The sequence below is a fragment of the Neoarius graeffei genome, chromosome 15, assembly GCF_027579695.1.
Source record: "Neoarius graeffei isolate fNeoGra1 chromosome 15, fNeoGra1.pri, whole genome shotgun sequence".
Lineage (NCBI taxonomy): Eukaryota > Metazoa > Chordata > Actinopteri > Siluriformes > Ariidae > Neoarius > Neoarius graeffei.
Window position 1 is genome coordinate 2,095,177 of NC_083583.1, and position 144,179 is coordinate 2,239,355.

The following is a 144,179-nucleotide window of genomic DNA, read 5'->3' on the forward strand; positions in this document are numbered from 1 at the left end:
GATCACAAAGGCAATCTTGCGGCGATCCGTAGTGTAGGTGGTAGGCTGAAGCTCAAAGGTGAGTTGACACTGGGTAAGGAACTCTCGGCACTCACTGTGCTTGCCGTCATACCTCTGTGGTGCAGGAAGGCTGGGTTCGCGAGGTGAAGAAGGCAGCATTGCAGGAGGCACTGGAGCAGGAGTGGGAGCTGGATCAGGAGCAGGAACTGGATCAGGAGCAGGAGATGCAGGCAGAGATGTCAGCTGTGCCAGGGTTTTCCCAATTTGCTGAAGCAGTTCCTCATGGCGAGCAAGGGCCTCACGTTGGCTGGTGAGCGTACGTCCATGAGCGTCCATGGTCGCTCCGAAGCGTGTCAAAGCTGCCATAATTCCCTGAAGGTTGGCCGGGTAGAAAGTTGAAGCAGCCTCTGCTGAGTCGGTCATGACGGAGTCTTTCTGTTAGGGTTTTGCTGGGATTCGAACCTGGTTCGTTGGTGTGATAATCCAGCAAACCCCCACTAGGCCACCAGGGGGATGACTCAAATGCAGAGGCGTGAGGCGGAAGTAGAAAAAGAATCAAAAGGTTTATTTAAACTATATACACTATATACAGGGCAAAACAAAAGACAAAGAAAAACCAAAGAGTATAATCCAAAAGAAAAGCAAAGTGCAAAAATACAAAAGCTAAGAAGATCAAAAAACACAGTACAAAGGAAACTGGAGATAAACATAACAGCACAAAGACTCCGTGACAAGAGGACTGAACTCAGGGGTATAAATAGACAAACTAATTAAGGACACAGGTGAAGATAATTAGGCAATTAACACAAACACAAAACACAGGAACAGTGGCGGCCTCTAGAGGCCAAAATAAACACGACATGAAAAGGAAATAACAGCGGCCTCTAGAGGCCAAAACAGTCCTAGTCCTAACATTTTGCTTATGATTGATTCAAGGTTTTACTCACACACATACATATTGATGGAATTAAGATGTGATTTGCTGACTTAGCACAAAATATCAACACATTCACACACGCACACACAACACACACACACAAACACATCCTACACACACACACACACACACACACATTCATGCACACACACACATACATGCGCACCCACACACACACACACACCCCTCTCACACACACACACACACACACACCCCTCTCACACACACACACACACACACATCTGCGCACACACACATATTCGACAGACACAAGACACAACACAGCCTTTAGAAAGATAAACAGCTTTTTGGGATGTTATAAAAGGTTGTTTGGAATATTTCATCTTTGGTGAAAAAGCTGTGAATAAACGGCCAATCTCTGGTTTTCTGGTCTGTTTTTTTCGCCCCAGAATTCTGCAGGTGGCACAAGGGCATTGGTCTCGAGAAGCCGTTCCAGCTGGGGGAACCTTTACAGCCACATCACGTCTGTTAGGGTTTTGCTGGGATTCAAACCTGGTTCGCTGGTGTGATAATCCAGCAAACCCCCACTAGGCCACTAGGGGGATGACTCAAGTGCAGAGGCGTGAGGCGGAAGTAGAAAAGTATCAAAAAGTTTATTTACAATATTTACAGTCCAAAAAGTATAATCCAAAATGCTCAGAAGATAAAGGGAAAAATAAAAAATCCAAAAGTTCAAAGTCCATACAAAAGCCAAAAAAGAAAAAGAAAAGGCAAAAATACCAACGCTCAGAAGATCCAAAAAACAGTAAATACTAAGTCCAAAAAGTCAAAAAGAAAAACAAAGTGCAAAACCACAAAGACAAAGAACACTGAACAGAGGTAACTGGAGCTAAACATAACAGCACAAAGACTCCGTGACAAGAGGACTGAACTCAGGGGTATAAATACACAAACTAATTAAGGACAGGGCGGGGCAGGAAACAGGCAATAAGACAAAAACAAAACACAGAACACAGTGGTGACCTCTAGAGGCCAAAACAAACATGACCAGAAAGGGAAATAACAGCAGACTCTAGAGGTCAAAACAGTCCCAGTCCTAACAGGACCCCCCCCCCAGGAGCGTCTCCTGACGTTCCCAGGACGATCAGGATGGGCCGAATGGAAGTCCCGACAAAGTTCTTTGTCTAGTATGTCCCGAGCTGGGACCCAGCAGCGCTCCTCAGGGCCATAGCCCTCCCAGTCCACAAGATATTGGAGGCCCCCGTGAACCCGGCGGGAGTCCAGCAGGTGGCGCACGGTGAACACATTCTGACCCTGGAAGATGTGGGGGGGCGGGGGGTTCCTAGGGGCAGGGGCATACATGGACGTCAGTACGGGCCGCAACAGGGAAACATGGAATGTGGGGTTGATCCTTAGCGTACATGGTAACTGGAGCCGGTAGGAGACAGGGTTAACTCTGCGTACAACCTTGAAAGGGCCAATGTAGCGAGGAGCAAGCTTGCGGTTCTCCACCCGCAGCGGAAGGTCCTTGGTGGACAGCCAAACCTGCTGCCCAGGGCGGAAAGTGTGGGCAGGTCTCCTATGGCGGTTGGCCTGAGTCTGGTTGGTACTGGAGGTCTGGATGAGTGTCCTCCTGACCTTGCTCCAGGTCTTGCGACACCATCTCACGTAATGGTTGACTGAGGGCAGACACAGACAGTGGGACTTCAAGAGTCGGGACATTGATGCTTTGGGCGAAGTGGATATCCATAAAGTTTCCAGCCGCCCCTGAGTCTAACAAGGCTTGACAAGAGTGGACGGACTCACCCCAGAAGATGGAGACCGGGATGTAGATTCCTTGGCCAGGGAGTCCGGGAGAGAGGGTAGGCCCCGTCACAACCCTCCCTCGGCTGGATGGGGCGATCCTTTTCCTGAGAGTTCGAGACATGATGCTCGGAAGTGACCAGGCTTGCCACAGTAGATGCAGCACTTGTCCCTCCTTCTGCACTCCCTCTCAGATGCTCCCTCTTCATCTTTGGTGAAAAAGCTGTGAATAAACAGCCAATCTCTGGTTTTCTGGTCTGTTTTTTTCACAGTGTTTTTTCACCCCAGAATTCTGCAGGTGGCACGAAGGCATTGGTCTCGAGAAGCCGTTCTAGCTGGGGGAACCTTTACAGCCACATCATGTCTGTTAGGGTTTTGCTGGGATTCGAACCTGGTTCACTGGTGTGATAATCCAGCAAACCCCCACTAGGCCACCAGGGGGGTGACTCAAGTGCAGAGGCGTGAGGCGGAAGTAGAAAAGTATCAAAAAGTTTATTTACAATATTTACAGTCCAAAAAGTATAATCCAAAACACTCAGAAGATAAAGGGAAAAATAAAAAAATCCAAAAGTTCAAAGTCCATACAAAAGCCAAAAAAAAAAAAAAAAAAGAAAAGGCAAAAATACCAATGCTCAGAAGATCCAAAAAACAGTAAATACTAAGTCCAAAAAGTCAAAAAGAAAAACAAAGTGCAAAACCACAAAGACAAAGGCAAGGAACACGGAACAAAGGTAACTGGAGCTAAATATAACAGCACAAAGACTCTGTGACAAGAGGACTGAACTCAGGGGTATAAATACACAAAGTAATTAAGGACAGGGCAGGGCAGGAAACAGGCAATAAGACAAAAACAAAACACAGAACACAGTGGTGACCTCTAGAGGCCAAAACAAACATGACCAGAAAGGGAAATAACAGCGGCCTCTAGAGGCCAAAACAGTCCCAGTCCTAACAACATCAAAAACTCCCAAGATTTTGCTACTAAAATTGCAGACCTCAAACTAGACTCAGATGAAACCATGGTTTCCTACGACGTCATTTCTCTTTTCACCTGCATTCCCACCACAGAAGCAGTTGAATCTGTTAGAAAACGACTCCTTCGAGACAGCACCTTACTGGATAGAATGAACCTCACCACGGACCAGATTTGCACCCTGCTTGACCTCTGCCTGACTACCACTTATTTCCAGTTTAATGAAAGTTTCTACAGACAGAAGCATGGCTGCGCCATGGGCTCACCGGTTTCCCCTATTGTGGCCAATCTTTACATGGAGGAAGTGGAACATAAAGCTTTGACCACTTTTTCAGAAGTTGCTCCCAGCCACTGGTTCAGATATGTGGATGACACCTGGGTTAAAATCAAAACCCATGAGGTGGAAGCCTTCTCTAAGCACATCAATGCAGTGGATATTAACATCAACTTCACTTGGGAGGATGTCAATGGGAATAATCTAGCCTTCTTGGATTGTGATGTACTCATTAGACAAGACAGAAGCCTGAGCATCGAGGTCTACCAGAAACCCCCACACACAGACCAGTACCTACTCTTTGACTCTCACCACCCACTTGAACACAAATTGGGGGTCATTAGGACCTTGCAACACAGGACTCAGAATATCCCTACAACGATAGAGGGAAAAGAGAAGGAGCAGAATCACATCAAGAAAGCACTTCAGAACTGCGGGTATCCCAACTGGTCTTTCCTCAAGAGCAGAAAAAGGAACAGAACGGACAAGGAGGATAACAGGAACAAATGCAAGAACATTGTCATTCCCTACATTTCTGGTCTATCTGAGAAACTCAGGAGGATCTTCTACAAACACAACATTCCGGTACATTTCAGACCCAGTAACACCCTGAAGCAGAAACTGGTCCACCCTAAGGACAGAATACCCAGACACAAACAGGACAGCGTAGTGTACGCAATTCAGTGCAGTGAGGAATGCACGGACTCGTATATTGGGGAACTAAACAACCGCTTCACAGGCGCATGGCTCAACACAGGAGAGCCAGTTCCTCAGGCCAGGACTCTGCTGTCTACCTTCATCTTAACTACAAAGGACACTCATTTCAGGATTGCAATGTACGCATTTTAGCCAGAGAGGATCATTGGCTTGAGCGAGAAGTTAAAGAAGCCATTTTTGTCAACCTGGAACAGCCATCACTGAACAGAGGTGGGGGTCTAAGGCCCTGTCCACACGGCAATGGATTCAGGTGAATCCGATACAATTGTTTATCGTTTCGGCCTGGCGTCCACACGGCACCGCCGTTTTGGGTGCCCCAAAACAAAATCTTTTGAGAACAGGTTCCAGAGTGGAAAGATCTGGCAACGTTGCCATTGCGAAGTCGTCTGGATGAGTAGAACGGATTTGTTTACGATGACGTCACAACCACATGACTGTGAGTGCTTCACACCGGGTAGAAGTGTAACGAACTTGATGCGAGTTGTCAACAAATCCTATAACTTGGTTCATGAAACGCGCTTACAAAATATTTTCACTGTGAATATTTATTGTGTAATGGTGCAAAGTGAGAGAGAGAGAGAGAATAGCCCTTAGGGCAGAGTCAATCCCGCCAGCAAAAATAGGGAAAAAAAAGGAGCGATCTCACCTCTTCAGATGTTGGTTTAAGTCCTACAATACATTCCTCAAAAAGGGCGTAGAAGAACAAATTAATCCATCAACGTGTAGCATTCAATTTATTCCGGACCATTAAAGACGCCGCCTTCCGCGTAGAATCATACGTCATCCTCGCCGCCATATTGGATGGGTCAAAGCGGAGAATAAAGATGCCTCATTCATGTGCTGCGTTTAACTGTACCAACAGGTTTACCGTCCAAACGAGATCACATGGGATTACCTTTCACAGGTGAGACTGGAAAAATACTTTTCATTGTATTTGGTCATTATAATGTAATTTTACGAACAGATTTTTCTGACTTTGTGGCTAATATGAAGTCTCGCGCATAATAGTTTATGCGCATGCGTCCTTACTTCTTCTATTGTTCTGGTGTCTCCGAAGGGACCGTCTTACAGCGCCCCTAGAGGTGTGGCATGTGTATTGCATCGTTTTCAGCAAGCATTGCGTTGCCATATGGACCTGATATTTTACTGATCGTTGCCCATTTGGACGCGATATTTTTTTAAATAACATCTCATTGCCGTTGTCGTGTGGATGTAGCCTAAGACATCATTTATCAGCCACCTACAATGCAGTCCTTGGCACACTTCCCAGACAACTGAATGCACACCAAAACCCAGCTGTTTTCAGTGACTCACAGGAGGACAGAGAGAATCAGCATTCCATTGATCACCCTAACGGGCAATCCATTGATCATCCTAACGACTCTCGAGGCCGTTCACAACCAGCCCCCAGTGACCCACACCAACAGGATGACTCAGGTGGGGTTTACATTAGACCGTATCAGCGGATCATCAGATTAACGTTTTTAAAACGATTGGTGTGCACACAGCAACGCCGATACACAATTTGCGTGCACACCACAACGCCAATACATGGATACACTCGGCTCCGCAGGCATCCTGCGCTCCAAATCACTCCACCCTGAACAGCGAGTGCCCTCTGGAGGGTGCGCACTCTGGCCCTGCGCAGCTCACAGAGCGCGCGAGTGAAGTGCACGAGCAGTGATTTGGGACTGAGCCGCTGTGTGTGTGATCTCAGTGCATGTCAGGCATGCGCGTCACTTACCACTTGCAAGTGGAAGGATGGCAAGCCTAAAGACAATCATAACTACACAATGGGCAGTATTTGCAGTATTTTCATACTTTTATACTCTTTAATGAAAGGTGATACAAGGCGGAAGTCCGCGCCGTTTTTCAGCAGTCGCGTCACATGACCAACGCCAGCGAATCAGGAAGGTGGAGGTCACAGTGACGTTGTCCAATGATGACGCCAGCTAGAGCTCAGCACAGCGTATCTGCGTATCCGCGTATTCTCAATGTTTACACAGCACCAGACCAGACACGATCTGGATTGAATACGTGGACCCTGGCGGATTCCCGTTTCCCGGCGTTTCCAGGCGTTTTAATGTAAACAGACAGTGCATCCGCGAAGAAAACGAGACAGATACGGTCTAATGTAAACTTGGCCTCAATGACACCTTAGATGAGCTTTTCATCCATGAGAGGATAAATACCTGATGCTCCCTACCAGTCAGACAGAACTGAAGAAGCCTTTCGGATGAGAGGTGAAACGTCTTCAAGAATCTTCAAGCAAGTCCAGTTGCTCTCTTTTACCACCCACAGTTTACTATGACCTGGATGACAGAATCTTCACAGTCAAGTTTTATTTCCACATCCAAATTATTTCTTATTAATCATAAAAGTTTTGAAATCTCAAATGATTAAAGTATTTAATAGGCTACTGAATAAGTTAAAAAAATAACCTAACTGAATACAAAAATTGAATCAGAGGAGTTTGAGGGAGTTGGCATGGGGTTTTTAATTATTATAAAATACTGTAGTATTACTTTTCAATGTCATTCTGTATTTGATAGATTCCAGCAAGTTAGTTAGTTAGTTTATTTATTTATTTGTAGAGTGGGGCAGAGTGATGTCCTCAGTGGGGTGGGGTTGTGAAGTCATCAGCTGGGCAGGGAGGCAGAGCATCCTTCTCTGTTGGGAGGGAGGGTGAGAATGAGATCCATAATCAGGGCTTGTTGCTCCTTTCCTGACTGCTTTCCAGCATTGCAGTGATGTTGTTGTAATTTCTGGCCAGTTTCTAAGCTGCTGTTGCTGCTGCCTGAGGAAAAGGACCTGCACTGTTTACTCCTGCCTTGGTCCAGTTTGAGCTCCCTGACAGGTGAGTGAGTGTGGCGGTATTGTGTCATGTTGTCTTCTAAGTTAAGTTCCTCGGTACATGAGAGTCCATTTCAGGTGGTACTTTACTCTGACCTCTGACCACATCCTTTCTCCTGTAGGATTCTGTCATTTTGAAAAAGTGAGCAAACATGACGTTAAATTTTAATTCCAGTAAGAGATCATCATGAATAATCTGCAGTTTCTCGCTTTGTTCAATCTGCAATATGTGACCCATGTACTCTGCACTGTATGTCACTGAATTTCAGCTCCTTTTCTCAAACCATTCCTGTTCTTGGGTGACCCAAAAAAAAGTTTACACTTGGTTGATTGCTTGTATAAACACCAATTTAGGTCTCTTTAACTTTGTTCAATGCTCCAGTGATTGCTGTTGAACTCCTAATTCCACTGCTATGCTCTTTTCACTCAACTACATGTGCTTCGTTTGAAAATGAAGAAAACTTCTGCTGTGCCTGAATTACTGTGTGCCGGACTGTCTCCTACCGAGATTGCAACACAGCTGGGAATATCAAGATGTGCAGTGTACAAAATTAAAAACAAGTTAGAATGCACTGGAACAGCCAAAAGAAAGCCTGGATCTGGTCGCCCTCGGTCTGTATGGACAAAACACATGATTAACAAGGTTAAACGATGAATCAAGTCCAATCCTGTCAGGTCCATGAGAAAAATGGCTTCTGAGCTTGATGTCAGTCCTTCCTCAATGCAACGACTTGTCAAGAATGACCTTAACATGAAGTCCAGGGCCAGAGTGAAGGTTCCACTTCTTACTAAAGCTCAAAGAGAAAGTAGGGTGAAACAGTCCAAGGCACTGTTGAACAACATCAAGCATGCTGCGCCAGGTCGTGCTATCTTGTTCTCAGATGAAAAGATCTTCACTGTCGATGCCATATCAAACCGAAGAAACAACCGATGGATTGGAGGTGATCCCACAGATGTACCTGATGCTGTAAAGTATGCTAACACTACAAAGCACCCAGCTTCAGTCATGGTTTTTGGTCTCATCTCCTCGGATGGCAAGAAGATGCCTCCAGTTTTCATTCCCTCAGGTGTCCGCATCAACACTGAGGGATATCTGGACATTCTGCAGAAAAAAAGTCAAGCCATGGATCCAGACCAACTACCCTGATGGGAATTATGTGTTCCAACAAGACGGTGCCCCTGCTCACACTTCCAAGAGGACCCAAGAATGGTTGAATGCCAACCTGGATGCATTCTGGCCCAAGGATATGTGGCCTCCCCAGAGTCCAGATCTTAATCCACTGGATTATAGTATCTAGGCAACTGTGGAGGACAGTGCCTATAAGAACCCCCACCCTTCTGTACCAGCCTTGCAGAGGTCTGTTCTGAGATCTTGGAACCGAATAACAGCATCCTACATCAGGAAGACTTGTCAAGTTTTCCGCAGTCGTCTGGAGGCGGTCATGGCAGTCGGAGGAGGACACATCGAGAAGTAGAATCTATGATGTATGCTGTTTCTAATGATGTATAGATTGTTAATAAAATTTGTATTAGAAGCTGAGATACATGGTGTTGAAGTTTCATTTATGAAAGTGTAAACTTTTTTTGGGTCACCCTGTAGGGTAATTTACAGTACAAGACACTCTATTAGCCTTTAATGACACCTACATGATACCGATCTGCATGATATGGCTGGTTAATATGTCTGAGGACACACCCAACACTAGGGCTGCGTACCAGTACTGTGTACTGGTACTGTACCGTGAAAATCGATTCGGTACAGGTCCAAAATACCGGATCATGAAGTACTGGTACTGTACCGATATAAATTTACACCAAGTATATGCTTATTTTGTGACTGAAGATGTGTAAATCCTACCACAAAGATGAAAATTTAGCACTGGAAAAGACGTAAAATGCCGCGCTGAAACTTGAAATCAGAGCCATCTTTGATTTGAGATCCTCTCGCCACAGTCTCACGAGACATTGCGAGAGCTTGGCTGATCCAGCGTTATGATTGGTCAAAAAGACTCAAAAGCAGGTCAGCCTTTTTTCCTTTGCTGGCATTGGCGGCCTTTGCTGCTTTGTGTAATTTTGGCACGTAAGTTAAAGACAGCGGACTGTGCGGAGTGAATTTGTTTGTCATGCCACTTGGGAAGATCAGTAAGGTCTGGGATCACGTAACAAAGCTTTCAGGGGGCCAGAAGAACACAAGATGCAACCTCTGTAATGCCACCATTCAGTGCAGCGGTGGAATGTCTAACATAGCAAAACATTTATGCCAGCATCACAAGATTGAGACAACTCCACATGAGTCTGGAATGATCATTGCGTCCATGTTCAACATTAAGCGTAAGTTTTTGTTTTGTTAAGCTAAGAATGTAGTAGAATTCTGAGATAAAACATGGGCCAAATTAAAATGTTTTAGTTTTCTTCTCCTAACCTCATGGCCTCATGCGACACCAAACGTGACCAAAGTGACACCTAGGGACAGCGTAACTAATATGCAACAGATCTTTCAGGTGGGGAGTTTTGGCAGCAAGGGAGTTTGCCAGCAGCTTGTCTCCCACTCTGGGGCTATAACTGGCCCCGCTGGGGGGGGGGGGGGGGGGCGCTATTAGCGGGCCATTTGTCATGCTAGATAATTGTACAAGAAGCAGCACGTTTTTTTCCAGACTGAATGGTGTTTAAAAAAAATCTCGGTAACATTACCTGTTTTTGCCAAAAAATGGTGTAATATAATAGATATTCACTGCTGTCCTTTTACACCATAACTACTGTCAACAGAGCGCAGAGTTTACATTCTGGAATAACATGTTTTGTTCCTGTGGCATTTCTATACCAATGGTGTCAGTCACTGTCAGATCATTTATGTTTTCATATGTTAATAGAAGAAATCTGATTCTATGTTTTAATAGTCATTGTTTTTTTTATTTTTTTGTTTCCTTCAGCCGAGGACAATGCTTGCAGTGTGAATCCACCTGAGTCCACCTCAAAATCAAAGCTCGAGGTCCCCCCCTTCCTTCAATGGAGTCTAGTTCAGGAAGCGTTGGTGCTAGTGGTGCTGTTGCCAGTACATCAGGCAGGTCAGCCAGTGCTAGCCCTGTGACAAGGATAACACCTTTTACTTTGGCCAAGCAGGCCAAAATATCTGAAGAAAGGAAACACCAGATCACAATGAGGGCATGTCATTATCCAGTTAAGGCCTTGAGGCCGTATTCAACAGTACAAGACCCATATTTCAAGGCACTAGTACAGGAGCTAAACCCGGCCTACAAACTTCCAAGCTGAGATGATGTTGTGGAAAGGATTATCCCCAGCATGTACGATGTTGCATTGAAGGCCCTAAAGTCAGATCTGAATGATATTGAGTGCGCTGCGCTGACAGGGGATGGGTGGACATCAAGAGCCACAGACCACTTTCTCACCCTCACTGTCCATTACATCAAGGACTGGCAACTGAACGTAAAAGTACTGCAAACCCTAAAAGCAGAAGTAGCACAAACAGGAAAAAACATTGCCGTAGAAATAGAAGATTGCTTGAAGGAGTTCGGCTTGACTGGCAAAGTGGAAGTTATGACTACTGATAATGCCAAGGCTATGGTGAATGCCACGCAAAAGGCCGGGGTCCGTCTGTCAATGGGTTGCTTTGCCCACACCCTTAACTTGGCAACACAGAAGGTGATGGCTGTGCCATCTGTCTCTGCCATGATAGGTATGATTAGGCCATCAATTACATACTTCAGGAGTTCGTACATGGGCAAAATTGTGCTCAAGGAGAAATAAACGGCTCTCAATCTCCCCAACCACAGGTTGCTCTTGGACTGTAAGACTAGGTGGAATAGTACATACATCATGGTGGAGAGATTCCAGACGCTATATCCTGCAATAGTTGCCACTTCCATGGATGAAGGATTGAAAAACAAGGAGGGATTCAAGAAGCTGCAAAAATACAATGACAGTGACAATGTGGGAAAGATCCAGACCTTCCTTCGTGTCATGAAGATTCCCTACCTAATCACAGTGGCCATGTCGGCAGAAAAATGCCCCACCAGTGGTCAAGTTCTCACCATGATGGACAAACTGAGAAAACACCTCAGTCCAGATGAAGAAGCTGATGATGCGTTCGCTTGTGACATCAAAGCTGCCATCCTAAATGACCTGGAAATGCACTACCAGGAGACACAAAGAATGGAGTTTCTGGAAGAAGCCGTTGCCTTGGATCCCAGATTCAAGGGAATGGCAACAGATGAAGTCTGGGAGAGAGTGGTTACTGCCATTGAAGCCAGACAAGAGGTCCACGTCAAAAAGGAGCCCAAGGACGTCACAGCCACGCAGTCAGAGACGGAAACACAGGACAGTCATGAGGACGAGGAAGTCCCTGCGAAGCTGGCAAAGCTATCAGCTATGGAGGAGATCTTCATAGATGAGGATGTAGAGGTTACTCATGTGGAACCACCCTTGCCTATTAGAATCAGGGCACAACAGGAAATACACACCTACAAAAACCTCCCAAAACTCCATTCCACCGATGACATCGTGGCCTTCTGGAAGGAAAGGAGCCTAAGCCTTCCACTGTTGAGTAGTCTGGCCAAGCGGTACCTGGTTGTGCCTGGAACCAGTGTTCCCAGTGAGAGGGTATTCAGCACAGCTGGAGATATAGTTTCCGCTGAAAGAGCCTGCCTGGATCCAGAGAACGTGAACATTCTCCTGTTCCTCAACAAGAACACTTAGACCACTTCGGATAACACTGTCACTGTGTCACAGGCATATGGCCTTCTACTCTGTTTACAACTTTAGATAAGGCATTAGGCCTCATAGTTTTATTTAAAATATCTAGTTTAACTGTTAACACCATCATTAGTCAGGGTTTCTCAGGTACTTTGAAAGTTTGAACTATATGTTGTCTGTACTCTGTAGTCTGTAGTACTCTAGTGTAGTCACTTCTCGCTGTGAGACAACTTATGACTTTTTGTCCCAAGTTAACTAAGTATGAGACTGAGAGGGTGACTGAGAAGTGAGGTAGGAAACCTAGTTATGTTCGGTTTTCTTTGAATAAAGATACTGAGAAGTTGTCAACAGTTTATTAATGCTTCTGTCATTATTGAAGAAGTTCAGAAGAACACATGTTAATTTGTCAAATTGTTCAGGGACAGGTCCGGACCTGTACCTAAACCTCTGTACCGGTACCGGTACCTGTACCTGATGTTACGTTTAGGTACGCAGCCCTACCCAACACGCCCCTCTGATGCTCAGATTCCTTTGGAGGCCAAGTAGCCAGTCATCATTGTTCTTCTATATGCTGGTCCAGTCTGAAACTGAAAAACCTATGACCACATGTTACAGGCAGATTTCTGTCTGAAGTTATTTATAAGGATTTCAGTCAAAAATCTCTCATCTGAATGTAAAGTCTCCCGTTCCTTCCTCAGTGTCCAGTGCATAATCCAGTGCCCATTAAATTGTTTTGTGTTTTTTATTTGTATTTGTGTCTCATACTACAGGAAGCCAGACGGATTTAATAGGAAAAATCATGAGGTGTGAAAGATAAGGATTTCAGTCAAAATTCCAGAATATCCAAAATATCGTCTTCATTTTTATTATACTGTCGCTTTCATTTTTGTACTTTTCACTTTCGCTTTCCTTTTTCCGGTTTTTTTTTCCGGTTTTTTCTCTTTCTTTTTTCGGAAGAACGCCGAGACCGGAAGCTTTCTTTTTCTCTCCTCCTGTGTAAAGTCCACAAGCGGAGGCCATCTGATCTGCTTTAATATCAACAGATCTTCATTTAAGGTACGTGAATCTTTTCATCATGGCACACCTTCAGCCTGTTCAGTGTGCTGAGTGCAGGATGTTTAGTCATTCTTCCTCCGTCACTAGCGATAGCTCTATTAGCTTTACTTGTGATAAGTGCAGATTAGTTAGCTCTCTGACGGAGAAGATTTCAGTGCTAGAAGCGCGTGTCCAGGCTTTAGAGCAGGTTAGTGAGCGTGAGAACAGTGTAGTTTCTGTTAGGGAAAGTCTGGACGCCCTAGGTGGAGTTAGCAATCCCCCAACTCCGGCATTAGAGCCCTTACAGCGGGGCGAATGGGTGACGGCTCGGCGGCATAAGCGTAGAGCCAAAGCTACCGCTGAGGTTCGCCCACGGGAGCACCACTCCTCTCCGCGTCACATGTCGAACAGGTTTGCTCTCCTTAGTGATGCACCCACTGAGAAACCTGAAAGAGCTCTGGTTATAGGGGACTCTATCATACGGCACGTGAAATTAGCTCAGCCTTTAGGGGCACCAGCAGCTTTAGTCAGGTGTATACCGGGAGCCAGGGCGCCGGACATAGCAGGTAATCTTAGGGTCCTAGGCAAGCACAGGTTCTCAAAGATAGTTATCCATGCAGGAGCTAATGATATACGCCTTCGTCAGTCTGAGGTTACTAAGAGTAACTTTGTAGAGGTGTTTAAATTAGCGAAGGCGATGTCCGATGCTGTAGTATGCTCTGGCCCCATCCCAATGCGGCGTGGCGATGTAGCTTACAGCAGGTTATGGTCGCTGAACTGCTGGCTGTCCAGGTGGTGCTCTGAAAACAGTGTGGGCTTTATAGATAATTGGGCTAATTTTGAGGGCACTGCTGGCCTGTTAGGGCGGGACGGTATCCATCCCACTCGGGAAGGTGCTGCTCTCATTTCCTGCAGCATAGGTCAGTCTCAGAACAGGCCTAGTTAATTTCTGACAATCCAGAGCCAAGGCCAGGGAGCAGACGAACAGGCTAAACCGACTGTCTGCTAGCTGCACAGAGTCGTCACTCAGGGCCCACTACATCGAGACTGTGTCTGTTCCCCGAGCTCAACAAAAAGGTAGAAATTTTCAGAGAGTTTGTTCCAGTAACCTAATCAATATAAAATTAGATCAGACTGACTGTACAGCTGCTGCCAGCACCTTTGATCTAAAGGTGGGGCTATTAAATATTAGATCTCTTACATCTAAAGCGCTAATGGTTAATGAACTCATTACTGATCAGGAGTTTAATGTACTGTGTTTAACAGAAACATGGATTAAGCCAAATGAATATATAGCATTAAATGAAGCGAGTCCTCCTGGATACAGTTATATACACCAGCCTCGTCTAACTGGCAGAGGAGGAGGCGTCGCGGTTATTTATAACGATTATCTAGGTGTAACACACAAACCTGGTTATAAATTTAATACATTTGAAGTTCTTCATACTCATATAATGTATGTAGCCTCGAAAAATAAGTCTACCCAGTTAATTCCATTGCTTATTATTTACAGGCCCCCGGGGCCATATTCTGAGTTTCTTTCTGAATTTGCAGATTTTATCTCAGATTTGGTTATTTCCTTAGACAAAGCTTTAGTTGTCGGAGATTTTAATATTCACTTCGATAACCCAGAAGACCCTTTAAAAACAGCGTTTGTGTCCATCTTAGATTCAGTCGGGATTAAGCAGAATGTCATAGGACCGACCCATAATGGTGGTCACACCCTTGATCTAATACTAACATTCAGATTAAACGTAGACAATATAGTCATACTTCCACAGTCTGAAGTTATCTCAGATCATTGTCTCATCTCATTCAAAATATGTCTGAGTAATAATATATGCACCTCACCACGCTACTGTATTAAACGTACATTCGTGTCAACTACTGCACAGAGCTTTATAAATGATCTCCCAGAGTTATCAACTTTGACTGGGTCACTGTCAGCCCCTGTAGAACTCGATCAGGCAACTGAATGCTTAGAGTCAACATTCCGCCATACTTTAGATAATGTAGCTCCTCTAAAAAGGAAAATGGTCAGAGACAAAAAATTAGCACCCTGGTATAATGATGACACTCGCACATTAAAACAGAACACTCGAAAATTGGAACGTAAATGGCGTCAAACAAAATTGGTAGTGTTCAAATTGGCGTGGAAAGAGAGCTTCCTGAGGTATAGAAAAGCTCTTAGTGCTGCGAGATCAACATATCTCTCCTCCCTAATAGAAGATAACAAAAATAATCCTAGATTCCTATTTAATACTGTAGCAAAATTAACCAGGAATAAGTCCACTATCAACACATGCACACCTGCAGTATGTAGTAGCAACGACTTCATGAATTTTTTTAATGACAAAATTGAGAATATCCGACAAAAAATTCAAACTACTAATTTAAGGTTAGACAATGAAAGTGACCTTGTAGTTAACAATATAACTGTATCAGATCATCAGTTAGAATGTTTTACTCCCCTAAAAGAAACTGAATTACTTTCATTAATCTCTACATCAAAAGCCTCAACTTGCGTACTAGATCCCTTACCGACACATCTATTCAAACAGATAATGCCTGGAGTAATTGAACCGCTTCTAAAAATAATAAATTCTTCTCTTATGATTGGCTATGTACCCAAATCCTTTAAACTAGCAGTTATCAAACCCCTGATTAAAAAACCTGACCTTGATCCCTGTCAGCTGTCCAATTATCGGCCAATATCAAACCTCCCCTTTATCTCCAAGATCCTTGAAAAAGCTGTGGCACAGCAGTTATGCTCATATTTACATAGGAATAACATCCATGAAATGTATCAGTCAGGATTTAGACCTCATCATAGCACAGAGACAGCACTGGTTAAAGTAGTAAACGACCTACTGTTGGCGTCTGATCAGGGCTGTGTCTCGCTACTTGTGTTGCTTGACCTTAGTGCAGCATTTGATACCATTGATCATTCCATTCTTCTGGATAGACTAGAAAATGTTGTGGGAGTTAAGGGAATGGCCCTCTCCTGGCTCAGGTCTTATCTAACTGATCGTTATCAGTATGTTGATATAAATGGTGATATTTCTAGACGTACCGAGGTAAAGTTTGGTGTTCCACAAGGTTCTGTCTTGGGTCCACTGCTTTTTTCTCTATATATGTTACCTCTGGGCGATATTATTCGTAAACATTGTATTAGTTTCCACTGTTATGCTGATGACACACAGTTGTATGTCTCTGCAAAACCTGATGAGACACACCAGCTTAATAAAATTGAGGAATGTGTTAAGGACATTAGACACTGGATGCTTATAAATTTCCTTCTGCTTAACTCTGACAAGACTGAAGTACTTGTACTCGGACCACATACAGCTAGAAGTAAGTTTTCTGATTACACAGTAACTCTGGATGGCCTTTCCGTTTCTTCACGTGCAGCAGTAAAAGACCTCGGAGTGATTATTGACCCCAGTCTTTCATTCGAAACTCACATTGATAACATCACCCGGATAGCTTTCTTTCATCTCAGAAATATTGCAAAGATAAGAAATTTAATGTCATTGCATGATGCAGAAAAACTAGTCCATGCTTTCGTTACCTCCAGGTTGGATTATTGTAATGCCTTACTGTCTGGATGTTCCAATAAGTGCATAAACAAGCTCCAGTTAGTTCAAAATGCCGCAGCAAGAGTCCTTACTAGAACTAGAAAATATGACCACATCACGCCTGTCTTATCCACACTGCATTGGCTCCCAATCAAATTTCGTATTGATTATAAAATACTACTATTGACCTTTAAAGCACTAAATGGTCTCGCACCACAGTACCTGAGTGAACTTCTGCTCCTCTATGACCCGCCACGCCTACTTAGATCAAAAGGTGCAGGCTATCTGCTGGTACCTCGTATAGTGAAGGCTACATCAGGGGGCAGAGCCTTTTCTTACAAAGCCCCACTGTTATGGAACAGCCTTCCAAGTAATGTTCGGGAATCAGACACAGTCTCAGCATTTAAGTCTAGGCTGAAAACATATCTGTTTAGTCAAGCCTTTTGTTAATGGTGTTTATGAGGTAAAGGAGTAGGTCTGGAGGGTCCTCAGACATAGAGTGTTTTGGTAAACTGGGATGTATGGATGCTGTCAGTCCCCACTCGCTTGCTCACTCGAGTTTGTTGACGGTGCAGTGGCTGGCTGCTTTATGTCCCGGGGCTCCCTCATGCCTGTGTTACCTTCTGGCTCTCTCCTTTTAGTTATGCTGTCATAGTTAGTTGCCGGAGTCCCTGCTTGTACTCGGTGCAATATGTATACTGTTCCTACTTATTCAGGTGACATTGGGCATACCTAACCACCTGTGTTTTCTTTCTCTCCCCCCCCCCACTCCAAATCTGTCCCTCTGAGTTACATGGAGTCAACAGGAAATCTTTTGGTGGAGACGGTGGGGACCTCGACTGGCTATCGTAGCCTGCAGGGAATCGGCCATCAGACATTCTGTCGCATGTCCCAGACCCGGTGAAATGTAACTGAATTGTCTTGGCCAGGCCTAAGGGTCCCATCTGCATCTCATCATTGCTGAGGAGTGTGCTCCCATCACCCAATCTAGCATCCAGCCAGAGCAGGTCATGATATATTTTTTTACCATATTAACATGCCATTGTGTGTCATGCCTGATGTAAAGACTCTTGTCTCTGCGAGCCTACCACACAGATTTAATACTTGTCATTTTTAGGGCATACCTAACAACATGTTTTCTTTCTCTCTCTCTCTCCCCCCCCCCCCAATCTGTCCCTCTGAGTTACATGTTGATCCTGGGATTGAGATGCTGGCCTCTTCTGCCCCTCGGACCTGCTTGATCCATCCTGGTGCCCTGTGTCTGGTCGGAGTTTTATCGCCCCACTCCTGTGAAGGACGGCCCCATGAGGACAGTTGAGGGTTATACCTGTTAAAACTGTTAATATTATAGTCAGGCTGTCTGTTGTTGCCCAAATGAGGATGGGTTCCCTTTTGAGTCTGGTTCCTCTCGAGGTTTCTTCCTCATGTCATCTGAGGGAGTTTTTCCTTGCCACCGTCGCCACAGGCTTGCTCATTGGGGATAGATTAGGGATAAAATTAGCTCATGTTTTAAGTCGTTCAAATTCTGTAAAGCTGCTTTGCGACAATGTTTATTGTTAAAAGCGCTGTACAAATAAACTTGATTGATTGATTGATTGAAAGAGAATATTTCTCTCTATTAGTCTCCATCTGTTGGTTCTGGGTTCAAACCTCTTGGCCGATGGGGGTCTTTCTGTGTGGAGTTTGCATGTTCTCCCCGTGTCTGCATGGGTTTCCTCTGGGTGCTCCGGTTTCCTCCACAGTTCAAAGACATGCAGATTTGGTAAAATATCCAGCCACTGGAGTTGTACAGCCAGTTGTACTTAGTGCTGGTAACAAGCCCAGATAGACTGGGGAGGGTTGCATTAGGAAGGACATCCGGTGTAAAACCTACACCAGATCAAACATGCAGATCATAATGATCCTCTGTGGTGACCTCTACCAAGTGTTAGGACTAGGACTGTTTTGGCCTCTAGAGGCCGCTGTTATTTCCTTTTCATGTCGTGTTTATTTTGGCCTCTAGAGGCCGCCACTGTTCCTGTGTCTTGTGTTTGTGTTAATTGCCTAATTATCTTCACCTGTGTCCTTAATTAGTTTGTCTATTTATACCCCTGAGTTCAGTCCTCTTGTCACGGAGTCTTTGTGCTGTTATGTTTATCTCCAGTTTCCTTTGTACTATGTTTTTTGATCTTCTTAGCTTTTGAATTTTTGCACTTTGCTTTTCTTTTGGATTATACTCTTTGGTTTTTTTTTTGTCTTTTGTTTTGCCCTGTATATAGTGTATATAGTTTAAATAAACCTTTTGATTCTTTTTCTACTTCCGCCTCACGCCTCTGCATTTGAGTCATCCCCCTGGTGGCCTAGTGGGGGTTTGCTGGATTATCACACCAACGAACCAGGTTCGAATCCCAGCAAAACCCTAACAGAAAGACTCCGTCATGACCGACTCAGCAGAGGCTGCTTCAACTTTCTACCCGGCCAACCTTCAGGGAATTATGGCAGCTTTGACACGCTTCGGAGCGACCATGGACGCTCATGGACGTACGCTCACCAGCCAACGTGAGGCCCTTGCTCGCCACGAGGAACTGCTTCAGCAAATTGGGAAAACCCTGGCACAGCTGACATCTCTGCCTGCATCTCCTGCTCCTGATCCAGTTCCTGCTCCTGATCCAGCTCCCACTCCTGCTCCAGTGCCTCCTGCAATGCTGCCTTCTTCACCTCGCGAACCCAGCCTTCCTGCACCACAGAGGTATGACGGCAAGCACAGTGAGTGCCGAGAGTTCCTTACCCAGTGTCAACTCACCTTTGAGCTTCAGCCTACCACCTACACTACGGATCGCCGCAAGATTGCCTTTGTGATCACCTTATTAGCTGGTAAGGCGCGAGCCTGGGCTACTGCTATCTGGCAAAGACAGGGACCTGAGTGCTTTGATTTCCAGCTGTTTTCTGAAGAGATGCTTCGGGTCTTCGATCAGGCAGACATCAGTACCGACGCAGCCCGAAAGCTCATGTCCATCCGGCAAGGAGGAAGCGTCGCAGATTACGCCATCTCGTTCCGAACACTCGCAGCAGTAAGTGGATGGAACGAGACTGCCCTGGTGTCAGCCTTCCACCATGGTCTGTCTGACCCCATCAAGGACGGTCTGGCCTCTATTGGATGCCCAAGTGACCTCGAAACCCTCATCTCACATGCTATTCGTCTGGACAACAGGATGAGAGAACGCCACCAAGCCTTGAGCCCCCCCAGCCTCCCTACCTCTACCTGGAGACCGTCTACCTCCTTCAGTGACTGTCCAGAACCCATGCAAGTGGGTCGTACTCGCCTCTCCGCATCTGAGAGGGAGCGCAGAAGGAGGGACAAGTGCTGCATCTACTGTGGCAAGCCTGGTCACTTCCGAGCATCATGTCCCGAACTCTTGGGAAAAGGACCGCCCCGTCCAGCCGAGGGAGGGTTGTGACGGGGCCTACCCTCTCTCCCGGACTCCCTGGCCAAGGAATCTACATCCCGGTCTCCATCTCCTGGGGTGAGTCTGTCCACTCTTGTCAAGCTTTGATAGACTCAGGGGCGGCTGGGAACTTTATGGATATTCACTTCGCCCAAAGCATCAATATTCCGACTGCACCTCTTGAAGTCCCACTATCTGTGTCTGCCCTCGATGGCCAAGCGTTAGGTGATGGAAGAGTCACCCAAGTAACTTCTCCAGTTTTCCTCCAGTCTCAAGGTCACAAGGAAGAAATATCCCTGCACCTGATTCCTTCACCTGAGTTCCCAGTTATTCTAGGCCTTCCTTGGCTTACTCGCCACAACCCTCGCATAGACTGGGTAACAAGCCAGGTTGTGGAATGGGGCCCTGCATGCCATGCCTCTTGTCTGCTCTCTAGCTCTCCTGTGTCTCCTGCCGAGCCCCCTGATCTCACCGAGTTATCTCAAGTTCCCACAGAGTACTGGGATCTCAAGGAGGTATTCAGCAAGAGCAGGGCCGCCGTTCTTCCTCCGCACCGGGCCTACGACTGTGCCATCGACTTGCTCCCTGGGACTACCCCTCCTCGTGGCAGACTGTTTTCACTCTCTCAGCCAGAACGCAAGGCCATGGAGGAATACCTCAAAGATGCCCTGGTCTCTGGGTTTATTCGACCCTCCACTTCACCTGCTGGAGCCGGCTTCTTCTTTGTCGGCAAGAAGGATGGGGGGCTCCGACCATGTATTGATTACAGGGGCCTGAATAAGATCACTGTGCGCAACCGATATCCCCTTCCGCTGATGTCCACAGCTTTCGACCTGCTCCAAGGCGCCACCGTCTTCACCAAGTTGGACCTACGGAACGCATACCACCTCATCCGTATCCGACAGGGAGACGAGTGGAAGACTGCCTTTAACACCCCGTCTGGGCACTACGAATACCAGGTGATGCCCTTCGGACTCACCAACGCACCAGCTGTTTTTCAGGCCCTAATCAACGACGTCTTAAGGGACATGATTAACCTATACGTTTTTGTCTACCTCGACGACATCCTTATCTTTTCCAAGACCGTGCAGGAGCACCGCCACCATGTCCGCCAGGTTCTCCAGAGGCTGCTACAGAACAATCTGTTCGCCAAGGCCCAGAAATGCGAATTTCATGTTCCCGAGGTCTCCTTTCTGGGATTTATTGTACGGACAGGCCAACTCCAAATGGACCCTGCCAAGACCCTGGCCGTCCGGGACTGGCCTACTCCCAAGTCCGTTAAGGAGGTTCAGCGGTTCTTAGGATTCGCTAACTTCTACCGCAAGTTCATCAGGAACTTCAGTTCTGTGGCAGCACCCATGTCAGACCTCACCAAAGGGACAGGTGGATCTTATGGCTGGTCTCCTCAGGCAGAAAAGGCGTTCAAAGACCTCAAGGACCGCTTCTGCACGGCACCCATTCTGGTTCTCCCGGACACCTCCCAACCATTCATCGTGGAGGTGGACGCCTCGGACAGTGGTGTCGGCGCGGTGCTCTCTCAACGTTCGGAAGGAAAGCTGCACCCCTGCGCTTACTTCTCCCACCGCCTGAGTCCTGCTGAGTCCCGGTACGATGTGGGGGATCGAGAACTGCTAGCGGTCAAACTGGCCCTTGAGGAGTGGAGGCACTGGCTGGAGGGAGCACAACATCCATTCCTGGTTTGGACTGACCACAAGAACCTGGAGTACCTCCAGCAAGCCAAGAGACTGAACCCTCGACAGGCTAGGTGGGCCCTGTTTTTCAGTCGGTTTGACTTCACCCTCTCATACCGCCCCGGCTCCAAGAACACCAAACCTGACGCACTGTCCAGACTGTTCTCTGCCACTAACAGGGAGAATGAAGTCGGGCCTATTATCCCTGTGTCCCGGATTGTGGCCCCTGTCCGCTGGGGTATTGAGGAGGCTGTCCGACGAGCCCAACGCCAGGACCCCGGTCCTGGGACGGGGCCACCAGGCCTCTTGTACGTCCCACATCAAGCCCGGGCCAAGGTTCTCCAGTGGGGTCACTCTTCCCCTCTCACCGCCCACCCGGGAGCTCGGAGGACCCTGGACTTCCTGAAAAGACGCTTCTGGTGGCCTAACATGGAGAAGGAAGTAAGGTCATTTGTCCTGTCCTGTGAGGTTTGCACCAGAACCAAGAACCCACGACAGCGTCCCCAGGGTCTCCTGCATCCTCTGACCATTCCCCGGCGTCCCTGGTCCCACGTGGCAGTCGACTTTATCACGGGTCTCCCTGAGTCACAAGGTAACACGGTCATTTTGGTCTTAGTGGACAGATTCTCCAAGGCCTGCCGCTTCATACCACTGTGCAAACTCCCCTCTGCTCTTGAAACTGCGAAACTTTTGTTTAATCATGTCTTCCGAGTCTTTGGTCTTCCACAGGACATCGTCTCAGACCGAGGGCCCCAGTTCTCCTCCCGAGTGTGGCACGGGTTCTGCAAGGTCATCGGAGCCACTGCCAGCCTCTCCTCTGGGTTTCACCCACAGTCCAATGGTCAGACGGAGAGGCTCAACCAGGACCTGGAAACCACCCTGCGAGGCCTGGCTATGGATAACCCGACATCGTGGAGCACCTGGCTGCCATGGGCGGAGTACGCCCACAACACCCTGCAGTCATCGGCCACCAAGCTGTCGCCATTCCAGTGCCAATTCGGGTTCCAGCCACCTCTGTTCCCGGACCAGGAGGAGGACGCGGGGGTGCCCTCGGTCAACCAATATGTGAGACGGTGTCGCAAGACCTGGAGCAAGGTCAGGAAGACCCTCATACAGACCTCCAGAACCAACCAGACTCAGGCCAACCGCCATAGAAGACCTGCACACGCTTTCCGCCCTGGGCAGCGTGTTTGGCTGTCCACTAAGGACCTTCCACTGCGGGTGGAGAACCGCAAGCTTGCTCCTCGCTACATTGGCCCCTTCAAGGTGGTGTGCAGGGTGAACCCTGTCTCCTACCGGCTCCAGTTGCCCCGGACTCTGAGGATCAACCCCACTTTCCATGTTTCCCTGTTACGGCCCGTACTGACATCTACGTATGCCCCTGCTCCTAGGAACCCCCCCGCATCTTCCAGGGGCAGACTGTGTTCACTGTGAATCGCCTGCTTGACTCCCGCCGGGTCCGCGGCGGGTTGCAATATCTGGTGGACTGGGAGGGCTATGGTCCTGAGGAGCGCTGCTGGGTTCCTGCTCGGGATGTCCTTGATAAAGAACTATGTCGGGACTTCCATTCGGCCCATCCGGATCGCCCTGGGAACGTCAGGAGACGCTCCTAGAGGGGGGGGTCCTGTTAGGACTAGGACTGTTTTGGCCTCTAGAGGCCGCTGTTATTTCCTTTTCATGTCGTGTTTATTTTGGCCTCTAGAGGCCGCCACTGTTCCTGTGTTTTGAGTTTGTGTTAATTGCCTAATTATCTTCACCTGTGTCCTTAATTAGTTTGTCTATTTATACCCCTGAGTTCAGTCCTCTTGTCACGGAGTCTTTGTGCTGTTATGTTTATCTCCAGTTTCCTTTGTACTGTGTTTTTTGATCTTCTTAGCTTTTGTATTTTTGCACTTTGCTTTTCTTTTGGATTATACGCTTTGGTTTTTCTTTGTCTTTTGTTTTGCCCTGTATATAGTGTATATAGTTTAAATAAACCTTTTGATTCTTTTTCTACTTCCACCTCACGCCTCTGCATTTGAGTCATCCCCCTGGTGGCCTAGTGGGGGTTTGCTGGATTATCACACCAACGAACCAGGTTCGAATCCCAGCAAAACCCTAACACAAAATATACCTTGGATCAATCATAAGCAAAATATTTCATATCAACGGATGTTTTTTAGCAACTCAGCATTTATGCACGTCAAAGCGCGAGATGTTTTTTACGACAATTTTAAACAAAGACACTATGTTTAGTCTAGCAAGTGTCCACTGGATGAAGGTCAAGTTACACAGGAATAGTTTAAAATCACTGTTATAGTACATGTAATAGTCTAAAATAATAAAGGATCTTAAAAAGCTCTAAAATATTAAAATCATAAAGTCTTACCAATCATAAATTACATTCTGCATTCTAAAACTATAAAACTAACTTAAATCACTTAATGCAGCTTTAAATCTAACATTCAATTATTTCAATTTCAAATTCAACACTGAAGAGACTGGTTAAATCTAACAATCCTAAATCACGTGTAGCTATAAAACTAACTTAAATCATGGCTTTAAATACTAACAATATCCCCCCTTCGATACCATTTTATAGTATCAAATAGATTAGATTTTAATTAGATTAGTGTTACACCCTAGCAGGATGACGATAATATACATTGTTTTCCCTATGCGGGGTTTTATGGGTAAAAACATTTATCATTTTATACATTCTATCCATTAGGCATTTAAAAATGCAGGGTCCCAGAAAAATAAACAAAAGAAAAACCACAATTACAGGGATACACATAGAAAGAATAGCAGTCCAGTTAGCGAATTGCCAGAAGATGTTGTGTCGAGGTCCAGCTTGAGTGGGTAACCCTGCTCCGAGCAGCAGTAGAATAGTCACGAAACTCATGATGAGGATTTTCATGGTTGTAGTGAGGATGATTGGTCCCAAATGGGGCGCGAGATCTCTTCCCCTCTTTGTTCACAACGTCTTGCAGGTAATCTGAGGATTCTCAGTCGGCCAGGGCTGCACACAGGTCACGTCAAATCTGTGTAGAGCTCAGAGAGAGAGAGAGAGAACAGAGACTGAATAGGGACACAGAAAAAAATGTTAATAGCAAACTTGTCATTGTAACACAGCTTTGTTATGGAGCCTTCTTCAATCGCGTAGCATGGATCCACTGTGGAAAAAGGTCAGTTAAAACAGCAGTATGAGTAATGGCGACTATTTCTGCAGGCCCACTATATCTAGGTTCTCCCAATTGTCCAAATCATTTAAAAAGTCGCACCAGCACCTTGTCTCCCACTTGGAAGGGGTGTGTGGGTGCTGATGGTGGAGACGATATTGTACTATTGACCTTAGTACAAATTTTATGCAACTTATCGATAAGGGCTGCAGAATACTCATCCATATGTGTTTTCAAATCAGAGGTACCCAGAGCCGGAGTCCCCTTCCTCCAGGGGAGAGGGAAAGGTCTTCCAAAAATAATTTCGTAGGGGGAGAAACCCCCTAGACTAGGTTTTGATGTCATACAAATTTCAGCCAGAGTGGCTGGCAATAAGTCTACCCAATTTTTCGAACCTGTGGCCTGCATGGCCTTAGTTAGTTTGTCTTTCAATGTTCGATTAGTACATTCTACGATACCAGAAGATTGAGGGTGGTACGGAATGTGAAAACGCCAGTTTAGTGAGAGATACTTACAGAGGTTTTGTGTGACTTTTGAGGTGAAAGGGGTACCTTTGTCTGAGTCTATGGTGTCTGGAACCCCATAACAAGGTATTATTTCTTTTGCCAGAATACGAGTAACTACCTTCATGTTCTCTCGAGAACAAGGAAAGGCTTCTACCCATTTAGAGAATTTGTCCACAATCTCATCTCATCTCATCTCATCTCATCTCATTATCTCTAGCCGCTTTATCCTTCTACAGGGTCGCAGGCAAGCTGGAGCCTATCCCAGCTGACTACGGGCGAAAGGCGGGGTTCACCCTGGACAAGTCGCCAGGTCATCACAGGGCTGACACATAGACACAGACAACCATTCACACTCACATTCACACCTACGCTCAATTTAGAGTCACCAGTTAACCTAACCTGCATGTCTTTGGACTGTGGGGGAAACCGGAGCACCCGGAGGAAACCCACGCGGACACGGGGAGAACATGCAAACTCCACACAGAAAGGCCCTCGCCGGCCACGGGGCTCGAACCCAGACCTTCTTGCTGTGAGGCGACAGCGCTAACCACTACACCACCATGCCGCCTTGTCCACAATCACCAGGAGATATTTAAACGGCCCACAGGGAGGCATGTGTGTGAAGTCGATTTGCCATTCTAGGAATGGAGACGTAGATATGGGTAAACACTCGTGTTTCGCAATTGCTTTAGAGGGATTATTTTGTGCACAGATGAGGCATCTCTCGAGAATTGAGTCCGCCAAACTGTTTAAATTGGCTATACAAAAAAGTTTGTTCATGTCCCCCTTCACCCCCCTTCGTGCACGATGTGTCACGCCGTGAAATTCATGCACGAGGAAGGGAAGGCAATGAGATAGAAGACAAAGGCGGCCATCCTGACTGTACCATAGGCCATCAGAGGCAACATAAGCACCCTGTAACTGCCAAAAGGCAGAATCATTTGGAGAGGCTGAAGCCTGTAAAGAAAAAAGATCAAGATCGGGAATCAGTGTACTGGCAAGGCAAGACGTATTACATGGCAAAGGATCTAGGCCAGGAGACATGACACCAGAAGCAGCAGCAAGTTTTGCAGTATGATCAGCAAGAGAATTACCCATGATTTCAGGTGTGTTTCCTGAGGCATACACTTTAGTTTTAATTATGGCGAGTGACCTAGGGAGATGACAAGAATCAATGAGATTTTGTACTAAGGTAGAGTGTGAAATGGGCTTCCCGTCTGCAGCGTGGAAGCCTCGAGACTGCCAAATTTTCCCAAAATCATGGGCCACACCAAAGACGTAACGAGAATCTGTGTAGACTGTGACATCCTTGCCCTGAAACAAAATACAAGCACGCATTAGCGCATACAACTTGGCTGCCTGTGCCGAAGAGAAAGGAAGAGCATAGGCCTCATGCACAATATCAGGCAGTGAACACACAGAATAACCACAGAGGAAAACACCATCTGAGGGTTTAGAACAAGAGCCATCAACAAAGAGTACTTCCCCTGTCCCTAGAGGGCTGGAGGAGAGATCAGACCTGATACTGGTAGTATGCAAGATTTCAGATAGACAGATAGACAGTGTCAAATGTTTTGGATAAAAATGCACAAGGACGCATCCCACCCCCATGATCCTGGGCCAAAACAGCAGAGGCTGTGCCTTGGTGTTCACAGGCATAGAGATGGAAGGGCTTTGAGTAGTCAGGTAAACCCAGCACCGGGGCGGAACAAAGATCGCTTTTGAGGGAGTGATAAGCATCCATCATAGTGTCAGTCCAGGTCAAAGGATGTTGCAGTGGATCGTGATGAGATTGCAGAACAGAGAATCTTGTCATATAAAGAGCAGTCAGGGATCCATTGTCTGCAGTAGTTGATAAGACCCAGAAAAGACATCAGTGCATGTTTAGTTGCAGGGCGTTTTGTGTCTAGGATCACCCGCACCCGATCAGATGACAGCTTACGACAACCTTGTGAAAGTTCAAAACCCAGATACCTAACAGTGTCCATCCAAAACTGGAGCTTGGTTCTGGAAACCTTGAAGCCCTTGTGCACCAGATGTTGGAGCAGGCGTAAGGAGGCGTCTTGGCAGATTTCTGGTGATTCACCAGATACCAGAAGATTATCTGCGTATGTCAGGACCACAGAGCCCTGAGGGAGGGAGAGGTCACAGAGTGCGTTACGAATTACGGCTGAGAAAACAGCAGGAGAATCAATAAAACCTTGCGGTAGGCATGTCCAAGTATACTGCTTCCCCCTGTGCGTGAATGCAAACAAAGGCTGTGTGTTTTCTTCAACAGGAATGCTGAATAAAGCAGAACAGAGATCAATAACAGAAAAACAGCAATGATGAGCAGGAACTTGTGACATTACAGAGGAAACGTCAGGTACAATGGGTGCCACAGGGACAATCAGTTAATTAATCTTACGTAAGTCCTGCGTAAAATGCCAGGTACCATCAGGTTTAGGTACTGGATTGACAGGTGTATTGTACGAGCTGGTACACGGTCTCACCACGCCTTGCTCGAGGAGAGACTGTAGGATGACATCGATTCCTTTGGCTTTGTCTTCAGAGAGAGGATACTGTCTAACATAAACAGGAAGCACGTGTTTAAGCTTAGCTTCATAAGGAACACAATGAACTAGGCCAACCTCGTCCTTGGGGAGATCATTAAAAGGATCTGTAGAAGGATCTGTAGAAGAAATAACAGTGTTTACAGAAGCCATGCAAACAGCAGAGATATTTGGAACAGTCCTATGTGAAGAAAGATAAGATAGGGCGGGAGGCAGAAAGTCAGGAGTGCAAATAATCATTTTTGATCCCTGAAACGAAATGGATAAATGTAACAGACTCATTAGATCCCGCCCCATTAGATTAAAAGGACACTGTGGCATAAACACAAAAGAGTGATGTTTACGAAGTGCTGTGTCAGCGGGACAGGTTACCAATAACGGAGGAGTGCAAGGGGAGGAGGAAGGGACCCCATCAATTCCCACAGAGTGAACAGTTTTGTTAGAAATAGGGCCCTCATAGGATTTTCCCACAGAGGACATCGTAGCACCAGTATCAATCAGAAAAGGAAGCACCTTTCCATCTATAGCTAATTCTACGACAGGCAAATCATTGGCTAGATAAGAGTCGAAAGAACAATGTAGCATCATGGGGTCACAGCTCTGTAGGCAGCTCTAAGTTTGATATAGGCCTGTGGGGCGTTGCTGCGCGAAAGGGTTTGCCGTAGGGGCAGACAGAGCAGCAGGAGGAGGAGGGGGAGGATGAAGAAACGTATCAGATTGATGCTGCTGAAGATTAGAAGGAGGAAGGGGAAGCATATGCTGTGCATTGTCTTCATCCGCCCTTTTCTTTCGACACTCCCGTAGCCAATGTCCTTCTTTGCCACAATAGTAGCACGCTCCAGGGCGTACCCTACTCCAGGGCACCCTGGCTTGCGGGCGGGTGCCCCAATTCCGATTCCTTTGTTGTCTATTCATGTCCTCACGGGGCTGTGAGTAGCCACCAACCACAGAAAGGCAGGCTACCTGCTTACTATCCAGAATACCATCTCCCTCCATAGTTCTGATTTTTTCCCCTAGGGTTCTCACTATCATATTACTACGGTCACTTAAATGATATTTCAGAACCTTCTGTATATCAGGACGACAATTATTCAAAAATGTCAAAATAAAGAGCGGATTGGTTTGCTGCTGATTCAATTACATGTTTCCCAGACAAGTCCACGTCTCGCTAAAATGCGTCAAAACTTTGAAGTGAGTTCAGCCTTCTCCTGTTTACAATTAGTAACCTGTGAAAGATCACGGCTAGCCTGTTGTCGTGAGAGCAGATAATGCATCAATTGGTCCTTTAATTCTCTCATGGCTCTATTGGTATCTTTCCAGTAGAACTTAAGCTCATGTTTTGTGGTGGTTTTGCCGTCTTCTTCTGCCTTAGTTTCAACTACTTCGTAGTCATCATTCTCAGGGTCTAAGCAGGGCACTGCAGCTAATAATGCAGCTTCATCATAACTATCGCTTAGAACGGCATGCAGGATAAAACGGTAATCTGCTCCGACCAGCTGGGAATGTCTACACCAGTGGCGGTTCTAGACCAAAATTACTAGGGGGGCCGAGGTGGGGCCAGTGTTTTTTCAGGGGGGCACATATGGACAAAACATGGCAATATTTAAGCGTTCAAAATGTTTAGTTTAGTTTATTTAAAACCAAAACAAAATACATTGAGCATAAATACAATGAGATAAACATTCTGTCTCAATAGCCTAAACATAAAATAAATTGTGCTCAATAAATCTTAAAACCATGTTTCTCTTTTTTGTAAAATAATGGCCCTTTTCCACTACCCTTTTTCAGCTCACTTCAGCTCGCTTCAGCTCACTTCAGCCTGACACGGCTCGCGTTTCGACTACCAAAAACCAGCACGACTCAGCTCGTTTCAGCCCTGCTTAGCCCCTAAAACTCGCACCGTTTTGGAGTGGGGCTGAAGCGAGCCAAGCCGTGCCGAGTGAGGCTGGGGGCGTGAGCAGACACTCCCCTGTGCACTGATTGGTGAGGAGGAGTGTCCTCACATGCCCACACACGCCCCGCGAGCACGCTGGGATCTGTAAACACCGCAAACCCGGAAGAATAATAATTACGAATTACGAGAATTTCTGAAGCCTTATGCGCCTCGCCTCATCTATACGCTCTTGCCAGTATCTGTTGGCGTTGTCGGTGACAACAAGCCACAGCACCAAGACCAGCAACACTAACGACTCCATGTCCTCCATGTTTATTGTTTACTATTCGGGTCGTGAGACTACCGCTTAAAAGATCACTGAATCAGTGACATACAGAGCATCGTGGACGAGTTCGCGGAGCGCAAGGCTCGTCGTATGCCCTTCGAATAATGCGCGCAGTAGGCTATTGATGTTTTATTATGAGCCATGTACAGTATGTCGCCTAATGTTTTTTTGTTTCTGAGTTACATGTTCGTTTGAAGGACTTAATGTACAAAATAACATAGTTGCACCCCGTAGTGTTGAAATTGGTAAACACAGTGCATTCAGTGAGGTTTGCACCGCCCTCCTTTTATTTCTGACTCTTCCTGTCACCGTTGCAACCTCTGAGCGCTCATTCGTATGCCCTTCAAATAATGTGCGCAGTATAGGCTATTGATGTTTTATTATGAGCCATGTACAGTATCCTAATGTTTTTTGTTTCTGAGTTACATGTTCGTTTGAAGGACTTGATGTACTAAATAACATAGTTGCACCCGGTAGTGTTGAAATTGGTAAACACCGCAGTTGCGGACATTTTGTAGCCTAAAATGATGTTATGATAAGCTTTAATAAAGGGCCCGGTCATTTGCCCCGCCCCCGGCCCGGCTCTGACTTGTTCCGCCACTGTCACTGATGTCACTGTTTGCGCTGCTTAACGACATCACGTGATGTCCACCCACTTTCGCTAACTCCACCCAATGTGTCCACCCACTTCCAGCCAGCACGGTTCAGCGCAGTTGTAGTCGAAATGCAACTCCAACAGCCCCACTCAGCTCGACTCAGCTCGACTCAGCACGGCACGGCTCAGCCGCATTTGTAGTGGAAAAGCGGCATAAGATTTCTATTTTTGCATACAATGAACCTTTTCTTCAGATGTGGCTGCACTGGAGTGTTGTCCAAGCACTTGCTGATATCTGGAGAAAGATGAATACAGTAAATATGAGAGTGCTACTGAGAACAACATTTATTTATCATTATTCATTTATTAATTTATTATTATATCTATTATTTATATTTTATATTTATTAATTATTATTCAGACTTCACACTTTCAGGGTAGGCTATATGAATTGTAGGCCAACACTGCTCACACACATGCATTTGTTCAACATCACAAACCTGATGGTGCTGTACTTGATATGCATGGTGAATCTGGTTGTCCAAATGACTCGTTGGGTTGTCCCTCATTCTGTCCCTCAATCTGATCCTGAATGTCTTCATCCTCACTCTCAGATTGCCTTTCAGATGCCTCACTTTCCACCTCTCCAACCACCACCTCTGGCTCTCTCTCCTCTTTCTTAATCTTCATCTTCCTTACTCTCTCTATGTTGCTTTTTGCTAATAGGGGCAAAAAAGGACATAATGTCCTTCTTGCTCCTTTTCATGATGATAGCCTACAGTAGGTCTATACTAAAAAGTAAACGGAGAGGAATGTAGCCTCTACATATCACAAGGCCATCCGAGTTTTACAAGAAGGTAAACACTGTCAGTTATTTTACCCATTTCCCAAAAATATTAAGTTAGGCTACTTATTGCTGTGCAACACACTTTTAAGAAAGCGCAATAAAACGGATTTATTATTGTAGTGAACAACAACAGTAAAACACGGATATGTGCAAACACTGATGTTACAAAATTGAATAATTTTCCTTACCTTCACCTCTTTGCAATAGCCTAGTTCTTGCAGGGCTGCAGCTGTTATCTCTCACGTCCGAAGTTTACAATTCGCGCTGCTGCGGGTCTTTCTGCTGCAGGTAACAGTGTGCGTGTAGCGCTTTAAGGAGTCCGTGTAGAACACTCCGTCATGTCAGTTCCGATCTTCGAGCCAGCGCACGTCGAAATTAATAAAGCTTATTATCTGTTCAGCACAGGGGCCACAACAGGGGCCAGGAGCAATTTTACAGGGGCACTGGCCCCCCCTGGCCCCCATTTAAAACCGCCTATGGTCTACACATTTTTAAGAGCATGTCTACAAAGTTAAGTGGTTTGTCTACCGAAGGCAACAACTTAATAATATCTTTTAGGTCTGATGCCGAAGGCGGAGTGATCTTAAATCCTCTTCCCCTCTGAGCCCACACACAGGCTGTATTCACAGGGCGAGGCAGTGGAGAGGAACCCACATTATCATCGTTATCATCATCAGAGTCATCGTCTGTATTGGAATCGTTAGTCTCGTTTTTTTGTAACAGTGTGTTTGAGCTTACAGAGGGTTTTTCCTTATCTGCTTTAGGTTTATGACGTTTAGCACCTGTGTCAAGAGATACAGGCGCGCTAGGAATGCTATCAGCGGGACATGAAGTATTTGCAGGTGTGTTTACAGGAACGTTTTTTGATCTCCCGTACATCGGCGGGAGAGCAGAGGCTGTATGTGTAGATCTAGACAAAGCAGGTTTTGCTTTCTCATCAGGCTTAGGGCATGGTACTGATTTCTTTTGCGCTTTAGTTTCTTTAATTCCGTGAAAATCATCCCATATTGATTTCATTTTAATCCATTCTAAATAGCCTTTGGTCATATAATCATAATCCCATTCTGGGTTGCCAAATCCTTCATACATCTGTTTATGTGCCAAAGCGAGGTAGTTTGATTTAAAAGTTCTGGCACAAGGATAAATCAAAGACTGAGGCTGTGATTCTGTCCATTCGGCTAATTTGTCTAACCACGGAGTAGTGTAGAATTCTAAATCACATCGATTCATCCAATCCCGTGGAGTTTCTTCAGGATCGGGTCTGAATGCCTCCTTAGCACAATTACCCCCCATAATGGTTGCACAAAGGAATCAGTCTCGAGATTAATTATTATGGGTTTAACTCATAAAGCGCGCTCTTCCCGTGACAGCTCATTCACGAGGATAAACAATCTTCCCGTGGCTCTTCCATGAGGATAAACAATCTTCCCGTGCCTCTACACGAGGATAACCAAAAAATCTTCCCGTAAAACCAGTTACGAGGATAACCAAACAATCTTCCTGTGCCTCTACATGAGGATAAACAAATATACTGGGTTTTTCTGATACCACCAACCAGGCGGAAGTCCCCCCCAACTAATCAATTAAAAGAGACCCCTTACCTGATTGGAAGTATCCCCGTACGGGCCACCAAATTGTAAAGGTTCCCCCAGCTGGAACGGCTTCTCGAGACCAATGCCCTCATGCCACCTGCAGAATTCTGGGGCGAAAACACACCGCAAAAAAAAAAACAGACCAGAAAACCAGAGATTGGCTGTTTATTCACAGCTTTTTCACCAAAGATGAAATATTCCAAACAACCTTTTATAACATCCCAAAAAGCTGTTTATCTTTCTAAAGGCTGTGTTGTGTCTTGTGTCTGTCGAATATGTGTGTGTGCGCAGATGTGTGTGTGATGTGTGAATGTGTGTGTGCGTGAGAGGGGTGTGTGTGTGTGTGTGTGAATGTGTGTGTGTGCGCGCGTGTATGTGTGTGTGCATGAATGTGTGTGTGTGTAGGATGTGTGTGTGTTATGTGTGTGCATATGTGAATGTGTGAATGTATTGATATCTTGTGCTAAGTCAGCAAATCACATCTTAATTCCATCAATATGTATGTGTGTGAGTAAAACCTTGAATCAATCATAAGCAAAATATCCCTTGGATCAATCATAAGTAAAATATTTCATATCAACGGATGTTTTTTAACAACTCAGCATTAATGCACGTCAAAGCACGAGATGTTTTTTACAACAATTTTAAACAAAGACACTATGTTTAGTCTAGCAAGTGTCCACTGGATGAAGATCAAGTTACACAGGAATAGTTTAAAATCATTGTTATAGTACATGTAATAGTCTAAAATAATAAAGGATCTTAAAAAGCTCTAAAATATTAAAATCATAAAGTCTTACCAATCATAAATTACATTCTGCATTCTAAAACTATAAAACTAACTTAAATCACTTAATGCAGCTTTAAATCTAACATTCAATTATTTCAATTTCAAATTCAACACTGAAGAGACTGGTTAAATTTAACAATCCTGAATCACATGTAGCTATAAAACTAACTTAAATCATGGCTTTAAATCCTAACAGTGGCGTATTCCCAACGAGAGGAGCCAGGATGGTGGCCAGGTGTTTGGCAATGTTGTAAGTAACAGAGTTTATACTGCTGATGATAGGTCTGAGTGGAGCTCCTTCCTTGTGGATCTTGGGGAGTCCGTATATGAGGAATGGCTTCCCCAGGCTACAATCTGGAGTACAGAGATCGGTTGATGGCTTGGTCCTTTTCTAGTTGTTGCAGGCAGCTAACAACTTTCTTTTTGTAACAACTTGTGGGGTCCCGCCTCAAGGTTTCATAGGTGGTAGTGTCGCTGAGGAGACTGGTCATCTTGGAGTGGTAGTCCGCTGTGTTTAGCACAAATAAAACTTGAGCGTGAATGTGATTTTTTTTTTCCTGAATGTGAAAACACACCACATTCTGAGTTCTTTTCTTTTTTTATTTACATGTTAGATATACAAACATAAAAATATAGACATTAATTTATTCTGTATAACATTTGAGTACATCGTCTCTCTGAGTCCTGCACCAAAATGAAATATGAAATGAATTCAGCATCACTGTACTAATGTCCAAGAGACACGTCACTGAGCAATCTGGAGCAAATAAAATGTGCAGACTTTATATTTATTACAGCAGGCAAATGAAGCACACATGAGGGATGTAGTTATCGAGGAAGCATAAAAAAATACAATATCATGAGAGTTTAACTGAATCTAATAGTTTTGTACATAATATACAACAGATTTAATTGCTTTTCCTGCCAGTATGTCCTGAGGAGTGCTTTGAAGAACAAAAATAAAATGATATGTACCATAATTACAACAGGAATGATTCATTATTTCTCCACACCAGCATGAGTATGGATTTAAAATGTTCCTAAATGGTTTTATTATGAACTGTGAATGTAAAGAAAGAAAAAGCAATAGATTTTGTGTTTCGAGCTCATCACTCTGATTTAAGAGGTTTAGCTCCTGAGCTTATGAAAGCAGCGGTTATTTATTCTTTCAAAGCAACTTTTTCTTTGACGCCGGTTGCTCTTCTTCAGACATCATGAAGCTTCGTTCTCGTCTTCGTTCACACACAAAGTCCTCAAACAGCTGGGATTTTGGGTGTTTTGGATATTTATTTTATCTAGGGTTATAATTTGATTTGAGTGCCACCTTCCTTAAATCCGCAGAAAATCTTTTGCTGATTATTTCTAAGGACGTAAAAATCGCAGAACTTTGGAACGCAGAAACCGGATGAAGGATTTGGGGAACATTTCCCTCGACTCCTGAGCAGTGTAGTTGAAGAAGTTCTGCGGATGAGCGAGAACGTCAAACAGACACTTCATGAGCTTCTTGTCCTGTGGAGTAAAGTTTTTACATTAATTAATTAATAATATTTTTTCTTGTGCAAACAAAAATGTAGGTGAGTTTGAAATTTGCATTTCCTTAGGATAAGATTAAAGTGAAAAAGAAATTAAATTTATACCAATAAGTGTGTCTGTAAAAATAGAAAAAAAGTAAAAATGGTAAAATACTGTTAAGAAAAAAAAACATGTTAAGGATTCTGTTCAGGCTATATTTCTGGTGACTTTGCTTCTTGTCTTTTTCAACCATTTTGTTGCATTTCATTTTAATTTTTTATAGATTTAAAAAAATGCAGATAAATTGTAAAATAAAAGGTACATTAATTTTTTTTCCATTAAAATCCTAGAGTGCAAACTTTTGCACTCAAGCCTGTATTTCATATGATGTCCATAAGGTGGCGGTGTGACTCTCATCTCATTATCTCTAGTCGCTTTATCCTGTTCTACAGGGTTGCAGGCAAGCTGGATCCTATCCCAGCTGACCACGGGCGAAAGGCGGGGCACACCCTGGACAAGTCGCCAGGTCATCACAGGGCTGACACATAGACACAGACAACCATTCACACTCACATTCACACCTACGCTCAATTTAGAGTCACCAGTTAACCTAACCTGCATGTCTTTGGACTGTGGGGGAAACCGGAGCACCCGGAGGAAACCCACGCGGACACAGGGAGAACATGCAAACTCCTAGGTGGTGTGTATGACTGGTAATTACTAACACTGGCCACTAGGCGATGTGTATGACTGGTAATTACTAACACTGGCCACTAGGCGGTGTGTGTGACTGGTAATTACTAACACTGGCCACTAGGCAGTGTGTGTGACTGGTAATTACTAACACTGGCCACTAGGCGGTGTGTATGACTGGTAATTACTAACACTGGCCACTAGGCAGTGTGTCTCATCTCATCTCATCTCATTATCTCTAGCCGCTTTATCCTGTTCTACAGGGTCGCAGGCAAGCTGGAGCCTATCCCAGCTGACTACGGGCGAAAGGCGGGGTACACCCTGGACAAGTCGCCAGGTCATCACAGGGCTGACACATAGACACAGACAACCATTCACACTCACATTCACACCTACGCTCAATTTAGAGTCACCAGTTAACCTAACCTGCATGTCTTTGGACTGTGGGGGAAACCGGAGCACCCGGAGGAAACCCACGCGGACACGGGGAGAACATGCAAACTCCTAGGTGGTGTGTATGACTGGTAATTACTAACACTGGCCACTAGGCGGTGTGTATGACTGGTAATTACTAACACTGACCACTAGGCGGTGTGTATGACTGGTGGTACACGGACACAGACAAACCACAAAAAAAATCAACTCGATGGGTTTACCGTTTTTTCTTAGATATGGTGCTCCACTGGAGCTCTGCTATTATTGTGTGTGTGTGTGTGTGTGTGTGTGTGTGTGTGTGTGTGTGTGTGTGTGTGTGTCAGAGGGAGGGAGGGAGGGAGAGAGAGAGAGAGAGAGAGAAAGTGTGTGTGTGTGAAAGTGTGTGCTCATAGATGTTGCGTGTGCATGTGAGTGCATACTTGTGAGAGAGTGTATGTGTGCATGCATAAATATGCATATGACTGTGTGTATGAGTGTGCACAGAATTGTATGTTATATCATCAGACTCACGATATCCAATATTTTGTAAAGTTTCAGATCAATCCATCAATGAATTGAACATTTTTCCTGCTTGGCCAGATGGTGGTGCTGTGCTAGGCATCTGAATTACACATGTGAATATCATCATAGTCATAATACACAATATTTTGTAAAGTGTCAGATCAATCAGTTAAGGCATTGCCAATTTCTGGCACATTTCCTGCTTGGCCAGGTGGTGGCGCTATAACAGGCAGGCCCATTAGGCGTCAGGTTATCATAATAATCATAATATCTATTGAAGTAAGAAGTGTCCGACCATACAGTCAATGCACTGTGGCTTTCTGACACACTTCCTGTTTATGTGGAAAGATATTAAAATCATTAGGCCATTTCAACATATTACAAGATATCAAATATCCCTTCGCAATTTAATATCAGCGACATCTTGGCATCACATATAACAAATTTCACATGAATCTCATGAACCGTCGAGGAGGAGCATGTTAAAATTCATCATGTGTCAAAACACATTCAAAACCCTATTCTTTTCTTGGCCAGTTGGTGGTGCTGTACGACAGGCCCATAACGGCTAAAGAGTAACAGAATCAGAATCAGAATCATATTACAAGATATCAAGTTCAACATTCAGCAATATCTTGGCATATTATATGTTATAGTATTTCAACATATTACTACATATCAAAAATCCCTTAGTAATTCAGCTTCAGCAATATCTTGGCATCATGTTTGCCAAGTTTGACATGAATCTGATGAACCGTCTGGAGGAGCACGCTAAAAATGACCATGTGTAATTTCACTCCAAATGGCCTTATGACATCATCATTCCAAAGTTCTACTCATTCATTTCAATGGGAAATGGAAAAAGGGGCGCTATGAAGTCCCTGGGCCACGCCCGGGGCCAAAAGTCTGTGGCTGAGTAGTGATGACAATGACTGATGTGTGTATCAAATTTCATGAGTTTTGGTGCATGGGAAATGCCTCAAATAAGGCCAAACGCGGCATAATAATAATAATAATAATAATAATAATCCTTCGAAAAACAATAGGATTTCGCACCGAACGGTGTTCGGGCCCTAATAAATAGAATTTATACAAACAAGTGTGCAAGTAAAAATGATAAAAGCAAAAAAAAAAAAATTAATTGTCAATATCTATCTGTTGATTTTACCTTGTGTTTTGTTAATTCTTCTGTTGCATTTTATTTCTAAAATTTTATTCTATAGATAAATTGCAAAACAGTGTTATATTTTATTAAGCCTCCATTTAAAATCTATGGGGGGTTACAAACTTTTGCACTCAGTTCAAATGAAATGAACTGTTTTGTAATTCGCCTGATGTCCACATGGTGGCAGTGTGACCTCTTTGTTCACATGAAGTTGCTGGTAGAAATTGTTTGAACATTATGATCAGTAATCATAAACATGCCTCATAAACCTTTCCCATCGTCCTACCTTTAAAATCTCCTGGTGATTTTCAGAGGCGTACAGTCTCCCATCCCTGACGATGTCCTCGATTAGCTCCTGGTAGTCCTCTGAAACCAGAAGAGCAAAGATGTTCAGAAGAAGAGCACATGCCAGCGTCAGAGCTGTAGAACATCTATAAGACGGTTCCATGTCTCCTCACCATCGTAAGTTACGTAGGGAACCTGGAAGCCTTTCCTACTGTTCCCCTCATTCGACCTGAACTGGATCCACAGCCTCTTTGAGCGGGAGGTGAAGGCGATCGGACGCTCGTACGTTTGACACGTCTCATATGTTGTCACTGAGTTTGGCAGAGCTGATGGGGCAGAAAACAAAAGGTTCTCCTCACACACACACTTCCTGAGGGTTCTAGCGAAGGTTCTATCTTTCTTTGAAAATAAATTCCATGTTTTGCTCACAGCTCTTGCGCATGACTAAGTAATCTCCGCACTCATCCTCCATGGGGAGGAAAATCTCCGGGACGACGATGAGGATCCTGCGCTTGGGTGGAGGAATGATGATCCATGTGCACTCCACGTTAGCCGGATAATCGCCAGGGTAGTTGGGTGACTCGATAAATCCCGTGTATTCACCCAGTTCTCCTCCACAGCGCCTGTCTGAGGAACAGAGGAACATTACTGCTGAGGCAACATTTTATTATCTACCAGCTGCTGGGATGAGGAACAGGATCAACCCATCAGGATGATGCATTTTTCCTGTTTCTGACTGAAATCTACTCCCAGATAGCGACACTATAAGATATACAAAGGTACTGAAGTGAGAGTCAGTGAAGTAGCTGGAATTTACTGAAAAGAAAAGTAGATCAGGATTTATATTACACTAAATGGTCAAAAGTATGTGCACCCCTGACCATCACACCTATGTGTTTATTCACAAAACTGTTACCACAGAGTCAGAAGCACAGAATTGTACAGAACGTCTCTGTATTCTGTAGCATTTAGTCCTTCTTTAGCCCTGAGTATAACTTTAAACTGCAACCGGTGGTGAGTCTCAGGTCCTGGAGGGGATTATATTGGGGAAAGTGGAGTTACACCTTAACTACCGCTGCTCCCAGGTCCACTCTGACCCGAAGTGGTAGCACCTGCATGGGTGCCAGCTATGGGTTAAATAGTACATAACCAATAAGGCGCTAGCAGCAAGGCGGGATTTTTTTGGTGCAATGTGGCAGATGAACCCAACAGGGTCAATGGCACACCACCAGATGGTGTATGGAAGAGCCACTCAAATGGCCAATGGATGGCATCACTCAGCAAGTCAGTTGTCACTGCAGGGCAACTTCCATACCCGTCAGGTCTGTGGCACTTTTGTGCACCACTTGGCATCAGGTCTGGAGGTCCAGAGAGACAACACGATGGGGGCACGACATCATTTGTCTTACCTTATTATGCAAGGTGCTTCGTTAGGAGAGGAGAATAGTATGCGAGAGCTCATGAGGCCAGACATTCCGTGGCGGCTCGGCTGGACCATTTGTGCCATAGTTGCAGGCGACTTTGTCGCTCTAGCGTGGGCCTCACGGCCCATCTGCATTTCTGTGCATCCTAATGAAACAATCATCATCACTAGCGATGGACAGCTGACGGTATTCTATAGCATTACAGTTTCTCGTCTCGTCTCGTCTTCTTCCGCTTTATCCGGGAACGGGTCGCGGAGGCAGCAGTCTAAGCATGGAAGCCCAAACTTCCCTCTCCCCAGACACCTCGGTCAGTTCCTCGGGAAGAACACCGAGGCGTTCCCAGGCCAGCCGAGAGACATAGTCCCTCCAGCGTGTCCTGGGTCTTCCCCGGGGCCTCCTCCCGGGGGGACATGCCTGGAACACCTCCCCAGGGAGGCGTCCAGGAGGCATCCGAAAAAGATGCCTGAGCCACCTCAGCTGGTTCCTCTCGATGTGGAGGAGCAGCGGCTCTACTCCGAGTTCCTCCCGAGTGACTGTGCTTCTCACCCTATCTCTAAGGGAGCACCCAGCCACCCTGCGAAGGAAACTCATTTCGGCCGCTTGTATCTGCGATCTTGTTCTTTCGGTCATTACCCAAAGCTCATGACCATAGGTGAGAGTCAGAACATAGATCGACCGGTAAATTGAGAGCTTCGCCTTTTGGCTCCGCTCCTTCTTCACCACGACGGACCGGTAAAGCGACTGCATCACTGCGGAGGCTGCACCGATCCGCCTGTCAATCTCACGCTCCATCCTTCCCTCACTCGTGAACAAGATCCCGAGATACTTAAACTCTTCCACTTGAGGCAGGACTTCTCCACCAACCTGGAAAGGGCAAGCCACCCTTTTCCGGTCGAGAACCATGGCCTCGGACTTGGAGGTGCTGATTCTCATCCCAGCCGCTTCACACTCGACTGCAAACCGCCCCAGTGCATGCTGGAGGTCCTGGTTTGAAGAAGCCAACAGGACAACATCATCCGCAAAAAGCAGAGATGAAATCCTGTGGTTCCCAAACAGGATTCCTTCCGGCCCCTGGCTGCGCCTAGAAATTCTGTCCATAAAAATTATGAACAGAACCGGTGACAAAGGGCAGCCCTGCAGGAGTCCAACATGCACTGGGAACAGGTCTGACTTACTGCCGGCAATGCGAACCAGACTCCTGCTCTGTTCGTACAGGGACCGGACAGCCCTTAGCAAAGAGCCCCGAACCCCATACTCCTGAAGCACCCCCCACAGAATACCACAGGGGACACGGTCGAATGCCTTCTCCAGATCCACAAAGCACATGTGGACTGGTTGGGCAAACTCCCATGAACCCTCGAGCACCCTATGAAGGGTATAGAGCTGGTCCAGTGTTCTGCGACCAGGACGAAAACAGCATTGTTCCTCCTGGATCCGAGGTTCAACTATTGGTCGAATTCTCCTCTCCAGTACCCTGGAGTAAACTTTCCCCAGGAGGCTGAGAAGTGTGATTCCCCTATAATTGGAGCACACTCTCCAGTCCCCTTTCTTAAAAAGAGGGACCACCACCCCAGTCTGCCACTCCAGAGGCACTGTCCCCAACCGCCACGCGATGTTGCAGAGGCGTGTCAACCAAGACAGCCCCACAACATCCAGAGACTTGAGATACTCAGGGCGGATCTCACATTACAGTTTCCTTCATTGAAACTAAGAGTCCAAACCTGTTCCAGCATGACGATGTTCCTGTGCACAAAGTGAGCTCCATGAAGACGTGGTGTGTGAAGGTTGGTGTGAAGAACTTGAGTGTCCTGCACACAGCCCTGACTGAACTCAACCCCAATGAACACCTTTGGGATAAACTGGAACACAGACTGCACCCCATTTTCTGGGGGGGGTTCCTTTTGATTTTTCCCCAGTGTTCTCCATATTTTTTAGTCATGGCCAATCCCCAACCACCAGACAAGTCTCCCCTATCACATGACAGCTACCAACCAAGAAGGGTGAGGATCATCACAGCTTCCTCTGAGGCATGTGACACCAGTTGGCATCTTTTCAAACTGCTGCCCATGCAACATTAGGGGGCGGCATAACACATTTAGAGGAAAGTGCTATCTACCCACTTCCATATGCATAAGCTCACAGACACCCGTGATTGGCTAGCATTACTGTAAATGACAGGAAAGAGAGACAGAATGCCACTCCTCCCTCCCTGAGAGCCCGGGCCACTTTTGCTCTCTTAGGCTCCCGGCCACGAATGGCTGTGGCATCAAGAAGTTTATTGTCATGTGCATAGTAAAAACATGGAGGTTCAGACAATGCAACAAAATTCTTACTTTGCTGCTCTCCTTACACACAACAGTAACACATACACTCACAAACACATGACAAAAAGATGCCCAGAAAGGGAATAAAAGTAATACAAGTAATAAAAGTAGTAAATGTAGTAAAACTAAATAAAAACTAAAGAAACTAAAAACTGAAGTATAAACTAAAACTAAAGTAATAAAAGTAGTAAAACTAAATGGGTAAAAGAAGTGCCAAAAAAACCTGAGTTAATTTGTAAAGTGACTCTGTGCTTTGTGTAAACAGGTAGCTGCAGTGGGGATGCTGGAGAATGGGAAGTGCAGTATTTAGCGTGTTGTATTGTTCAGGAGCCTGATAGCCTGTGGATAGAAACTGTTTGTGAGTCTTTTAGTCCTTGATTTGACACTCCGGTAGCGTCTCCCTGATGACAGGAGTGTAAAGAGACTGTGTTGTGGATGTGTGTTGTCCTTAATAATGTTATGAGCCCTCCTGATGACCCTGGTGTTGTAAATGCCCTGTAGTGATGGGAAGGCTGTTCCAGAGATGGACTGGGCAGTCTTTATCACCCGCTGGAGAGCCTTCCTGTCCTGAGCAGTGCAGTTTCCATACCACACTGTGATGGAACTGGTGAGGACACTCTCGACTGCACATCTGTAGAAGTTGCTGAGGATTTTGTTTGGCATGCCAAGCTTCCTCAGCCTTCTCAAGAAATACAGTCTCTGCTGTGACTTCTTCAGAAGCTGCTGAGTGTTGTGAGACCAGGTGAGGTCCTCACTGATGTGAGTGCCGAGGAACTTAAAAGTTCTTACCCTTTCCACCTCTGTCTCTCCAATGCATATTGGGGCGTGCCGCTCCCTCCTCCTCCTCCTCCTAGGATCAATAATCATCTCCTTGGTCTTATCTGTATTTAAGGAGAGATTATTTTCCTGGCACCAGGCCACCAGTCCTGCCACCTCTCTCCTATATGCTGTCTCCTCTCCATCGGTGATCAGTTCAATGACTGTGGTGTCATCTGCAAACTTTATAATGCTGGTGTTGGACTCAGAGGCCACACAGTTATAGGTGAAGAGGGTGTACAGCAGAGGGCTCAGTACGCAACCCTGGGGGGTCCCTGTGTTCACAGTTCTGATGCCTGATGTCCGGTTTCCTACTCTGACTGACTGGAGTCTGTTTGACAGAAAGTTCAGCACCCAGTTGCAGAGGGAAGGTGACACTCCAAGGGTGCAGAGCTTTTCAGACAGTCTGTGTGGTATGACTGAGTTAAATGCCGAGCTGTAGTCTATGAGAATAGCATTCTAACATATGTGTCCTTGTTCTCTAAGTGAGTGAGGGCTGTATGGATGGCAGTGTTAACAGCATCATCAGTGGACTGGTTCTGTCTGTATGCAAACTGTAAGGGATTTGAACTCATTATCTCCAGATGATAGGCTGAACGTTTTTCTGTTGTGTCTTCTTGCCTTCTCCCTTTTCTGCATTCCTACTCCCAACAGCTGCCCTGCCACACACAATGGAGGAAATGCCCTGGACCTGGTCTTCAACTGCCCCTCCCCAGCTACAGACATCAATGCTAGCCCACTCCACATCTCCAATCATCACTTGGTATCCTTCACCTTCACCAATCACCTGCCTGAAACCAGCTATCATTGTTTCTCTCCCACTAACTTTGCCACTTCTCTCCACTCTATCTCCCCTTCATCTGCAGCTTCCTGCACCCCATCATCCCTTCCAGACCCTAACTGCTTTTCTTCCCAACTATTGGAGTTCGCCACAATCACCTCTTCTCACTTTCCTCATCCATGGATCTTCTCTGCCCTGTCTTCAGTGGCGGCTCCAGAGATTTTTCCTTAGGGTGGCAAAGGAGGGGCATAGGTTCCAGGAGGGGGGCATAGGTTGTCGATGCAACAGTTTATGCAAATCTTAGAAATCATTTTTACTTATGCTCAAGAAAGACTCACAATCAAGTCATCTTGTCAAATATGTATTGAGCTATTGTACCATCAAGGAAAACGAATTCAACCATCTAAACCATCTTTTCTGAAAGTATATTCCCAAGCAATGAATGGAACTATTCTGCCCTAGCCATGTATCAAAAAATAGACAGATAGCGAACGGTTTAGATTGTGGATCTTTACTGAAGACTTCAAACTTATACAGATGTGTTCATCCTCGATTTCCGTAAAACTAAAAGAAACAAATTAAGTACATCACTAAACTGAATAGCACACAGGCGAAAATGCGAGCTAGGCTGACCTGCTAGTAATGGCACGGTTCTACTATCCCAACATTTTAGCTGTATTCAGCAGGTGGCGCTGTGATCAGTCCTCCACTTCTGGGTCGTTCCCAGCCAAAACAATACTCACTGTGACATTGGTTTGTATAACGTTTTGCTGAAATAAGATAGAATTAATAAATTTTATTGATGTTTAACTGGAATAGACACTTATAAAATGTTGTCAAACGTACAAATACGCGAATTATCGCCCATGCCACATCCATTATTGTGCTTAAGTTAAGGCTTGTGGTCTGGGTAACCACGTCTACTTCACGCGGCCTGTAAGATATATTTGTGCTTATCATGCTTACTGATGGGCCCGTTATTGTGAAATCATAATGATGTTTGATTTTTTTTTTATATTAATCACATACTTGAATAATCAAACAAATATTTCCTCAAAAGAATGCATACAGAGCAAAAGAAATTTTGATGAGTGCTGATTCTATATTGGTGTATAGTTCATATATTTGGGGATAAGAATTCTGGTAACAGAAATTAACACACATGGCTAAATTGGCTGTTGAACTCATTAATATAACAATAATATGGTTTTTGTGGGCGTTATAGTTATTTGAGGCTCGGCCTGAATGATTTGAAGCCCGACATGGTTCATTTGAAGCCCAAGCGGTAGCGATAATTTATTTATGTTTTATTAGGTGTGATTAATGTTTGTGTGTTTTAATATTAATCTCTTAATTAACGTCCTAGCAACTGGTAATAATTCTTAGCAATTAAATACCAGCATAACATCCTAACTCTGGTTCATAGCCCAATTCCAAAAACCTACCCAATAATAATATCCCTCATATTCCTTGAAAACTTGATGAGGGATGAGGGCTTAGTATCTCTGTAGATAGATAATTGAATTTAAAAAATGTGTTTTAATAAATAATTCTTTTTAAAATAGGGGGGCAACTGGGGTGGCAAGACATATTTTTACAGTGGCAACTGCCACCTTTTGCCACCCCTTAAAACCGTGCCTGTCTGTCTTCGAAACCCAGGAAGATGTCTTACCCTGTTCCTTAGCTATTAGATGTGTTGTACAGCAATCAGAGAGAATTAAGAACAGCAGTGAGAAAGAAATCACAACTCCACACAGATCTGTCTCTTACTACGCTCTCCTGTCCAAATTCTTGTCTGAAATGCCTTCTGCTAAGGCTGCCTTCTACAAGGAAAATCTGGAAATTTCTGCACAAGATCCTCATAAGCTCCACAACATCTTTTCTTCACTACTTAACCCACCGGCTCCTTCTGCTCTGTCCTCCTCCTCATCCTTACAGCAGCATTTGACACAGCAAACCATAAGACTCTCTTGTCCATTCTCATGGGTCTTGAAACTTGTGGCACAGCATGGCAATGGTTTGCTTCCTACATGGAAGTTTGGTCATATGAGATGACGTGGAAGGAATCCACATCTGCTCCACACAGACTCTCCACTGGTGTCCCACAAGGCTTGGTTCTTGGTCCTCATCTGTTCTCACTCTATATTCGATCTCTTGGTGAGGTAATATCCTTACATGGGTTCTTACTCCACTGCGATGCAGATGACACTAAACTTATCCCCTCTTTCCTTCCCTCAAACACTAATGTTCCCACTCAGATCTCAGTAAGTCTGGCAGACATCTCCTCATGGATGGCAGCTCATCAGCTGAACCTTAATCCAAGCAAAACTGAACTGCTGTTCATCCCAGGTGATTCATCCCCATGTCAGGATCTTGTGATCTCACTGCACACACCCTTGATGTAACCATGGAGAACCATCAACTATGCTTTTCCCCTCACATTGCTAATGCAAGAATAAGAAGCCTTTATTTATCACATACACTCAAACACAGACTTCAGCACAGTGAAATTCCTCTCTGCATTTAACCCATGTGAAGCAGTGAACACACACATGCACACACAAGTGAGCAATGAGCACACACACATACTCAGAGTAGGCAGCTTTGCTACTGTGCCTGGGGAGCAGTTGGGAGTTCGGTGCCTTGCTCAAGGGCAGTTCAGCCCAAGGCCGCTCCATATTAACCTAACCTGAATGTCTTTGGACTGTGGGGGAAATCGGAGCACCCAGAGGAAACCCACACAGACAAGGGGAGAACATGCAAACTCCACACAGAAAGACCCCCGTTGGCCACTGGGCTCGAACCCAGAACTTTCTTTGTGTGAGGCGACAGTGCTAACCACTACACCAACGTGACATCCATCATGCTCATGTTGATTTCTCCTTTATAGCATCAGAAGGATTCATTCATTTCTATCCACTCAGGGGCTTGTTTTGTGTCATTTCGAGACTGGTCTACTGCAGCTTGCTCCTGGCAGCTCTGTCTCTGAGCACCATTTGAGACCAAGATGGCGGTGCGTAAGAATGCAGCGGCTTTGCTCTCCTCAATGTGTTTGTTCCTTTTGTCTTGTTTGTTTTGTCATTGCTGGGAACCTTAACATACAAATGGCAAGACTTGTTAAGGATTGGGACATTGTGTGGTGACTCAGATTTCACCAAAAGGTTTTACATCGACTATCTGCCACCAGAGATTGCACGACCAGTGGGGTGTTCATGGATCACCATACCAGGCGGAAGACACAAGAGGCGGCACAGGTAATGATGCCAGAAGCGTGGTTGCAGAGCTGGCATTCAGGCCCGACTGAGGAAAGCCCCGCACAGGCCAGCACTATCCAGCATCTTCCTGACCAATGCCAGATCGCTTAGTAACAAGATGAATGAGCGAACATTGATCATCGATGCACAAAAATCAGTGCAGAACTGCTCACTGATGGTGATAATGGAGATGTGGCTGCACTCAGGAATCCTGGATGAGGTTATCATGCTAACGGGATGCACAGCGCACTGGGCTGACAGAAATGGTGAGTCCGGTAAGAGCAGAGGTGGAGGGCTGTGCATCTACTCTAACAACAGGTGGTGTACAAACGCTACGGTGATTGAGAGACACTGCTCACCTGATCTGGAGTTTGTTACACTGAGATACCAGCCTTTCTATTTGCCATGTGTTTACTATTGTTATTGTCATGGCTGTTTACATGCCACCCAGCACTAACGCTAATGTAGCATTAAACATCTTGCTGTCAGTAATCCCGGTGTGAAGGAGCAGACTACAAACACTCAGGACTACAACTCCCATGACACACAGCGCCCTCTGTCCCCAGCGTACTGAACTATAGCTGTCACGCATTTCCTTAATCACTGCTTCTGCTATTTAAGCTGCTCATTCACATCACTCCAGTGCGAAGTATTATCCTGCCATTTCAGTACATACTGAGCCTTGTATCTTTTCTGACTGTCTCTAGCGTTTCCTGACCTTTTGCTATTTCCTCTCCATTTTTGCTCTTTGTCTTTTCCACGTCGCAGTGTTCACCGATCGCCTGACCTTCGCTAATTTATTGACACTGATTTCAGTCACACATTTTGGCTTTGTTGACATTTTGCTGTTCTGCATCCTCCACACATACATTAGTAAGTGCCTGCACTCTCACAGGATACGTCACCGTAATGGATGTAGTGGAGGGTCCTAAACAGACTGCTCTAAATGCACGGGGCGTTTGCTAGGAGAACATCAACAGATGCTCACCGACCTCAACAACTTGGATGATGCAGCTCACATCTGTGATATCGCAGGCCCTCCTAGCATGCTCTGAGCCTCCTCCTAGCCCAGCATTTCAACTCCCCACTCCAGAGAAGCTTGCTGGAGATGTCATCGCATGTAAGGGTTTTTTACTGCAATGTTATGTATTTTTCCACTATGCCATATTTATCGGAGGAGCACCAAATTGCAAAATTTATATCTTTTCTCTCGGGCAAAGCACTTTGCTGGGCCACCGCAGTTTGGAATAAGGGGCACGAGCAAACCAAGTCCTATGAACAATTCCTCACCATGTTTAAAAGGGTGTTTGATCATTAACCAGAAGGGATAGAGGTTGGAGAGAGTATTCTCACCAGTTCCCAAGGCTCCAGAAGTGTTGCGGAATATGCCTATGCCTTGGAATTCAGGACACTAGCAGCTGCCAGTGGGTGGAATGATCTGGTGCTGAAAGTGGTCTTTCACCAAGGCCTACATTCAGAGATCATTAATGAGCTGGCTTGTAGAGATGAGAACTTCACTCTGATCTCCCTCATTGACTTAGCTATTTGACTCGACCAATTGTTAAAGCACCGACCATCTATCCACTTCAACACCAAATCTGCCCAGTCTATGGAGGATGGCTCACCCATGGAGGTCTCACGCACCCATTTAACCCATGCCGAATGTGCTTGGTGGCGCAAGGAGGGGTTATGTTTCTCCTGTGGGAGCCCTGAGCATAGCATCCGGCAATGTCCCGTACGACCAGCCTGAGAGACCCCAACAGAGAGGTCTGTAAGCTCCACAAGTCCGGGGAGAAAATTCAGTTCTAAATCCTTTACCATCCCAGTCCTACTCAGAGTAGGGTCCTCCACTCATGTCTTATCTGCTTTTGTTGATTCCGGGCCAGAGGGGAGCTTTATCAGTAGTGCCATCATGCAGAACCTCGACCTGCCTACCATCCCCCTGCACAGCGTACTCAGTATCAAGACCATCGATGGAGGACCCATATGTGATGGACTGGTCACCACTCGCGCAGAACCAGTACAGATTCAAATAGGGGCTTTACACAAAGAATTCACATCACTCTACATGACCACCACCGTCAATCATGACATCATCCTTGGCTATCCCTGGCTGCAGCTACATGATCCATTGATTTCATGGCAAAACAAGGACATTCTTCAATGGTCACCCACATGCTTCCAGAACTGCCTCTCTCTCCCTCAGACCAGAGTAGCTTCTATCTCCGTAGAGAGCCCCCAATCTGACTCCATAGACAATATTTCGGACTGTTACTTCGACCTTGCAGAAATCTTCAGTAAGGGGAAGGCCTGCAGGTTACCTCCTCACAGGCTGTACGATTGCTCGATCGACTTACTGCCAGGTATGTCTCCTCCACATGATCTTATTTATCCCTTGTCCCAAAAGGAACAGGCGGCCATGGAGGAATATATTCAGGAGGCCCTCAAACAGGGATACATCCGGCCTTCCAAGTCACCTGCATCAGCTGGTTTCTTTTTTGTTGAGAAACGAAATGGTGGACTGAGGCCTTGCATCGACTACAGAGGCTTAAACCAGGTCACCGTAAAGTATCCTTATCCTCTTCCCCTGGTTCCAGCAGCTCTTGAACAACTTTGATCTGCTAAGATATTTTCAAAGCTTTATCTACGAGGTGCATACAACCTGACCCGAATAAGGAGGGGTGACGAAAGGAAGACGGCCTTCAGCACGACCACAGGGCACTTTGAGTACCGGGTCATGCCGTATGGCCTTTCTTTGGCACCCAGCGTGTTCCAGTGCTTCATCAACGACGTGCTACAGGAAATGCTGGGCAAATATGTCATTGCCTATATCAATGATATCCTGATTTATTCTTCAGATGTCCAGAGTCACCAGGAACATGTCAGAACCGTTCTCAAGCGACTGTTAGAGAACAACCTCTACGTAAAGGCCGAGATGTGTGAGTTTCATCTAAACAAGATTTCCTTCCTTGGCTATATCATTAGCGCCAAAGGAGTGTGCATGGATTCCTCCAAGGTAGCAACTGTCACGTCTTGGCCTATACCCAAGTCTGTAAAGGAGCTCCAACGATTCCTAGGCTTCACAAACTTTTATTGCCGGTTCATTCGAGGTTTCAGCTCTCTAGCAGCTCCCCTAACCACACTGTTGAAGAAGGGTCCCAAGTGCCTACAGTGGAACTCTGCGGCAGAGGAAGCCTTCGATCGACTTAAGCTTGCATTCACCTCGGTCCCCATACTCCAACACCCTGACCCCACTAAGCCTTTCATCGTGGAAGTAGATGCATCCGACACTGGGGTAGGGGCCATCCTATTACAACACTTTGGGGAGAAATTGAAGCTACACCCCATAGCTTTTTTTTCTAAAAAAAATTAACTGCAGCAGGAAGGAATTATGATGTGGGGAACAGAGAGCTCCTCACTATTAAATTAGCCCTCAAAGAATGGTGGCACTGGTTAGAGGGAGTCACGCACCCTTCGTCATCCTCACAGACCACAAGAACCTTGAGTATCTCCGAAAGGCCAAGAGGCTAAACCCCAGGCAGGCCAGGTGGGCATTATTCCTCACCTGGTTCAATTTTTCAATTTCTTTCCGTCCAGGTTCCAGAAACACCAAGGCAGATGCATTATCCAGAACTTTCAGTCCTTCTCAACAAGACTCTAGCTCTCATCCCATCACACTGTTTCATGCAATCCATCACCTGGGAACTGGACAAAGAAATAAGCAAGTCTCAGCCCTGAACCTGCCCTATTCATCTCCCACCTGGTCTTCTCTATGTGCCCAAGCACCTACGCAGTCAACTCATCACCTGGGCTCACTCATCTCCCGCCACTGGACATCCCAACAGCTGACGTACTCACCAAATGCTAAGAAACAGGTACTGGTGGGAGAACATGTTGTCTGAAATCAATCAGTTCATCGCCTCATGCTCCGAATGCGCCCAAGCAAAGGTCCCGAGAACCCCCCGCCAGCAAGTTATGCCCTCTACCAATTCCGCAAAGACCCTGGTCACATCTGGCGACTGACTTTATCACAGATCTCCCACCCTCTCAAGGGAATACCACCATAACGGTAACTATCAATTGATTCTCAAAAGCTCTGAAACTCATCCCTTTACCCGGCTTCCCCACAGCTTCTCAGACCATTGAGCTGTTATTTCAACAGGTCTTCCGATACTATGGCATCCCTGAAGATATAGTCAGTGACCGGGGTCCCCAGTTCATCTCACAATTCTGGTCAAGTTTCATGGTAAGGTTGGGAGTATCAGTAAGTCTCACGTCCAGCTACCACTCCCAGTCTAACGGCCAAGTGGAGAGAGCAAACCAGGAAATTGTCTGCTTCCTGAGAATATACTGCATGCGTAACCAGGGGGACTGGGCATGCTTCCTACCTTGGGCCAAGTATGCACAAAACTCGCTCAAACACTCAGCCACCCAGCTAACACCGTTTCAGTGCATACTCAGCTACCAGCCGCCCTTGTTTCCCTGGGATGATGCACCCAGCCAAGTACAGGCCATTGACGATTGGTTTCGACAAAGTCAAACCATCTGGGAGGAGGTCCACCAGCGTCTGGAAGCAGTCAGTGCCAAGTACAAGGAGTATGCAGATAAACATAGAGGTGAGACTCCCGACTTCCTCCCTGGCGACAGGGTGTGGGTAGCCACAAAGAACTTGACAGAAGTGAACACCTGCAAGAAGCTCCAGCCACGCTACATCGGGCCCTTCAAGGTCTTGCGCTGAATCAATGATGTGTTATACTGTCTTGAACTCCCACCTCACTGTCGAATATACCCTACATTCCACGTTTCACACCTCAAACCTGCTATCCTGGGGCCCCTTGCCCACAACTCACCAGACCAGGAACACTCTGCACTCAACCTTGAGGGAGACCCAATCTACCAGGTAAACAAGATCCTCGACTCCAGACAACGAGGAGGCCAAATAGAGTACTTGGTAGAGTGGGAAGGATATGGACCTGAGGAACAAAGTTGGGGTAAGTCCAAGGACATTCTCGACCCACTCTTGAAGCAAGAGTTTCACACCCAGTATCCTAACAAGCCAGCACCCAGAGGTAGAGGACGTCCTAGAAAGAGTGTAGTTCCCAGAGGTAGCTCCTCGGGGGGTCAGTAATCTTGGTGTGAAGGAGCAGACTACAAACACTCAGGACTACAACTCCCATGACACACAGTGCCCTCTGTCCCCAGCCTACTGAACTACAGCTGTCACGCATTTCCTTAATCACCGCTTCCGCTATTTAAGCCGCTCATTCACATCACTCCAGTGCGAAGTATCGTCCTGCCATTTCAGTACATACTGAGCCTTGTATCTTTTCTGACTGCCTCTCGCGTTTCCTGACCTTTTGCTATTTCCTCCCCATTTTTGCTCTTTGTCTTTTCCACGTCACGTTGTTCGCCGATTGCCTGACCCTTGCTAGTTTACCGACACCAATTTCAGTCACACGTTTTGCCTTTGTTGACAGTCTGCTGCTCTGCGTCCTCCGCGCATACATTGGTAAGTGCCTGCACTCTCACACTAACAGCCATCAGCATACTGCAGTCTGTGCATCCCAATGGGATTTTTATTGTGGCTAGGGACTTTAATCATGTAAACCTATGGACTGTCCTCCCTAAATCCTACCAGCATGTTACATGTCCAACAAGAGGTCAAAACACACTGGACCATGTATACAGTAACATTAGGGAAGGATATAAAGTCTCTACCCATCCTCACTTAGGCCAGTCTGACCATTTATCCCTCTTTCTCACCCCAGCGTATAAACCTCTCATTACGAAAACTATGCCGAGAGTGAGACACACGAGGATTTGGCCTGAGAACGCAATTCCACAACTGCAGGACTGCTTTAAGTGCACCAATTGGGACCTATTTGCACAACAGGATTTAGAGGACTATACATCCACGGTTTTGCTTTACATTCATACTTGTATTGAAAATGTCACTGTTGAGAAACGAATACGATGTTATCAAAACAACAAACCGTGGATGACCAGAGATGTCAAGCAGCTGCTGAGGGACCGTGACACAGCCTTTAGGTCTGGCAACGTGGAAGTGTACAGTATTGCCAGATCCAACCTAAAAAGAGGCATCATAGAGGCAAAAGCAGCCTAAAGGAGGAAAATCGAGGGACACTTCAGTGTGGGGGACCCTTCGGCACGTCTGGCAGGGAATCCAGCACCTCACAAACTTTAAGGGCTCCACAGATTCAAACACCAGTACCAGCAGGAACCTTGCTGAGGAGCTCAACCATTTCTTTGCACATTTTGAGGTGACTGAGGCAGAGACTGGGTCCACACTGTTATCACCCACGAGCGACCTGGCACTCACAGTGAGTATGGAGGAGGTCAGGAGAGTGTTCCATGCTGTGAACCCCAGGAAGGCTGCCAGTCCCGACGGTATCCCAGGAAGAGTACTGAAGGGCTGCGTGGACCAGCTGACTGAGGTATTCACTTCTATCTTCAACCTCTCTCTCTGTCCTCCTGCACTATCCCCAAATGCTTCAAATCTGCCACCATTGTGCCCATCCCTAAGAAACCATCTGTCAGCAGCCTCTCTGACTACAGACCTGTGGCTCTTACCTTGACGGTTACGAAATGCTTTGAAAGGCTGGTGCTAAAATACATCAAAGCCTCTCTCCCTCCCAGTTTGGATCATCATCAATTTGCATACAGAGCCAACAGGTCGACAGGAGATGCCATCAACACAGCCCTCCATAGCATGTTGACACATGTGGAACGACCCGGCTCATATGTAAGAATGTTGTTTGCGGACTTTAGTTCTGCTTTTAATACTATCATGCCCAGCAGAATGATGTCTAAACTTTACAGTCTGGGTGTCAGCCATCACATCTGCAGATGGCTCAAGGACTTTCTAACAGACCGTCCACAGTCAGTTAGGCTGGGGTTCCACCACTCCTCAGTCCTGGCCCTCAGCACTGGTGCCCCCCAGGGTTGTGTACTGAGTCCTTTGCTATACACCCTATACACCCATAACTGTACACCTGTCCATGACAGCAACATCATTATTAAGTTCATGGATGACACTACTGTGGTAGGACTGATACATAATAATGATGAGACTGCCTACAGGGATGAAGTCCAGAAACTTACTGCTTGGTGTTCTGACAACAACCTGGTACTCAACTCCTCTAAAACAAAGGAGTTGGTGATAGATTTTTGGAGGAAGAGAGAGGAACCTGCCCCTCTTTACATCAAAGGGGGCATTGTGGAGAGGGTCAGCGACTTCAGATTCTTGGGAACACATATCTTTCAGGACCTCACATGGACTATTAGCACCACTGCTCTTGTGAAAAAAGCACAGCAGAGACTGTACTTTTTGAGGTCACTGAGAAAAGTCAACCTGTCCCAGAAACTGCTGCTGTCCTTTTACAAATGTTCTGTGGAAAGCATCATCACCCATGACATCTTGGTGTGGTTTAAGAGCTGCACCATGGCTGACAAAAAGGCTCTGGAGAGAGTCAGGAAGTCGGCACAGGACATTATACAGACACAGTTGCCCTCACTGACGGACATATATACTGTAACACCAGATGCTTGCACTGTGCAGAAAACATCATTAAGGACTGTTCTTACCCAGGAAACAGCCTGTTTAGGCTGCTGCCTTCTGGAAGGCACTATAGGGCCATACAAGCCCACACCTCCAGACTCATGAACAGTTTTTATCCAAGTGCCATAAAACAACTCAACTCTTAGTTGATGTATGCACAATATTCTGTGCAATATTTTCTGGACTGTGCAATATACTTGCTCATCTATTTATTAACTTGTTGTTTTATGTCGATGTCTGCTGCATGTGATGTGTGCTGTTTTATATTTTATATGACACTTATTTTAAATTAGCCTTTTTAAAATTTAGAACGTGTGCTCTTTGATATTTTTATATATTTTTTATTTTAATTTTTTTTAAATATCTTTTTTTATATTTTATATTACACTTATTTTATATTAGACTTTTATTTTTATATTGGATGTACCACTTGAGGAGTCGCACTGAAATTTCGTTGTACAGCTGTGCAATGACAATAAAGGCATTCAATTCAATTCAATTCAATTCAATTCAATTCAATTCAATTCAATTAATTTCAATTCATTTGACCTCTGCAACTGATCCAGAATGCAACTGCATGACTCGTTTTCAACCTTCCCAAGTTCTCCCACACTATCCCTGTGTTTCAGCAGACAGATGTGAGCCTGAGTGTGCTGTACCTGGCCAGCTGTTACGCTTCAGATCTGCTATAGACAGTGTGTAAATGTCGAGCAGTACTGTATTACCGGTGGAATGAAACGAGGCTGTGGGCCTTGTATACAAAGTGAACATGTGACAATTCTGAGTCTTATACACACTAATGAGGCACAAATTTAAATAAAAGTAACAAATTTAAATAAAGTAGGACATGTCAGCCGGATAGAGGAGGGATTTGGAGGGTTTGCAAGGGTGTAAACTTTTGAGTGTGTGAATCAGATTTATTTAGGGGGCGTGGCTTAAAATCTGAGGATGAAATTTTATGCTCCAAATATCCTGTTTAACTTGTTCAGAATATTTTTAAAATGTTGCTCTTCTTTATATTTGTTATCATGTGTTATTATGTATTATTGTTTTCATGAACTTCAGTTCTTTTTAATTTTGGAACACCGTGTTCTTCCTCATACTCACACTCTCTCTCTCTCTCTCTCTCTCTCTCTCTCACTCTCTCTCACATTTATTTATTTATTTATTTATTTCCCCCACTTACTTTTGCACTGAGTGACGCTGGTGGATCCGTCGAAGTCCGTGGTGGTGTTTCCTGGACAGGACACACAGAAGTTCTGTCCAAATTCCACCTGGTAGGTTCCAAGTGGACAGCGGATGCAACGGTGAGTGCTGGTGTTGTAGTAATGTCCTGGGGAACACTGGACTGTACACAGGACCGAACACACACACACACACACACACACACACACACACACACACACAAACACAAAATGTCTTTAACACCATAAAAATACAATCTCAGGTTTCTGATATAAATTCCACCACACTGTTAACAGACAGCCAACAGGGGCATAATAATAATAATAATAATAATAATAATAATAATAATAATAATAATAATGCCAACAACAACATTATTTAAATTGCATCATTCATATGTTAAAAGCAGCTAAAAGAGCAAAGAGCTTCACAAAATAAAACCCTGACCATAATTTTAAAGGTGCTCTATGCAGGACTTAAGGAGCTCTATTAACAGTAATGGAATACAGGGTTCATAATTGTGTTTTTATTAGAATATAATCACCTACAACTACGAATCATTGTGTTTTTGTGAGCTCAGACTGAGCGCTTCATATCTAAACAGGGAGCAGGTCCTCTCCCACAGAGCCGCCATGTAGCCCACAACAAACAAACCACACACTGGCTGTAGAGAGAACGTTTTGGGTTTCGGGTTTTTACAAGCAGCAGCCAGCACCGGAAGGAAGACGAAGAATGTGGGAGTCATTTTAAGAGACTAATGATGTTCAGTGAAGATTTGCTTTTTCTTTTAATTTAGTAATTTGTTAAACAATGATATAAATGCTTGTCACTTATTTATATCGGTGTTGTAGTTAAAGGATATGGGACATGGATTTTTACCTGGGTATAATTATGTATAAAGGACATAAGAAATGCCATCTAAATCACTGCAGGGCGTCAAAAATGTGAAAATCATCACATTATTCAAGTTTTTCTATACATCAGCGTAAAACAAGGATTCGTTAATGAGCTAGGTGGTCACGTGACCCGTGACGTCACAAAAAATTTCCAAGGAGCCAGCGCTTGGGAATCTAATGTAAACAGGTTACCGAAATGGACACCATCGACAGTGACATTCCCGATGTTTCACAGAGATGTGAAGTTAGACCCTATCAATTCGAACCGATAGCTGGAAATTCACATGAACATGGATCTTGTCTTTACTCTGACGGGTCAGATGATTCTGAGAGTGAGAGTTCATTCAGTCCCCATGAAACTGAAAGCGGTCGGCTCGATAACACTTCCTGGTAAGTTAAAAACAATTCTGCTCAAAGGCTAATGATCTGTTGAAAGAAGTATTATTTTTGTATCATACATTGAAAGTTCATCATAGATCTAGCTAAAGTCCGTTGCAAGCTAGTTTTTTTTTTGCTGATATTTTTCGAGATTGATTGAGATACAATGCTTCCAGAGTCTGAGATGAAAACATTCAAAATGGCGAAACGAGTCAGAATTATGATAATCAATAATTGATACACCCAAAATTATAATACTAATCCTTACCTCGGCTTTCAGTCGCTTAGCGCAGAGGTCTTCAACAGGGGGGTCGCGAAATCGCACCGGATCACTCATATCAACAAAAATATTCCTGCCCTGTCCCCTGGCCTCCGTGCAGGGATGCAAACAGCGCGCCTTTCGGCGGATGCCGCCTTTTTCACGGCTGAATCGCGCAGATCCGATTTTTAAAAAAAAAAATAGCGATGTTGGTTCATGGAGCATGAGGCATGAAGTGTAAGGATGAGAGAGAGGCGGTTTGGGTCGGGAAGCTGCGCGCATTTGTGCAGTCTGGCGCAGGTGTGCGCGGCTTCCCGATTTGAACTGTTTTTTTTTTCTCATCCTTATGCTTCCTGTTTCATGAATTAATATCGCTCAGTACCTGAGTATTAATGTTGAAAGAATCCTCAGTGAAATGGTCCGAATACAGTTTGTGGGAAACAGTAGGTGCAAAGTTTTTTTCAACAGGTGTTCTGTAAAGTTGTCCTACCAAGCCTACTGCGCATGCGCGAAGCCTACTGCGCATGCGCAGGTGAGCCCACACTTTCCTCAGCTTCGGGTCCTTGGGGAATGCAAAAACCTTACTCCAGGGCATTTCCCATTGGAATTATTGCAACCATAAGCAGCACAATACACCATGATGTCCAATGTACTTTAAAGACTATAAAAACAATTTTCTTGTCATCCACTTCTCCATTCATCTACCCGCTTGTGCTGTGGCCGAAAGTTTTTGTGATGTATGATCACGTGACAGCGGCTCTTCCGGTTGCAAAAAATGCATATCGGAAGTCGAGCAGAAATGCCATATAATCATCACGAATATAACGATTTTGCTGAATTTAATAGATGATTTTGTATTTGTTGATGCAATTAATTCATATTTTTAATGGAAAGAAACTGATATAGCGTGCTTTTATGTTTCATGTCCTTTAAGAGTGAAAGCCAACCCCAATTTGCTTGAAGATTTTTGTCTCTGAGAAGTTTTTCACATTGCGCTTGTTACGAGTAACTTGCTCTCTAAGTGACTAAGAGAAACAGAAGCAGAGCTGCGAGAAAGAAGAGAAAGAAAGAAGAGGAAACTGTCAGTTAAGTTGACTCTTGCTTGTGCGATTGTTTTGCTGGTTCCAATAAAATAATATTCTGCTCACAGCTGAAGTGTGTTTTAAAGGTGCCCTTCCACCCAAAGCGTTTAATACTGGCTCTTTTTGAAATGCCATAGTTCACTCCGAGTTGCGTCTGCATGCTGCATGTGAAAATGTAATTCTACTCCCATTCCCTGTATTAGCTTATGAAAGAAAATAGTCAGAAAAACGAGCGAATCAGAAAAAGCCCTACGAACTTGTGTAAGTTCGAAAATTAGTATTCATGGCCTCGCCCACCTTGGCTTGCGACCGCCCACGGGAAGGAAGTTCGGATTTAAGCGCGAGGAGAGAGAGCAGAGCCAGTGTTGCCAGATTGGGCGGTTTTAAAGCATTTTGGTGGGTTTGAACATATTTTGGGCTGGAAAACGTCAGCAGTATCTGGCAACACTGAGCAGAGCCCATCTCGTCAGTAGCTAACGAAGAGCACCTAACAGCAAGCTGAAAACATGTCTGAACAAGTTCGTGCCTGTGTTATTTGTGGCAGTAACACATCAACGTTGCATTTCTTGCCCAAGATAGAAGAGGTGAAGAAGAATTGGTTGGAATTTATCTTTGGAACGCCACCAGCGCAGTGTAATGCAGCGTTAGTGCTGTGTTCTGATCATTTCAACCACAGTGACTTTTCAAACTTCGGTGCCTTCAGTCGTGGTTTTGCTTCGAGGTTGTTTTTAATCCCTGGATCTGTACCATCAAGACGATCGACCACCAGCTCACAAGCTGTAAGTAAAACATGAACTTTTTGTTCGAAGGTTTTTGCTACAAAACAGCATGTTCATATTCTCCACGTTAGCGTGCATGACATGATCACAAGGTCGGCAGGGATGAGAGTTTCCCACTTTTTCTGAGTAAAAAACGACCTTTTTATATTACGCCAAATCCGTTGAGAATTTTTTTTATTAATTTCGGGGGGTTGGGGTATGTTCCTTCATGCTGTTCAAACTTTATTAACTCCAACAATGTTTACACATTATTTGTAAGTCGCCATCTTTAGTCTCGTTTAATCTCGTTGAATGTGATGTAAAATTTGTTATCTGCATTGTTATTGGTCAAAACATCGATGTCGAGACCATAATAGCCAATCAAAACAGTTTTTACAAAGACACCCACATCCGCTTGTTCTGACCCACTGGAGGTAGAGTCACAGTGCTGTTAGCCAATCAGAGGTAACACGTTTACATGTCATGAATATTAATGAGTAAGAGCTGAAATCCTGTCGTTCTCCCACCACCCACTCCTCCACCAAACTAGAACAGCCTGAAACAGGAGAACCACAGCATGTTTTTCACCAAAACCGGCTCACAGCATTCATTCATACTAGAGACCACCGCACAATTAATGAAAAAACGATGCAAGGGGACCTTTGAAGTAAAGTTTGATTCCTGCACATGTCGTGTAAGTGTAAGAGACATTAAGCCCAGATGAACCCTGAGCCCAACAACCACACACCCGGCTTTTAGTTTTCAGAAGAAAGATTCATGTTTATGACACTCGTGTTGTTTTATTTAGTTCTGTATCACAAATTTTTGGAAACCTTCTTAAAACGACATGTAGAAATGTTGATGAGACGAACAGTCACTAAGATAAACCAAAAAAAAAGTCCCTGTGCTGCCCCGCCTCTGTGGAGAGATATTATTGCACCTGATGGCCAGCGGAGGATCTGATACACGCTTTGAAAGGTGGGAGTGAGGGAGGGGAGCTCAGTCAGGTGCAGTCTGCAAACTCACCACTAGATGACACTAAATCCTACACAGTGCAGCTTTAAATAAAATGATATGTAGATATAACTGGATAAAGCAGAAAACTGTAGCACAGGAAAAAAAACATAAAATTACATATTGATTAATAAATTGGTAGATAGACAGATAGATGAAAGGGTTAGGGTTAATTTTTTGATGCAATGATTGAAATTTCTTAAAATGATAAATAATATACTCAATCTTTCCCAAACATTTTAACTGATATAATTATCATTTAAAATGATAAAAATCTGCTACCCGAGTATTCTTCATACTGAAGTAGAAATATGAGCAGATTTAAAATGTTTACTCCAGTTGTTTTTATGAGGTAGTTATTTTCCAAAAAGTTATTTTTCATTATAATCTGATTTTGGAGTTTTTATACGGTATACGTACATGTGGTTTTATTTGCCTCCTCACTGCAGTAATTAATGATGTGTTAATGATTAATAAATGACCTGCAGTCGTGCTTTAATCATCTCACGTCCTCACCTTTCGTCTCGCAGGCCTGGAAGGACACAGCACCTTCGTGCCTCGTTACCAGATTCCCACCACACAGCAGGCAGGAAGTGCGGCCTATCTCTGGCTGATACGACCCTCTGGGACACGGACGACACGGCACGAAGCCATCGTGAGAGAAATGACCAGGAGAACACTGACCTAAAGACAAGAAAATAACAACAACAACACAGGAACATGAACATGCTGCATCTCTTTCACTTGTCATGTCAGAGAGCAGACTATAATACAGGTTCATTCTCTCTCTCTCTCACACACACACACACACACACACACACACACACACACACACCTATGTTTTGTCTATCAGGAGAAAGCAGGAGACCGGAGGTGTGTCATAGTGGCTCAGTGCCTCAGATAACACACAAATACAGTCAGGAGTGTGAGCAAAACACACACACATAGTTTACTGCTGAGATTTTTATCAAAGCAGGTAGGTTTCTACAGACAAAAACAGGATGTGAGGACAAAAACACTTTCAGAGCCTTTAAAAGATTTTGATTCTCTGATAAAACTTTAAAAACACACCTGAGGAAATAACATAAACATGACCAAATGAAAATATCACATATTTCAAGCAACAACAAACTTATCATTATGACATTATTATAAAAAATAGCTCAGTGTGTCTACTTCTGGACATTTTTCTGTTTTTAATAAGTTTAACGCTGATACAGCACTGAATGGTCTCGCACCACAGTACCGGAGTGAACTTCTGCTCCTCTATGACCCGCCACGCCTACTTAGATCAAAAGGTGCAGGCTATCTGCTGGTACCTCGTATAGTGAAGGCTACATCAGGGGGCGGAGCCTTTTCTTACAAAGCCCCACAGTTATGGAACAGCCTTCCAAGTAGTGTTTGGGAATCAGACACAGTCTCAGCGTTTAAGTCTCAGCTGAAAACAGATCTGTTTAGTCAAGCCTTGTGTTAATGGTGTTTATGAGGTAAAGGAGTAGATCTGGAGGGTCCTCAGACAGAGTGTTTTGGTAAACTGGGATGTATGGATGCTGTCAGTCCCCACTCGCTTGCTCACTCGAGTTTGTTGATGGTGTAGTGGCTGCTGCTTTATGTCCCGGGGCCCCTCATGCCTGTGTTACCTTCTGGCTCTCCCCTTTTAGTTATGCTGTCATAGTTAGTTGCCGGAGTCCCTGCTTGTACTCAGTGCAATATGTATACTGTTCTTACTTATTCAGGTGACATGGGGCTACCTGTGTCCCCCATAAAATCTGTCCCTCTGAGTTACATGTCAATCCTGAGATCGAGATGCTGAACCTCTTCTGCTCCTCGGACCTGCCTGATCCATCCTGGTGCCCTGTGTCTGGTTGGAGTCTCATCGCATCGCTCCTGTGGAGGACGGCCCCATGTGGACAGTTGAAAGTCACACCTGGAGGACGCTCTGGACTCTTACAGTAATGCTTTTATGGCTGAGGACTACAGTTGACTTGCTAACTTTAGGACTGCAGTTGTCATGAACAGTTTTGCACTCAAGTTTCCATCAATGAAGAGTTTATAACATCAACGAAACTGACTTCATGCTAAAACTGTTAATGTTATAGTCATGCTGTCTGTTGTTGCCCAAATGAGGATGGGTTCCCTTTTGAGTCTGGTTCCTCTCGAGGTTTCTTCCTCATGTCGTCTGAGGGAGTTTTTCCTTGCCGCCGTCGCCACAGGCTTCATCATTGGGGATAGATTAGGGATAAAATTAGCTCATGTTTTAAGTCGTTCAAATTCTGTAAAGCTGCTTTGCGACAATGTTTATTATTAAAAGCGCTATACAAATAAACTTGACTTGACATCGCATGTTATATACACTGCAACTGCACGATAACAAACTCTTTTACTACGAACTTTCACATGTAATGAACTAAGTTTGTGTCCCTCGCTTTTAGTGATGATGAGTCAGAGTCTTAAAAAATACCATCACTGTGTCATGTCCACGTGTGTTGGCACTGAGTGCGCTGTGGCATTAGGATTAATTATTCTGTACCTGTTCTGGATTAGAGCGCAATCACAGCATGCGTTTATAAGGCCTCTGTAAACACACAGACTGGGTGAAGTATACACACTGTACCAAGTGTCTCACATTACCAAGCCTTATACCTGTGTGCTGCCTTTCTGGTTCTGACTTTGTTTTGTGTATTTGGACTCTGCCTCTCATCTTTCCCTCCACCATTCTGTTTGTTCCTTGCCTGACCATTGCTCATTTCACGCCCCTGCCGTCATCTTACGTTTTTGAACTGTTTGCCTGCCTGTTTGTAAATAAACACTCTTCCAGCAATTACATCCGTCATTCACCTGCATTATATACACACTGAGCTGTGAATATGTCTTTGTATGAAATTTATGTAAAATTTTATAAAATAATACCTGAAACTATGAAAAAAAGCCAATGAATATGTTTTAAAATCCTATTTTTTTATAATGATTTCAGATGAGAAATGTAGACATCATTATATTAAATAATGTCTAAAGTTAAAGATTATTTTAAATAATATAATTATTATTGCTCATTCTTATGATATATATGTATATTTAAATCTTATAATAATATTAAATTTCATTTTTAGTTAAATATTGTGATAATATTAGATCCATTTATTTGATATTTGTTTTATTGTAATTGGAAAAATTATTTAATTAATTAAAACAGCTTAAATAAAGGGAAGGTACAACCCAGATTCCAAAAAAGTTGGGACAAAGTACAAATTGTAAATAAAAACGGAATGCAATAATTTACAAATCTCAAAAACTGATATTGTATTCACAATAGAACATAGACAACATATCAAATGTCAAAAGTGAGACATTTTGAAATTTCATGCCAAATATTGGCTCATTTGAAATTTCATGACAGCAACACATCTCAAAAAAGTTGGGACAGGGGCAATAAGAGGCTGGAAAAGTTAAAGGGACAAAAAAGGAACAGCTGGAGGACCAAATCGCAACTCATTAGGTCAATTGGCAATAGGTCATTAACATGACTGGGTATAAAAAGAGCATCTTGGAGTGGCAGCGGCTCTCAGAAGTAAAGATGGGAAGAGGATCACCAATCCCCCTAATTCTGCGCCGACAAATAGTGGAGCAATATCAGAAAGGAGTTCGACAGTGTAAAATTGCAAAGAGTTTGAACATATCATCATCTACAGTGCATAATATCATCAAAAGATTCAGAGAATCTGGAAGAATCTCTGTGCGTAAGGGTCAAGGCCGGAAAACCACACTGGGTGCCCGTGATCTTCGGGCCCTTAGACGGCACTGCATCACATACAGGCATGCTTCTGTATTGGAAATCACAAAATGGGCTCAGGAATATTTCCAGAGAACATTATCTGTGAACACAATTCACCGTGCCATCTGCCGTTGCCAGCTAAAACTCTATAGTTCAAAGAAGAAGCCGTATCTAAACACGATCCAGAAGCGCAGACGTCTTCTCTGGGCCAAGGCTCATTTAAAATGGACTGTGGCAAAGTGGAAAACTGTTCTGTGGTCAGACAAATCAAAATTTGAAGTTCTTTATGGAAATCAGGGACGCCGTGTCATTCGGATTAAAGAGGAGGACGACCCGAGTTGTTATCAGCGCTCAGTTCAGAAGCCTGCATCTCTGATGGTATGGGGTTGCATTAGTGCGTGTGGCATGGGCAGCTTACACATCTGGAAAGACACCATCAATGCTGAAAGGTATATCCAGGTTCTAGAGCAACATATGCTCCCATCCAGACGACGTCTCTTTCAGGGAAGACCTTGCATTTTCCAACATGACAATGCCAAACCACATACTGCATCAATTACAGCATCATGGCTGCGTAGAAGAAGGGTCCGGGTACTGAACTGGCCAGCCTGCAGTCCAGATCTTTCACCCATAGAAAACATTTGGCGCATCATAAAACGGAAGATACGACAAAAAAGACCTAAGACAGTTGAGCAACTAGAATCCTCCATTAGACAAGAATGGGTTAACATTCCTATCCCTAAACTTGAGCAACTTGTCTCCTCAGTCCCCAGACGTTTACAGACTGTTGTAAAGAGAAAAGGGGATGTCTCACAGTGGGAAACATGGCCTTGTCCCAACTTTTTTGAGATGTGTTGTTGTCATGAAATTTAAAATCACCTAATTTTTCTCTTTAAATGATACATTTTCTGTTTAAACATTTGATATGTCATCTATGTTCTATTCTGAATAAAATATGGAATTTTGAAACTTCCACATCATTGCATTCCGTTTTTATTGACAATTTGTACTTTGTCCCAACTTTTTTGGAATCAGGGTTTTAATCTAAATTTAGACATGTGAAGATTATTAAACAAACTTTAAAAAAAAATTATCAGGCAATTTAATATAATTCTTTTTCAGTTCAGGTTTGGAAGTCTTGCCTTCCTAGAAGACCAATCAGTGTGTGAGTGGAAATATTTTAAACTAGTTGATGAAAGTTCGATGTGAATGAGAGAAATATTTTGATGGGAAGTCTCACCTCCACACTCAGAGACGCTCCGGGCTCCGGTGGTCCTCAGGGTCGCTCTGCCCTTCGGCCCTGGACACACCTCACACAGTAACTGTCTTTCTTCATCTTGGTATGTTCCAGCAGGACAGGGGACACACCTCCCCTGCTCACTGTTATGGTACGTTCCGACACCACAGTTCACTGAGTGAGAGAAACACACGAGAGGTAAAACTCACAACATCAAAAACTGCCTACATGATCACATCATCGCTCTGAGCCTGCGTGTGTGTGTTTTATCCCCCTTTTCCTCACCAGAACTCATAAAGGGTTTTGATTACAGGGACGCCATCAAAGCCTTTTTTAATGTTTGCTTTGTAAAGACAAAATTATACTGAGTCCTTTACAGCAACGGCTTCCAGAGCAGGATGAAACGGAGACGTCGTGGTGGATCTGAGAATCAAAAATCCATTGTGTATGTGTGAAAAATCCCCCCCCCAAAAAAAAGTAAAAAACAAAACAAAAAACAATAAAAACAACTTGAAAAACTTTTTTTTTTTAATGTGATGTTTAAATGATTCATCCTGTTTGGGGTAAATTTAACACTTCTTTAAAAAATAAAGAAGTAATTTTTCTATTTAAAACATCTCTTTGGACAAGGGAGAGGAAATATGCGTGATAGCTATGGACATAAAAGCAGCTTTTGACAAGTTGTGGCATAACGGGCTTCTAACCAAACTAAAGTCAGTAGGAATATCAGGAACACTGCTGACGTGGCTGCAGAACAACCTGAGTGAAAGGTCAATGACAGCTGTGTTATCAGGCCAGAGTTCTACAGCATCTCCCATCAACACTTCTGTGCCTCAGGGGTCCATTCTTAGGCCATTTCTGTTCTCTATCTTCATCGATGACCTTGTAGATGTTTGTGAGAACAACCTCTTCTTGTATGCTGATGACTCAACGTTGTATGCTCCAATAGACCTCTTGCAGTCACGTGACCGGAATGTAAACAGCCGCCATCTTGTTGGTCAACAACACAGCTGAATATTGTTGCACTCGTATACAAAATGGATCAATTTCAACCGACGGACTACACGGCTCATTTTTCTAAGGAACAGATAATTAGATATATGTCTAAAATAAACGACCTACAGATTAGTGACCCATATGGCTTACCGGACGTAGTTTTCACGACCGTGTCAGTGGATATGGAACTGCCAGAGGTGGAATACCCAGATGTGTATAATTACCTCATTAACTTTCCCTCGCTGTTCAGTGGTGAAGCACTGCGTGCTTATAAATCTCTGGACAGTTATCTTTACAGAAATTCAGGATTTGTCAGCCGCCCTCAGATGTGGCATCTTGTAAACAAGAAAATAACAATCCTCATTGGACGAGTAAGTCACTTAAGTATTGAGTACTAGTGCTGATACTAGATATATCAGTAGTATCTAGTATAGCACTGACCAGCCGATTATAGAATAATAATAATAATAATAATAATAATAAGTTAAATTTATATAGCGCCTTTCAAGAAACCCAAGGACGCTTTACAATAGTAGACAAAGAAAGAAAAAAAATAAAAAATATAATAAGAAAAAAAATAAATAAAAAGTAAAAAGTCCACCAAGTAGGGGTCAGGATGTAATTCCCGTGGTTTAGCAGCCACAGTCCCATCAAAAGGTGCACAAAAACAAGTCCCACATCTCCAGCACCGCCGCCGTGACGCCGTCAACAACATCGCTCAGAACACCATGCCATGGATCCACAAAGCGAGCAGAGAAGCTCCGTATGGGCTGAGATTTGTGCCAGCAGAATTAGGATTCAAATCCTAATTCTGCTGGCACAAATCTCAGCCCATAGAGGTAGAGGCTTGGCAGTGGAGGTTTGAGTGGCTGTTTTCTGAGCTTAGTCAACAGGCCGGCTCTGCAGCCTCGCTTTTGCTTCCGCTCCCGACGCTGCCTTCTTCGCCTGCCAGAACCGATAACAATTCACGGAGACCCCGCTGGTCTCGCTATCTCGTCCGGAATGTTGTGCATGCGATGGAAATCGCTACAAACCGTCATTTTCTGCTGGAAACCAATGTCCAGTAAGTCCATACGGTTGTAGTGGATATTGAAGTCTGGTACAGACAAACAACACGCAAAAGTACACAGAAAAAACATAAAAAATGTGCACAGGTAGGGAGAGCTTGTAACCGCAGCATCCCCATCATGCGCCACCATATCCACTATTATGGTTGAATATTTTATATTATCAGTTAGATCAAGTATCAGTAGTCTATCACTGTTACTGTATATATGGTATACCTGATAGCAGCAATCCATTTTGCACGCCTGTCAGGGTCCCGTGGCAGCCTACTGTCAAGTGTATGTGAGCATCATGGGTTTCCCACACTTGAAAGGGAAGGACTCGGACACAGGATTCCACTCGTCTTATGTTTTATTGATTTTCAGTGGAGTTGACGTTGTAGTAGAATTGTATATAGTAGGGTTTTCCAGAAGAAAAGGTAGAAGTAGAAGCAGAAGTAGAACCAGAAGTAGAAGTGGAACCAGAAGTAGAAGTAGAAGGCGGAAATATGGCGTTTGACCGACAAGATGGTGTCTGTTTACAATCTGGATCGGCTGTGACGTCACATGCAAGTGGTCCATACCTTCACCTGAGGGCAGCAACTATTGGCCCTTTTCCACTACCCTTTTTCAGCTCACTTCAGCTCGCTTCAGCTCACTTCAGCCCGACACGGCTCGCGTTTCGACTACCAAAAAACAGCACGACTCGGCTCGCTTCAGCCCTGCTTAGCCCCTAAAACTCGCACCATTTTGGAGTGGGGCTGAAGCGAGCCAAACCGAGCCGAGTGAGGCTGGGGGCGTGAGCAGACACTCCCCTGTGCACTGATTGGTGAGGAGGAGTGTCCTCACATGCCCACACATGCCCCGTGAGCACGCTGGGATCTGTAAACACCGCAAACCCGGAAGAAGAATAATTACGAATTACGAGAATTTCTGAAGCCTTATGCGCCTCGCCTCATCTATACGCTCTTGCCAGTATCTGTTGGCGTTGTCGGTGACAACAAGCCACAGCACCAAGACCAGCAACACTAACGACTCCATGTCCTCCATGTTTATTGTTTACTATCCGGGTCATGAGACTACCGCTTAAAAGCTCACTGATGTCACTGTTTGCGCTGCTTAACGACATCACGTGACGTCCACCCACTTTCGCTAACTCCACCCAATGTGTCCACCCACTTCCAGCCAGCACGGTTCAGCGTGGTTGTAGTCGAAATGCAACTCCAACAACCCCACTCAGCTCGACTCAGCCCGACTCAGCACGGCACGGCTCAGCCGCGTTTGTAGTGGAAAAGCGGCATATGTAGCAGCCAGCCTCAACAGAGACCTTAAAAGGATGAAGACATGGCCTGACAAGTGGAAGGTTACATTTGAGCCAGCAAAGTGAAAGTCAGTGATAGTGTCAAGAAGGAGAACTCCATCTACCATAAAACTGTACATTGGTGACTGTCAGTTAGCAGTCCAAGAATAACTTGAAATCCTTGGCTTTATTATTGACAGTAAACTTTCATGGTCAAAGCACATATCATCCATTGCCACCAGAGCTGGACACAAGCTTGGCACCCTGAGAAAAGTTTCCAACAAGTTTGATACAAGAGGCAGAGCGACAGTATACAAAGCACAGGTCCGCAGCATAATGGAAGACGCATGTTTGAGCTGGATGAGTGCTTCCTCAAGTACTCTAACCCAACTAGACAACATCCAGAGAAAGGCACTTGAGATCATAGGTGTAGATGAAGCCACTGCACGCACCCAGTTTTCCATTCTTAGCCTGTCCCACAGACGCCAAGTTGCTGCATTATCAGCATTCTACAAAATACATACCAGGCACTGTCCAATAGACCTTCACAGGCTCCTCCCTCCTTCACTGAAGAGAAGACTGTGACAAGGTCTAGCACTTCAATGCCAGACCATGTGTTCACCATACCGGACACCAGAACCAACTCACTGGATAGAGGCTTCGTCCACTCAACTGTGCGTCTCTGGAACAGTCTTCCTGATCACATTGTTGGCAGCATATCTATATCTGGCCTTGATTCCTTCAAAGGACGTGCACATGGATTTCTCCTAAATAGACCTTAAGTCATTGTTGTTTATTTTTTTATTTTAGCATATTGATTTCTTTTCTTTTTTTTATGTTTCTTGAGCTGTAGTGAACCGTTTGATTGGCCCAGTGGGGAACCTCTTTGTTGCTCTGCTGGGCTATTGTTGACATATGAAATTATCTCATCTCATCTCATTATCTCTAGCCGCTTTATCCTTCTACAGGGTCGCAGGCAAGCTGGAGCCTATCCCAGCTGACTACGGGCGAAAGGCGGGGTACACCCTGGACAAGTCGCCAGGTCATCACAGGGCTGACACATAGACACAGACAACCATTCACACTCACATTCACACCTACGCTCAATTTAGAGTCACCAGTTAACCTAACCTGCATGTCTTTGGACTGTGGGGGAAACCGGAGCACCCGGAGGAAACCCACGCGGACACGGGGAGAACATGCAAACTCCGCACAGAAAGGCCCTCGCCGGCCCCGGGGCTCGAACCCGGACCTTCTTGCTGTGAGGCGACAGCGCTAACCACTACACCGCCCATATGAAATTATATACAAAAAAAAAAAAGATTCTCAGTGCTTCTGTATAAAAATGATTTAGGGGTGGGGCTACATATGAGGTTAGACTGTAACTAATCTAATTAACTAATCACATCTGATAGGTGATTATTATTATTAGTGGATGAAAATATGATATCTGGCCATTTTTAGCTACTCCAGCTGTGAGCTAACTTAGCTAACTTTAGCAGTGAAGGGATGGTGGTTGTCATGGTAACACTGATATATATTCTGGTTTTGTTAAATAAATCAGTTTGCGAGGAAATGAGGAAAAATGCAAGTCGAAACACAGAGTGAAATAACAGTGAGGAGTGTGAGTGAGTTTACAAGCTGTGATCCAACCAGCTAGCTAAGTTGTAGAGGGGGTGAGCTTACAGATTTAGGAATTTGCAAATAATATATTTTAAATGTCCTGATATTTGTAATGAGGTTAACGGTGGTGAGAAAGTGTTTTCTTATGAATTAAAAAGTTTATTATTCCACACGGATTTTTTTTTACTTGTTCGGGGTCACTTTCACGACAAAATCACAGCAAATTGACAAGCTTTTTTTTCTTTTTTCTAAAAGTTTCAAGTGACTTTTTTCTTTGCTTTTGTTTCTTCTGGATAACTGAAGAGCCGTCGTAGCATTGTCTCGGCCCGGCTTTTATTTCAGTTCCAGAGCCAAAGGACAAGAGGAAAAGAGGATGATTGAGAAAAAAGTGAGAGAGAGAGAGAGAGAGAGAGAGAGAGAGCTTGAAGCCTTTCAAATGCAAAGCAGGTGATTGTATTGAGTCCTCGAACTGACGGCCTGAAAGAGGTTTAAAGGACCTTTGACCTCTATTCAATCCCCCGGACTCTCGGCTATTTGATGACATCAGAGGACACTGTGCGATCACAGCGGTACGGAGCTGAACCCAATAAAAGGGGTCAGGATTGTGAACCCCCCTAGTGGGTGGAGCCCAATCGCTTTCCTGTGCTCTTCAGAAAAGAGCCCAAACATCTGATGCTAATTGATTCCCATGGTGTCGCTGAAGTCAATTTTCTCAGGCGGTTCACGGGCCGGGGTCACGCCGTGCCTCTCCTCCTCAGAAGGAATCTGGCACTGAAACCAGCCGCTTGAATAAACAGCACAACTCAAACGTCTCCCTTATAAAAACAAACACAACGCAACGATCATCGTAAATTTATGCACTGGCAGAAAATCAAGCAGCGAAAAACGAGCTGCATTTTTATTATTTCTCACAGTTTACACACAAATGTCTGGCTGAAGTCTTTTAACACCTCTGGCTGAGAACTGGATCTCGAGCGTACATCGAGTGTTCAAACCGCCAAAAGCAACACAACTGGAATGCGTATCTGCTTTTCCAACCACATATCATGAACTCTGGATGAAACACGATTCCAGTGAGACGATTTCACGTTTTACAGTCGGATTATATGGAAGTGGAAAAGAGTGTGATTGGTGCCACACGTTTCCAAAGCGCTGGCTAATGAGTCCGAATAAACCCCCTGTTCTCCCTCAGTGGAATTCTGTGCTGAGGTGGAGATCTCTCTCTCTCACGCCATCTCTCTCTCTCACTCCATCTCTCTCTCTCACGCCATCTCTCTCTGTCCATCACTCTCTCTCTCACGCCATCTCTCTCTCTCACTCCATCACTCTCTCTCTCACTCCATCTCTCTCTCTCACTCCATCTCTCTCTCTCTCACGCCATCTCTCTCTCTCTCTCACGCCATCTCTCTCTCTCACTCCATCTCTCTCTGTCCATCACTCTCTCTCTCCATCTCTCTCTGTCCATCACTCTCTCTCTCTCTCACTCCATCTCTCTGTCCATCACTCTCTCTCTCACTCCATCTCTCTCTGTCCAACACTCTCTCTCTCACTCCATCTCTCTCTGTCCATCACTCTCTCTCTCTCTCCATCTCTCTCTGTCCATCACTCTCTCTCTCTCTCACTCCATCTCTCTGTCCATCACTCTCTCTCTCACTCCATCTCTCTCTGTCCAACACTCTCTCTCTCTCACTCCATCTCTCTCTGTCCATCACTCTCTCTCTCTCACTCCATCTCTCTCTGTCCATCACTCTCTCTCTCTCTCACTCCATCTCTCTGTCTATCACTCCCTCCCTCTCTCTGCCTCTCTCTCTGTCTATCACTCTCTCTCTCCCTCTGTCTATCACTCTCTCTCTCTCCCTCTCTTGCTCTTTCTCCCTCTCTCTCTCGTTGTCTCTCTCTCTGTCTCTTTCTCTCCCTCTCTCTCTCTGTCTATCCCTCTCTCTCCATCTCTCTCTCTCTGTCTCTCTCTCCCTTTCTCCTTTTCTCTCTCATTGTCTCTCTCCCTCTCTGTCTCTCTCTCTCTCTCTCTCTCTCCCCTTCTTCAGACTGTTCTGAGGTTTACAATAGAGGGGGCAAACTGAAAAGACGAAATAGCACTTAGCGCGGGCGAGCGCTGGTGGGGGAAGTGACACCACGGAAGGAAAATGTAGCTCCTTTTTAAAGCTGGGGGTTAAAACTTTCCTTTGAGTCGCCTCTTGGAAATTGTACGTCTGCACCTCTTTAAGTCATCCTCCGTCCCGCCTGATGATGCTCTGGGCTTGTCAAGTGAGTCGAAAACTCCGTGACACACGCCAACACACCATCTGTGAAGTGTGCTCAGGGTGGCACGAGGGCTGGCCAACACAAACGTGCCACATGAAAGCGCTGACATCACGCCCGAGCTCAGAACGCCGTGTCAGGAAACGTGACGTGTGATGTGACGTGACGAGGTGGCGGCTCTGCAGGACAACTGGAAAAGATCAACAAGGTGTGTAGTTTTTTTGGATCAAATAAATCCACTAATGGATCCAACACTTGCAGCATCACTTTAGAAGAAAGAGATCTAACAACAACAAAAAATAACAAGAGACATTCTAAAAGCTTCCACAGACAATACGCTGTACACGGAACAGTAACGGGAAACTAATAAACGACCCACACGTCCTGTTGACCTGGCCCGAGAACAGAAAGCAGCGGTCCGACACTTTACACTTTACTGCCAAACAAAATAATCCAGGCTCTGAAGTGAAACTCCACACTCAGCTCTTGTAGTGTTGACACAAAGTCCTTTAGAAGCTAATGGACCTCTCTCACCTTATGATGGTACCATAAAAGAGACTCTCGGGCTTTGACACGTCCATGTAAACAGCCCAGACCACGTCAGTTACAGGGTTTAATAAACCCAAAACCTTTTATAGGTTTATTTCTTTTTCCTTTACAAAGTACAGAAAGCACAACGTCTATGATTTTTTCCCTGCGTCAGCTGTTGCTAGTGTGTTAAAGCTTCCAGTTGTGTGTTTTTATAAAACAGTAAATCACACTGACACTCCATTTTCCGTCTGGTTTCTTTCAAAGCTTCTTCTTCATCTCACCTCTGATTTCTTCATTATAGAATTAAATCTACATCCAGATTTCTGTAAAGCTGCTCTGTGATGATGTCTGTTGTCAAAAGCATTATAGAAATAAAAAGTAAATTTGACAGCAGGGAGGTTTCTAGTCCGTTCATGTCCTGACTGTGCTCTTGTTTTGTCATGTTTTCATCAGCAGTGGGATGAAAGTGTATAAGTGTGGAATAACACGTGATAGATCATGCAGTTATATGTAAATAATAATGCACACTGTTGTTTTTCATTCCCTTAAACACAGTTATTAACACCGCACATGTACATGACCATCCAGTCATCGGGACAATCTGCTGTGTAGAAATTTCCGAGGACTGAACCGAACCGAAAGTGGCTCAGTTACATCGGTCTCTGACCTAAAACACTTCATTAACACACTAAGAAGTCTGTGTTAAAGAGTAAACCTGGCAAAGTTCCTGATAAAACTAACTATACATCTCTTATTTTCATCGTTTCTAACTTAATGCTGTTACTAGTATAATTTTGGCTGGAGACATAAAGCAAGACCTGACCTGTGGCATCAGACTGTCCTGGGGTGGAGTTTATTTCATTCCCATGCGGCCAAAACGCATCTTTGTGCTGGTTACACTCGTCAGAGATCAGTGAAAAATAAGTGAGCAAACGTGCAGTTTTAGACGTCAGATCATGGCGTAAAGTTAAGCAAAATGAGAAACCAGAGAAATCAAAATCAGTGCAGGTTTATAAACTTGTTTGTAGCAGTTCGTTTATTTTTCTTAATATTTAAACTTGGTGTAAAGCTGCTGCGCATGTGGACATGGTTTCTGAACTCCTTTTGTTTGTTTCACCTTCATACTTTTCAAAGTTGTGTTTCAGAATTAAGTTTAACAATTAACGCTGACCTGAGTTCAGCATCAGACAGCGAGGATGAATTATTCCAGGAATGGAGCTGTCATTTTTATACAGCTCAAGAAAAAATAAGAGACCGATTAAATTTTTTTTCTTAAATTAGCATCTCTATGTTTGGCAGCCGGCGGCACGGTGGTGTAGTGGTTAGCGCTGTCGCCTCACAGCAAGAAGGTCCTGGGTTCGAGCCCCGTGGCCGGCGAGGGCCTTTCTGTGCGGAGTTTGCATGTTCTCCCCGTGTCCGTGTGGGTTTCCTCCGGGTGCTCCGGTTTCCCCCACAGTCCAAAGACATGCAGGTTAGGTTAACTGGTGACTCTAAATTGAGCGTAGGTGTGAACGTGAGTGTGAATGGTTGTCTGTGTCTATGTGTCAGCCCTGTGATGACCTGGCGACTTGTCCAGGGTGAACCCCGCCTTTCGCCCGTAGTCAGCTGGGATAGGATCCAGCTCGCCTGCGACCCTGTAGAAGGATAAAGCGGCTAGAGATAATGAGATGAGATGTTTGGCAGCCATTTCACTCCAGTGTCTGTGCTGGAATTCCAACACAAGCACACATCAATTTACTTAATGAGGTACTGATTAGGTAATCAACTGAACCAAATATTATTTAATGAGGAAACATAAAAACCACTGCTGTGGTCAGCACTATCCTTTTGCAATAGGACCCGTTTGGATCGCAAAAACAGTGCTAGTAGTGTCTTAAATTTAACTGGAATACAAAAATATCTATTCATCATGCCAAAAGAGTTAAAAAGACAAGTTTTGAGTGAGAAAAAGAAGGGTTCAATCCTGGCTTTACTGGCAGAGGGATACAGTGAGTGTGAGGTTGCTTCCATCCTCGAAATTTAAAAGCTGGCAGTTCATAAGAATAAGCAGACACTGGAGACAACAAAGTTACAGACTGGCAGAGGGTGAAAACGACTCTCCACTGACCGGGATGATCATCAACTCCTTTGAATGTCACTCAACAACCACAGGATGACATCAACTGAGCGACAAAAAGAATGACAAATGACAGCTGGGGTTAAGGTTAAGTTAAGCAAGGATGGTTCGAAACAGGCTCCTCTGGGCAGGGTTGAAGTCATACAAAGCTAGAAAAAAGCCAGGCTGAGGTTTGCTAAAGATGATTAAGGATTGGACCGTAGAGGACTGGAGTAAGGTCATCTTCTCTGATGAATCCAATTTTCAGCTTTTCCCATCACCTGGTTGTCTAATGGTCAGACAGAGACCTGGAGGGGCCTACAAGCCACTGTGTCTTGCACACATTGTGAAATTTGGTGGAGGATCAGTGACGATCTGGTGGTGCTTCAGCAAGGCTGGAACAGGGCAGATTTTTGTTTGTGAAGGACACATGAAGCAAGCCATGTACAAGATTATCATGGAAGAAAACCTGCTTCCTTCTGCTCTGACAATGTTCCCTAACTCTGAGGATTGGGTTTTCCAGCAGGACAATGCTCCATTCCACACAGCCAGGGCAATCAAGGTGTGGATGGAGGACCACAAGATCAAGACTCTGTCATGGCCAGCCCAGTCTCCAGACCTGAATCCCATTGAAAACCTCTGGAATGTGATCAAGAGGAAGACGGATGGTCACAAGTCATCAAAGAAAGCTAAGCTGATTAAGTTTTTGCACCAGGAGGGGCATAAAGTCACCCACGAGCATCATGAAAGACTAGAGGAGAGCATGGCAAGACACATGAAAGCTGTGATTAAATCTCAGGGTTATTCCATCAAATATTGATTTCTGAACTCGTCCTAAGTTCAAATATTAGTATTGTATTGTTTAAAATTGAATATGATCTTGATTTCTGTGTCTTATTCAAGGTGTGAAAACACTTAATCTTTTTTGTTATTTTGACCAGTTGTAATTTTCTGCAGTTAAATGCTCTACTGCCGCTTTTCCACTACCAACGCGGCTGAGTCGGGCTGAGCCGTGCCGTGCTGAGTCGGGCTGAGTCGAGCTGAGTGGGGCTGTTGGAGTTGCGTTTTGACTACAACCGCGCTGAACCGTGCTGGCTGGAAGTAGGTGGACACATTGGGTGGAGTTAGCGAAAGTGGGTGGATGTCAGGTGATGTCGTTAGGCGGCGCAAACAGTGACATCAGTGATCTTTTAAGCGGTAGTCTCACGACCCGGAGAGTAAACAATAAACATGGAGGACATGGAGTCGTTAGTGTTGCTGGTCTTGGTGCTGTGGCTTGTTGTCGCCGACAACGCCAACAGATACTGGCAAGAGCGTATAGATGAGGCGAGGCACATAAGGCTTCATAATTCTCTAATTCTCCTTCTTCCGGGTTTACGGTGTTTACAGATCCCAGTGTGCTCGCGGGGCGTGTGTGGGCGTGTGAGGACACTCCTCCTCACCAATCAGTGCACAGGGGAGTGTCTCCTCACGCCCCTAGCCTCACTCAGCTCGGTTTGGCTCGCTTCAGCCCCACTCCAAAACCGTGCGAGTTTTGGGGGCTGAGCAGGGCTGAAGCGAGCCGAGTCGTGCTGTTCTTAGATAGTTGAAACGCGAGCCGTGTCGGGCTGAAGTGAGCTGAAGTGAGCTGAAAAAGGGTAGTGGAAAAGGGCCAAAAGTGACAATATTTTTATGTGGAATTTGGGGAAAATGTTGTCAGTAATTTATGGAATAAAACAAAAATGTTCATGTTCCTCAAACACATAAATAATAAAACCAGAGAAACTGATAAGTTTTGCAGTGGGCGATTAATTTTTTCTTGAGCTGTATATCGTGCAGTTCGGGCTTTTCAGTTCACGCTGGATGGGACGTCGTGCATGACTGGAGCGTGGAGCTTCATTTCACTGCTTTCTCACACAGAGTAAATAAATACAGTACATCATGTAATTTGTCCATGTTGATTTTTTCAATCAAATAAAGCTTATTATTTCGATGAGCTTCGAATGCACTGGGTTTAAAAGGAGCTTTGGTGAAAGTGGTGCTGATTATAACGCTTTGTTGATCTTTTAACTTCTCTTAAGAGCTCAATCACTCCACATGTAAACACATGCAGAATGAAAATGAAGATGCGAGAGAGACACGGGCTGTTTGATAGAACATCTGTTCTGTGTTATGGAAGATACAAACACAATAGGCTTTATAAAATCTCAACTGAACACAAGGATTTAAAGGATTTGCTCGTTTTGTCTGTGGAGCGTCGTTCTATGTCCGAGCATCAGCAGTGACGTCAACGGCCGGTCACGTGGATGGCGTTTGAACATGGAGGTGTGAGAACAGGGAAAAAAAATTAAAAAGAAAAGAACGGAGTCTCTCACCACACTTCCTGTCACGCAGCACTTGTCCAGGGCCACAGGGTTCAGGGCTGTCTGCAGGCCGCACCAGTTTCTTGGCGAGTTCGTACTCCGAGCTGCCGAAGTGCAGGTGGAACTGCTCTCTGTTTATAGACTTGCGGAGAGTCCGGATGGTTTTCTTCAGACGCTTCTCTGAACGCCGTTTCACACACGCCAGATCGCAGCCCTCTGCTGACAGAGACACTTGATAATGACATACAAAACACACACACACACATCTACAGCATGCATTTCATTCCACCGTTCCTAATAATACAGACCCAGACATGATCCAAAGCCACTAAACAGGAGATCCTTTCACTAGCTGACGTGTGTTTAGTAACACAGAAGGAAGCGATGGTCAGCGACTCGTAACACAAGCAGAGAGGCGAGAAGGCGAAGAGGTTTAATGCGTTGGAGAGCTGCAGCGAAACCAACCTGTTACCTCCTCTGGGTTGACATCCAGCTCAAACAGGGCCGTGATGGATGAGCTCTCGTCCTCCACCGCTTTACGGCCGTGACGACTTCGCTGCCGATGGCTTGAGGAGTTACAGTGAAGCCTCACGAAGCTGAACTGCACGTTTTCAGTAGCCAAGGCCTTCTTATCTACAGAGAGAAAAAAACAAAACTTCAAATTCTCAAAAGAACATCATGGAGCTCACTCCTAAAGATGATGAAGAGGAGAAGAGAAAAGTGAAGGATAAAAGAGATAAAATCTCATCTATATCTTTTTCTTGCGCTGTTTGTAAATCAAGTAAGTAATAAAACCGTTAACTCTTACTGTTAGCACCCCCTGTAACACCATGGAGGCTTTTATTCCTCTGATACCACAGCAAACTGCCAGCCATTAAATTAATTTTCTTAACTGAAGAACAACAAACAGATTATACTTTTGTCTGTTTTTATTTACATTTAATGTTGTAGAACATCCATGAAACATTATAGCAGCTATAAGCAGTCGTTCTCTCACCAGCCTCTCTTTCAGTTCATAAGACAAAAATAAATCACAGGCCTGAAGATGTCTGGAAAGTTCCAGCTTCACCTCTGACTGTTACAAAGTGCTGACACTGGAGACTCCTTCCAAAAACGTTCCAGAAACATCTATTAAAACATTAAACATAGCGTCTGCTGTACACGCCCCTGTGAACGAGCTGTTACTATAGAAACGATAATGTATCAGAACGGGCACATTAATAAATAAATAAACCTGTGATGTGCAGCTGCACTACTGTCAGAGCTGCTGTTACAGAGAATTAATCAACACCTTCCCTTTTGACCAATCAGAGTCCAGAATTTAACAGAATAACCTTTCCAAATACATTAACTAACTTCTGACGAGTGATATTTGATGAGCCGCGAATCCAGGATTATTTTGTCAGCTTTCACACACGATCCACAGCCATGGTAAAGTCAACACGCGGGGGTGTTCTAGGTTTGTTATTTTTTGTCCTGTTACGTTTACCTGACAGTGCCGTGTTGAAGTTTTCGGTGAGTTTTTCTGGACTTCGTTTCAGACTGCATTTCCCCGGACCCCATTTAAACGTGGCTGTGGTTTTGATCCTGTGAGTGCAGGAAGAGTCTGAACCTGAAAGAAAATAAAGGAAAGACTGTTTTAATGGAGTTACAGATCTCAGAAAAATTTAGAAAATGTTTGGCAACTATACACAATATTTAAAATATGATTTTTTTTTTTAAATACATGCAGTGTCCAGGCACATTGTGTTGTCTTTGCCACTCTCTTGGGTATAAATGTGAGGTTGTGCACATAAAAAAGTCTCAATAACAAACAAACAAACAAACAAACAAACAAACAAACAAACAAACAAACAAAAAACAAGTCAGGTTGTCGACTTGAACAAGTCAGGTAAAGGATATAAAATGATCAAACCATTTTGGAAAGGATGTGAATTTCCCAGAAATTAGACTCTTGAATAAATGTAAAAGCTCTTTGTGGCAGCGGGGGCGTGGTCAAGCGTTGGTCTGTGAATGGAGGGCGGAGTCAGGGAAGGCAAGTGGCAGAATCACTGCACCTGATGTAAGTTAACCTGTGTTTGTGTGTCTTCCCAGTGACCGCGCCCTATAAAAGGAGAGAGAGAGCAGAGAAAGGGAGCTCTCTCCCCAACCAGAACACTTGTGTGTGTGTGTGTGTGTGTGTGTGTGTGTGTGTGTGTGTGTGTGTGTGTGTGTGTGTGTGTGTGTGTGACTGGGAGAGTGTCCTGGATGTTTAAAGCTGAAAAGCTAAAATAAAAGAGTTTAAGAGAACTCAGTTCTGGTCTGCTGTGCTCCTGTGCTCCACCCACCACAGAGTCTTCCTACACTCTTCTTCAAAGAACTGTTCCTGAACTGCAGCGAGCCTCATCAGAGAGACAGTTTCATGGTCCGGGTCTGGAGGTGGATCAGCGACCCACTTTGGAGCAGTTTTATGGTTCTTACTTTTCTTAACTTCAATAATTTTATAGCACAGAATTAATTTCTTGAATTAATTTTATTTCTTGTAAAATTAATTACAATTTCACAAGAAATAATAAAAGAAAGAAAGAAAAAAATACAAATAATAAGTGATGATGGAAGCCTGGAAACAGGAATAAACTTCCCTTAGATAAAGGCTACCAAAGAAGAAATAGATAAACAAATAATCAATAATATTATTTAAAAATAAACAACTAGATAGATAGATAGATAGATAGATAGATAGATAGATAGATAGATAGATAGATAGATAGATAGATAGATAGATAGATAGAGTAATCACCAGCTTCCATACATCAGTACACCAGCCACACCTAAAGAACCCAAACGAGACTGCAAGGATCGAAAAAAACCATATGAAACTCCCCTACAGCCACGCCCGAATGCTCCATGCTTGGCCAATAAACCAATGCAGGGAAGGTTGTGAATATAATAAAATAGAACATTTAAACAGAAAGTTAAGTATTTGTTATTAATAAGAAAAGGAGATAATACCCTAAAAGTCCGATTTACATAAAAATATAAATTCAGTTCAGTCCTGTTGACCAGTCTCGAGACACGTTCTTGTGAAGATCAATCACAACATTCTGCTAAATCCCAACATATGATCTTTTCTGGGATGTGAAATCACACCCTCTTGGTCACTAATACAGAACCCTCGGTTTTTACGATATCCATTTATAATCAACGATCTCATCTTTCTGTTTCCATGTGAAAGCAATGCCACGGAGGTGAGGAGTGAAACTGGTGCGTGTGTGAACTTGCCTGAGCAGTGAGGCCCACCATCGCCCCGCTGTCCTCCTCCAGACGAGCCCGGCAGTGGCAGGCCGCAGCTCACGGTGTAGGAATCCTCAGCGCCTGCAAGAAACGCGAGAAACGGCTGAGTGCAATGAGATCTGAAGTGAAGTGAAAGCGTGTAAAGTGAGCCGAGAGCATGAAGTGTGCACTCACCATTACTGATGTTCACCTGAGACTGACAGGTGAGGAAGCAGTGCTCAGCTCCTCCCTGTTTACTGCAGTTCAGCGTCGGTCTCACAGGAACCGTCAGCACCGGAGCACCGGCGGCTTCTGAATGTTCGAGATCACAACAAACTCACAGATAAACTCAGGACAGGATGCAGGATGGACTGATGCGATCAGAGAAATGTACAGTTCAGTGCAAATGTTTGCATACCTTCGGGAAAAGAGATGTCATTTATTTATAGCAACATGATACTGAGTCTGAACGGTTCTACAGGTTCTCCTCGTTACCACAAGGAACAAAAACGGGTAAATTGTACACATAGAGGTTATTTGTTCTTCTTCAGTTTGTTTTTTATCCTGGTCAAGATGCCGGTGGCTCTAAAGTTGATCCTGGGAATCACAGCTTTTAGAGAAGCTAATCGACATCCCGGCATTTCTGGAATCCAGGATTCTCGTATCCTCTAACCTGCTTTAGAGCCTCTCAGGAGTGATATTCACCTCAGAACTTTAAAATTGTAAAATAGATGTTAATGTTCCCTATTTTTCCATTTAAAAGCCATCAGGGATGCAGTTGATTTGCACTCAGCTGTATCTGAATCAGCTCCAAAAGCTTCAGTGATACATGTAGATTAAAGTTAGTTGCTTGAATGGTTTTGAGAGACGACGAGTCAAGAAATTCAAAGTATCTCCTGTCTTCAGCTCACAAAAAATAAACAGAATAAACAATAAGAGTAAACACTCCCTTGTCCTGAGTTTGATGCCGTCTTACCGATGCAGTCCTTCTTGTTCCAGTGCAGTCTGTATCCCGCTCGGCAGTGACACCAAAACCCTCCCATGGTATTTTCACAGACGTGTCCGCAGCCGCCGTTATTCACGCTGCACTCATTAATATCTGACATCAAAACGAGCAAAAATAAATATGAACCTTGTCAATCACACTTTAATAATAAATATTATTCTATCCACATTTACTGGATATGAGCAATCGTGCACTCTGATTGGCTACTCTACTACAAGGATATCAGCTTATATACCATGAGTAGAGAAAAACAAAATGGCGGCGCGTGTTGCTGAACCAACCAAGGACGAAATAAAAACTCTACTTGAAAACAAAAACCCAAAAAATACAAAAAAGCAACAAATTATGGAATAAAAGTATTTGATGGTAAGAAAGCATCTTTTTTTATTTTTCAAGAATTATTATTATATTATTATATAATTATTTATTTAAGGGCGGCACGGTGGTGTAGTGGTTAGCGCTGTCGCCTCACAGCAAGAAGGTCTGGGTTCGAGCCCCGTGGCCGGCGAGGGCCTTTCTGTGCGGAGTTTGCATGTTCTCCCCGTGTCCGCGTGGGTTTCCTCCGGGTGCTCCGGTTTCCCCCACAGTCCAAAGACATGCAGGTTAGGTTAACTGGTGACTCTAAATTGAGCGTAGGTGTGAATGTGAGTGTGAATGGTTGTCTGTGTCTATGTGTCAGCCCTGTGATGACCTGGCGACTTGTCCAGGGTGAACCCCGCCTTTCGCCCGTAGTCAGCTGGGATAGGATCCAGCTCGCCTGCGACCCTGTAGAACAGGATAAAGCGGCTACAGATAATGAGATGAAATGAGATTTACAAAAAATAAAAATAAAAATGCTCTGTTTCTCAAAATCCAGTGAATGTGGATAGAATAAAACAGTTTTCCACTCAATCTCGTCGTACATGGATTATAGCCAACTCGGTGCTACGTGCCTCGTCACCTACCAGCTCATGTACAGTGGTGCTTGAAAGTTTGTGAACCCTTTAGAATTTTCTATATTTCTGCATAAATATGACCTAAAACATCATCAGATTTTCACACAAGTCCTAAAAGTAGATAAAGAGAACCCAGTTAAACAAATGAGACAAAAATATTATACTTGGTCATTTATTTATTGAGGAAAATGATCCAATATTACATATCTGTGAGTGGCAAAAGTGTGTGAACCTTTGCTTTCAGTATCTGGTGTGACCCCCTTGTGCAGCAATAACTGCAACTAAACATTTGCGGTAACTGTTGATCAGTCCTGCACACTGGCTTGGAGGAATTTTAGCCCGTTCCTCCGTACAGAACAGCTTCAACTCTGGGATGTTGGTGGGTTTCCTCACATGAACTGCTCGCTTCAGGTCCTTCCACAACATTTCCATTGGATTAAGGTCAGGACTTTGACTTGGCCATTCCAAAACATTCACTTTATTCTTCTTTAACCATTCTTTGGTAGAACGACTTGTGTGCTTAGGGTCGTTGTCTTGCTGCATGACCCACCTTCTCTTGAGATTCAGTTCATGGACAGATGTCCTGACATTTTCCTTTAGAATTCGCTGGTATAATTCAGAATTCATTGTTCCATCAATGATGGCAAGCCATCCTGGCCCAGATGCAGCAAAACACGCCCAAACCATGATACTACCACCACCATGTTTCACAGATGGGATAAGGTTCTTATGCTGGAATGCAGTGTTTTCCTTTTTCCAAACATAACGCTTCTCATTTAAACCAAAAAGTTCTATTTTGGTCTCATCTGTCCAAAATTTTTTTTTTCCAATAGCCTTTTGGTTTGTCCACGTGATCTTTAGCAAACTGCAGACGAGCAGCAATATGTTTTTTGGAGAGCAGTGGCTTTGTCCTTGCAACCCTGCCATGCACACAATAGTTGTTCAGTGTTCTCCTGATGATAGACTCATGAATATTAACATTAGCCAATGTGAGAGAGGCCTTCAGTTGCTCAGAAGTTACCCTGGGGTCCTTTGTGACCTCGTCGACTATTACACGCCTTGCTCTTGGAGTGATCTTTGTTGGTCGACCACTCCTGGGGAGGGTAACAATGGTCTTGAATTTCCTCCATTTGTACACAATCTGTCTGACTGTGGATTGGTGGAGTCCAAACTCTTTAGAGATGGTTTTGTAACCTTTTCCAGCCTGATGAGCATCAACAACGCTTTTTCTGAGGTCCTCAGAAATCTCCTTTGTTCGTGCCATGATACACTTCCACAAACATGTGTTGTGAAGATCAGACTTTGATAGATCCCTGTTCTTTAAATAAAACAGGGTGCCCACTCACACCTGATTGTCGTCCCATTGATTGAAAACACCTGACTCTAATTTCACCTTCAAATTAACTGCTAATCCTAGAGGTTCACATACTTTTGCCACTCACAGATATGTAATATTGGATCATTTTCCTCAGTAAATAAATGGCCAAGTATAATATTTTTGTCTCATTTGTTTAACTGGGTTCTCTTTATCTACTTTTAGGACTTGTGTGAAAATCTGATGATGTTTTAGGTCATATTTATGCAGAAATATAGAAAATTCTAAAGGGTTCACAAACTTTCAAGCACCACTGTACGACTCGATTTCATGGGATAACTGTTAATTATTACAAAATTTCCCCATGTTTAAATATCTTCATAAACTCCACTACAAACCAAACCATAGCTATTTTTAGATATTTATTTCAACCTCAGCTTGACTTTAATCAGCACAAACGCAGCTTTCCCACTGACACGGTGCTGTTTCTGAGAAACAATTCATCTTCTTTCAGAAACAGTCTGAGCTTCTATCAGTTTAAGAGCTGAACTGAGAACATCAGGAGCACATACACATACTTTACCATCCAAATCAAATCCTTCCTTCATCATCTATGCAGCTAAAGAGATCCTCTAAAGTCCTGTTCAGACGGGATTAGGGTTTCACACAGAGGTGTGTATGTAATTATTCCTGGAGTATCTCTGAGATTTTAGCCTGAATCTGTTGACTCAGTCAGTTCTTACAGACTCAACTAGATTCAACAGCTCTTCCTTCATCATCACAGTGTTTACACCACGGTGCTGCTGAGTTCTGGACTGTGATTGGTCAGAAGGTGTTGATTCATTTTCCATAACAGCAGTTTGGACGCTACACTGATAATAAACATGTAAAAGTTTTCTTAAAATAAGCAGAAATGTGCTTGTGTATCGTCTCTGGAAGGAGTCTCCAGGGTCAGCGCTCTGTAAAAGTCAGAGGTGAAGCTGGAACTTTTTCTCTGACGTTTTCAGGACAGAGGAGTTTACACTTCTTTTGTACGGTTTCTTGTTAACATGTGTAACGATCTGCGATTCATTTTTGTCTTAGCAACTTCAAGGAAAAGATTAAAGAGAGTCTGGTGAGGGAACGAGTGTTTATAGCTGCTATAATGTCAGAGAGAACAGGAACTGACTTGCTTCACAGACGTTCCACAACATTGCATGTAACTATAAATGGATAAAAAGTATAATGCATCGTTCTTTAAAGCTTTAAAATGCAATTGTTGGTAAATTGCTGTGGTGTAAGAGGAATAAAACACTTAGGGATGTGCCATTATAGGAAAATAATCATCTTCAGGGTGTAACAGTAAGTCTGCTTCATCGTGATGAGTGTCTTGTCTCTAGCCCTGTTATTCAGGGGATCAGTGAACTCAGCACTGCTGTCGGTGATTTTTACAATCTCTAAACGTGCTGCTCAACACAAAGAGAACATAAACATGCAATCATTCAGGAGAACCCAGGTGTACCTCCACAGTGCGCAAGCCCATAGAGTGTGTATCCCTTATTACACACACACTCAAAGCTTCCTGGGGAGTTCACACAAGTCTGGTCGCACGTCCTCTCAAAGAAGCACTCGTCAATATCTATAATTAAGTGAATAGATACACATAGATATAAATATAAATAAATATATATATATCTATACACACACAATGTAATTACGCACATCTGTCGAGCTCATCTTCAGCCTCAACATCAAATATTGAATATGAAAGAAACAATCTACGCTGTGGTTAATAATAACAGGGTGATGCGCATTCCTCTGAGGGCGGAGTCTGTGTGCTTTACCAAAACGTCTTCTTAAAGCTCGCCAGAGTTAAGGATCTTCAAAGAAATCCTGCAAGTCGATACGGGCACACTTCAAGAGCCGCTCTTATCTCTCGGCCTACCTACACACACACACACACACACACACACACACACACACACACACACACACACACGACTACAAACAGAAGAACAGAAGCCTCACCTTGGCAGGAGCGCTCATCTGTCAGCAGTTTGAAGCCTTTGCGGCAGCTACACTCGAAGCTCCCGATGGTGTTCCTACAGGAGTGATCGCAGCCTCCGTTGTGGTACTCGCACTCGTCTATGTCTACACGCACACACACACACACGCACGCACGCACAGCCATAATGTCAGTTTTCTTTCAGTGCCTGTGTTCTAGCACGACAAAAACCTGATCTCTTCACCAGTAAAGATCTCACAAATAAAGGAAAAGTTGTCATATTTCTCATTGTGAGATTAATATGAGACCATTCAGTTTATTTCTTGACACAGTGACTCATTTTAAGCTTTTTCTATTCTAATAGCAAATAAAATTTTGTGTCAAGAAATAAACACTTGGGATAAGGAAAATGATCTGCTAATAAAATAAGACCATTTCAAACCTGAGATGAGTAAAATATCTAGAAACAGACTTAATCATTGTATATTTGTCTGAACAAAGAAATACAACATGAATCTTCTGATGTTCAAGATATTTTTACTTGCTAAGGCATTAATTCCAGCACTGAGGATATCTGTTACACTATATGTAATTAAGTATGTGCCCCCCTGACCATCACACCCACATGTGGTTCTTCTCCAAACTGTTCCCACACGATTGGACAAAACGTCTCTGTACGCTGTAGTGTTACAGTTTCCCCTCACTGGATAATTACTAAGCGTCTGAACCTTCTCCAGCATGACGATGCTCCTGTACACAAAGCACAGGAGCTCCATGAAGACATGGTGTGTGAAGGTTGGAGTGAAGAACTCAAGTGTCCTGCACAGAGCCCTGACTGAACTCAACCCCACCGAACACCGTTGGGATGAACTGGAACTGGAGCCTCAACAACATTCCAATATCAGGGTCTGATCTCACTAATGCTCTTATAACTGAATGAACACAAATCCCCACAGCCACGCCCCAAATTCTAGTGGAAGGCCTTCCCAGAAGAGAAGAGAAGAGAAGAGAAGAGAAGAGAAGAGAAGAGAAGAGAAGAGAAGAGAAGAGAAGAGAAGAGAAGAGAAGAGCTCATTATAAAAGTGAAAGGGGAATAAATCTGCAATGAGATGTTCAACAACAAGCACATCTGGGTCTGACGGTCAGAGGTGCACATACTTTTGGAAATAATGTGTATTAAAAAAAAACAACACAGTTCTGTTCAGACCTTTGCAGCTCTTGCCGTCTGGTTGGAGAGTGAAACCCACGGGACAGCTGCAGCGGACGCCGGTGGACGTGTCCTTACACATACTGTCACATCCACCATTATTTACAGCACAGGTCTCTAAAACACACACACACACACACACACACACACACACACACACACACACACCATGTATTAATTCAATTCAATGTATATATACACACAAATCATTTAATAGTAAAGTTAATTAAAGTAAAATGAGTGCAAAAGTTTGTGCACCCTTGGTTTAAAATGCAGAGTTGTTTTAAAAACACGGATGTTTAATGAAGAATGCAATCGTATAAGAAGTTTCTTGCTGCTCAGATATTTATTTAACAATGATATTTATTCAATTATAAGATGTTTTAATATTCTGTAATTATTTAATCCTTATCTGATCTATAAACTATTGTATTGCTTTTTCTTCACTGGTCATATTTATGTGGTTCTGTGTGCTGTGTTTCCTCACAGTTCTGTATTACAGTGTAATTACAACCCCAATTCCATAAAGTTGGGACGCTGTGTAAACTGTAAATAAAAACAGAACGTGATGATTTGTAAATCATGGAAACCCAATATTCCATTGAAAATAGTACAATGACAACATATCAAATGTTGAAACTGAGAAATTTTATTATTTTTTTGAAAAATATCTGCTCATTTTGAATTTGATGTCAGCAACATGTTTCAAAAAAGTTGGGACGGGGCGTGTTTACCACTGTGTTGCATCACCTCTACTTTTACCAACACTCTGTAAACGTTTAAGAACTGAGGAGACCAATTGCTGTAGTTCTGAGAGAGAAATGTTGTCCCATTCTTGCCTGATATACAATTTCAGTTGCTCAACAGTTCGGGGTCTCCCTTGTTGTATTTTGCGCTTCATAATGCACCAAATGTTTTAAATGGGAGACAGGTCTGGACTGCAGCAGGCCAGTTAAGCACCCGGACTCTTTTACTATGGAGCCATGTAGTTGTAATATGTGCAGAAAGCGGTTTGTCATTGTCTTGCTGAAAGAAGGAAGGCCTTCCCTGAAAAAGATTTAGTCTGGATGGCAGCATATTGCTCTGAAACGTGTTTATATCATTCAGCATTAATGATGCCTTCCCAGATGTACAAGCTCCCCATGTCATGTGCACTAACGCCCCCTCATACCATCACAGATGCTGCTTTTGTGCTGTGCAGTGATAACAAGCCAGATGGTCCCTCTCCTCTTTAGCCTGGAGGACGTGGTGTCCAAGATTTCTAAATAGAATTTCTACTTTTGGTTCATCAGACCTCGGGCCCAGAGAAGGGGGCGGGGTTTCTGGATATTGTTTATATCTGGTTTTAACTTGCGTTTGTGGATGCAGTAATAAAGTGTTTTCACAGACGATGGTTTTCTGAAGTGTTCCTGAGCCCATACAGTGATTTCCACTACAGACCCGTGTCTGCTTTTAATGCAGTGTCTCCTGAGGGCCTGAAGATCACAGGCATCCAGTGTCAGTTTTCAGCCTTGTCTCTCGCATACAGAGATTTCTCCAGATTCTCTGAATCTTTTAATGATGTGATCCACAAATTCTGTGCAGTTTTACACTGAGAATGTTTTGTTATTCTTAAATTGTTGCACTGTTTGCCCACACAGTCTTTCACAGAGCGGTGAACCCCGCCCCATCTTTACTTCTGAGAGACTCCGCCTCTCTAGGATGCTCTTTTTATACCCCATCATCTTACTGACCTGTTGACAATTAACCTAATTAGTGTTTTTTAGCATTACACAACTTTTGCAGTCTTTTGTTGCCCCGTCCCAACTTTTCTGAAATGTGTTCCTGACATTAAATTCAAAATGAGTAGACATTTTTCAAAAAACAAAATTTTTCAGTTTACACATGTGATATGTTGTCTTTCTACTATTTTCAATGAAATATCAGGTTTCCATGATTTGCAAATCATCACATTCTGTTTTTATTTACATTTTACACAGTGTCCCAAATTTATGGAATTGGGGTTGTATATGGTCGTATTATTTTGTAATGTTGCCTTTCAGTGGCACTTGATGTAAATAAATTCCTTGAACACGACATGCAGTAACTGGTGAATAAAACACACTGATCTGATAACAGAGGGAAAAAAACTTAGTGATATTTCTGAATGTCTCCTGCTGTTTGGTTTGGACTGTTATTCATCTCTCTGGCTGTTTTTATTTTTCTTCCGTTCTTTTCCTTCGTATCTTCTTGTTTTCTTGCTTCTGAATGTCACTGCTGCTCTCCGTAAACACTCTCCTATCTTTGTATCTCCTTCTCTAGCTCAGAGATTAGATTGATATTTTCTAAAGGTGTGTGAGCGTTCTGTTTTTCCGACAGACCCAACTGCTCTGGACTGAACCTGTTTGTTTGAGTCTTATTTAAGGTATGAAAAGTTTCGAAGTGAGCATGTGGTGACGGGTTCGAGACATTGTACACCGTAACAAGGAATAAATTCAATGAAATACAATGAAGTACAAACTACAGCATGTCTGAGGGGGTGTATACTTCTGAGCGTGTTAACAAAGATTCCCGCTAACTGAGACTCAGCTTCAGGTTAAATGTTAATCAGAAGACAGTCATAGATGATTATGGAACTGTTGTTGATTTTCAGATGATGTTTGGTATTCAGTGGCAGGAAGACAAAGGCGAGACAAACACCTGGCTGTGGATGTTAAAGGTGGCGTGGAGCGCGAACCTCCTCCTCACAGACACACGCGTGAAATTTATTACATGATCACCAGAATGGATTTTACACATCGAGATCTGAGGTGAGAAAGCGTGGATTCTCAGCCATTTCACAGTTTGTTTCCAGGCCTGAGAAATGCAGCAGCGTGGCTGGAAAAAACGCTTCTCTCAATTTACGGTCACAAAAACTTTATGCTTCAATTAAATGCAAAGTTTTTACACTGTTTTTAACGTGATTGTGAGAAAAGCACAGGGTTCAGACTCAAATGTTATGGATTTTTTACCCATCAGGAGTCGCCGCTTGACGCGTTTGTCCACCTCAGTGAGAGACGTGGCGTTGTGGTCCGAGCCGGTGGTGGTCATGTCATCTCTTTCTGGAAGGATGAAAGAAAACGTCAAGAGAAAGATAAAGAGCTGATGGATATTCTTAATGAACAGTAATAACTCCATGCAACTGAAATAATAATAATAATAATAATAATAATAATAATAATAATAATCTTTAAGTACTTTACAGTGTGAAGGAAATTAAAAAAACAAACATAAAAAATTTAAATAGTAAAATAGGCAAACAATAAAAATACACAAAAAAGCAGTGAGAGACAAAAACACATGACAAAAATTCATAACATTTAGAACATGTTCAAATACAACAAGTAAAACAGCATAAAAATATCATTCCTTTAAAAGTGAGGGAAAAATAAATGTGAATTAAAAGTAAAAAAAAAAAAGAAATGTTTTAAGCCATTAAAATCTTCAAGAATATTCAATAAAATGATGGAGTTCAATGAAAGTCTAATGTATTTTAAATTAATAATAATAATTTTTTGTTTACACTCCCTGGCCACTTTATTAGGAACACCCCTACATTCCCCCCTGCTGTTTTCTGCAGTTCTGTAATCAGCCGATCCCTCCACAGCAGCACGACGCGTCAAATCCCGCAGCTACAAATCAAGAGCTTCAGTTAATCTTCACAATGTTCAAACATCAGAACGGGAAACATTGGTTTGAGTATTTCAGAAGCTGCTGATCTCCTCCTGGGGTTTTCACACACAACAGTCTGTAGAGTTTACACAGAATGGTGTGGAAAACAAAAAACACTGAGTGGGTGAGGGAGGGACAGTTCTGTGGGTGGAAATGCATCTTAATGAGAGACGTTTATGAATTAAATGGAAGCGAGCTGTAAGTGTGATTTCCACGATGAATAAAATTGTCTTTGAAGAAAAATGTTTTTTGTGCTGTTTTATGGAGCATGTGCACGTTCAAGCGAACCAGGGATGCAGATGCGTGTTTTTCATCCGAGCTCCATCCGGGACATGGAGAACCAAACCCGGGACATAAATCTCTGTCTGTCACTCGAGAGGAAATCAGTGAATTGTTTTGATAAATTTGGGGACTTTTTGTTTGTGAATGTGTCGATATAATAAAAAGAAAATCACACGTTGGCTTGAAGATATGAAGTTTATCTTCTCATGTTGAAAAACTCACATTTTTCATATGAAATACATCACAGATTTGAGGGATATATTCCCCGATATTTCCCGCTGATGACGTCACTCCCAGTGTTTTCCCATTGACTCGACGTGCGTTATCAAAATGGTGAACCGGTTCAAAATTAAAATTCTTTTTATTAACTTGTGTATTTTTTTGTGGATGTGTCCATGTAATATAAAAAATATTCCACAGTGGAGTGAAGATATGAATTTTATCTTCTCATGTTGAAAATATTTTCATTATATATGCATTCATCACTCAGAGATAAACTTCAGATCTTCACTCAACTGTGTAACATCCTCTATATAACTGCACTCCCCGGCCACTTTAATAGGAACATGTTGTTGGTTCTAAGATCCCTGTTCTTGGCTGCAGGAGTGGAACCCAATGTGTTCTTCTGCTGCTTCATGCTGAGATGCTTTTCTGCTCACCACGGTTGTAAAGAGTGATTATATGAGTTACTATATCCTTCCTGGAAGAAAAGCTCAAACCATTCTGTCCATTTCCCTCTGACCCTCTCTTATCAACAAGGCGTTTATTTCCACCCACAGAACTGTCGCTCGCTCACTCAGTGTTTTTTGTTTTCTGCACCATTCTGTGTAAACTCTAGAGACTGTTGTGTGTGAAAACCCCAGGAGATCAGCAGCTTCTGAAATACTCAAACCAGTCCATCTGGATCAAACCAACACCCATACCACAGTGAGAGAAAGAAAGTCACACTGTGAGATCACAGTGTTTCCCGTTCTGATGTTTGAACATTGTGAAGATTAACTGAAGCTCTTGATTTGTATCTGTGGGATTTGATGCGTCGTGCTGCTGTCGAGGGATCGGCTGATTACAGAACTGCAGAAAACAGCGGGGGTAAATGTAGGGGTGTTCCTAATAAAGTGACCAGCCAGTGAGTGTATATCACTACAGCTACTGCTGATTCTGTATCTAAGTGTGTGTAAAAATATTGTTTCTAGTTATGGACCTATTATGTGATGCTGTCCTCTCTGTGGACTGTAGATGTGAATATTATTAAAATCTATTGTTTCCATCAGATTCATGCTGTCTTTTGCATTCCTATTCTGACATCCAAAAACAGAAGACTTTTTTCTCCCTTATTCCAGGATCTCGTTCGTTTCCCTCCACGGGTTTTCTGCCACCAGAATGAACACCACGAGCTCCACTCCACACGGCTCTGTATCGGGAGTAAGAGAGCGTTTGAGACAGAACTTTACTGTCGTTGTTTGTTTTAATGAAAATCACTATTTCTAGCTCCGCCCACTTGCTCAGTTTGGTTCTCTTATTATCCCACAGGAAACAGAACCAAAAATTCAGCACAGGTTCGTAGTTACAGTTCGACTCAGGGATGAAAATAACGATAAAACTGTGTGATGAGGGATTTCAGCTCAATCTGGTGGAAAAAAACATGATGCAAAACTGCAGCTTGTAGCTTATGAACTGTTCATGAAGCACATAGTGTGTTTTTACTACACACACACACACACACACACACACACACACACACACACGCACACAGATAAATTCACCTCCAGTGTTGAGCGCAGTGAATGTCAGACCTCCCTGACAGCATAAACTTATTCTGATCTCCTCTATGTGCGAGGAAGATAACGAGGAGAAAGCTAAAGAATGCAGGCGATGCTGGTGGAGTGAAAGGAAGAGATGGAGATGAAGTGATGATAAACATGGACCTCACACACACACACACACACTTGTAATGAGCAGACGGTCTGTAGGCTCCAGCTGTTGCTCCTCACTATCTGATGTGTGTGTGTGTGTGTGTGTGTTCATGATCTCTATCACTTGCTTTGTTTGGAGTTTGGCAGAAATAAAGATCATCATCCTGCAGCCACAGTATGAGGCACAAGTTCTTGGCTACAGACCTACACACAAGCGACCGTTGGTCTGAAGCATGTATCGGGCGTGACACCTGCACACTGGCCCATGCTCCGTGTCCTCACAGATGTGTTGACACCCCCCGTTGCCATGGTTACAGGTCACTAGGAAACATGAAGGAGAGTCAGATGTTGATTCTGTGAATTTCTGTTCAAATATTCTGCAATATTTCACTCATTCTGAGTTTTAGGTGAACATTTGGAGGATGAGCAGAAAAAAATTGTTCCACCGTAAATTTGTACAATTCTTCACACATCACATCATCGTTACACTCAAAACGCTTCACCTCATCACCAAACACGGCACATTTTTCACTTTGACTTTTAGTTTATGTGCAAAAACATGACATTTCACAGAAAATTGTACTCCTGACACGTACGAATGCAGCCACGCTGGTTCTTGGCGAGCTCAAACCCTGGGCGGCACTCACAGGAAACTCCGCCTTTGGGCGTCTCTCTGCAGATGTGGGCGCAGCCATGCTCTTTGTTCATACAGCTCAGGCCTTCTGTGAGGAAGAGGAGCAGTTAGAAGGAATGAAGCATGAAAGAAAGGGTTAAATCTAGAACCATTAAGGCTTTGTTGGATGTGCATCTGTTTAATGTAACCTTTAACAGTTCTGTTTAAATTGCTATGACTGAGACAGAGCTGCAGGAAGAAAACTTTCCCAGAAGGTAAAAGTGATGAACTGTCCAAGGAGCCCTGACTCATTTCCAAAAGGCTTCTTCTCTCTAAAGCTGAGGTCACACAGAGCCGGCTGATCCATGAGACCGTGGCTGGAGCTACTGTGGCCATTCCGGCAGGTTTTGGAGGTGATCCGTCACATAAATTTGGATGGGGTAAATATGCAAATGAAGCCATGGTAGCCGTGACAGTAGCGATGGAAGATGCCGGTAAACCAATGGTGGCAGTGACGTATAGTGAGGTTTGGCCTCACGGCAATGACAGCAGTGTGTACGGGTTTCTTGACTGCAGTATGGCATCGCCACAGTAAGATGCAATAAATCATGCCCCCTTGGCAAATTTGTCACTTTCTGAAGAATGCTGTTCTGTGAACCTTTTGAGCGCAATGGCTGTGACGGAATGCTACGGTAACCCCCGGTAGCCCACGTTAGCCTTACGTATGCCTTCACAGTTGCGACGTATGAATTAATCCAGCACTTGACCCACAGCAATTTTCTACACAACCAAACTTTCCCGGGGTGGAAGCCCCGCCCTCCCGGTTGTCAAGGTAGCTCCCTGGCTCTCATGTATTCCAACGGAAGTGCCCAGAACGCGTGCCGATTGACCCCCAGAAGGCCAAAATCATCTACCGTGAAGTAATCCCAACGATGTGAGACCGAGGTATAAAAGTGAGACCTGAATATCTGAAAATCCACATTTCACATTCTATAAAGAAGAAGAAAAGGACAATGATTTTATCTGAAATAAGAAGTACGACAAATAAAAAAGACAATATAGTAAACATGTGCATTTGACTCACACTGTAAAAAATGTCCGTAGAATTAACAGTGAATTTATGTAAAATCATAACATAAAAAAACTGTAAATACAAAAACAATGAAGCAGTGTGTAATTTACATCAATATACTGTAAAACTCCTAACCAAATACCACTGTTAATTTAACAGTAAGAATATGTTGAATTGATCATATTTTTTTTGTAGAATTTACAAATTGTTGTAGTTTAAACACAGACAAACTGTAATACTAAAACAGAATGTGATAGTTAAAATTACATCATTACCCTGTTAAAAAAAAAAACGGCCACCGTCATGGCTCAGTCGACTAAGGCGCCATACCATGAATCCGGGGACCCGGGTTCGATTCCGACCCAAGGTCATTTCCCGATCCCTCCCTGTCTCTCTCTCCAGCTCATTTCCTGTCTCTACACTGTCCTATCCAATAAAGGTGAAAAAAGCCCCAAGAAAATATCTGTCTAGTAGATCATTGCTTGTAACCATTTTGAATCATTGTTTATTGTACAATGAAGATCCGTAAAACTAAGAGTTATGTATTGATTATTGTACATTGAATACCTGTAAAATTTACATTTCGTTATCATTAATTGTACATGGAATCCCAGTGAAATGTACAAGTTATTCTGTAATGTTGTTTACATTGCACTGTATTTTTAACAGGATTATTCTGGCAACCACAGCTGCCAGTGTTTTTCCGTAAAAACAACGGATTTTTTTTTACAGTGTGGAAGCATTAAATACAGTTTATAATTAAAGATTAGCTCCGTTTCCCAATAATCCAGATATTGTGCTTGCTATCCAGCTTTATGTTAATGTTTTTACTCTAAATTATGCCTGAATAAAAGTTAAAATGTCATCTTCACTTAAATCTGCTTTAAAGCATAAAGAGTCTCCTTTATAGTTTACTTAGTAACTGTGTAAACTGTGACGAGACAATCAATCTGAGGGACAGGATTTTAAACTCATAAACACAACCTGGCGTGGATGTGAATCAAATATTTGAACAGAGTTAATAATTAAAGTTAAAAAGCACAGAAATGTTGTAGGTAATAGTTTAAAAGTGAATTTTTTCTCATGGAGACAGGCAGACAGGAAGACAGACAAACAGGCAGACAGCCAGATGCATGAGAAAAAATTGTGAAACGTTACTGATGATGAGTCAGTCATTTTAATTGCATTTAAATTCTGATTAAAACACCTCAGAAAATGTGAAAACTAAAATATAAAAGCTTTTAATTTTAACAGATTATTTGTCATTTTAAATTCAGAATAATGCATACATACAGTGGTGCTTGAAAGTTTGTGAACCCTTTAGAATTTTCTATATTTCTGCATAAATATGACCTAAAACATCATCAGATTTTCACACAAGTCCTAAAAGTAGATAAAGAGAACCCAGTTAATCAAATGAGACAAAAATATTATACTTGGTCATTTATTTATTGAGGAAAATGATCCAATATTACATATCTGTGAGTGGCAAAAGTATGTGGACCTCTAGGATTAACAGTTAATTTGAAGGTGAAATTAGAGTCAGGTGTTTTCAATCAATGGGACGACAATCAGGTGTGAGTGGGCACCCTGTTTTATTTAAAGAACAGGGATCTATCAAAGTCTGATCTTCACAACACATGTTTGTGGAAGTGTATCATGGCACGAACAAAGGAGATTTCTGAGGACCTCAGAAAAAGCGTTGTTGATGCTCATCAGGCTGGAAAAGGTTACAAAACCATCTCTAAAGAGTTTGGACTCCACCAATCCACAGTCACACAGATTGTGTACAAATGGAGGAAATTCAAGACCATTGTTACCCTCCCCAGGAGTGGTCGACCAACAAAGATAACTCCAAGAGCAAGGCATGTAATAGTCGGTGAGGTCACAAAGGACCCCAGGGTAACTTCTAAGCAACTGAAGGCCTCTCTCACATTGGCTAATGTTAATGTTCATGAGTCCACCATCAGGAGAACACTGAACAACAATGGTGTGCATGGCAGGGTTGCAAGGAGAAAGCCACTGCTCTCCAAAAAGAACATTGCTGCTCATCTGCAGTTTGCTAAATATCACGTGGACAAGCCAGAAGGCTATTGGAAAAATGTTTTGTGGCTGGATGAGACCAAAATAGAACTTTTTGGTTTAAATGAGAAGCGTTATGTTTGGAGAAAGGAAAACACTGCATTCCAGTATAAGAACTTTATCCCATCTGTGAAACATGGTGGTGGTAGTATCATGGTTTGGGCCTGTTTTGCTACATCTGGGCCAGGACGGCTTGCCATCATTGATGGAACAATGAATTCTGAATTATACCAGCGAATTCTAAAGGAAAATGACATCTGTCCATGAACTGAGGCTACATCCACACGACGGCAACGAGATTTTATTAAAAAAAATATCGTGTCCACATGGGCAACGGATCAGTAAAATATCAGGTACATATGGCAATGCAATGCTTGCTGAAAACGATGCAATACACATGCCACACATCTACGTGCGCTGTAAGACGGTCCCATCGGAGACACCAGAACAATAGAAGAAGTAGGACGCATGCGCATAAACTCCATCTTCTACCCGGCGTGAAGCACTCACAGGAACAAACACACAACCAGGGGCACTTTATCAACACCCGTGGCCCAGGGGCTACTGGGTTTTTTGAGGCCCCTCATAGGCTACCTGTCAACCCTACCCTTACCGTTGGCCAGGAAAACACTCTTATTTTATTTGCAATACGTGTCAAGCATTTACAGTGTAAGCGCATAATTAGCCTAGAAGCCTACGATAGGTTACGTTTGGCTCAGCGTAGCTGCGCAAGGCCCACGCTCACATCGCTCAACACATCCGACCACAGAGGGAGAGAAGAACGCGCGCATTATCATTACAGAGCCGGTTCTGATTATTACCACGGACAGGACAGTGATACTGCGTAACTTTCACGCAGGGGCATGGCCAGAGATAACCACACAAGCGCGCGTGTGCTATAATGTAGACCTATGTGTTGTAAACATAAAACACACACACCTACAGACAAGTCCTTTTAAAAAAATAAAATACATAAAAATTGCTCGGTGGCATGAAAACAAACATTCACTGCAAGTCAAGGTACTTGGCTCGGCGGCCACATGAAACGTAAACACCATGGACAGCGGCCAAACTCATAACTCTACAGACCGAAATACACGAAACCGAGTCCTACTAGGGTCTATTTTACCGATCTATGTTCAAGCATCATGCAAGTCTTCCTTCTCCTTGAATAAGACCGTGCATTCAACTGCCTTTTTGACATGACTGCATCAAAATACCACTTGCAACAATATTTCACGCACTCCATCAAGAAAAAAGTTAAACATGATGAACACGGGCATACTGTTTTGAGCATACGATTTTTTAAAAAGAAACTAGCTACATCAAAGTCCTTCAATAAACCCATCCTTTAGCGCAAATGAGCTTAACCTAGTTCAAAGCATGACGCTAGCAGTAGCTGCAGAAGGCAAAATCATGTGGGCCTTTCGTCAACAACAAGCCACGGCGGGCAAACATTAATAATCAAGCGTCCTTACCTTAAAACATTGTCTTGACCACAGAACTTCTCAAGTATTTCACTTAAATCCACACGGGTTAACAACACACCCAACACAGCTAGCGAGAAATGTGGATATGCGCTAGCTTTGTATTGCTATTCCCCTCAGTATGCTTACTCTGTCTATCAAAGCCTCTAAATTTGTGTCTCAGTAGTCAGTAGTCTGCAGTCTTTGGCGCGCTTTCGTGCGTGACGTTACATTTTGTTACATTTTATTCTGGTCCAGTTGTGGGTGTTCGTTTCGTGAACCACATCCACCATGTCTCTTACAGCAGGCTACTGTGCGCTCATTTATTTCTAACCTTATTTCTATCCATACATTAATGTAGGCCCACGATTCCGACAGTTTATTATTTTATTAATATTACAAGGCCCCTTTACGAGGTCCCTGATTGGCTGTGGCCCAGGGGCTTGAGCCCCCCGAAGCCCCCCCCTTAAAGCGCCGGTGCACACAACAACAAGATGAAGATGGCTGCGACTACGCGAGGAAATCGTGCCTTCTGTGTGTACAAATTAGTTTTATTAGTGTGCATAGTTTTATTAGCCTGGGCCCGCCCATCCTAAGCGTGACGCAACACGAGGGCCTGTTGCGAGCTTAGTCTGGCCAGGCAAGCTATCTACAGCTCTTCCAAGCTCCCGAAAAATCGGGAACCAATCAACTTTGAGCATCTCCAACGGCCCTGGGTAGAGGCGTGTTCAAGGCACTGATGTAGTAGAACTGTGACCGGAAGCCATAGATTGTTTACAGAATCTATGCCGGAAGCGCTTCATTCACATCACGAACATGGAGCAGCAGCAAGCCTTTGACACAGCGGTAGATGCTGTATTGAAAGCATTCAACGGGAAGTTCTCATTGAAAACGGAGCAAAGAGCAGCCCTGGAGGTATTTATTGAAAGGAAGGACGTTTTCGCCTTGCTCCCGACCGGCTTCGGTAAGAGTTTAATCTACCAGTTAGCCCCGTCGCGCCACATATGTCAGAGGAAAGAGTGATGTGATTGGTTTAAGCTTCGTCACAGCCTTTTCTGGCTTCGACCAGTAGCAAACTGAGGCATTTCAAGGAGGCGGGTCAACCATGGGCTCTGGGAAACGGTTGGGCTTAATATCTTGGCCAGACCAATAGCTCTTAGAGCTTTGCAGTTGCGTTAGCCAGACTATAGTTTTATATAACTTAATTTTCTTATTGTGTGTGAACATTTTGAAAAGCATTTTTATATAATTTATATAACTTTTTATATTGTGTGTGAACATTTTGAAAAGCAGTCTTATCCAATAAAAAAAAAGAAATTCAAGAAATGGTTCAGTTACTTGTTTATTTAAAAGAAAAGCTGTATACAAAAGTGAATGCAATGCAGTGGTTCATACAAAACAGCGAGAGTGCTGCTTGTTCTAGTCATGTGGTTGTGACGGCATCGTAAACAAATCCGTTCTACTCATCCAGACGACTTCGCAACGGCGCCGTTGCCAGATTTTTCCACTCTGGAACCCGTTCTCAAAAAATATCGTTTTGGGGCACCCAAAACGCCGGTGCCATGTGGACGCCAGGCCGAAACGATAAACAATTTTATCAGATTCACCTGAATCCGTTGCCGTGTGAACAGCCTCTGAATCTCAAGGTGGGTCATGCAGCAAGACAACGACCCTAAGCACACAAGTCGTTCTACCAAAGAATGGTTAAAGAAGAATAAAGTGAATGTTTTGGAATGGCCAAGTCAAAGTCCTGACCTTAATCCAATGGAAATGTTGTGGAAGGACCTGAAGCGAGCAGTTCATGTGAGGAAACCCACCAACATCCCAGAGTTGAAGCTGTTCTGTACGGAGGAACGGGCTAAAATTCCTCCAAGCCGGTGTGCAGGACTGATCAACAGTTACCGCAAACGTTTAGTTGCAGTTATTGCTGCACAAGGGGGTCACACCAGATACTGAAAGCAAAGGTGCACATACTTTTGCCCCTCACAGATATGTAATATTGGATCATTTTCCTCAATAAATAAATGAGCAAGCATAATATTTTTGTCTCATTTGTTTAACTGGGTTCTCTTTATCTACTTTTAGGACTTGTGTGAAAATCTGATGATGTTTTAGGTCATATTTATGCAGAAATATAGAAAATTCTAAAGGGTTCACAAACTTTCAAGCACCACTGTATAACAAATATAAAATAAATGTGCTGAAATTCTGAAGTTACAAACTCAGGCACAAAAACCCTAATTAAAGTAAAAGCTCCAGAGAAAACTGTTTGCTGTTGGTCCATAAATTTTCTTTTCCTCCATTAAACTGAATTTTAAAGAACGTTTTGTTTTGTTTTGTTTCCTCAGCAAACATCTGCAGTTTGTTCAAGTACACTCTGGCAGATTAACAGCAATCAGGGAGTAATTAGCAACACACACACACACACACACGTACACTTTTATCCTGATCCAGCTGTCTTTTTACGTGTGTGTGTGTGTGTGTGTGTGTGTGTGTGTGTGTGTGTGTGTGTGTGTGTGTGTGTGTGTGTGTGTGTGTGTGTGTGTGAGAGAGAGAGAGATTCTTTTCTAACCCAGTGCTCGTCAGTGTGCTGCACTCTGACCCGCCGTGAGTGAGTGCAGCAGGTCGGCTTCCCTCTTTCACACCGAACCCCACGCTGGACGTGTTAATAGGATTTCGCGAGTTTGCCCGGAGAAACCCAATGGTGTGGAAAGCCTCGCAGTTCGTTTTACAGAGGGCTGAGGGGGTGTGCTGGGGCTTTTGTTTGGCCAAAACTGAGAAAGTGACAATGCTTGAGGCTGAGAAGCTCCATAAAAAGGTGCTTTATTCTGATCTACGAGCCGAGTGTCGCAGTTACTGACTCATTCTGTTTCACATAACATTCAGATCTTTTCTTTCCCACAGCGTGGATAATGAACCAGAAGGGAAAAGGGAGCACAAAGTTTAAAGCTGTCACTCTCTATTCTGCTGTCAATCAACTGCTCATATATGTGCCGACATTTATGAATTAGCCTGGGTTCTCCTTCGACCTTCGACCTGACACAGACCGGACATGTCCAAAACGCAGAAACACATCTCAGAGGTTTCTCTCTCTCAGTATCTTATTAGTGTTAGCAAACACAACATGTTAAAAAAAAAACAAACAAGAAGAATAAAGTCTTTACACGACAGAGCTGATGAGTTCTGGACTCTGACTGATCAGAAGGGAAGGTGATTAATTCTCTACAGGTTTATTTATAATTAATGCTTTTGTTCTGATACGTTATCGTTTCTATAGTAACAGCTCGTTCAGAGGAGCGTGTCACCTGTATTGAGGAAATGATATGACGAGATGTTTGTTTAATGTTTATGGAAGGAGTCTCCAGTGTCAGCACTTTGTAACAGTCAGAGGTGAAGCTAGAACTTGTGTAAAAAGCTGCATGTAATTTTTTCTCTTATTAATTTGAAGAGCGAGAATGTTTATAGCTGCTATAACATAAGTAAGTGAGAAATCGCTTCACTGATGTTCCACAACATGAACTGTAACTATAAATAAATAAAAAAGTATAACGTTATTCCTTCATAAATACAAGATTGTAATTGTTGGTAAATAATAACTGTCTGTAATATAAGAAGAACAAAATGTGCTCTTATAGGAACATCATCAGCTCCAGGGAGGTAACAGTAACTCAGCTTCATCACTCGATCCTGTGAGTCACAGCCACTGAAACATCACCCGGGACTCCATCACTGCTCAACTGAAACAGCGGCGTGTGGAGACGGTGTGAAGCGACTCACCCACTGAGCGATGGATGCACGTGTGCTGATTGTCACTGAGGAAGAATCCGTGCTTGCAGCGGCACTCGTAACTCCCCATGGTGTTGACACACACATGTTGACAGCCGCCATTGTTGAAAAGACACTCATCCACGTCTAAAGGTAAAGCAGGACACATTCAGCACATCAAACTCCAAACTTTACGTACTATGTTTACCTGATGCCCCCCAAAAAAACAAGATGTTTTAGAAAGTTACATTTCTAATCATGAAACATCTGAAACATTATCATGCATTGTCTGAGATCAAAAATCAGGGCAAGAAATTCAGCGTATATGTGCTACATAGACCATAAGGAGTATTTATATTCAGTACACACACACACACATTACTACAGAAAACAATGCACTCCAAAAACAGCTAAAAACTAAATCCTGTATAAAGCCGATGTTACAGTGTTCTAATTTACAGCTCTACGCAAAGGAACAATCACTCATCACTCATCTAAAGGTTTCCTTTAATAAACCTCTTACCGAGGCAGTTGTGTCCATCATGGGCTAGATTAAATCCATCATAACAGGTGCAGCGGTAATTTCCCGGGATGTTGTTACACTCGTGCACGCAGCCACCGTTGAATTCCAAATCACATTCATCGACATCTGCAAAAACAGGACAAATTACGGGTGACTAAAGGTGCCGTCTGTATACAGCAATAACAGCAGCATCCAAAACATCTTTTCTGGTCCTGAAATTGGCTCTGCTTCCAGAGCTACACAGCTCCGCCTCTTTTCCTCAAAAGGTAACTCACAACAAACTGGTTGTAACAATGTAACAATGTAACAACAATGTAACAATGTAACAACAAACCTTAAGGTGGGACCCCACCAGTTGTTACAAAAAGAAAGTTGTTAGCTGCCTGCAACAACTAGAAAAGGACCAAGCCATCAACCGATCTCTGTACTACAGATTGTACCCTGGGGAAGCCGTTCCTCTCATATACGGACTCCCCAAGATTCACAAGGAAGGAGCTCCACTCAGACCTATCATCAGCAGTATAAACTCGGTCACCTATAACATTGCCAAACACCTAGCCACTATCCTGGCTCCTCTTGTTGGGAATACGCTACATCACGTCAAAAACTCCCAAGATTTTGCTACTAAAGTTGCAGACCTCAAACTAGACTTAGATGAAACCATGGTTTCTTACGATGTCACTTCTCTTTTCACCTGCATTCCCACCACAGAAGCAGTTGAATCTGTTAGACAACACCTTACTGGATAGAACGAACCTCACCACGGACCAGATTTGCACCCTGCTTGACCTCTGCCTGACTACCACTTATTTCCAGTTTAATGAAAGTTTCTACAGACAGAAGCATGGATGCGCCATGGGCTCACCGGTGTCCCCTATTGTGGCCAATCTTTACATGGAGGAAGTGGAACATAAAGCTTTGACCACTTTTTCAGAAGTTGCTCCCAGCCACTGGTTCAGATATGTGGATGACACCTGGGTTAAAATCAAAACCCATGAAGTAGAAGCCTTCTCTAAGCACATCAATGCAGTGGATATCAACATCAATTTCACTCGGGAGGACGTCAGTGGGAATAATCTAGCCTTCTTGGATTGTGATGTACACATTAGACAAGACAGAAGCCTTAGCATCGAGGTCTACCGGAAACCCACACACACAGACCAGTACCTACTCTTTGACTCTCACCACCCACTGGAACACAAATTGGGGGTCATTAGGACCTTGCAACACAGGGCTCAGAACATCCCTACAACATTAGAGGGAAAAGAGAAGGAGCAGAATCACATCAAGAAAGCACTTCAGAACTGTGGGTATCCCAACTGGTCTTTCTTCAAGAGCAGAAAAAGGAACATAACGGACAAGGAGGATAACAGGAACAAATGCAAGAACATTGTCATTCCCTACATTTCTGGTCTATCTGAGAAACTCAGGAGGATCTTCTACAAACACAACATTCCAGTACATTTCAGACCCAGTAACACCCTGAAGCAGAAACTGGTCCACCCTAAGGACAGAATACCCAGACACAAACAGGACAGCGTAGTGTACGCAATTCAGTGCAGTGAGGAATGCACGGACTCATATATTGAAGAAACTAAACAACTGCTCCACAGGCGCATGGCTCAACACAGGAGAGCCAGTTCCTCAGGCCAGGACTCTGCTGTCTATCTTCATCTTAACAACAAAGGACACTCATTTCAGGATTGTAACGTACGCATTTTAGCCAGAGAGGATCGTTGGTATGAGCGAGGAGTTAAAGAAGCCATTTTTGTCAACCTGGAATGGCCATCACTGAACAGAGGTGGGGGTCTAAGGCCCTGTCCACACGGCAACGGATTCAGGTGAATCCGATACAATTGTTTATCATTTAGTCCTGGCGTCCACACGGCACTGGCGTTTTGGGTGCCCCAAAACGCAATCTTTTGAGAACGGGTTCCAGAGTGGAAAGATCTGGCAACGTTGCCGTTGCGAAGTCATCTGGATGAGTAGAACGGATTTGTTTACGATGACGCCACAACCACATGACTGAGAGTGCTTCACGCCGGGTAGAAGTGTAACGAACTCGATGCGAGTTGTCAACAAATCCTATAACTTGGTTCATGAAACGCGCTTACAAAATATTTTCACTGTGAATATTTATTGTGTAATGGTGCAAAGAGAGAGAGAGAGAGAGAGAGAGAGAGAGAGAGAGAGAGAGTAGCCCTTAGGGCAGAGTCAATCCCGCCAGCAAAAATAGGGAAAAAAAGGAGCAATCTCACCTCTTCAGATGTTGGTTTAAGTCCTACAATACATTCCTCAAAAAGGGCATAGAAGAACAAATTAATCCATCAACGTGTAGCATTCAATTTATTCCGGACCATTAAAGACGCCGCCTTCTGCATAGAATCATACGTCATCCTCGCCGCCATATTGGATAGGGCAAAGCAGAGAATAAAGATGCCTCATTCATGTGCTGCGTTTAACTGTACCAACAGGTTTACCGTCCAAACGAGATCACATGGGATTACCTTTCACAGGTGAGACTGGAAAAATACTTTTCATTGTATTCGGTCATTATAACGTAATTTTACGAACAGATTTTTCTGACTTTGTGGCTAATATGAAGTCTCGCGCATAATAGTTTATGTGCATGTGTCCTTACTTCTTCTATTGTTCTGGTGTCTCCGAAGGGACCGTCTTACAGCGCCCCTAGAGGTGTGGCATGTGTATTGCATCGTTTTCAGCAAGCGTTGCGTTGCCATATGGACCTGATATTTTACTGATCGTTGCCCATGTGGACGCGATATTTTTTAAAATAACATCTCGTTGCCGTTGTCGTGTGGATGTAGCCTAAGACATCATTTATCAGCCACCTACAATACAACTTGGCACACCAAAACCCAGCTGTTTTCAGTGACTCACAGGAGGACAGAGAGAATCAGCATTCCATTGATCACCTTAACGGGCAATCCACTGATCACCCTAACGACTCTCGAGGCCGTTCACACCTAGCCACCAGTGACCCACACCAACAGGATGACTTAACGACACCTTAGATGAGCTTTTCATCCATGAGAGGATAAATACCTGATACTCCCTACCAGTCAGACAGAACTGAAGAAGCCTTTCGGATGAGAGGTGCAACGTCTTCAAGAATCTTCAAGCAAGTCCAGTTGCTCTCTTTTACCACCCACAACAAACTGGTTACACTCAAATCCCACAGCAAGATAATCTGCATTACACACTCCCCGGCCACTTTAATAGGAACTCGCTGTTGGTTCTAAGATCCCTGTTCTTGGCTGCACGAGTGGAACCCAATGTGTTCTTCTGCTGTTGCATGCTGAGATGCTTTTCTGCTCACCACGGTTGTAAAGAGTGATTATATGAGTTACTATATCCTTCTTGACAAAAAAAGACATCTCGACCCAATCTGTCCATTTCCCTCTGACCCTCTCTTATCAACAAGGTGTTTGTTTCCACCCACAGAACTGTCGCTCACTCACTCAGTGTTGTTTGTTTTCTGCACCATTCTGTGTAAACTCTAGAGACTGTTGTGTGTGAAAACCCCAGGAGATCAGCAGCTTCTGAAATACTCAAACCAATTTTTCCCATTCTGATATTTGAACATTGTGAAGATTAACTGAAGCTCTTGATTTGTATCTTGAAATGTGTCTAAGACAAAGGACTGATTGATTTTAGGCACAAAGATTGCAACCATACTAAAACAAACATCAATGGACAGGACGTTGAAATAGTCCAACAATACAAGTACTTGGGCTCTATTATCAATTATAAATTAAGTTTTAATGGTAACACGGACTTACTGTGTAAAAAAGGACAGCAACGTTTATACTGCCTCAGGAAGCTGGCAAGGTTGAATGTAGACAAATCACTAATGACTCTTTTCTACAGATCCTTTATTGAGTCAGTTCTTACTTTCTCAGCCATCTGTTGGTATGCATTGCTAAATGTGAAACAGAAAAATGACATCTCTACGGTTATCAAGGTGTGTAGTAATGTCACTGGTGTACAACAGAAAAGGATGTCTGCACTGTATGAGGAACAGGTAATTAAGAAGGACAAATCAATCCTGTCAAATTATACCCACCCTCTGCACAGCGAATTTCAGGTCTTGCCCTCCGGCTCCCGTTTCAAATACCCACTAGCCCGAACCAACAGATATAAACATTCTTTTATACCTTCTGCTGTCCAGTTAATGAATTCTACCAAACAGAGATAACCTCTACCGCTCCCTCTCCCTTTTTCTCATTTTTTATTTCTTTATTTATTATTATTTTAAACTTTGTGTGGAAATGTGTGTGTCTGTTTGTGTTTATTATGTATGCTACTTCTGCAAAACAAATTGCCCTTTGTGGGACAAATAAAGCATTACTTACTTACTTACTTACTTACTTGATTTGTATCTGTGGGATTTGATGCATCGTGTTGCTGTGGAGGGATCGGCTGATTACAGAACTGCAGAAAACAGCAGGGAGGTGGGTGTTCCTAATAAAGTGGCCAGTGAGTGTACATATTATTTGAAATAAATGCTGATTAAAAATGGTAATTTATTCATGGGCTGGTAATTGCACTTGCCAAAGGAGTGTGAATGATCATCGGCAGCCATCGGACGAAGTCCATGATGAGCGCATGGGTCGCAACATTCAGGTCCGATTCACGCACTTCCTGCGATGGCTTACTAGCCTGATCCTAGAGCAGCAGACACGATGGCAAGTTGGACAGACATGGGCTGATGCCGATGGAGCTCCTGCAATGACCTTTCTCCTGGCTCTTTTTGCATCTGCTTCATCGTTGAGCCTTTTCTCTCCTACCTCAAGTGCTTCATTGTAAGCGACCTTCTACAGTAGTGCTTGAAAGTTTGTGAAAGTGCTTCATTGTAAGCGACCTTCTACAGTAGTGCTTGAAAGTTTGTGAACCCTTTACTGTAGAATTTTCTACATTTCTGCATAAATATGACCTAAAACATCATCAGATTTTCACACAAGTCCTAAAAGTAGATAAAGAGAACCCAGTTAAACAAATGAGACAAAAATATTATATTTGGTCATTTATTTATTGAGGAAAATAATCCAATATTACATATCTGTGAGTGGCAAAAGTATGTGAACCTCTAGGATTAGCAGTTAATTTGAAGGTGAAATTAGAGTCAGGTGTTTTCAAGCAATGGGATGACAATCAGGTGTGAGTGGGCACCCTGTTTTATTTAAAGAACAGGGATCTATCAAAGTCTCATCTTCACAACACATGTTTGTGGAAGTGTATCATGGCACGAACAAAGGAGATTTTTGAGGACCTCAGAAAAAGCGTTGTTGATGCTCATCAGGCTGGAAAAGGTTACAAAACCATCTCTAAAGAGTTTGGACTCCACCAATCCACAGTTAGACAGATTGTGTACAAATGGAGGAAATTCAAGACCAGTGTTACCCTCCCCAGGAGTAGTTGACCAACAAAGCACACTCTAAGAGCAAGGCGTGTAATAGTCGGCGAGGTCACAAAGGACCCCAGGGTAACTTCTAAGCAACTGAAGGCCTCTCTCACATTGGCTAATGTTAATATTCATGAGTCTATCATCAGGAGAACAATGAACAACAATGGTGTGCATGGCAGGGTTGCAAGGAGAAAGCCACTGCTCTCCAAAACGAATATTGCTACTTGTCTGCAGTTTGCTAAAGATCACGTGGACAAGCCAGAAGGCTATTGGAAAAATGTTTTATGGACGGATGAGACCAAAATAGAACTTTTTGGTTTAAATGAGAAGCGTTATGTTTGGAGAAAGTAAAACCCTGCATTCCAGCATAAGAACCTTATCCCATCTGTGAAACATGGTGGTGGCAGTATCATGGTTTGGGCCTGTTTTGCTGCATCTGGGCTAGGACAGCTTGCCATCATTGATGGAACAATGAATTTTGAATTATATCAGCGAATTCTAAAGGAAAATGTCAGGACATCTGTCCATGAACTGAATCTCAAGAGAAGGTGGGTCATGCAGCAAGACAACGACCCTAAGCACACAAGTCGTTCTACCAAAGAATGGTTAAAGAAGAATAAAGTTAATGTTTTGGAATGGCCAAGTCAAAGTCCTGACCTTAATCCAATCGAAATGTTGTAGAAGGAACTGAAGCGAGCAGTTCATGTGAGGAAACCCACCAGCATCCCAGAGTTGAAGCTGTTCTGTACGGAGGAATGGGCTAAAGTTCCTCCAAGCCGGTGTGCAGGACTGATCAACAGTTACGGAAAACGTTTAGTTGCAGTTATTGCTGCACAAGGGGGTCACACCAGATACTGAAAGCAAAGGTTCACATACTTTTGCCACTCCCAGATATGTAATATTGGATCATTTTCCTCAATAAATAAATGACCAAGTATAATATTTTTGTCTCATTTGTTTAACTGGGTTCTCTTTATCTACTTTTAGGACTTGTGTGAAAATCTGATGTTGTTTTAGGTCATATTTATGCAGAAATATAGAAAATTCTAAAGGGTTCACAAACTTTCAAGCAGCACTGTAGATACTATGTTCTGCTGCAAGACATTCCCAGTCATCCCCTGGAAGACCGATCACAAGCATGTTTCTTTTGCAGACGTCTCGAAAGCATAGCTTTGGTCTTCCTACAGCCCTCAACCCTTGTTCCAGCTCTCCATACGGGAGATCCTTGGGGATGCGACCATCCTCCATTCACCGGACATGGTCCAGCCATCTCATCCTACATTATCTAAGAACAGTATACATTAAGGAGATGTCTGCTCTATCAATTACTGCACTGTTGGGGACCTTGTCTGTCCACGAGATGGACAGAATGTGGTGTAAACACCTCATATGGAAGGAGTGCAAGTATTTCTCCTGACAAGCATAGGTGGCCCAGCACTCACTGCCGTATAGCAGGGTACTCACGATGCAAGCACGATAGGCAGTGACTTTGGTGGTAGTGGTAAGCTTCTTATTCTCCCACACCTGAGGGGAGAGCTTGGCCATGCTGGTTGCAGCCTTTCCAATTCTTTTACCGAGCTCAGCATGGAGAGAGACGTTGTTTGAGATGGTGGAGCCAAGGCAGGTAAACTGTGAGACAACTTCCAGTGTGTAATCTTTGATGGTCACAACTGGAGAAGCTTCGACTCCTTGGCACATGATTTTCGTCTTCTTCAGACTGATGGTAAGGCTGAAGTCGTCACAGGCCTTGGAGAAGCGGTCAAGAAAGTTCCAGAGTTCTTTCTTGCTGGGAGCAACAAGGGCAGCATCGTCTGCATAAAGCATGTCACGCGCTTGAACTTAGCGAACCTTGGTTTTTGCCTGGAGACATGCTGGGTTGAACAGCTTCCCGTTCGATCTAGTTCGCAGCAGAACGCCTTCATCAACTGTCCCAAAAGAGTACTTAAGAAGGACAGAGAAGAAAATGCCGAAGAGTGTTGGTGCTAGCGCACAGCCTTGTTTCACACCAGTTATGATGTTAAATGCATCTGACCTGCACCTGTTAAACTGTACAGTCCCCTGCATTCCATCATGAAAGGACTTGACAAATCTCAGGAGTTTCACAGGGCAGCCAATTAAGGGCAGGATCTTAAAGAGACCATCTCTGTTGACTAAGTCAAATGCCTTAGTCAGATCAATGAATGCGATAAAGAGGGGCTGTTGTTGTTCCCGGCACTTCTCCTGGAGTTGTCTCAGTGAGAAGATCATATCTACTGTAGAGCGCATGGAACTGAAGCCGCATTGACATTCTGGATAGACCCTCTCTGCAAGCTTTTGGAGGCGATGAAAAGTGACTCGAGTAAACAGCTTTCCAGCAATGTATAGTAATGAAATGCTGTGGTAGTTATCATGGTTGCTGCGGTCACCCTTGTTCTTGTACAGAGTTGTGATGATGGAATCTTTCAACTCTTGGGGGATCGCTCCTGCCTTCCAGCACCTGCAGAGCAACTGATGAAGGGCACTGAACAGCCTGCTCCTGCTGCATTTAAATACCTCAGCCAAAATGCCATCTAGTCCCGGAGCCTTGCCAGATGATATATCATTAAAGGCCTTGGAGAGCTCTTCTTTGGTGGGGACATCGTCCAACTCAAACAGCATTGGAAGCTTCTCAATCTGGTCTAAAGCAGAAGTTGAAATAAGGTTTTCGCGGCCGTAGAGCTCAGAGAAGTACTCCACCCAACTCTCCATCTGCTTGGATTTGTCGCTGATGATCTCCCCATTGGATAACTTCAATGAAGTGCACTTTGTCTGTGTAGGCCCCATGGCCTTCCTGATGCCCTCGAACATAACCCTTTTGTTCCTGGTATCTGCAGCTGACTGAATCTCAACACAGAGACTCATCCAGTAGTTGTTGGCACAAGTCTTGCATTCTTCCTTTGTGCAGCTCCTGGCCCTGTGAAGTGCTTCCAGAGTGCTTGGTGAAGGGTTTCTCTGGTAGTTCTGCAGTGCATTTCTCTTTTCTTCAATCAAAGCTAAGAGAATCGCAATATTTGCATCAAACCATTCATGACTTTTAGGTTTTTTCATGCCGAAAGCTTGTAATGCTGCAGCATGGATTGTATCCCTGATGGAATACAACCCATGACGTTGATATCAAGTTCCTGACAATCCTTGAGTTTATCACTTAGGATGTTGTTGAAGTGTGAGACATTCTCGGGGGTGGCGGTGGCAGCAGTATTGATGCAAGGTTTGACAGGATGCTTAGCATGGTGCAATTTCTTTGTGTGAATCTGGACCTTGGTGCAGACAAGGGAGTGAACAGTGTCACAATCAGCACTGTGGTATGTTCTCATGCTGCGAAAGCTGTTAAGGTGCTCACGGCGAGAGATGATAAGGTCCAGTTGATGCCAGCATTTGGATCTAGGGTGCATCAACGAGAACCTGTGACGCACCTTCATGGCAAAGAAAGTGTTTGTAATGCGGAGATGATGGTGAGTGCAGAGCTCCAGTAGTCATTGGCCATTCTTGTTGCATTTTCCAACTCCAAAGTGCCCAAGGCAGATGGGCCAAGACCCTTGGTTGTCACCCACTCTTGCATTAAAGTCACCAAGAAGAATCAGTGCTTCATGCTTTGGGATACACTTGATAGCTTCATTGAATTGGCTGTAGAAGGCGTCCTTAGCATCAGAGCTGGAGGTCAGAGTTGGAGCATAGACAGAGAGCAAGTTAGCTATGCCTGCTTGAGTGTTTAGTCTCATGTGCATGAGTCGCTCTGAGTTGGTTGGACCTGGCTTCACCATCTGGATTAGCTTATTGCTAATAGCAAATCCAACTCCATGCTCTCTGGGCTCATTTTCATCTTTGCCTTACCAGAAAAGCATGAACTCATTTTCCTTGAGGCTTCCAGCCAGTTCTCTGCTGATGACAGCTGTCTTGCAAAGTCCATCAGTGTCCTGTATGTCCTTGGTCAGACCAGTAAGCATCGTTCGGACATTCCAGCTCCCAAGAGTGAGAGCTGGCCTTCTTTTTGTGAGTCTAGGATTATTAGGTGAAAGAGTCGCAGTCCACAGTCTGTTTCCAAACTTGAGTCTCGCTCACCTCAGCGGGACAGGTGAACCGTGGCGGGACAACACCTTATTGACTGGGGGCTGCCCAGCTTTAAGCAGGCGGTAGATGTCCAGTGGGGCTAAAAAGCTCCTCCCACTGTCAGGAGTGACCCCTGGTGTCAGGCTCTATGTCAATCAAGCCATGACTTAGAACCGGTTACTACCACTCCCCGATTTGTTTCTATGCCAAGCAAAGCCATACAACATACTGAAGTTACCTCTCCAAAAATGCACTAGCCTGGGCAGTATATATGGAGACACTGGTTTGCCCATGTCCCAGAATCCCTCTCTCAGGCTTGCTGGTAAAGTCTGAAGGAAAAGCGTAGCCAGTATGTCCAGGACCAGTTTGACTGCAGCAATTGCCAGCGACTGGATTACCGCCAGGCTGCCTATGGGGCTCCACTCCGAAATTTCTGTCAGGGTTCATTCCCTTAGCCTTTGGCTATCCCTAGCTGCCCACAAGGCAGTGGGGCTATTTACATATAGCATAGCGAGGCTGTATCCCTGGCCGACGGAGGCAATGGGTGTGCTAACACCTGCCCAGGGTGTCCACCCAGGCTAGAGGAGGGAAGGAGGTGCCTTACCTCTCTATTCTAGACCGGCTCCAAGCTAGGTCTAGCCACTGCCCAAAGTGTGAATGACAGAATTTATTCATTGTTTTGTGAAACATGTATCTGTATTCTTCGCTGTCAGCAGGTACAAAGGAAAAGTCACTTCGGTGTGATATCAGAGTGGGAAGAGAAAAAGTCACAACTTACTGTCCTTTATTTATCTTTTCACTTGCTAATTATTATGGTTCAATTCTATCTAAATCTAAATGATATTCACAGTCAGCCTGGTCACCTGTGATTCCATCACTGTAGCTGGGACTTCATGATCTTTACAGGAAGTGAAGTCTTATAAAGCAGCGTTTCTCAACCTTTTTTCAGTCACGGCACCCTTCAGAAGTATGCAAATTCTCAAGGCACCCCCATATAAAATATACGCAGTCACGCTGACCATACGCTGACTCCGCCAGTGACGTTGTGACATGGGAAAGGGGGCTGTGAGACAAATTTTGATGATGCATGAGGTGGCGATGATCTGCATTAGTGTAACTATCGGTTTTTGGAATTTTAATTCATTTCATTTATTTCAATGTGAGAATATATAATTTTTTGACGGCACCCCTAACGAAGCCAGACGGCACCACCCTGGCTGAGAAAGGCTGTGATAAAGAATAAACATGTTTGGAATCTTCTTTGGAATATTAACCATCTGGACTGGCCGTGCTGGTCACATGGACAAAGAATATAAACCATCAAGCTTATGAATTACTTTTCTATTTCAGATTTAGCAGTAATCCTCCATCACCACACCCAGGACAGCAGATATATATTCTGCACTAAACTGTGAATTATTTCTGAAATGCAAAATAACTGATGAAGTGTCACACAGGATTCATCAGAGCAAAAGGTAAACATAACTTTTAGAGAGAAACATCATCCCATCTCACTTTGTCCTAGTTTCTACCCAGTTCTCACTTTTTGATCTTGGACCCTGGACAGATGCAGACGTGAGATCAGACTGCTACAGATGTGAACATCACACAAGTACATTCAGTCTAATAAACACTGTGAACTTCCTGCTGAATGTTTCAGTATGGAGTCAGGAGTCAGTCCTCACTGAGAGCGTTTAAACTGTGAGTTCAGGAGAAACTTCTCCACACCAGCAGGAACCCAGAGAGCCGTGGAGTGGAGAGGAGAAAGCAGGAGATGGAGATAAACAGAAGATACCTTCACAGTGCGTCCCGTCTCCTTTAAAGCCGGATTTACACGTGCACTTGTAGGAAGTCGGAGTGTTCTGACAGATGGCGTCAATGTGACAGGCATCACTTCCCTCTGAGCACTGATCCACATCTGCAGCAGCAAAACACCAGGACAGGAGGCGCAGAGGGAGGTGCAGCAAAACCACATGCAACAAGAAATAAAGGCAAAATAACACAAATAAACAAACTAACTAACAAATAAGCAACAACAAACTCGTGTGCTGTAATGGATCTGTGCATGAACAAAACAAACCGCTGTACATACTGTATGAGAGAGAGAGAGAGAGAGAGAGAGAGAGAGAGAGAGAGAGAGAGAGAGAGAGAGACGGAGAGGGAGACAGACAGACAGACAGACAGAGAGACGGAGAGACAGGGACAGAGAGAGAGGGAGAGACAGAGGGAGAGAGAGACAGAGAGAGAAATAGAGGGAGAGAGAGAGAGAGAGAGAGAGAGAGAGAGAGAGAGAGAGAGAGAGAGAGAGAGACTCTTACCGGGGACACCGGGGACCTCCTGACTGTTTAACAGCAGCAGCAGCAGTAAACCCCAGTGCAGCTGAGCCCGGTCGCAGCCCATGGTGTTGAGTTCGAGTCTCAGAGCCGAACGGAGTGAAAACACCTGAAAGGTAAAGAGCACCGAACGCGCGCGCTGATCATCCTCAGCACCGACCGCACTGAGACCCAGCTCGCGCTCACACCGGGCAGCAGGGGGTGTGTCAGTGGGAGGGGCAGTCAGAGCTCCACCACTTCTTCTGCCAAATTATGTGGATGAATAAAACCCCGCAGTGCTGCGCTCCCTCTCTCTCTCTCTCTCCCTCTCTGTCTCTCTCTCTCCCTCTGTCTCTCCCTCTCTCTGTCTCTCTCTCCCTCTCTATGTCTCTCTCTGTCCCTCTCTGTCTCTCTCTCTCTGTCTCTCTCCCTTTCTGTCTCTCCCTCTCTGTCTCTCTCTCCCTCTCTCTGTCTCTCTCCCTCTCTCTGTCTCTCCCTCTCTGTCTGTCTCTCCCTCTTTGTCTGTCTCCCTTTCTGTGTCTCCCTCTCTGTCTCTCCCTCTCTCTGTCTCTCTCCCTTTCTGCCTCTCCCTCCGTCTCTCTCTCTGTCTCTCTCTCTCTCTCTCTCTCTCTCTCTCTCTCCTCTCTGTCTCTCTCTCCCACTCTCTCTGTCTCTCTCCCTCTCTCTGTCTCTCCCTCTCTGTCTTTCCCTCTCTCTCTGTCTCTCTCCTTCTCTGTCTTTCTCTCTCCATCTCTCTCCCTTTCTCTCTCTCTCTCTCTCTCTCTCTGTCTCTCTCCCTTTCTGTCTCCCTCCCTCTCTGTCTCTCTCTCCCTCTCTCTGTCTCTCTCCCTCTCTGTCTCTCCCTCTCTCTGTCTCTCTCCCTCTCTTTGTCTCTCCCTCTCTGTCTCTGTCTCTCTCTCCCTCTCTCTGTCTCTCTCTCTCTGTCTCTCTCCCTCTCTGTCTCTCCCTCTCTCTGTCTCTCTCCCTCTCTGTCTCTCTCTTTGTCTCTCCCTCTCTCTGTCTCTCTCCCTCTCTCTGTCTCTCTCTCCCTCTCTCTGTCTCTCTCCCTCTCTGTCTCTCCCTCTCTCTCCCTCTCTGTCTCTCTCTTTGTCTCTCCCTCTCTCTGTCTCTCTCTCCCTCTCTGTCTCTCTCCCTTTCTGTCTCTCCCTCTCTGTCTCTCTCTCCCTCTCTCTGTCTCGCTCCCTCTCTGTCGCTCTCTCCCTCTCTCTCCCTCTCTGTCTCTCTCCCTTTGTGTCTCCCTCTCTGTCTCTCCCTCTCTCTGACTCTCTCCCTTTCTGCCTCTCCCTCCGTCTCTCTCTCTGTCTCTCCCTCTCTCTCTCCCACTCTCTCTCCCTCTCTCTCTGTCTCTCTCCCTTTTTGTCTCTCCCTCTCTGTCTCTCTCTCCCTCTCTCTGTCTCGCTCCCTCTCTGTCGCTCTCTCCCTCTCTCTGTCTCTCCCTCTCTGTCTGTCTCTCCCTCTCTGTCTGTCTCCCTTTCTGTGTCTCCCTCTCTGTCTCTCCCTCTCTCTGACTCTCTCCCTTTCTGCCTCTCCCTCCGTCTCTCTCTCTGTCTCTCTCTCCCTCTCTGTCTCTCTCTCCCACTCTCTCTCCCTCTCTCTCTGTCTCTCTCCCTTTCTGTCTCTCCCTCTCTGTCTCTGTCTCGCTCCCTCTCTGTCGCTCTCTCCCTCTCTCTGTCTCTCCCTCTCTGTCTCTCTCCCTTTCTGTGTCTCCCTCTCTGTCTCTCCCTCTCTCTGACTCTCTCCCTTTCTGCCTCTCCCTCCGTCTCTCTCTCTCCCTCTCTGTCTCTCTCTCCCACTCTCTCTCCCTCTCTCTCTGTCTCTCTCCCTCTCTCTCTGTCTCTCCCTCTCTGTCTCTCCCTCTGTCTCTCTCCCTCTCTCTCTGTCTCTCTCCTTCTCTGTCTTTCTCTCTCCATCTCTCTCCCTTTCTGTCTCTCTCCCCCTCTGTCTGTCTCTGTCTCTCTCCCTCTCTGTCTCTCTCCCTCCCTCTCTCTCTCCCTCTCTGTCTCTCTCCCCCTCTGTCTGTCTCTGTCTCTCTCTCTCTCTCCCTCTCTGTCTCTCTCCCTCCCTCTCTCTCTCTCTCTCCCTTTCTGTCTCTCTCCCCCTCTGTCTGTCTCTGTCTCTCTCCCTCTCTCTCTCTGTCTCTTTCCCTCTCTCTGTCTCTCTCCATCTCTGTCTCTCTCTCTCCTTCTCTCTCTGTCTCTCTTCTGCGATGAGTGACGCGTGTCCCTTCTGTGCCGAAAGGGAGACACTTTTTCACTGTTTTATGGACTGTTGCAGGCTTTCTCTTTTAGTTTGTTTGTTAAGTCTTTTGTTTTCTTCTTTTGGAGTTGTTTTCACCAAACATGGTTTTATTCTTGTTTTTTTTTATAATCAAAAGCAAAAATCAGAGTGTGAACTTACGAATTTCGTTGTTGGTCAGACGATGTTGTCACTGTTTTTAAGAAATTAGTCAAGTCAAGAATAACCATTGATTTTTATTTTTACAAACTAATGAAAGCAATGGAGGAGTTCAAAGAGAAATGGTGCTGTGCTGGTCCTCTTTGCTCTGTGGCAGATGATGAACTTTCTTTTGTTTCTTTTTTGAATCGCTAACTGTTCTGTTGTTTTCTTTTTCTGAAAGAGTGTTTTTGATCTCAGTTGTTGTACAATAAAGTCACTTTAAAATTCAATTCTCTCTCTCCCTCTCTCTCTCCCTGTCTGTCTGTCTGTCTGTCTGTCTGTCTCTCTCTCCCTCTCTCTGTTTCTCTCTCTCCATCTGTCTGTCTGTCTGTCTCTCTCTCTGTTTCTCTCTCTCCATCTCTCTCTCTCCATCTCTCTGTCTGTTTGTCTGTCTCTCTCTCTGTTTCTCTCTCTCCATCTCTCTTTCTCCATCTCTCTGTCTGTCTCTCTCTCTCTCTCTCTCACACACACACACTTGTAGTGTGAATCTTGTGGATACAGTTTACATTAAAACTGATTTAAAACCGAAACAGTGAAGACCATCGTTAGTTTAATTAATGATTAAATCATTAAAGATAAACTACACCACGCTGAAGGGTACCAGGAGCCTTGCTACACTGAAAGGTCCCCTTTAACAGCTGGGCTCTGATATGAGGTGGAGCAAGTGCAGCTTGTTTATCAAAACCAGGACACGCCCAGGACACGCCCTGCACAGAGTGAGTTTCAATCCCTGCTTTTACACCCCATGCAGTTCAGGGTCCGCTCTGGGGTCCTTACAGAAGTACAGCTGGTCCCAACCCACACTCTCAGAAATAAAGGTACTAAACCGAACTATTCCTTGTTGCTCAGGTGGTACTAAATCAGGGACATGTTCTGGATCTCTGGTGTGAATCTTTTCCCCAAGTTTTAAATTCCAATTATGTACACTGAAAAAAATGGCCTGTTAAATTAACACAAAAAAATCTTGTACATCGGTTGCACTTATTAAATTCATATCCACTAAGACCAATTAAGTCATGTTCAGTCAAACAGAACATGACTTAATTGGTCTTAGTGGATATGATTTTAATAAGTGCAACCGATGTACAAGATTTTTTTGTGTTAATTTAACAGGCCATTTCTTTTTTCAGTGTGCCTGTTTTTTTTTATATAAAAACATACTATATTAACATCTTCAGGGAAAAACTGCACATTAAATTAAAAGCTGTAGCCCTGAAGGTCCCTTAAATCATTTGATTGCCTGCAGTACCTGAATATCTCTGTGTATTTTTATGTATTTTTAGTAAAAGGTTTTACAAAAGTTTGCCACTGTACATGTTTGTATATAAAGTACAATATTTACTTTGTGTCATTAATGTGGAAACTGAACATCTGCATACATTAATATACAGCTACAGTGCGCTATCTACAGGCCTTAGACTGCACTGACACCCCCAGTGACCTGGGGACAAAAACCCCAGCAGTGTGGACCTTTCCATGTCACTGAGCTCATAATGTTGTGGTTTGAAGCTTTTAATCAGTACCTTTCACCTGGAGTGACCTGGAGTGTGGGTAGAGTGACATTTAAAAAGGTTTAAGGGACATAAACATCTCAGTGGACCTCATATCCTAGTTTCATTCCACTGATGGCCAAGAGAGTATCTTAATAATAAAAATAATAAGAAAACGAATATGGGAGGTATTTTGTGCTTAAATAAAAATGTAAGCATTTCCCATCCGTGTTCCCAGTATGAAAAATTAAATGAAACAAAACCATCTGCATTTTAATTGTCCATGTAAGCAAACAACACTATTGTCAACAAGTAAAATTAAAATCACAGCTCAAATGTCAAAACATTTATCATCTCATTTCCTTCATCATATCATAATCATAGAATATCAGTATTTCTTGACCATAATTACAATTAAAATCTTAACAAGAAAAAGAAAATCCTAAATATACCTTGACTTTATTTTATTAATGAACTTCAAAATGAGGAGAAAAATGAAAATGCAGTGTGTTCTTTGTCTGTTTTAAAAAAAAAAAACATTAGGCTGCATACTCAATAAAATAAAAGTACAAATTAAAAAAATAAACTAAATCAGAATCAACTTCAGCCCTGTGATGACCTGGTGACTTGTCCAGGGTGTCCCCCGCCTTTCGGCCGTAGTCAGCTGGGATAGCCTCCAGCTCGCCTGCGACCCTGTAGAAGGATAAGCAGCTACAGATAATGAGATGAGAAGAGAATCAACTTCAGCCTGTAAGGATGTGATTCTGTTTTCACTGTTGGTGCAAAAATAAAATGCATACATGTCAACCTTTAGTTACCCATGCCCTTACAAAATCTGTACTTTTCCCTTACAAAACACCCATGAGCTCTTATACATGAGAAAAAATTCCAATATATAATCCAAAGCACCGATTGTTTTATTCCACATTATACGCAAAGGACTGGAGACCAGGGGTTTAAGCTGTGATACATGAAAGGTGGGGTGAACACATTGCATGGTGAGTGGTAAAGCCAGTCTGACAGAACATGGATTGATTACCTTGCTGATGAGGAAAGGTCCTAGGTACCTGGGAGCCAGCTTGCGGGAGACAGTTATGTGTGGCAGGTGGCGTGTGTAGAGCATGACTCGTTGCCCCACCAGGTAGGTGGGCGCCTTAGAGCAGCGTTTATCAGCCTGCCTCTTGGATGCTAGGGCGGAGCGAATGAGTCTTCTCCGGGCCATTGCCCAAGTCCTCCTGCAGCGGCGTATGAAGATCTGGGCTGAGGGTACGGCGACCTCCTCCTCCTGGCTGGGGAACAGTGGTGGTTGCTACCCTAGTGAGCACTAGAATGGAGAGAGATCTGTGGCAGAGGAAGGGAGAGTGTTATGTGCGTATTCGATCCAAGGTAGGTGCTTGCTCCAAGAACTGGCATCCCTGGACGCCATGCACCTGAGTGCAACCTCCAAAGCCTGGTTAGCCTGTTCTGCCTGGCCGTTGGTCTGTGGGTGGAAGCCTGAGGAGAGACTACAGGTGGCCCCAATGAGTTTGCAGAAGGCTCTGCAGAACTGTGCAGTGAACTGAGGACCCCGGTCAGAAACTATGTCGGTACACAGACCATGTAGGCAGAAAACGTGGTGGATGAGTAGTTATGCGGTCTCTTTGGCTGAGGGGAGCTTGGGCAGAGGAATGAAATGGACAGTCTTGGAAAAACAGTCAATGACAGTGAGGATGCATGTATTGCCACCTGAGTTGGGGAGTTCTGTGATGAAGTCCAGGGTGATGTGAGACCAGGGTCGATGAAGAATCGGGAGGGGTCTTAGCAAGCTGGCAGGGGGTCGATTGGCTGTCTTGTTCTGGGCACATGTGTTGCAGGCTGCCACGAACTCCTGGACGTCTTCCTTGATGGATGGCCACCAGAAGCGCTGTTGGATGAGCACCAGGGTTTGAGCAGCTCCCGGGTGACAAGCCAACTTGGAGCCATGACCCCACTGCAGTACCTGGGTTTGCACAGAACAGGGAACAAACAGATGGTTAGGTGGTATGTTGCTTGAGTTATCTTCATCGGTGTCCTGCTCCAGGGCCTTCTGCATGAGCGTCTCAACCTCTAGAATGGTGGCTCCCACCAGGCAGCGTGGAGGAAGGATGGTCTCGGGTGGCTTGGACTCCTCTTGGTGGGAGGAGAACATCCTGGACAGGGCGTCGGGTTTGCTGTTCTTGGAGCCTGGGCGGTAGGAGAGCGTCAAGGCAGTGAGAGGTCCGGCCACTGTGCTGAAGTCGCGGATGAAGCGCCTGCAGAAATTAGCAAATCCCAGGAAACGCTGGAGCTCTCATCGCGAGGATGGGGTAGGCCAGTCTGCGACTGCCTCAAGCTTGAGGGGGTCCATCCGGATCCTAGCTGGGGAGATGATGAACCCCAGAAATGAGACAGCGCTCTGGTGGAATTCGTTCTTTTCCGCCTTGACAAACAGCTTGTTTTCTAGCAGGCGCTGGAGGACCTGCCAGACGTGGCCCTGATGTTCCTCCAGGGAGCGAGAGATCAGGATGTCATCCAGGTACACGAAAACGAAGATGTTAAGAAAGTCCCTTAGGACGTCGCTGACGAGTGCCTGGAAGACTGCGGGCCCGTTGGTCAGGCCGAAAGGGACCATGAGGTACTCGTAGTCGCCAGTGGTGGTGTTAAAGGTCATCTTCCACTCGTCCCCCTCTCTGATCCTGACGAGATGGTAAGCATTGAGTAAGTCCAACTTGGTGAATATCTTGGCTCCCTGGAGTAGTTCAAAGGCCGTAGTCATGAGCGGTAGGGGGTAGCAGTTCTTGACCGTGATGGCACTGAGACCTCGATAGTCAATGCAGAGGCGGAGCGACTTGTCCTTTTCCATGAAGAAAAATCCTGCCCCTGCTGGGGAGGAGGAAGGGCAGATGATCCCAGCTGCCAGAGACTCGGAGATGTACTTCTACATGGCTTGTCTTTCAACAGGAGAAAGAGAGTAGAGTCGCCCTTTGGGTGGTGCCGTCCCGGGCAGGAGGTCGATTCCACAGTCATAGGGTCTGTGAGGAGGGAGGGACACTGCTTGGGTCTTGCTGAAAACAAGTCTTAAGTCTAGGTATTCCAGAGGCACATGAGAGAGGTCAGGAAACTCACTGGCTGAAGGCTGTGGTGGTTTGGTGGGAGGCAGAGCGGAGTTCAGGCAGGAAGCTAGGCAGGAATGGCTCCAGCCTAGGATGGTATTATCGGCCCAGTTTAGGTGGGGGTTGTGCTGCATTAACCAGGGTAATCCTAGGATGATGGGTACGTGGGGGTTGCTCATGACGTGGAGTTGGATGGTTTCAGAGTGGTTGCCAGAAATCCTCAGGGTGAGCGGGGTGGTAAGGTGGGTGATGGTGGTCAAGCCGGTGCCATTGAGTGTCAGGACTGTGAGATGGATGTCGAGAGCGAATAGCGGAATTCCCAGACCCTTGGCAGTGGTGGAGCAGATCAGGTTCCTGTCTGCCCCTGAGTCAACGAGGGTCTGGAGATGATGATGCTGGTTGTCGTGGATGACGATGACAGGGAGTAACGGTCGATCAGCGGGGGGCTGGTTCCAAGTGTTGCCCACCAGGGCCCCTCAATTCACTGGTGTTCTCATTCCCTTTAGTGGGCAGGCTTGGCAGATGTGCCCTTGCTGACCGCAGTAGAAACAGGCCCCTGTGCTCCACCAGCACTGTTGTTCCTCCACTGACACCCGTACCTGGTCTACCAGCATGGGTCCAATGGACGAGGCAGGAGGTAGAGAGGAGGTGAAGCTGGGGCAGGTCTTCTCTCTCCTCCATTGCTGAAACCGGGTGTCGATATGGTTGGCGAGGTCCATGAAACTGGAAAGGTCCAACGGCAGTTCCCACGATACCAGTTCATCCTTAATGGCGTCGGACAAGCCATGCAGGAACGCGTCGACCTGGGCGCTCTTGTTCCAACCGCACAATGCCGCCAATGTCCAGAACTCGATGGCATAGTCCGAGGTAGACCGGGACCCCTGCTGCAGCTCCATGAGCTCTCTAGCCGCCTCCTGGCCTGACAGAGAATAGTCGAAAGTTTGCCTCATCTCCTTGGAGAAATCCTTGAAACAGGAACAAAAGGGTGCATCGGTGTCCCAGACTGCTGTTCCCCACTCTCTGGCCTTGCAGGTGAGGAGTGTGATTGTATATGCTACCCGGGAGCATTCTGTGGGGAAGGCCAGAGATTGCAGCTCCAGGATCAAAGAGCATTGAGATAGGAACGATCTGCAAGTATTTGGTTCTCCATTGTAAGGCTGAGGCACTGGAAGTCTGGGTTCACAGAGAGGAGCTGAAGTAGGAGACGGCTGGGCAGGGGTAGGCATGGCTTGATAGCGCTGCATCTGTGTGGTGAGGAGATTGAGTGAGTTGGACAGGGTGGCGAGGTTCTGGGTGATCTGCTGGAGGTCTTGTTGATGGGTCCCAAGGAGAGTCCCTTGCTGCTGGATGGCTGTTTTCAGACAGGTGAGTTCCGCTGGATCCATGTTGGCCAGAACGTACTGTTAGGGGTGGTGGAGGTGTGGGTGAGATAAGGATCCACAAGCAGAACACAGACAGTAATCCAATAAATAAGGTGCTTTAATCCAGGGAAAAGGGCATGGCAAAAACAGGACAAAAACAAATGGCAAAAATCGTCCAGATAAAAAGAGACAAAAAACTTGACAAAAACACGAGACAGACAAGGACAAAAATGCTAGAGCAAAAAAAAAAAAAAGATAAACAAGAAAAAACCCTAAGTGCAAAAACCATGAACTATAAAAAAAAACCTTAGTGCAAAAACCATGAACCGCAATAAAGGCACAGAAATGGCTAGAATAGCGAAATGAGACATTCTGGCAAAGTCAGGGTCTGAGAACGGCTTATTTATACACAGCAGAGAGAACCAGGAAGTGAAATGCAGGCTAGATGGAATTCCCGTCCCAGATCCGGATTAGCGCTGACCTGGGAGATAAGTAATTTCCGGAGTGGGAGTCCGGGGCGGAGCATAACAATACACTCCTATTGTAATAGGCATATTTATCACACTGCATCAAGTTAAAGGGATCAAATAAGCATGTACTGAATAAAAAGAAATTTTAGATCCCAGAGAAAGCAACTGAATTAAAAAGGACTATATGTACAATCAAGTAAACAATTATCTACTAAACAGAATGACTGAACTGTAAACTTCATTATTTAATATACATTGCATCAGTAATAAAAGAATTATTGATGTAAATTTTGCAAATAAAATGTATTAATATTAAATACGGTGGTGCTTGAAAATTTGTGAACCCTTTAGAATTTTCTATATTTCTGCATAAATATGACCTAAAACATCATCAGATTTTCACACAAGTCCTAAAAGTAGATAAAGAGAACCCAGTTAAACAAATGAGACAAAAATATTATACTTGGTCATTTATTTATTGAGGAAAATGATCCAATATTACATATCTGTGAGTGGCAAAAGTATGTGAACCTCTAGGATTAGCAGTTAATTTGAAGGTGAAATTAGAGTCAGGTGTTTTCAATCAACGGGATGACAATCAGGTCAGACTGGGCACCCTGTTTTATTTAAAGAACAGGGATCTATCAAAGTCTGATCTTCACAACACGTTTGTGGAAGTGTATCATGGCACGAACAAAGGAGATCTCAGAGGACCTCAGAAAAAGTGTTGCTGATGCTCATCAGGCTGGAAAAGGTTACAAAACCATCTCTAAAGAGTTTGGACTCCACCAATCCACAGTCAGACAGATTGTGTACAAATGGAGGAAATTCAAGACCATTGTTACCCTCCCCAGGAGTGGTCGACCAACAAAGATCACTCCAAGAGCAAGGCGTGTAATAGTCGGTGAGGTCACAAAGGACCCCAGGGTAACTTCTAAGCGACTGAAGGCCTCTCTCACATTGGCTAATGTTAACATTCATGAGTCCACCATCAGGAGAGCACTGAACAACAATGGTGTGCATGGCAGGGTTGCAAGGAGAAAGCCACTGCTCTCCAAAAAGAACATTGCTGCTCGTCTGCAGTTTCCTAAAGATCACGTGGACGAGCCAGAAGGCTATTGGAAAAATGTTTTGTGGACGGATGAGACCAAAATAGAACTTTTTGGTTTAAATGAGAAGTGTTATGTTTGGAGAAAGGAAAATGCTGCATTCCAGCATAAGAACCTTATCCCATCTGTGAAACATGGTGGTGGTAGTATCATGGTTTGGGCCTGTTTTGGACGGCTTGCCATCATTGATGGAACAATGAATTCCGAATTATACCAGTGAATTCTAAAAGAAAATGTCAGGACATCTGTCCATGAACTGAATCTCAAGAGAAGGTGGGTCATGCAGCAAGACAACGACCCTAAGCACACAAGTCGTTCTACCAAAGAATGGTTAAAGAAGAATAAAGTGAATGTTTTGGAATGGCCAAGTCAAAGTCCTGACCTTAATCCAATGGAAATGTTGTGGAAGGACCTGAAGCGAGCAGTTCATGTGAGGAAACCCACCAACATCCCAGAGTTGAAGCTGTTCTGTACGGAGGAACGGGCTAAAATTCCTCCAAGCCGGTGTGCAGGACTGATCAACAGTTACCGCAAACGTTTAGTTGCAGTTATTGCTGCACAAGGGGGTCACACCAGATACTGAAAGCAAAGGCTCACATACTTTTGCCACTCACAGATATGTAATATTGGATCATTTTCCTCAATAAATAAATGACCAAGTATAATATTTTTTGTCTCATTTGTTTAACTGGGTTCTCTTTATCTACTTTTAGGACTTGTGTGAAAATCTGATGATGTTTTAGGTCATATTTATGCAGAAATATAGAAAATTCTAAAGGGTTCACAAACTTTCAAGCACCACTGTACTTCATAAAAATTACAAAAAGTTCTATTTGACAAGTGTTGACATCACCTACAATATTACATTCCACTAAAGAAAATTACTTGAAATATAACAGCAGTACTAAGTAGGGATGTTAATTAATAGTAGGTTACATGTAATAAATTATTTATAATCATGTCAAACAGTAAATGAAGGTGAGTAAAAGTTCCATTTGATAAAAAAGTGTTGACACCATGAGCAGTGTTCAATCCAACTAAAGATGGCTGAACCACATCAAGTATATTATGTAAACAAGGATAAGTGAAAATATTAATAAATTATGTTAAATTGAAAATCTTCCCAATAATTTATAACAAGAATTGAAATCTTATTCCTTTTTGGAGTGTTCTTTGTTGTACAAAGATAGTAAGTAAGTAAGTAAATTTTATTTATAAAGCACATTTAAAAACAGTGCAAACTGACCAAACTGCTGTACAGTGTCTGAAAATAAAATAAAATAAAATAAAGCAAGTCAAAGCAATAAAAGAAAAGAATAAATAAAAAAAAACTTTACTTTCCTTAAAATAAAGAAAATAAAAGCAATAAAGCATATTAGTAGCATATAGTAAGAAAACATTTTAGCAGCATTCCAATAGACAAAGACAACTGGGCGCAGTGTACAGTGGCAAAACACTGACAGCATTGACCAACACATAGTAAAAGAAGATGAAGCATAAAATAATTAAGATACATAAAAAGTGTTAAAAAGCAATTTAGATACATAAAAAGTGTTAAAAGGCAGTGACTTAAGGGACAGAAGAAAGCTAAGAACTAAGAAGCAAAAGCTAAGGTGTGAAAGTGTGTTTTCAGTCTAGATTTAAAAGTAGTGATAGTGGGAGCGAGTCTGATGTCTGGAGGCAAACCATTCCAAAGACGTGGGGCTGCCACTGCAAAGGCTCGGTCACCTTTCTGTATGAGGCGGGACCGGGGAACATGGAGGAGGCCTTGGTTAGTGGATCTGAGAGACCTGGGTGCAGAGTGGTGTCGCAGCATGCCTGAAATGTAGGAAGGGGCCTGACCATGTAAAAACTTAAAAACTAAAAGAAGTATTTTGAATTGGATTCTAAAACATATGGGGAGCCAGTGCAGAGATGAGAGGACAGGAGTGATGTGATCATGCTTCCTAGTACCAGTTAAAAGTCTAGCAGCAGCATTCTGCACCAGCTGTAAGCGTGCTATCTGGGACTGGGGGAGGCCAAAATATAGGGCGTTACAGTAGTCGAGGCGAGATGCTACAAAGGCATGTATAATGGTTTCTAAATCCTGGAATGATAGAGAGGGCTTAAGGCGGGTAATGACTCTGAGTTGGTGGTAGCTGTTTTTAATGACTGAGTTTATCTGTCTCTTAAAACAAAGTTCGGAGTCGAAGATGACCCCGAGGCTTTTGGCGTATGGTTTCACAAAAGGTGAGAGGGTAGATAAACTAGAAGTCACAAAGGGGATTGATTTGGGGGGACCAAAAATGATAACCTCAGTCTTAGAATCGTTGAGTTGGAGAAAGTTCTTGGTCATCCAACATTTAATGGCATCCAGGCAGTCCAACAAACACTGGGTGGAATCCTTTGATGTTAATGGTATGTATAACTGAGTGTCATCTGCATAAAAATGAAATGAAACATTGTGTTGGCGAATTATGTCACCTAGGGGGAGCATGTATAAACAGAAGAGCACCGGGCCCAAAATGGAACCTTGTGGGACACCATATGAGACCGGGGCTGAGGGAGAGGAAGAGTGATCGATAGAGACTGAGAAAGTTCTGTGTAGTAGATATGATTTAAACCAGAGTAGTGCTGTGCCACTGATGCCCACCTGCCCCTCGAGGCGGTTAAGGAGGATGTTGTGGTCCACTGTGTCGAAGGCCGCGCTGAGATCCAACAGAACCAGGACTGCATTCTTACCCGAATCCAGAGTGAGGAGTAGGTCATTTGTAACCTTCAGCAGTGCAGTCTCAGTGCTATGGAAAGGTCTAAAACCGGATTGAAAAGGCTCTAAAACTGTGTTTTGGGACAGATAGGGGGACAGTTGGGCAAGAACAGCTTTTTCCAGAACCTTGGAAATAAAGGGCAGCTTAGAAATAGGCCTATAGTTGTTTAGACATTTGGGGTCCAGGTTGTGTTTTTTAAGCAGTGGCTGGATGACTGTATGCTTAAAGCAGGCTGGGACAGCACCTGATGTCAGACAAGCATTGATAATCAGCTGTAGGGAAGGGCCTAGAACATCAAGAGCTTCCTTTAAAATGAGAGTGGGGACATCACCAGGAGAGGAGGTGGTTTTCATATGCCTGACAATGTCATTTAGGGCAGTCAGGGATAAAGGGTCAAAGTGAGAGAGAGTAGCTATTGAGCGGGAAGGTGGGGGTGTATGTGAGGAGGTTAGAGCTGGGGGTGGAAAAGTAGCTCTAATATTCTCAATTTTGTTAGTGAAGAAATTCAAGAATTCCTCACAAGTATGCAAAGTTGTGATGGGGGATGTTGCAGATTTGGCACGAGCTATAATATCACTGCTTGGGTAGCAGTTGTAGCTCCTCATCAGACTTCATTTTAATTTGCAGATGTGCAGTTCATATGTCTGCAGCCGTATTTTTTTCTGTCCTCAGGATGAATTTTCCTAACCAATGAAAAAGCCCTCTCGCTATCTGCATCGCTCTGTGGGAGGCAGAGCAAAGCAGTAAAAAGTTGTTTCAGCATTGGAAACCTGGCAACACCCAGAGCAGTTTTTACATCAAAGACCTTTCCCCAGTATACATCTATTATTTTCCTGGTCAATAAAAAGAATCAGAGCACGGCAAACATGTCGAAGGTGTTAAATTGCTTCCATCCCCGACTACACATTTTAGAGACAGGTTACCAACAGTCGTTACCACCATTACTCTTCATTCAATACTTTTCCAGTTTACTGACGACTGATGGTAGTAACGAGTGTTGGTCATCTGTGTCGACATATAACGTCTATCAGCAATTAAAATGTTTAGGGAAGCGAAACCAGAAATCACCGGGTAACTACAGTTGCTGTTGTATAAACAGCGACTCCCAGTATCGCCTCCCTAAATTATCATGATAATGGAGGCAGCTTTCCTACATGCAAACAGTAAAAACTTTATATAAAAAAAAAAAAAACACAAATGCTTACCTGTGCAGTCTTTGAATCGGGAAACTTTTTTTTTTTGCTAGCTGCGAAAAATGGTCTGCCACAGTCAGGGGATGTTGTGTTCCACAAGAAATTGGCAGAACATAACTTCTACAGCCATCACAGAAGTCTGGGCAGTCTGAGCCGATGTACTTACTGTAAATGACCGAGAAAACCACATGCAACTGTAAAACCACATAAATCGAAAATAGTTCTGTTTCATTGGGCATGCGAGTTTGAAAAAATAAATGGTGGGTGCTAAGAAAATTCTCGGAGTAACGGAAAAAATCTCTGATACAAAACATAATTTTCCCGTATGAAAATCAGTGCACGCCATATTAGCCAAAAAATTTTATTTTCCCATACAAAATACAGGGAAACCGTATAACTTGACGTATGAAAATGTAAATGATCACTGACTGGTGGCACGGTGGTGTAGTGGTTAAGTGCTGTCGCCTCACAGCAAGAAGGTCCGGGTTCGAGCCCCGTGGCCGGCGAGGGCCTTTCTGTGTGGAGTTTGCATGTTCTCCCCGTGTCCGCGTGGGTTTCCTCCGGGTGCTCCGGTTTCCCCCACAGTCCAAAGACATGCAGGTTAGGTTAACTGGTGACTCTAAATTGAGCGTAGGTGTGAATGTGAGTGTGAATGGTTGTCTGTGTCTATGTGTCAGCCCTGTGATGACCTGGCGACTTGTCCAGGGTGAACCCCGCCTTTCACCCGTAGTCAGCTGGGATAGGATCCAGCCCGCCTGCGACCCTGTAGAACAGGATAAAGCGGCTACAGATAATGGATGGAGGATCACTGACGCCATCTGCTGGTCTCTCTCTCTCTCTGCCTTTTCACTTTCAGATTCACTACCTGTGGGCGTGGTTAACAACTAAGACACTTCAGAAGATTCTGGTGCTGCCGGGGGCGGTGTTTTGAGGGACACTAGAAAGTGGTAGCAAACAAGAAGTTAGCACTGAACACAAGTGAATATCAGAGAAATAAAATCATATAGTCACTGAGACGTCTGTGTTTTCACGTTACTGTTACCTAAGAAAATTTAGGTAACGTTATGCTTATAATCAGGGGAGTGAAATACACACCCTGAACCAGATTTAATCCAGAGTTTAATCCACCCCCAGTATGTGTGAGAATCCGTTTTATATCAATTCAATTCGGTTTAATGGAAACCAAGTGAACGGAGAGATTCAGGGAAGAGCCACTCCGTCATTACACCAGAGGCAGAACACAGCAACCAACTGCATTAAAGTACCAGTAATAAGGAGTATTACACTGTAATATGGAGTGAGTGAGTTGGTTAGTGTAATGGATTGCAGTCTGTTTGGTGGGTGATATACAAGATATTAAATCTGTTTGTGCTCTCAGAGAAACTGCAGATAAAATAACACATTTAAGAGCAGTTGTTGAATTAAGGTTGATCACTCACTCAACAGGTTTTTTTCCTTGCCCCACTTTTAGGGCAAAGGCAGGCATTCGGCCCCGTACTCATATATATACTAGTGCATCTCAAAAAATTAGAATATTGTGAAAAAGTTCAATATTTTCCATCAGTTATTTAAGAAAGTGAAAATGTTATATATTATAGACTCATTACACATAAACTAAAATGTTTCAAGCATTTTTCTATTTTAATCAATATGGCATACAGTACAAAAACATAAAACAATCCATCTCAAAATATTAGAATATTTAATTTCAAGTTTGAGTAAAACAGTATGAACACAGTGTATCTCTCGGTCTAGTTCAGTACACACGACCACAATCATGGGGAAGACTGCTGACTTGACTGCTGTCCAGAAGATGATCACTGATGCCCTCCACAAGGAGGGTCAGCCACAAAAGGTCATTGCTGGAAAAGGGTGGCTGGAAAAGGTGCACAAGCAACAGGGATGGCCGCAGTCTTGAGAGGATTGTCAAGAAAAGTTGATTCAAGAACTTGGGAGAGCTTCACAAGGAGTGGACTGAGGCTGGTGTCAGTGTATCAAGACCCATCATGAACAAACATCTTCAAGAAAGGGGATACAACTTTCGCATTCCTAATATCAAGCTACTCCTGAGCCAGAGACAATGTCAGAAGTGTCTTATCTGGGCTAAGGAGAGAAAGAAATGGACTGTTGCTCAGTGGTCCAAAGTCTTCTTTTCAAATGAAAGGATTTAATTTGGAAATCACAGTTCTAGAGTCTGGAGGAAGAGTGGAGAGGCACAGAATCCAAGGTGTTTGATGCCCAGTGTGAAGTTTCCACAGTCTGTGATGATTTGGGGGCCATGTCATCTGCTGGTGCTGGTCCACTGTATTTTATCAAGTCCAAAGTCAACACAGCCATCTACCAGGAGATTTTAGAGCACTTCATGCTTCCATCTGCTGACGAGCTTTTTGGAGATGCTGATTTCCTTTTCCAGCAGGACTTAGCACCTACCCACAGTGCCAAAACTACTACCAAATGGTTTGCTGACCATGATATTACTGTGTTTGATTGGCCAGCCAACTTGCCTGACCTGAACCCCATAGAGAATCTATGGGGTATTGTCAAGAGGAAGATGAGAAACACCCGACCCAAAAATACAGATACGCTGAAGGTCACTATCAAAGCAACCTGGGCTTCAAAAACACCTCAGCAGGGCCACAGACTGATCACCTCCATGCCACACCGCATTGATACCGTAATTCATGGTAAAGGAGCCCCAACCAAGTATTGAGTGTATACACTTTTCAGAAGTTGGACATTTCTGTATTGTAAATCCTTTTTTGATTGATCTTAGGGAATATTCTAATAATTTGAGATACTGGATTTCTGATTTTCATGAGCTATAAGCCATAATCATCAAAATTAAAACAAAAAAGGCTTTAAATATTTCACTTTACATGTAATGAATATAAAATATATGAAAGTTTACCTTTTTGAATTAAATTATGAAAAAAGGAACTTTTTCATGGTATTCTAATTTTTTGAGATGCACTAGTATATATATATATATATATATATATATGGTATAAAGCAGTGATTCTCAAACTGTGGTACGCGGGCTCCATTCTAGTGGTACGCCAAAGAATCACTTAATTAAATATAAATAAAATTTAAAAAATAAAATAAAACGTGAAATACTATCCATAATGTCCGAATGGATGAAAATATCAACCGATGACAAGAAAATGAAAGGAGATACAAATTAAGTTAATAATTTAAAGTTTGCAAGTGCTTCTGGGTAGCCATACGTAGCGTACGTATGCATTCCCGCCGGTTCCGCTGACAGACGGTTATCCGCCATTGGTAGACTAGGCTGTGATGGGAAAAGGTGGAGGTGGCTTTGCTAATTATGACGAGTAGGACAAAATTACTGTCGTGGCTTAAATCCGCGAATGGGAGCGTGGATCAGGAGAGAGGGAGAACTGAAGAGGACGTGTGTGAGCCGAGCGCAGATGCTAACGACAGTGGCAAAACCAGCCCCAGAACTGCTAGCAAACGGCAGAAACCAGTGAGGAGGAAGTATGACGAAAAATACATAAAACTGGGATTCATTTGGAGCGGGACAGAGGAGCTGCCCAGGCCGCAGTGTGTTGTATGCGGGGACGTTCTGAGCAATGAGTCCATGAAACCATCGCATCTCAAACGGCATCTTACAACCAAACTCACAGCACTAAAGGACAAACCAATGGATTTTTTTTTTACGAAAACGTGATGAACTGAAGCAGTCCAAGTCCACCATTCTGTCCTATGGTACACCCGTAGCCAAAGCACAGGAAGCTTCATATCGTGCCAGCCTCCTGATCGCCAGAGCCAGTGAGCCGCCCACAATCGGGGAACTGCTGTGTTTGCCATTAGCCAAAGAGATGACACGTATCATGTGTGGAGAGAAAGCTGCCAGAGAGTTAAACTTGGTGCCGCTTTCAAATGACACCGTGTCAAGGAGAATAAATGACATGGCTGACGATGTTAAAAAGACACTGATTGAGCGCATTAAGAACAGTAGATATTTTACCATACAGCTTGATGAGACTACAGATGTTGCAGATTTGGCCAATTTATTTGATTCATTATTTAAGTACAGTGTTTTATTTTCCTATATTTAAACACAGGGTTACTGTTCAAAGTACTGTGTGTAATGTTACAGTGGTAGTATACTTTCTTACTGCTCTAGCTAAGAAAGAAAACCGCATGGCAGCTTGGTTAAGTCCACAAGAACCGTGTGTTTTTAATTCGATTCCTCACTTTACTTTTTACTTCACTCATGCATACCCATCATGCTACCGCCACCTAGTGGCGGCTCCATAAATGCAGGATACAACATCCCTCCACTCTTAGAAACGTTACAACCTCCCCAAGAAAACCCCTTAAACAAAAACATCAACATAACATCAATACCACTAACTCAGAGTGGGGGTAGACTGCCCCAGCTCTGATGGACTCAGAATGGGGATTATTCTGCCCCAACAGCTCTGGCCACTCTAACTACAAATTCAGTTTCTCAGGAGCCTTCCTTGCCCTGCATGAACAACGAGGGCACTCTTCTTCTTCCCTAACAGCCGGCTCTGCTACAGGAGGAAGAGGAGTCTGCTCTGCTGAACTCACGTCCCCCTCCAAGGTAGCACAGGGCCTCTGTTCATGTTCCTCAGGCTCAGTGTCTGGTAGCCTGACTGGCTGCTCAGGTCCCGTGGCATCAGCATCCCAATCTGCCCTGGTCTCTGGTTCCGGGTACTCGTTCAGCTGGTGATGACCCTCTAATCCCCTTCTTGCTAAAAGGTGGTCCACATGGCGCCTATGCACCTGGCCTCCCACCCGGACCCTGTAACTGAGAGGGCCTGTGCTAGAGATGACCACACCTGGTACCCATTTCCGATGACCTGTGAAATCCCTCACCCACACTTCGGACCCTGCTGTCAGAGCCCTGGCTTGTCTGGTGCGGTTCTCCCTGCAGATCATGCGTTCTTGGTCCTGGAGGACCTTGGCCTGAGTGTCTGGCTTTAATAGGTCCCATCTTGTCCTGACAGGGCGCCCAAACATCATCTCTGCTGGTGATCTGCCTGTTGTTGCATGAGGTGTTGATCTGTATGCTGCTAAAAACCTTGCTATGCGCGTCTTAAGTGACCCCCCTGACCCCTTGGTTTTCTTCAAGGCCCTCTTGACTGTCTGTACCGCTCTTTCGACTACACCATTCGTGGACGGCTTGTAGGGGGCAGATGTTATGTGCCTTACGCCATTAGAAGACAGAAAACCCTTGAACTCGGCGCTTGTGAAATACGCCGCATTGTCTGACACGACTGTGTGTGGCAGGCCATGGAAGCTGAACAGCTCTCTCAAGTGCTCAATTGTTCCTGCTGAGGTGGCAGAACTGACTGGAGCAACTTCCAGCCATTTTGAATGGGCATCTACTGTTATCAAAAACATCTCACCCTGAAATGGACCCGCGTAGTCTATGTGAATTCACGTCCATGGCTTTCCAGGCCATTCCCAAGGAGAGACTGGTGCCTGGGGGGGAGCATTTCGAACTTCTTGACAGATAGTGCAGGCTTGCACTTTCTGCTCTATTTCATTGTCCAGCCCAGGTAGTGCAGCGGTTAACTGCATATTTCATAAGAATCCTTCAAATGGTGACACAAGCATGAAATTCTCCACAAATATGCTTTAATGTCCTCTCTTTTAGAAAAGGGTCCTGGCCACGCCAAAAATTCAAGATGGCCGCCATTTTCCAAGATGGCTGCCCGAATGTGACAATTTTTTGTTATTTTCCCTCTTAATTTAATTTTCCAAGTGAACCATGTTTATGGTCTTATATGCTAATTTTACAGATTTTGTTGTCTCTGATATAAATTTAAGAAGGTTAGCCTTCAATGTGGTGCCCAAAATAGCTGCTACTGTAGATGAGGCGAGGCTCGAATTATTTGCCAGGAAACAACGACCTTATGAGGCCATCCCGCCAACCAAAGCCGCTCTTCTCCAACATACCAAGCATGCTGCCTACCAGGCCGGTTGTGTGTGGGGCCAGGCAACCCTGTGTCAGCCTGAACCTGAGAGTCCTGCTGACTGGGGATGGCAGAAGTCTGGTGAACAGTGGCACGTTTTCTGGACGGCCAATGCTCCCATAGCCAAGAGCTGTGAGCAACTGACCAAATGTGGTTGCAAAACCAGCTGCCGTGGTAGATGCAAGTGCTTCAGGCTGGGCCTTGTGTGCACAGCACTCTGCTCCTGCAAATGTGAACTGTAGATAAATTTTGCGCATTGATTTTGTTTGTCTTTTGGTGGATGGCATGCGTTGTCAGACCATCACTTTTGGGATTATTGTGACTTCCTACAGCCTAAAGGTTTTTTATATAGTTGCAAATAAGTTAGAGTTAAGTTAGTCATAAGTGTTTAGAGTTAGAGTTAAGTGTTAAGTGTTAGAGTTAAGTGTTAGAGTTAAGTGTTGTTAAGTGTTAGAGTTAAGTGTGTTTTAGAGTTAAGTGTTAGAGTTAAGTGTTAGAGTTAAGTTAGTCATAAGTGTTTTATAGTTATAAGATATGTATAAGATTGTGTCACAGTATTACTAATGTAGATATTAAGATAACACTAGAGGGCAGTAACAGATACGAGATAAGATAACATAGAAGTTATAGATGTCACTGTAAGTAAAACAAATCGAATCCTGTTGCTTTCTTTTCAATGCAGTTCAATGCAATTAATTTTTTTTTTTGTTGGATATCTTCTTCTCTTCTTTATTTTCTCTGGGGCTGGAGACAGGTTCGCCTGGTTTGGTGGCCCCATGATAACTGGGCTGTGCCCAGTGCCACTGCTGGTCTGTGGCTGGATACGGAGCAGGCAGAGCTGGGCTCTCCTAGCTCCGATAGTTTAGGTTGGACTTGGAGGTCTTCTTTGTTTAAATCTTGAATGACATGGTAGATTGTGGGAAACAGTTCATGATCACAATCCCATGATTTAAAGTTCATTTAAATGGAAAAAGCATGTTTATTTCAACAGATATATGGTCTCGGTGTGAGATTGCCAGATACTGATGGCGGCCATCTTGAAAAAAGGTCGCCATCTTGAATTTTCACGTGGCCAGGATCCTAATCTGAAAGAGTATATCCAGGAGGGTATCTGTGCAAAATTTCATGCTTGTATCACCATTTGAAGGATTTTTTTAGTTATCTGCTCCACTAAGGCCACCACATGTGAGCTCTGGCTGTCGCCTTCATTCTCGAGACTCCTGGGTGTGGTTCATGAAGTTCATCAAGCAGTATCTCACAAGCTTGTAATGGAATCACCACACGTAGTCCCCAGAGCAGGATGCCGTCTTCCACACTGAGCTCCACCTGCCTTCTGAAAAATGGTCACAAAGCCTCAGCTGGGCAGCTGGGAGGCCATCCCTCTTTGATGAAACGGCAGACCTTTGACAGTATAGGATCTCTTGCAGTCCACAACTTAAGCTGCTGGCCTGTAATAGGGGCTGTCTGAAGCTGTCTCAGTAAGCATGTCAGTTCAGCTGGATGGTGAGTCTCCCTAGGCCTTTCAGGAAGGGGAAGTCTGCTGAGACCATCAGCATTGGCGATGGTCGGTCCTGGCTTGTACCTGAGAACGTACTGATACTGAGCCAGCAGTAAAGCCCAGCGCTGAAGGCGTGGTGAAGCTGTCGGCTGAATGTTCTTAATCTCCCCTAGGAGGCCCAGCAAGGGCTTGTGATCTGTTTGTATGGTAAAATCACGCCCGTACACATATTGGTGGAACTTCTTTACTGCAAATATTACAGCAAGGGCTTCCCTCTCCAAATGAGAGTAATTTTTTTCAGCTGGCGACAATGAGCGAGAGGCAAAACAGATCGGCCTCTCAGTGTCTTCAATCCTATGCGATAAAACTGCTCCAACTCCGTATGGAGACGCATCACAAGTTATGATTAGGGGCAACTGGGGGTCATAATAAATGAGTAGTGGTGATGCTGAGAGCAAGTCCTTTGACTTCTGGAATGCCGCATGCTGCTGAGAGCCCCACACCCACTTTGCCCCCGCCTTTAAGAGACAATGTGGGGGGGCCAACACTGTGGATAAATCTGGAAGGAATCGGCCATAGTAATTAGTCATTCCCAGGTAAGCCCGCACTTCAGAAACATTTTTGGGGTCTGGGGCCTCTCTTATAGCTCTTACTTTCTTCTCCAAGGGTTGGAGACCGCTGGCAGTTACCCGGTGGCCCAAATATTCAACTGCTGGGGCCATGAACTCGCACTTAGACCTCTTTAGCCTGAGACCTGCTTCCTCTAGTCGTGTCGGCACCTGACTGAGGTTTTGGAGATGGGCTTCCTCCAAGGGACCTGTCACAAGGACATCATCAAGGTAAACAGTTGTGTGCGGAATCCCCGCTAATAAGTTCTCCATGGTCCTCTGAAATATTGCACAAGCTGAGGAAACTCCAAAAGGAAGACGTGTGTACTGGAATAACCCCTTATGAGTGTTAATCATCACCAGCTTACGTGAATCTTCAGCCAGCACCAACTGTTGGTAGGCATGGGACATGTCTAGTTTAGAGTAGCTTGTGCCACCAGCTAGTGTAGCAAAAAGCTCCTCCATTCTTGGTAGTGGGTACTGTTCTAGTCTTGAAGCTATGTTTGCTGTTAATTTATAGTCTCCACATATCCTTACAGTATCATCTGGCTTTAGCACAGGCACAATGGGTGCTGCCCAATCAGAGTGTGTAATAGGTTCAATGACACCTACAGCTTGTAGTCTGTCTAGCTCTGCCTCAATCTTAGGTCGCATGGCAAAAGGCACGGGCCTGGCCTTGCAATAGCGAGGCTTGACAGACGTCTTGACATGGAAATGAACTTCCATACCTTTCAGGGTCCCAAGCTCATCCTTAAAGATGTCCTTATGTTTGGAGAGAACATGTTGCAGCTCGGCGGCACGGTGGTGTAGTGGTTAGCGCTGTCGCCTCACAGCAAGAAGGTCCTGGGTTCGAGCCCCGGGGCCGGCGAGGGCCTTTCTGTGCGGAGTTTGCATGTTCTCCCCGTGTCCGCGTGGGTTTCCTCCGGGTGCTCCGGTTTCCCCCACAGTCCAAAGACATGCAGGTTAGGTTAACTGGTGACGCTAAATTGACCGTGAGTGTGAATGGTTGTCTGTGTCTATGTGTCAGCCCTGTGATGACCTGGCGACTTGTCCAGGGTGTACCCCGCCTTTCGCCCGTAGTCAGCTGGGATAGGCTCCAGCTTGCCTGCGACCCTGTAGAAGGATAAAGCGGCTAGAGATAATGAGATGAGATGAGATGAGATGTTGCAGCTCACTATCTGACACCTTGAAAATTGGCTTGAACAGTTCTTTCCAATTGAGACGCAACACGCCCATCCAGTCCCGCCCCAGCAGATTTGGCCCCCGATTCCAAACCACCAGTATGTCCAGAGCTGCTGTCTGTCCCTCATAGTGAACATCAACTGTAGTTTTGCCCTTAACTTCAACCTTCTCCCCTGTGAATGATCTCAGAACAACTTCAGAAGGTTTCAATGCTAATCCAGGGGTTGCACCTTGTATTTTATTGAAACAGTCCTCCCCGATCACTGTTCACGATGCCCCAGTGTCGACTTCAAATTGCACTGGACTGTTATTCAGCTCTACTGTAGCCACAATGGGGCCATGTGGCTTCTCTTTCAGAGCCATGAGGTAATCAGTCTGTTCCTCCTCTTCCTCAGACTCTTGAGGCAGAGTGAGCTGTGACATAAGGTGAGCAGCCTTAGGTTCCTGCCTCTGAGTGGATCTGCCTTTATCCTGTTTACGCCGCTTACACACTCGGGCTATGTGACCAACTTTTTTACAGTAATGGCACACTGCTTCCTTGAATCGACACGAATCAGCTGCGTGTCCATCGCCACAGCAATAGCAAGTCACTGATCTTGTAGCTTGTCGCCTTTGAGTGATAAACCCTGGGTTTTCAACCTGATTAACTTGAGCAGTAGGCTGCAGGGTCTGTGCACCTTTATCTGCTGCTTCCAGTCCGATCGCTTTATCAAGGGCAGACTTCCATGTTAAATCAGGTATTGCCAGTAAGCGGCGCTGTATTTGCTTGCAACCTATGCCCCAAACAAACTGATCTCTCAACCGTTCTTCCAATGTAGCGCCAAAACCGCAATGTGTGGCGTGATGTTTTAATTTGACTACATAGGATGAGACTGCTTCCCCCTGTGCTTTCGTACAGGAGTGGAATTTAAACCTCTCCACAATTTCGTTCAGTTTTGGGTTGAAATGTTCCCCTACATGTTTCACTAAGTACTTATAATCAACTTCGGTGGGTTTTGATGGGGCTATCAAGTCTATTATTATTCCATACAGACTACTGCCACAAGCAGAGAGAAGAATGGCCCGTTTAGTTTTGTCCTGCGTTACCTCATTGGCTTCAAAGTAGAATTCCAATCTCTCCACATATCTATTCCAATTTTCTGATTCTGGATCAAAAGCCTCCACTTTTCCAAAGACGGACATCTTCACGGCTTTTGGACGTTCTCACTTCCCAGTTTTTCGGATCAGTAAACTCAGGCCTTCAGTAGACTAACGCAGTAGTCTTGTATGCTTTATCCTCGTCGCCAAAATATTATACTTTCTTACTGCTCTAGCTAAGAAAGAAAACCGCATGGCAGCTTGGTTAAGTCCACAAGAACCTTGTGTTTTTAATTCGATTCCTCACTTTACTTTTTACTTCACTCATGCATACCCATCATGCTACCGCCACCTAGTGGCGGCTCCATAAATGCAGGATACAACAAGTGGCCAACAATATTAAATATACTTGTTAAATAAAACCTCCGCCTTGTTTTTAATGAATACTTAGGCCTACTACGCTACTGTATTTTAATGTTGGTCATTATGGTGGTACTTGGAGAGCCAAGTATTTTCTGAGGTGGTACTTGGTGAAAAAAGTTTGAGAACCACTGGTATAAAGGATGTAACTTTCTTGGCAGAGCTCCATACTTAAGAGAATATGGTAAAGTATCGATCTGCTTTATATTTGATTTAATAATAACTGTTTAATAAGGAATAATATCTCAATCTGTCTGTACTGAGGATATTTTCACTTGACATTTTTTGCAGTGCACTTTGCTTTACTTTGAGAATTTAATTTTATGAAGTCATGAGTTGTATGTGGATTTAGAAAGAGAAACAGAGACCATGAGCTTTACACTACTTTTGGATTTCTTTTGGAGACGAGTTGCCACTTCACTCAACTCAACTGTTTTTCACTTCTTTAGAAAATCATGACCATTAATCTGATCCACAGAACTTTATAGTTAGATTTTTTTTTCAAATTCCAGTGCAATCAGTAAAGTGTGAAGATGTGGTTCTATCATACATTGTTCAGAGAGCACTTGAGGTGTGTGTGTTTATACCCAATACTACAGTAAACTGATTTCCTGATTAGCTCGCCCATGATGGATTGTAATCAGCGCAGTTTGTGTGTCTGTTAATAATCTTGCATCTAGATGGTTGTACTGATTGAAAATTTGAGGTCAAGGTAGGTGGGCTATGGTCCATAGATTACCTGATTAAATTTTGGGGGTAAAGTTGGGTCAAAGCGAAGGTCAAGGTCACCGGAAAGATCAACCTTTCGGTCAAAATAATATTTTTCACCATAACTCAAGCGGCTGCCGATAGACAAATGTTCACTACCGTATAATGAGCATATAGGAACTCCCATACAGCCTTTCATTTGGCACCATGATCTTTGACCGTGACTTGAAAGGTCAAACTCAAGATCATGGATTTTCAGAGGACTGTAACTTGAAAACAGTTAATGGTAGACAGATATTTACCATTATCAACTTATAGAAAGTGCCATATGGGCTTTCAGTTGGCACCATGACCTTTGACCTTACAATGTCAAACTCCAGGTCATGGATTTTCATAGGACTATAACCTGACAGCAGCTGATTGAGAAATATTACCATTATCAACATAAAATAAGTGCTGCTGGGTGAGGTTTGTTTTGCCTGGAAACTTGTTTTAATCTTGCTCACTTTCATAAAGTGCAGCTGAGACAGAAGTTTTATTTAATTTATTTTACAGAACATCAAATGGGTGGCACGGTGGTGTAGTGGTTAGCGCTGTCGCCTCACAGCAAGAAGGTCCTGGGTTCGAGCCCCGTGGCCGGCGAGGGCCTTTCTGTGCGGAGTTTGCATGTTCTCCCCGTGTCCGCGTGGGTTTCCTCCGGGTGCTCCGGTTTCCCCCACAGTCCAAAGACATGCAGGTTAGGTTAACTGGTGACTCTAAATTGAGCGTAGGTGTGAATGTGAGTGTGAATGGTTGTCTGTGTCTATGTGTCAGCCCTGTGATGACCTGGCGACTTGTCCAGGGTGTACCCCGCCTTTCACCCGTAGTCAGCTGGGATAGGCTCCAGCTCGCCTGCGACCCTGTAGAAGGATAAAGCGGCTACAGATAATGAGATGAGAACATCAAACATTTCTGAATTTCAAAAACTTTAATTTTGGTTTATACACATGTACATATTTACATAAAATCCCCACTGCCCTTTTTGGGGGAATGTTTATGCGCGTGTACATGCTCACTAAACACAGCAACATCACGCATCTCACTAACACTCACGCGCGCACAAAAAACAAAACTGCACGATTATATGCATCACCCGGCACACAAACCCCACATCATTAGAATAAAAACACATCCTCAGTCAGAATTGTATTCTTCTCTGTCCTCATCCTCAAGCTCCTTCATCACCTCCCTCTGATAGCGCTCCCAGCTCCTCCTGCTGTACGAGTGCTCCTCACTCCAACAACCTGGAGGGAGAAAAAAAAAATTAATTAATTAAAAAATAATAATAAATAAGTAACCCCTTCACAGGACACTCAGATCTGCAATAATCTAAAATCTCTTTTCACCAATTGATTAGTTCATTTAATTTGTTTCACAGCTGGTGAAAAAAAAAAAAACCACTTCACTGAACACCTCCTTAATCCTCTTATGATTTTTTTTTTTGTTAATATACAATATATTTTTTTCAAATCCCAGTGTTAATCAGAACCACTGTGGACTCTGAAACCCACACTCATGCAGCATGACGTTCATAATTTTCTAGAATTCCTGTAGTAGCTTTTAAGGCCGTTAGCTGGAACGCAAAACGTGACGGATTCAGGAGGCTGGGGGTCGGGACAGTGCTGAGATTAATAAAATATATTATATATAAAATTCATAACTTGAGTCTAAATTATTTACAGAGTCACAGAATACATTCCATTAAGGGAATTTTGATCATGTGATCATGATGCCTTCTAATTGGTCAAAAACAAAAAAACTTTTTTCCTTCCCTAATAAACTGCATCCTTTTCTTTGGTTCCGTTTACTCAGGACAGAACCAGATCCACACACCTTCATAGCGCTCTTCATCACTCTCATCACTGTCCTCCTCGTCTGGGTAATCATTTCTCCAGTTGCTTTCAGCGTTTTCATCATCCTCATCCTCATACACTTCCTCCTCCCACACAACCTCATCAGGTACCTGTGGATTTAATCCCATTACTTGGATTGAACTGGTACCGATACTGGAGTACCAAAACTTTTTATTCATCAACATTAGAGACAACATGCATATACACACACAATAAGCTGCTAATTAATATGTTGTAAGGAACAGTGACACTTCAATGTTAAAGTCACCTTCAAGGTTCTGGAAGACCATTAAAGTGTTTATGTACTCAACTCTCCGCCCTCCTCTGGGAAATTCTACTTAAAACGAGCTTCATTTGAATATCGGACTCTGATCGGCCCCTAGATTTTAACCATTACACAGGTTCAGCAGTAAGATGTTCAGCCGTTTCTGTGGTGATTTTATGCATATTTACACACACACACACACACACACACACACACACCTTAATGTAAATCACACATACAGTAATTTGTTTTATGTAATTTGCAATTTGATTTAAAGCCAATCATGCTGATTTTCAATAAAGAGTAAATGAAGTTGATTCTACTTTAAGAAATTATGAATAGATTGGTTAAAACATATAGAACTTTGAATCATATATTAAATCAGAATAAAGTCTTGTTTAAGTTATTTTTATTTAAAATGTCATGGAATACCAATATTTCCAAGGCGCTATCCATCTCTCTCTCTCTCACTCATATAAATAAAAAAATAAAATTGCTCCAGTCTTCTGGTTCTGACCCATCTCTCAGGCTTTTTTTTTATATTATTTCAGCATGGCTGTAACATCTCTCCACTCACCAGCTCTCCTTCTTCAGTGTACGGTCTGACCGATAAGATGTCCTGAATCCAGCCGGGCATGGCTGTCTCCTGGTAGTACAAATCGTAAACGTAGTCATCCTCCTTCTCACGATGCCCAGTTCCAGGCCCGTGAGTTGACACACTCAGCTTCTCACGTATCATCTTCACCGAGTTACACAGAATAGTCTCAGGATCAGACTTCTTGTTCTAGAATCAGAATGTCGTTTGTCATCGCATATTAACATACAACGAAATCTGCTGTCTTTTCAAGCAAAAGGAAAAAAAACTGAACCCCATTCATTTTCTCTCTCTCTCACACACACACTAGAAGATGCTATCAGCTGAATAAGTAATAAATAGAATATAAAATAAAGTTCATAAAATAATTTAAAGTGACTTCTGCAGTTATTGCACATTAATACATTCTGACTGCACTTGAGGTAAAGCTTTTGTGGTGGCCGTGGAGGGGTGTGAGTTCAGTTCACCGATAGCTGTTGGGTCGAAGCTATTCCTGAGTCTGGAGGTGCGGCCCTTTAAGGCTCTGTAGAGTCTTCCACCGATTTTTTTTTTGAGTGCCATATCCAGGGTTCACGCTAGTGCCCGTCACACTCGTCATTAATGAGCATAATCCATCAGTGATGAAGAGACATTTACTAGCAGTCACAGTGATGAATGCATTTGTCATCATCTTTTATAGAAATCTCTCCACAAATCCCGCCGTTTACTGAAATCCAACCCCAGTGAAAAGATGGCGGGAAGCCAGAGTGTAAACAATGAGCACATGCTTATGACCAACTTTAAAAAAAAAAAACGAAAAAAAAAAAAAAACCACGACATGTCATGACCAAACGAGCGCCAAGCTTTTTGACCAATCACTGTGCATCTTAATGGGCCTGGGGTGGTGATGTAATTACCTCTGCATGAGCCAAACAATGGTGCAGTGTAAACTGATGAAGTTTATGGGTGGGGCTTATTCAAGTATTGAAGATGACTTAAGGGCCGAAACAGCCACGGGGAGGCACACTCAGAGCCCCGACCGTCCCCGAGCACATCAGGCAACCTCAGGAATACAGGGGAAGGTCAAAGTGCTGTCAGCTGGCAAGTGACTGAAGGGCTCTACATTTCGGGTGGCGTGGTGTGTCGAGTCCCCGTGGCCAACACTGTGATGTCGTTAGGCCACATCACTCGGGGTGATAACCCTGAGAATAACCCTGGTTATTCTCACCCTCAAAAAAAAAAAAAAAGATTAACAGAAAACAGACTTGAACGTCATCTGGGATTTTGAATGCAATGTAGCTTAGAATTTGTGTCTTTCTGATCCTAAAGTAGAGATACATGTGAGAAATTATATTTTTATTAAACTAATGACTAATTT

The 144,179-nt window shown here is 44.1% G+C and overlaps 2 protein-coding genes and 1 pseudogene across 5 annotated transcripts in view; all 3 read right to left on the bottom strand.

The window, feature by feature from the left end:
* Positions 1-34,810: 34,810 nt before the first annotated feature.
* On the bottom strand, positions 34,811-114,933 carry scube2 (signal peptide, CUB domain, EGF-like 2). 4 transcript variants are annotated; one of them, XM_060940729.1, is made up of 23 exons: positions 114,675-114,933; positions 114,152-114,274; positions 102,864-102,989; positions 102,353-102,487; positions 93,939-94,061; positions 93,547-93,663; positions 90,448-90,537; positions 87,458-87,574; positions 86,274-86,396; positions 85,768-85,884; positions 81,987-82,109; positions 81,206-81,322; positions 81,020-81,112; positions 79,248-79,370; positions 78,224-78,391; positions 77,771-77,977; positions 65,573-65,743; positions 61,077-61,244; positions 56,175-56,336; positions 39,240-39,437; positions 38,984-39,136; positions 38,812-38,891; positions 34,811-35,728 (listed from the first exon to the last, which is right to left on the bottom strand). In XM_060940729.1, exons 1-23 carry the CDS (start codon positions 114,754-114,756, stop codon positions 35,582-35,584), a joined length of 3,063 nt encoding a protein of 1,020 aa, XP_060796712.1. In that variant the 5' UTR covers positions 114,757-114,933; the 3' UTR covers positions 34,811-35,581. The 4 variants fall into 4 exon arrangements, with proteins under 4 accessions (XP_060796712.1, XP_060796710.1, XP_060796711.1 ...); XM_060940727.1 differs by having other exon boundaries at positions 93,939-94,064; positions 114,675-114,932; XM_060940728.1 differs by having other exon boundaries at positions 77,771-77,974; positions 93,939-94,064; positions 114,675-114,931.
* An 18,133-nt stretch (positions 114,934-133,066) lies between these two features.
* LOC132899773 (uncharacterized protein K02A2.6-like) lies at positions 133,067-137,337 on the bottom strand (annotated as a pseudogene).
* Positions 137,338-141,018: 3,681 nt separating this feature from the next.
* The window catches only part of slc7a6os (solute carrier family 7 member 6 opposite strand), a 12,322-nt gene continuing 9,161 nt past the window's right edge, over positions 141,019-144,179 (bottom strand). The window contains exons 3-5 of the mRNA XM_060940731.1: positions 142,805-143,011; positions 141,943-142,072; positions 141,019-141,353 (exon numbers count right to left, since the gene is read on the bottom strand). Coding sequence (XP_060796714.1) covers positions 141,244-141,353; positions 141,943-142,072; positions 142,805-143,011 — 447 coding nt within the window. The 3' untranslated portion in view covers positions 141,019-141,243. The remainder of the gene's footprint in view (positions 141,354-141,942; positions 142,073-142,804; positions 143,012-144,179) is intronic.

What these genes read in the sequence shown, in the direction of transcription:
- scube2 (XM_060940727.1), bottom strand. Translation starts at nt 114,756, where the DNA reads ATGGGCTGCGACCGGGCTCAGCTGCACTGGGGTTTACTGCTGCTGCTG. An exon ending in AGACGGGACGCACTGTGAAG is followed by an intron (nt 102,990 to 114,151) that starts GTATCTTCTGTT and finishes CTGTTTTTGCAG; the next exon opens with ATGTCGATGAATGTGATTTG. An exon ending in CAACGGTCGCTTGTGTGTAG is followed by an intron (nt 90,538 to 93,546) that starts GTCTGTAGCCAA and finishes TCATCCTTCCAG; the next exon opens with AAAGAGATGACATGACCACC.